The 144179-nt window shown below is 38.3% G+C and overlaps 2 protein-coding genes and 1 pseudogene across 3 annotated transcripts; 2 read left to right on the top strand and 1 right to left on the bottom strand.

Annotated features, from left to right (window-relative positions):
* Positions 1-15450: 15450 nt before the first annotated feature.
* On the top strand, positions 15451-19364 carry YAE1 (YAE1 maturation factor of ABCE1). The gene is made up of 3 exons (XM_004441471.3): positions 15451-15618; positions 17016-17137; positions 18753-19364. The coding sequence occupies exons 1-3, from the start codon at positions 15490-15492 to the stop codon at positions 19180-19182; spliced, it is 681 nt and encodes a 226-aa protein (XP_004441528.1). The 5' UTR covers positions 15451-15489; the 3' UTR covers positions 19183-19364.
* Positions 19365-64987: 45623 nt separating this feature from the next.
* Positions 64988-141301, top strand: RALA (RAS like proto-oncogene A). Of its 2 annotated transcripts, none has more exons than XM_004441470.3 (5): positions 64988-65208; positions 121362-121514; positions 123957-124165; positions 130253-130427; positions 139323-141301. In XM_004441470.3, the coding sequence occupies exons 2-5, from the start codon at positions 121401-121403 to the stop codon at positions 139443-139445; spliced, it is 621 nt and encodes a 206-aa protein (XP_004441527.1). In that variant the 5' UTR covers positions 64988-65208; positions 121362-121400; the 3' UTR covers positions 139446-141301. The 2 variants fall into 2 exon arrangements, with proteins under 2 accessions (XP_004441527.1, XP_087291597.1); XM_087435471.1 differs by lacking the exon at positions 64988-65208 and adding an exon at positions 86601-86888.
* On the bottom strand, positions 99052-99568 carry LOC106803707 (cell division control protein 42 homolog pseudogene; annotated as a pseudogene).
* Positions 141302-144179: the final 2878 nt, after the last annotated feature.

Raw genomic sequence — 144179 nt, 5'->3', positions numbered from 1 at the left:
ATCAACAAACTGATTCTATAGTTTGTATAGAGAAGCAAAAGACCCATAACAGCCAACACAATACTGAAGGAGAAGAAAAAAATCAGAGGACTGACACCATCCAACTTCAAGACTTAAAACAAAGGTACAGTAATCAAGACAGTGTGGTATCAGCAAAGAATAGACAAACAGATCAATGGAATAGAATTCAAAGCCAAAAAATAGACTCACATAAGTATAGTCAACTGATCTTTGACAAAGGAGCAAAGAAAATCTAATTGAAAAAAGATAGTCTTTTCAACAAATGGTGCTGGAACAACTGGACATCCACATGAAAAAAAAATGAATCTAGACACATATCTTACACCCTTTTCTAAAATTAACCCAAAATGGATCACAGAGCTAAAGGTAAAATGCAAAAATATAAAACTCTAGAAGAAAGCATACAAGAAAACCTGGATGACCTTGGGAATGGTGATGACTTTTGGGGTACAACACAAAAACTGTGATCCATAAACAAAAGAATTGATAAGCTAGACTTTATTAAAATTAAAAACATCTGCTCTGTGAATGACACTGTCCAGAGAATGTCTCCACCGACTGGGAGAAAATATTTGCAAAAAGACACATCTGTTAAAGGACTGTTATTCAAAATATACAAAGAACTCTTAAACTCAACAGTAAGAAAACAAACATCCCAATTAAAAAATGGGCAAAAGACCTGAACAGACACTTCACTAAAGAAGATATACAGATGGCAAATAAGCATATGAAAAGATGCTCCACATCATATGTCATCAGGGAAATGCAAATTAAAACAACAATGAGAAACCACTACACATCTATAAGAATGACCAAAATCCAAAACACTGACAACACCAAATGCTGGCAAAGACGTGGAGCAACAGTAATTCTCATTCACTGCTTGTGGGAAGGCAAAATGGTACAGCCATTTTGAAAGACAGTTTGGAGTTTCTCACAAAACTAAATCTACTCTTACCATATGATCCAGAAATCATGCTACTTGGTTTACCCAAATGAATTGGAAACTTATTTCCACACAAAAACCTGCACACAAATGTTTATAGCAGCTTCATTCATAACTGTCAAAAATTGGAAGCAACCAAGACGTACTTCAGAAAGTGAATGGGTAAATAAACTATGGTACATTTAGACAATGGAATATTATTGGGCACTAAAAAGAAATCAACTATCAAGCCATGAAAGGACAAGGAGGAAACTTAAATGCATATTACTAAGTGGAAGAAGCCAGTCTGAAAAGGCTATGTACTGTATGATTCCAAGTATATGACATTCTGGAAAAGGCAAAATTATGGAGACAGTAAAAAGATCAGTTGCCACTGTGGGAATGAGGGAAGGATGAATAGGTGGAGCACAGAGGATTTTTAGGGCAGTGAAACTACTCTGTATGATATTTTATCATGGTGGATACATGTCATTATACATTTGTCCAAACCACAGAAAGTACAACACCAGGAGTGAACTCCTCCATGTAAACTATGGATGCTGGGTGGTAATGACGTGTCCATGTGGGTTTAGTAATTGTAACAAACGTAGTACTATAGTTCAGGATGTTGATAGTGGGAGAGGATGGGGGGGCAGGAGCTACATGGGAAATCTCTGTACTTTCCACTCAATTTTGGTGTGAACATAAAACTGCTCTAAAAACTAGAGTTTATTAATTAAAGAAAAAGGAATAGGCACCTAGCAAAATTCTCAATAAACATTAGCAGTTATTATTTTCCCTTTTATGATTCCTTTTCTTGTAACATTCTCTTGAGGCTTCACTTTCTTTAATTTTCTTAGTTTGCCCTTCCAGTTTTTTTCCTCGTTTAGCTTATTTTAGTTTGTAATGCTTTTTTTTCCAAAGTCAAGCATTTCCTTATCCCATTCCACTCTTTTTTGAAAACAGCTTTATTGGGCCGGCCCCGTGGCTTAGCGGTTAAGTGCACGCGCTCCGCTGCTGGCGGCCGGGGTTTGGATCCCAGGGGCGCACCAGCGCACCACTTCTCCGGCCATGCTGAGGCCGCGTCCCACATACAGCAACTAGAAGGATGTGCAACTATGACATACAACTATCTACTGGGGCTTTGGGGGAAAAATAAATAAATAAATAAAATTATAAAAAAAAGAAAAAAGAAAACAGCTTTATTGAGTGAGGTATAATTGACATGCACATTTTTTTGAAGCAAAAAGTCTTTCTCTTTTTTTTTTTTTTGAGGAAGATTAGCCCTGAGCTTAACATCTGTTGCCAATCCTCCTCTTTTTTGCTGAGGAAGATTAGCTCTGGGCTAACAACCATGCCCATCTTCCTCTACTTTATATGGGACGCCGCCACAGCATGGCTTGATAAGCGGTGTGTTGGTGCGCGCCTGGAATCCAAACCTGCGAACCTAGGCCTCCAAAGCTGAACTTAACCACTACGCCACTGGGCCAGCCCTTGTTTTTTTCATTTTTATGTAAACAGTTTTAAAGCATAACACATATACAGAAAAGTGCGCAAATAAGTGTAGCTAACACACAGATCAAGAAATAGAACATCGCTCCAGAAGCCTCTTTGTGCCCCTTTTTATTCACTGCTCTTCCCCTCTTGAGGGGTAACCAGTTTCCTGACTTCTAACATCGTCAATGTATTCTGCCTGTTTTTGAGCTTATTATGCATGGAATCACACAGTATGTACTTTATTTTGTATTTGGCTTTTTTTGATCATTGTTGTGCTGTGAGACTCATCCATATTGTTGCCTAAGTTGTAAGTCGTAGTTTGTCCATTCTTGTTGATTTTTAATATTCTGTTGCATGGACATGGTACTAATTCATTCTACTCGTGATGAATATTTGGGTTATTTTCAGATTTTGAGGTGTTAGGAATAATCTTGGTATGAATATTCTAGTATATGTTTTTTGGTAATTCTATACATTCGTTTCTTTTGGATATGTACCTGGGAGTGGGATTGCTGAGCTATGCGGAACGTTTATGTTCAGCTCTATTTGATGTTTATATTCAGATACTGCCAGTTTTCCAAAGTGATTGTACAAATTTACACCCCCACCATGGGTGTCTGAGAATTCTGGTTGCTCCACATCCTCACAATCCTAACTCTAACCCTAATCAATTTGGGCAAGATCGACATCTTCACAATATTGAGTCTTTCAATTCATGAAACTCTTCTTTAATTTTTCCTAATATTTTACAATTTTTAGCATAGAAGTTTTACATTTTCTTTAGACTTATTCCTAAATATTTGACGTTTTGACGCTATTGTAAATGTTATCATTTTTTTAAATTTCATTTTTCTATTTGTTACTGGTTTGCCTGTTTAGTTACTGGTTTGCCTTGTTTGCTAAGATACTTTGTCTTGTGAGTTGGTGGTGAATATTCTCAAGTGCTTATGTTGCATCCATTGTGATGATCATCTAAGTTTTATCTTTTTTCTTTCCCCTAGACATGCACATTTTTAAAGTGTAAAATTTGATGAACTTTGGCATGTTTATATGCCTGTGAAGTCATCACCACAACCAAGATAATGAACATCCATCACCCCAAAGTTTCCTCGTGCCCTCTTATAGTCCTTTCCTCCCGCCTCTCCTTGTCCCTCCACCTGCCCGTCCCTAGGCAACTGCTGATCCATTTGCTATCACTAGAAGTTAGTTTTCATTTGCTAGAGTTTTACATAAATGGACTTGTAGAGTATATATTCTTTTCTGTATGGCTTCTTTCATTCAGCATAATTATTTTGAAATTTATCTATGCTGTTGTGTGTATCAATAGCCATTCTTTTTTATTGCTGAGTAGTGGTATCCACAGGATGAATAAACTACAATTTGGCTATTACCGAAAAAAAAAAACCCTGCTGTGACCATTTACGTATAGGTGTTTGTATGGACATATGCTTTAATTTCTCTTGGGCAGATATCTAGGAGTGGAATCGCTGGGTTATATGGTAGTTTTTAAGGAACTGCCAAACTGTTTTAATAAGCGGTCGTAACATTTTATAGCATGTAATATCATGAGGCAGTATTTGAGAATTCCAGTTCCTTCATATCCTCACCAGCAATTGGTACGATCAGTGTGTTTAATATTAGCCATTCTAATAGGTGTATAGTGGTGTGTTATGGTGGTTTTGATTTGCATTTCCCTAATGATTAATGATATTGAGCATCTTTTCATCTGTGTATCTTTTTTCGTGAAGTGTCTGTTCTAATCTTTTGTACTGCAGGTTTCTATAATGGCTAGCAAAAGTTGAGGCACAGGATCATATCAGGAGGAAAACTTTGTACCTCTTTTTTCTCCCTGCAGCTTCCCTTCCCACTCTCCTACAAAGTTCAACCTTTGTGTAAGAAGCTGCTCAGCTTCTTTGTAAATAACACTTTATTTTTTAGAGAAGTTTTAGGTTCATATAGAAATTGAGCAGAAGATACAGAGATTTCCCATATAGCTCCCACCCCTCTAACCTCCCCCACTATTCACATTCTGAACTATAGTGATGCATTTGTTACAATTGATGAACCTACATGGACACGTCATCACCACCCAGCATCCGTAGTTTACTTTGGGGTTCACTCCTGGTGTTGTACATTCCATAGTTTGGACAAATGTATAATGACATGTATCCACCGTGATAAAATATCATACAGAGTAGTTTCACTGCCCTAAAAATCCTCTGTGCTCCACCTATTCAGCCCTCTCTCCCCTGAACCCTGGCAACTGCTGATCTCTTTACTGTCTTTGTCATTTTGCCTTTTCCAAAATGTCATATAACTGGAATCATAAAGTATGTAGCTTTTTCAGATTGGCTTCTTCCACTTAGTAATATGCATTCGAAGTTCCTCCTTGTCCTTTCATGGCTTGATAGTTCGTTCCTTTTTAGTGCTGACTAATATTCCATTGTCTGGATGGACACAGGTTATTTATTCATTCACCTACTGAAGGACTTCTTGGTTGCTTCCAAGTGAGGGCCCTACTATTACTAGATTCCCCCGGAGTTTTGAATTCTCAGACTGGTTCACCCTGGGCCTCCAGTAATTCATCAGTTACAGTTTAGGTTTTCCTACCCTGGCACTGCTTCCTGTGGAGGTTTCTGCTTTTGGGTTTGTGCTCTAGCAAGTTGTGATTCTCTGTATCTACTTTCCATCTCTCCAAGTGGGGGACGGTGGTTTACCCTGTGACCACACTTGTCTGGTGGATCTAAAAAGAGTTGTCAATTTTACCAGTTGTTCAGTGTTTTAATTGTTACTAGGATAACGTGGCAACTTCTAAACTCCCTATGTGCTGGTCTGAAAAGCAAAGTCTCTCAGTTACTTTTTGATTACAGCCATCTAGTGAGTATGAAGTGGTATCTCATTGTGGTTTTGATTTTAGCATTTTTTTTTTAGTGGTGCATAACATAATGGTGCATCTTACAATTTATTGCATGATCTCCATCGTATGGATGAGAAAATCGAAGCATAGGAAAGTTAAGTCCAAGGCCACATAGCTAGAAAGTGCAGGGGCTGAATTTTGGCTGAACCCAAGCAATCTAACACCAGAGCCCATACTCTTTTTTTTTTATAACCACCTGTACTTTAATTACATGACAAACAATTGTACGAGCATAATTTTCGCTAACATTCCACAAAACATTTTTGGTTTCCAGATTTGCACAATATGGTTTTTAATCTTACATTTGCATATGCTTCAACTAAACATTTTTAAAGCTTTTTTTCCTTTCTCTATTTTCATTCTGCTAGCCATCTTGAAGTAATACTGTTCAGTATAAATTGTGCTGTTGAGTTTGGATTTACTGTGTAAACACTGAAGTTATAGCATTATTAGAGACGCCATGTTCTCCAAACGCTGATGGTGTGTTTTATTCTTTAAATGAAACCTGTGCAATGAAATAACAGACTGTCTTCAAAACTGGCCTTCAATCTTCTGTTTTATCCAGAAACATAAGCTACTGATTTTTTTTTTATTTCATTCTTCTCTACTGGTAATTTTCAGGAATTGTGATATAATTCTCATGCCATAAAATTCACCTTTTAAAGTATACAATTCACATGTTTTTAGTATATTCACAAAGTTGGGTGACTATCAACATTATCTGATTCCAGAATATTTCCATTATTCCACAAAAAAAACCTTGTATCTATTAGCAGTCACTCTCCACTTCACCCTCCTCCCAACTCCTGACAAACATTAATCTATTTTCTGTCTCTTTGGATTTGCCTATTCTAAACATTTCATATAATGGAATCACACAATATGTAGCCTTTTGAGACAGGCTTCTTTCACCCAACCTAAAGTTTTCAAGGCTCACCTATGTTGTAGCATGTATCAGTACTTCATTCCTTTTTATGGCTGAATAATACTCCATTGTATAGATATACTACCTTTTGTTTATCTATTCATTGCCCATACTCAACTTCTCCGCTATATTGCCTGTCAAAACACAAAGGGCACAGTGGTGCCACTATTTGACATTGAGAATACAGGAGGAAGACCAGGTTTGGGGCGGAAAGACAATGAGTTCAGTTTTAGACATGTTAAGTATGAAGTTCCTATGGTACCTTGTGGTGCAGATGTCCAGTTTATAGTTAAACATGCAAGTCTAAAGCAGAGGTAAGGCCTGGTATGAAGATATTGGTGAGGAGAGGGAGAGTTGAAACACCTAGGTGCTATTCAAAACTGTGGGAGTATATAAGAAAACACCCAGAGAGATCAGATGGAGCACATACAGTACTCGTATTTGTAGTGCTCTGCTAGGTAACATATTTACTCCTAAATCTTAGTAGTTTAATGAAAAAAAGTTCATTTCTCCTACACACAAGGTCTACCATAGGTCCAATGGCTCTCCAGGGAAGCTCCCTCCAAGTGGTAACTCAGAGATCCAGACTGGCTCCATCCTGTGACCCCACCATCTCGATACATGACCACTACAATTGCTGCATCAGGGGAAGAGAGAGCTGGAGCTCAGGAAGGAGTTTTAAGGGCCTAATCTGGGGAGTGAAGAGTATAATTGCTACTTACTAGCCACCGGCCAGAATTAGTCATGTTTGGACCCTATGTGCCAACAGGTTAGGAAGTGTACTATTGTGGGTAACCAGAAATGGGATAAGAACCAGGTAATAATGAGTATTAGCAACATCTACTGTATTTCCAAAGGGGAACAGTCTCCAAATCTCATTACAAATGTGGTCTTTCCACTAACACCAAAGGAGATGGAAAGTGGGAATCCTCCAGGCAAATTCCTTGAACAGAGACAGGATCTTTTTATAACTGTTCATTCTCAGGGATATATTGAAGGAACTGGCTCAAGAGATCACCCCAAGGGAAAGTGCTGTGGCCCCACTGAGACCAGGACCTTAATAGGCTTGGTGGCCTCCACAAGTAAGGAGTTACTTAGACATAGTGCCATTGCAGCCTTAGTTGTCCAGCACTGGAGCTTATGGAAAACTGGAAGCACTCATGCTGCCTCTACTAGACTCATCCCAAACAGAGAGAAAACCCACCAGAGGGGAAGACAAGGCCAAGGTGGGAAGAAGGCAAGAAGGTGAACTTTACCTCTGTCCCAGTACCTATCACAGTGTCTAGTACTCCAATTGTCTCATTAATTATTGCATTATATGCGTGACAGAGTGGGGCAAAAAATAATTATGATAACCAAAACTCATTGAAGTCACTGTCGATGTTTCCCTGATGACCTCTTTCTATGTAAAGCCTAAAAATCCCCAGGGATGTTTACTAGGATCCAAAGGGGTCAGACCTGGTTGCTCTTACCTCTTGCTTGCAAAGCAGGAATTCATTAACACCCCTTGAAGCCAGAGGCCTCTGCCACCACCGTCGCCACTACCACCACCACCACCGCCACCCTTCCTACCTTCTGACACTACTCCTTAAAATCAGAAGCTGTTTGCCAGCCTGTCTCAGCTCCTTGATCCTATTGTTTCCAGGCTACTGTGCCCTAATCATTTGAGCCCCATTACCCTCCACTCTGCCCTCGTGAAAGGAGGAAATAAAGCTCTCCTCCACACAATTTCATCCTTCTAATACATGGCCAAAGTGTAACAAATGTTTACAGGTTAAATATCCCCTTAAGAGACTCTCAGATCATACCAAATCACACACACATACATATATAGGATATGTGTGAGTCTGTGTGCATGCATACACATACAACAATACATATCTGTTTAGGGGACAAGTTTATAATAAAATGCTCCAAAAGTTAAAAGTAATAGGATAGGTAATGAAATATCAGACAAATACAACTAAAAAGGCAACAGAGATGACAATATGACATCAGATATACATGGACTCAGAAAATATATCACTCATAAGTCATCACTGGGAAAACCTGAAGACCTCAAAACTAAGAGGTAAATTTAAACCAGAAACACAAGTATAGGAAAGATCAAGAAGCATAAGTTTCACTGTGCATGTTAAGATCAATTAAATATACAGACCTTAGAATAAATAACTGTTAAAAACATGGTTACAAAATTGAAAGGAAAAGTTTTTCAAAAATCCATGCAAAGTGATTTTTTATTATAACTTGCTGTATCTTGCCTAGCCTACCCTACCTTCCCCTGTAACGAGCTAATGTCAGTAAATTCTTACTTAATTTAATCTGGATTTATAGACAGTTTATACTACATAATTACAACTGGAACATGGAATTGCTTAGAATCTAGTGTTTGAAGAATTTTTAATGAAATTCATTCATTTGTTTATTAAATATTTATTGAGGATTATACTAGGCAATAAGGATAAAACAGTTAATTAGGACACACAGTCCGTGCCTCAAAGAGCTTATAGTCTAGCAGAGAATGTAGATAATCAGGCTTTGTAATATAAGGTGGTAAAGACTATAACACACATAAGAGAGACAACTAACCCAGACTTAGAAGATCAGAGGAAACTTCCAAACGGAAGTGACATCTAATATAAGTAAGCTTTGGTACAGGGAGAGGCTTCATTTGTAGGCAGAGGAAAAATTATGCGGCAAAAGCCTGAAATAGATGTGTGCAAGTGAAGGGTAGCAAGAAGTGAGGCCAGAAAGATGAGCAGGAGCCAGACCACACATGGTATTTTTGGCCATGTAAAGGCATTTGGACATTATCATGAGAGTAATCAAGAAGTATTGAAGGGAATTAAGCAAGGGATGGCCCTATCAGATTTTGCTTTAGGAATAATATGCTGGTTAGCAGAGAAAATGGACTGGAAGGGAGATAGGACATGAGGCAGAGGTACCAGCTAGGAAGATGATATAATATCCAGATGGGACAAGATGGTAGCCTGAACCAAGGAAGTGACAGTGGGAACAAAGAAAAATGGAAAAAATGAGAGAAATACTTAGGACACAGTGAATGAGCTGATGTGATGACCATTCGATGAGTTGCAATTCTTCTCAAACACGACTGAACATACAAATCTGAGGACACAGATTCTGATTCAATAGGTCGGGGATGGGACCAGGAACTCTCCTTGTCTAACAAGCTCCCACATGATGCTGATGCTCCAAGTGCCTGCCCCACAGTTTGAGCAGCAAGGAGCTAGACAATGTAAGAGGAGAAAGAATACTGAAAGAAAAAAAAAGATAAATTCAGCTGTGATGCGTTAAAATCCATATGCTAAATCTAAGTGGGATATCCTGCAGACAGTTAGATACATGAGTCTGATGCACAGAGAAGAGCTGGGCTGGAGGGAGAGATTTGAGAGTCATCAGCAAAAATATTGTGGAAATTGCCCCTACTCCCACACTCCCATTTTAAATGGAGTAGTGGGGTTGGAACCCAGATTCCTGTGGGTTTAAAAGTGAGATGTGCAGGGCCGGCCCGGTGGCTTAGCGGTTAAGTGCACGCGCTCCGCTGCTGGCGGCCCGGGTTCGGATCCCGGGTGTGCACCGACGCACCGCTTCTCCAGCCATGCTGAGGCCGCGTCCCACATACAGCAACTAGAGGGATGTGCAGCTGTGACATACAACTATCTGCTGGGGCTTTGGGGGAAAAAATAAATAAATAAAATCTTTAAAAAAAAAAAAAAAGTGAGAGGTGCAGAAGTGGAGACATTGACTCTTTCAAGAAGTTTAGTTGTAAAGAGAAAGAGAAGCATAGAGCAATAGCTAGAGGGGAGCTTGGAGTTGAGGAAGGATTTTTTGAAACATAATACAGACTTGAACATCCTTAAATGCTATTAGACATAGCTGTCCATCAACAGACCATTAGAAGGATCAATCAGGCTTCCTGTCTGAGATTTCTGCTTCATCCCTTCTAATATTCAACAAACATTCCATATCAGACTAATAATTTTCCTCTTAGCTTTGACAGCTATATTATAACTGAAGTCTTCTATAGACACAATACTTTAAAATAAAAGAGGCAACTCTGCCCAGGATCTACCTACTATCAACTGTCCTTATCCTAAGGCCCTCGCTTTAGAAGCCATATTTTGAATGCTCTCTTACTATTTTCACCACTAGCAACAATTTCATTTTTCTAATACATATACGGCCTTGGAGCAAATCTGATATGAGCAATTAAAAGACGGCACCCAAGGGCTCAGGCACTGAATACCACAGAGGTTCATAGACCAAATGAAAGTTTAGAAGGGGCAAGGAAAAGTGGAAAACTACTTCCCTTGGCATACGGAAATCAGGAGTTCTGCTGGCTAGTTGCCAGAGACTTAATGATTAAAGCCAGTATGGTAGAAACTTTGAAGAGGAATCAAGAAAAAGTCTATGCCCTCTTAGAGTTTATTATACCAACTACAAAATAGCAGTTTGCAAAAGGCACAAATAAACTGTGGAAGACTGAGATAAAGAATGAAAGTTAGCAGGAGATGGGAAATATAAGGACATAAAAAAGAATTGTTGAAGGCTTTGAAAGGAAAGACAAGGATGAACGATAAGCAGAAGAACAGGAAAAGAATAGAGTGAACCCTAAAGGTTGACCTCATCATAGACTATTTATATAAGAAATATTGAGCTGCAAGATAAGTTTACCAAATACTTTGAGTAAATTCACTTTGTGACACCAAAATTTATGCAGGGGATGTCATTGTTATTTACAGTTCATTTAATAATAAAAAAGAGAGAAAGCAAGCTATTTTGGAAAAAATATAATTACAAACTTGAAAGAACCTTGAAAGATCATCCAGTTCTTGACAAAGGAGTACAGCTGTCAGCCTCCGGCTGTTAGCATCCACAGGATCTGCCTCAGATTTCTAGCCAAGATCACACTCTTCCAGGGTATCCCCCAGCCTATAACTGAGTATGGCAGGGGTACCAGGGCCTGGCCACGTGTGCCTAATGCAGGACTCCTCTTTGCCCTTTGCTCCAGAGCTTTCTTTTACATTGGCCAGGACTTTGTCATATCTATGAAGCAGTCTGAGGCTCCCTCTGCCCAGTCCTGCTTCCTCCTCCCTTTCCCACCACGGGGATCAGATGAGCATCCCTTTATATAGGCTCTGCCTGCCTAATCATGCTTCCCTCTCTTTTTATCTTTCGTGGGCTTTATGCTCCCTATCCCCTGAAAAACTTCAGGAACTCCTAACTCTATCTCCACAGCTGTCTCCTGATGGATATAACTAATGCAAAGAACATATTTGCAATTCATGTATCTGACAAAGGACTTATGTCCAGAATATACAAAGAACCTTTAAAATACAATAATGATAACCCAATTTTTTTAAATGGGCAAAGACTTCATTTAAAAACATAAGCAAAAGGCAAATAAGCACATGAAGAGATGTTCAAAATTATAAATCATCTGGAAAGTGAAAATTAAAACCACACTAAGATACCACTACACATTTATCAGAATAGCTAATATTAAAAAGACTGACAATTCCAAGTGAGGCAGAAGATGTGGAGCAACTGACATTCACATACATTGCTGGTATAATCACTTTAGAAAACAGTTTGGCAGTTTCTTATAAAGTTAAATTTTAACTTACCATATGACTCAACAAGTCCATTTCTAGATATTTACGCAAGAGAAATGAAAACGTGTACACAAAATGACTCATACGAGAACATTCATAGCAGCTTTATTTACAGTAGCCAAAAACTGGAAACAATCCAAATGTCCAACAAGTAAATGGATGAATTATGATATAACCATACAACAAAAAGGATACTTAGCAATAAAAAAGAACAACCTACTGGTACAGGCAACCACATGAATGAATCTCAAAAACATTATGTTGACTCAAAAAAGCCAAATACATAAAAGAACATATATGAGTCCACTTCTATGAAGTTCTAAAACTGACGAAACTAATCTTGAGTGATAGAAATTGGATCAGGGGATGAGGGATCGACTGCATAAAAGTATGAGGGAATTTTCTATGGTGATAGAAATTTCTATATCTTGATTGGGTGGTGGTTACACAGGTGTATCTATTTGTCAAAACTCATCAAACCGTACACTCAAAATGTATGCATATTACTGCCTGTAAATTACACCTCAATAAAGTTGATTTTTAAAAATGTATTCCTGACATTTATAAACATTATACTAAATAAATACTGAATACTAAACAAATATATAAAGACTATATCTAACAGTATTTGTTGTTATTGCAAGTGGAATATTTATCTCATTTCCATTTCTAGATGGTTATTGCTAGAGATAAAGAGGCTATTTGATCTGTTTATTTTTCTTATACCCAGAGACTTTATCAAATTCCCTTATTCTGTTATTTTTAACCAGAGTCTTTTGGGTTTTCCAGGCATACAATCATAAAAACAGCAAAAAGAAAGAGCTTCATCTCTTATTATCCAATATTTATAAAGATTATTTTGTTTACCTCTCTTATTGCATTCACTAATGTCCAAAAGAATGTTGCGTAATAATGGTGATCACCACTTGTCCTCTCTTTTCTCCACTTTAAAGGAAATATCTTAACATCTGAGTGTTTAGACTGCTACTTGCTGTTGGATTTTTGATAAAGTATCAATTTGTAGTTTCTATCTATTTTATTTTAAGAATGATTTTTAAAATTTTTCAAATGACTTCTCAGCATTTTTTAGAATGACATATGAGTTTTTCTCCTTTAAATTGTTGATGTGACGAAATATGCTTATAGATTTCCTAATTTTGCAACAGTTGCTTTCCCAGAATAAAACCTCTTGAATTTTTTTCCCCCAGGGGAAGAATCGCCCTAAGCTAACATCTGCCGCCAATCTTCCTCCTTTTTTCTTCCTTCCCCCACCCGCCAACCCTAAATCTCCAGCACATAGTTGTGTATAGTTGTAAATTCTTCTAGTTCTTCCATATAACCCGCCACCACAGCGTGGCCACCGCAGATGAGTGGCCTGCCTCCGCGCCCAGAACCAAACCGGGCCGCCGACAAAGCGGAGCACACTGATCTCCAACCATAGGCCATCTGGGCTGGCTCCAATTATTCTTTTGATAAGATACTGGATTCCCTTTTGAAAGATATTCATACGCTAACTTGAACTTTGGTTATTTTTTTTTATGATATCTTGATCAGGTTACAGTAAGGTGGCTTCATGAAATGATTTAGAGAGTTTCCATATTTTTCTTTGTCCCAGAATAGTAAAAAATAACATTTTCAACAACTAATAACGTGATTATCTATTGTTCTTTAAAGATTAAAAAGGATTTAACTGTGAAATTGTTGAGTCTCCATGCTATTTTTTTAGTAGATATTTAATCTTCAATTTTTCTAGAATTAATCTCATGTTTTCTATTTGTTGGGTCAGTTTTATTAGGAAGTCATTCATATCTCCTAGGTTTTCAAATGTATTGCTCTTGAGTTTTAATTACTAATTTATAATGTTTGAATTTCCTTCTTCATCATTACCTCCTTTCTCATTTCTATCTTGTAAAATTTTGTTCTCTTTTTTTTTAAATCAGCATCAAAGAGGATTATCTATCTTATTGGTGTTTTCAAAGAACCAGCTTTTGGATTTATTTATGCACGTTCTGGAGTGTTCTATTTTATTAATTTCAGTTATCTTTATTCCTTCCCTATCATTTTGTTTCTAATTAAGATATATAATAAGTTTATGTATTTTTTTCTTTCTTTAATAATAAAGACATTAAAGCCTATAGAATTGCCTCTTAGGACGGCTTTTATTTGTTCCCATGTTTTTTGGTAGGAAGCATTCTGATTTTAATTGATTAGTACATATGTCATTTTAATTTTTATTTCCTTTTTGATCCAAATGTTATTTAGGAAGGTGTTTCTAATGTCCAATATTATAGTTAAAATTATCGGGGTCATTTTTATTATTTATTACTAATTTTGTTGGATTATGATCAGAGAATATGACCTGTAAAATCTCTATGCTTTTTAGTCTATTAAGGCAATTTTTGTGGCCAAGTATAGAATGTTTTTATACATATTCCATGGACCTACTGAGTAAATCATATGTGTGTATATAAATATATGCAAAATTCTCTGTGAACATTTAAAATTATAAACTACTCCACCCAGCCACCCTCACTCACACACTCACTGTTCCCCTTACTTTGCTTGTTTTTGAAAAGTTTTTTCATAGCATCATTTATGATCTTGTAACAAACTATATAATTTACCAATATAGTGCTTATTGTTTACCCTCCGTCAATTCTACATGAATGTAAAGTCCGCAAGAGCTGAGAACTTTTGTCTGTATCATTCACTGATGTATCCCAAAAGCCTACAACCTTCGGTGCCTGGCACACAAGGCAGGTGCTCCACAAAGTATGTTAGCTAAAAAAATTCATTATTACTACATGACCACGCGAACAGAGGGCAAAAACAGGAATAGTGCTGGTGTCCATTCATTCACTAACATCTGTTTCAGCATCTGCTACGTGTCAAAACCTTGCTAGTGCTGAGTATATAAAGATAAATAAGACAAGCCCCGACCTCACCGAGCCAGTAGTCTTTTAGAGCATAAGAAGCAACGGGATGAGAAGGATTCTGTGAAGCAATAAGAAATGTATTCGTTTATAAATGTACTCTTTATATTTATTGATCTCAAAATGGCCGCAGTATCTAACTTTTCGATTCCATTGTCCTTTGCTCCACGCTCCTAACAACTAAAAAAGGTCGAGCTGTCAAATCTCAAACGCACTGACGGGGGCTCTAAAAGAGATGGAGTCTTTGGCCAGTGATCGCCCACCAAATGAACGACCTTGAATGGTTTTACTATCGCGCGTCTCGAACATCCAGACCACTACACAGACCACGGCGAGAATGTTTCACTGAGGGTCCGGCTGCCTTCCGCAGAGGGCAAGATCGGACGGGCCCCACCAGGGCGGTACCCGCCTCGCCCACAAGAGGCGCGCGCCGACACTTCCAGTCAACTGAAGAAACCCCAAACCACCAGGGAGCAAAGAGCGCGAACAGTAGCCAGAACCCACCGGAGACGGCCCCGACACCACGCACGCGCAGCCGCCCTGCGAGCCCCGATTCGCAGTCTCCGCCCCGCCCCTCGGACCGGAAGGAGTCGCGAGGACTTCCGGCGGCCGGAGGCACTGTGGTTGCCTCGGTGATGTCGTGGGTTCAAGCTGCTTCTTTGGTCCAGGGCCGTGGAGAGGAGGGAGACGTGTTTGATGAGGAAGCGGACGAGTCGCTCCTGGTGCAGCGGGAATGGCGGAGCCACATGCAGAGACGAGTCAAGGTAAAGCTGCGTGGAGGGTGGTGGGGGGCCTTCATATGCCGGGTTGTGGGGAGAGGGGCGTGGTGGTGTGAAGAAGCTGGGGTGCGGAGAGGAGGCCAGAGTGGTCCGGGCCTGGCCCCGCGCTGCCCTCCCTCCCCTTTGCCACCCAGTCCGGCCCGCGTCTTGCTAGGATTTCCCAATGGGTTACTTGAAAGCGTCTGAAACCACAGGGTTTATTCCTCGAGCGCCTGCGGGGTGCGTTCGGCGCTGAGGACCGACCAAAATAAACTTTGTGTAGAGTTGGAAGAGATTGCAGTTTGATGAGGATCACAGGAAACGTGGCGGGGGGAGAAACGTATACACTGACTGTACGTATGGCTGTCAAAGGACGTGTACACAGTTCACATGGGTTGCTTGAATGGGTGAGGAGCCTAAAATTAGGAGTGGCATTGATCAAAATATATGGAAAAAGCGAACTTAAGAATGTTGTCAAAGGGCAATAAGGGAAAGCTAATATGGAATACTGGTGGCTAGTTAAGGGAATAGTAAAGTTGGTTTCTTTTTTATTTGTTAGGTGTGAATTATCCATCTCCAATTTGTCTCACTATTCATTAAGGCTGAGCGTAATACCACCCGCATAATTTCCAGGTGGAGCACTCAGGGCTTCGTTCAGGGTGAGGACCAAATGGTGAGGTCCATGTCCACTTAATATCCTTGCCAACTATTAAATTGCCACTAAATCTGCCCACGTTTAAAATTTCAGTAAAATAATGTTTGCTTAGCCAAACAACTATGTTGTCAATATCAGAAATGCTTCACATGAGGCTGAGGCTAGACCAGTAAGTGTTGAGCATCTTTTGAGTGCTGTGGCACCACAGGAGATGCAGGACAAAACCCCTGCCCACAGAGAATTTGCAGTTTAGTTGAATTTAGGTATCAAGCAAAATTTCTAAAACCAGACTTCTCGTCTTCCTTTTGCTAAACCACTTTCCTCTTTCCCTACTTCAGTTAATTATCCAGGACCTTCAATAACCCTATTTACTGCCCTGTCTCCTCACCTGCCCACACCAATCCAGTCAGTTGCCAAGGGGCCAGATGTGTTATTCTCTGTTTTGTTTCCGTGAAGCTTTTGCTAACACAGGGTTTTTAAAAATTGTATGAGAATCAGTATTTTAAAATGTGCCCAATAAGTCTAGACTTCAAAAATGAGATAAACCAATAATGAACTTTTATGGGAAGCATAGTCTACTTTGGTTGTGTGGCTATGGCATATGTTATAGAGCAATTATGTTAAATAACACAGTAAAGGCCTATTTCATTGATTTTCTAAGTTGGTTCTATGACTTTCTAGAAAAACCTACAATGGTTCACTTGGTGTTAGTTATAGCTGCAGTTCTTCATTACTTCCTTGTTTTTAGGAAGGTTATAGAGATGGAATAGATGCTGGCAAAGCACTTACTCTTCAACAAGGCTTCAATCAAGGTTATAAGGAAGGTGCAGAAGTCATTATAAACTATGGACAACTCAGAGGAACATTGAGGTAATTTTTTGAAACTTAAATGCTGAGTCATTTTAACCTCAGTATTACTGGAGGATTTTTATACAAGTAATATGTAAAAATAAAGTGTTTAAACAGAAGTGCTTTTCCTAGTGTTAAATCCACAAGAGAGTGCCGCAGAGCATAGGATAATATTGCCTTTGAAAAGTCCAAATCATCAGTTCGTCCGTATGTGAGCAAGGTGTTGTCCTTAATTGCAAAGAAATGATAGGAGAATGTATATTTTTTGCTACCTGAACCCACCAATCTATATCTCAAAGTAATTGAAAAGATCTTCAGATTTTGAATAAAGCTTTTAGTCTTGCACATGTGGCACACACAATGTGACAGACTTCTAGACTAGCGGTACCTGGTGAAAATTATAGCTGATCATAGAGAGAAAAATGATTCCATTTGCTTTAGTCCTGAAAGTTGAATACCTTGTCAGGATTCCGTAGCAATAATGGCGTATATCAGAGCCAAGTAGTCCAGTGGCACACGGAGCTAGGAGCACAACAGGCTTGTCCTCTTTGATGCTTTATACCTTTTGAACTGCCCTCTATGGAGAAAAACATAAAATGCTTCAAATCACTGATTTTTAAAATCACTGATTTTAAAAAGGTGTAGAAAATAAAAATTATCAAAGCAAAAGAAAATTTTATTGGTTTCAGAAAATTCAACTGTCAGGAATCAGACTTCATAGTCTATCACAGTAGGAAATGATCAAGTGTCCATCTTCACATCAAGTTAAATTAATCTTTTATGAACTTAGCTTATTGCTAAATCTTTATATCAGTTGATTCCACTTTTAAAACATCATTACTTTTCACAACAACCATTATTTTATGACATGATTATCTGAAATATCAAAAGTACTGTCTGTACTAGAAAAGTAAAGAAAAATATTTGTTAGGACTGGAAGAATTCTTACCTTCAAGAAAATTGTTAGCTTAGCAAACAGTGTCTATAACAAAGTTGGAAAAAGGAATTTGCCTCAAAACTTTTTTCTCTAACCTTCAGTTTTGATGGCAAGCAACCATATGATTAGAAAAACGGTTTTCAACTTTGGCTGCACCTTGCTATCAGCTGGGAAGCTTTAAAAAATAATAACCTCAGAGATTCTGATTTCATTGGTCTGGGATACAACCGGGCCTTGATAGTTTTAAAAGCTCCCCAGTGATTCTAATGTACATCCAAGATTGAGAATCACTAGTTTAGAGGCCATTTGATGTCCTTAAAGGAGAAACTAATTTTTCTGATCTCTCTTTGTCTGAGTTGTATCCTTCTTCAACAGTAGCTACACGGTCATAAGGGGAAAATCTAAAATCAGGAAAAGTGGATGTGGAGCTGTGAAGGAGGGGTTAGGAATTATAAACATATATGTTTATATGATTAAGTCCTATTGTTTAATTCTTACTGAAAGATAATATCCTTATATATATTTTAAATCCTATGTTACCATCATTACTTTCCTGATTTTGACTTGCATTATTATTATTAATCCAGCTTGGCTTGGTGTTATCTGGAAGAGAAACACGTAGGACTTAGCATCAAAATTCTAAAAGCCTTTGTTGTTTAATTTTTTTCCTATTTAACTCTTATTTATATTTTCATTCAGTGCTTTGCTCTCCTGGTGTCACCTTCATGATAATAGTTCGGCTTTGATCAGTAAAATAAATAATCTTCTGGATGCGGTTGGCCAATGTGAAGAGTATGTGCTCAAACATCTGAAATCAATCACTCCACAGCCCCATGTTGTAGATTTATTGGACTCCTTTCAGGATATGGACCTTTGTCATGTAGTTCCAGCTGAGAAAAAGATTGATGAAGCTAAAGATGAAAGACTCTGTGAAAATAATGCTGAGGTTAACAAAAACTGTAGCAGGAGTCTTAATGGGGTAGATTGTTCGTCTTTAGAATCTTGTAGAACACAAGAGCATGCACATTCTGAAAACCCAAGCCTCACTTGGATTTTAGAACAGACAGCCAGTTTAGTAAAACAGCTGGGAGTATCAGTAGACGTATTACAGCACCTCAAACAACTATAAAAATTATCTTCACTTTTCTAATGAAAATAATGTTCAGAGCATTTCTTAGAGCATTTTGTTTCTTACCCAGCTAACCAAAATTTGTACTGGTTTCTATATTGAACACTTCACTTGTAGGGTTATCCTTCATGAAAGTTTGAAATGTCTTTAAAATTAACACTATTAAATGTAATATAAGCTTTTTTCTTTGTCACTGGTAATTTTTATGTAGTTTAAAATATGCTCAGAAGTTCCAGTTGTCATTGTCATTTTCAAATTTCTGATCAAAGTCAGGTGTTTTCAGATGCATTAGCAAAAGTGAACAAGAATCAAAAGATATTTTGTAAGGACGTAACCCTACTTTCTGCTCTTGTCACCATCAGGTGGTTAGGGCCTCATCACCAGCCAGTCAGACCAGTTACCAAAAATAACCTAATGACTAACACTGTAAATAGATAGACACACATAGGTATATATAGATATGGAGATATGTATATTGAAATTAAGAGGCTATAATGTAAGAAACTGAAATGCTTATAATACTGATGATTAAAAACAAAATACTAAAATTCATTGTACTTTCATGGTAATTAAAAGTAAGGACACACAGGGGCCAGCCCCATGGCATAGCGGTTAAGTGTGCACACTCCGCTGCTGGCAGCCTGGGTTCGGATCCCAGGCGCTCACTGATGCACCGCTTGTCAGGCCGTGCTGTGGCGGCATCCCATATAAAGTGGAGGAAGGTGGGCACAGATGTTAGCCCAGGGCCAGTCTTCCTCAGCAAAAAGAGGAGGACTGGCGTGGATGTTAGCTCAGGGCTGATCTTCCTCACAAAAAAAGAAAAAAAAAAAGTAAGGACATACAATTCCATGAAAAATACAGAAAATATATTTCATGCTCAAGTGCCTACTCAATTTTTCCAAGTCTTAAGGAGTTAGTAGTGTTGCCTAACAATGTGCCAGATTATTTCTAAACTGCAGTTTTGTTTTAGTCACATAGGAATAAAACACTGAAACCCCTGACTTCTATCTTACCTGGTAACAGTATTCTTAGTCTAGCATAGACAAAATTAGATTCAAACTTTTGCTCTAGGACATAAGATCAGGAAAGGATTTTTCATCACTTTTTGCCTGAAACACAAATTTATGTAATGTTACTGACGTCAGAGACAATCAAATAATTGCCCCTCATTGAGAGCCCTAATTGCTTTGTCGCTAGTATTTATATCAGTATATTATCTACTCTAAAAGACAGATATACTGAGATTCTAAGAGAATCTGATAAAATGGGTCTTTCAAGAGATTAAGAAAATGTACTACTGTGATCTTACAACCTCCTCAAAGTTCACAGAACATTAAGAAATTGAAGCAACAGATTTGAAATCTGAAGACCATGTAGTGTTTCAGGATTTACTAAAACATGCCGAAAATATCAAAAGTGACATTTGACAGCTGGTTAAAAAAAAGTAGCTGCTTATATCTCTCTAGATGTAAAGACTATTTCAGAGATTTACTAATTTGTCTTGTTATATATATTTTTTTTTCCATATTTATGGATGCAGCAAAAATCTCAAATCCACGTGAATATTATAAGCAATCTGTAAAGTCTTCATGTTGCTCTGCCCTGCATATTAGATATGAAATACCCACCTCTAATGATGTATCTCAAGAAGGTCACCGTGAGTAAAAATTTCATGAGTGCAGCAAATCTTAAGATTTTATTTGGGCTTGCCCTTATAAGGTTCCCTGAAGATAAGACCCCTTGCTACCATTGGTAATAGGGTGTTTTTGTGCAGGTGTTCATAGAAAAGGAAGTCAAGAGAATTAGCTGAGTTGATGAGACTGTGGGTTGAAAACAACTCAAACTTGTTTTGCCTTTTAAAAAATACAGGTAGAGGGCCGGCCCTGTGGCTTGGTGGTTAAGTGCGCGCGCTGCGATGCTGGCGGCCCGGGTTCGGATCCCGGGTGCGCATAGAGGCACCACTTCTCCGTCCATCCTGAGGCCGAGTCCCACATACAGCAACTAGAAGGATGTGCAGCTATGACATACAACTGTCTACTGGGGCTTTGGGGGGAAAAAATTAAATAAATAAAATCTTTAAAAAAAAAAAAAAAAAAATACAGGTAGAAGTTCCTGGACTGCATAGGAATATTAATGGTATGCTCATTATACCTGTGTTCTGTGAACGTGAGCTTCTGTACTAGAACCAACAAGAGTAAGGGAAAGAAATCTTGCTCACCTTGTGTCTTGTACCTTGCCTCCTATGTTCTCAGCCTGCCAGGTGTAGCCATGAAAAGACCCTAGGTGAACATAAGTGTAAGGCAGGATTGCCCCAGGGCAGGCACAGCCGGAGTTTCAAGGCACAGCACCCAGACATTAGGCCTGGGTAATGTAGCTTCCTTAAAAACAGAATTTTCACCTTAAATAAGTTATTTCTAGATGCTGACATATCTGGAGTTTTTTTAAAAAGGGAGAGGATGAAACCCACAATACTATGTTTTTCTGACATTTTGGTTGCTAGAGCTACTAAGGCTACCAAAGTTTTTGTGATACACAAACAGGAAGTGGGCAGCTGAGTTCACCTACCTGCATCCTTATCTCATTTATATCCTTAGCACTGCTTATTAACTGCCTTCGTGATAAACCACAATAAAAGCCTTGAGCCAAGTCCAAGTTTTGATTCTCACCCATCTTCAAACTAAAGTTAAAGCTTTGTGTTCCAGTCTAAGATATAGAAATATATATAGAGAGAGAGAGAGAGGTATATAGATATAGAAATAGTCTTTAACTTATTTTTTAAATCTTAATTTCAGACCAATGGATGAAGTACATATCATATGCTATGTTAATAAACTACCAGTCAGACTTCTTGCTCTACAGAAATTCTCAAGTCTCCATCATAAAGATAGTTCACCACTGTAGTTGCCTTTCTTGCTTCTGCCCTCACTTATTGCCTTTACCTGACAAACATACTGGAAGAGGAGTCTGCTGTCACTTTCTAAGATTGTTTGCTCCCCATTCAATCCTCAGCTTGGAACTGCTCTTTGCTAAGGTCACTGATGGCTAAAGTCACACAACTGCGCCTGACTGGCTTGTTTTCAGTCCTATCACTTGTCTCCTCCATCACTGGACAGGGTAAACCATCCCCTTCTTCCTCTGCTTGCCTTTTGAAGCAGCACTTTTTATTCTTGTCCTGCTTATTACTGTTTTCTCACTATTTCCTATCCTTTTGTTAGCTTGCCCCTCTGCCTGCTCCTTAAATGTGGGGATTCCCAAGAGTTTCATTCTTGGACCTCTTTTTGTTTTTATACCCTAACCAGATAATCTCACTTTCTCCTGTGGTTTCAATTATATTGACTATCATAAAGCTAGTATTCTAACCCCCATCCCTCTCCCGAGCTCTAGACCTTTATTTCCAACTGCGGTTTCTTATGCCCGCGTCAGTGGCTTAGACAGCATACACCACAGCATGTCTAAAACTTACCGCCTATTTCGTCTTCTCCCCTCTCCTTCCTTATCCCAAACTGCTTTGCCTTTTGTATTTTCAATATCTTAATGTTATCTCTGTTCACTCAAAACTAGAAACCTTTAAGTCTTCCTCTGCCTTTCCTTTGCCATCATACCCTACTTCCAATTGAGTATTTTTACATCTTACTTCAAAACATAACTTGAATCTGGGCTCCTTTCATTCTAATCATCAGATTCTAATTAACTTTTGCCCCAGCCTCATCACTAATGTCAGTACCTCCAATCTAGCGCTCTTCCTGTCCATGCTCCACTGCCACCGTTATCTACCTAAACAGGTTACTTCTATAGCTTAAAACCTGTATTTATTCCCTATTTTCTACTGGATAAATTATAAACTTGGATTTCATTTCTGGGCCCAAGCAGTATTGTCAGTCTGATTTCCCATCCTGCCTCCTTCTGCTCCGCCATGCACACTGCACCTTATGGACAATGCTACAATGCTTTATAGACAATTCCCAAGTTCTAATTTTACTCATTGCTGACTCTTCTGCCCAGAATACTTTATTCCACATCCTTCCTTCCCAGAAAATTCCTAATTATCCTTCAATACCAGCTCAAATTTCAGCTTTCTCAGGCAGAGTTAGTTGCTCTTCCCATGCTCCCTCTGCATCATTTTGAGTATCTCAAACTTTGCATTTATTCAGGAAAGAATCTTATTCATTGTTACATCCCCAGCACTTAGCATCATACACTGTACGTGAATGCATAGGTGGTGCTTGGTGAAAGAAAAAATAAGTAAATGAATCTACTAGCCGAAATGAAAATAAAACAAATTTAGGATTCCAAAATACATCATGTTATATTCTTTTGTTTTTAGAGGGGAAAACACATCTTTATATTTGCCTTTTTTAAAAATGTTATGCCTCTTCGTTTTGCTTGTTAATAAAAATCCATATATCCAAATCATGTCATCTTATACCAGGCTATATAGTAACATTAAGACAATAGTATTTACCAATCATTAAAAATTGCACTAATGAATCAATAATATTATAATATTGTATAAAGATACAAAATTATATTTGTAGTACAGTTTCAGTGATTAAAAAAGGACAGAAAGAAACTACAAAAGAAAAAACTGGAAAGAAAAAAATATTAGTCTCTAGCAGGATGCCTGGTGCATAGTATCTAATAAATAGTAAGGAGTCGGAGGAAATAGAGGAGTACAAAAGTAGTAGCTAACACATACAGTGTTTACAATATACATACAGGCACTATTCTGAAAACTTGATGTATATTAATTTGTTTAATCCTCATAACAACTCCATGCAGCAGAACTATTAATTATCCCCGTCCTAGAGATGAGGAAATCGGGGCACCAAGAAGATGAGTAACTTGTCTAATTCACAGCTACCAAATGGCCCGTTTGAGATTTAAAGCAAGGAAAGTCTAGCTCTAGAGTTTGTGCTCAGGGTAGACGCATACTAAGTAACACAGTAGAAGTGATTGTGTTTGGAACAGGGACTGTGAACTATATTTTCCCCTAGCTGTTAATTTCTACTTTTCTGTATTCTTCAAATCTTCCCCAGTATTATTTTTATTAAAAATGGACAGCCCGGTGCCATAGTGGTTAAGTTCAGCGGGCTCTGCTTTGGCAGCCCAGGGTTCACAGGTCGGATCCTGGGCTCAGACCTACACCGCTCATCAAGCCATGCTGTGGCAGCAACCCACATACAAGGTGGAGGAAGATTGGCACAGATGTTAGCTCAGGGCCACTCTTCCTCAAGCAAAAAGAGGAGGCTTGGCAACAGGTGTTAGCTCAGGGCCAATCTTCCTCACAAAAAAAAAAAATGTGTACAATAATCAACAGCTACAAGGAATGAAAAATTTACTAGAAATTTGTTTGCTATACATCTAGAAAAAGAGAAATACCATTCCCTACTTGGAGGAGAGAATCTTTATCGCTAGGAAGTCATATAGAAAGGTGTGTTTAGCATATATAGAAATTAAATTCTCCTTGGATTCTTTAAACTTTCTACAGTCCTCATGGAGAGGATAATTTGTGTCACTCATTTTGTGATAGTGTTTCTTTAGCTTTCATAAATTCCTACTTAACTTTCAAAAATAGAGTGTTAGCTCACTGCTTACCAATACAGATCTTCCAAAAAGAGCCAAGAGTCCTCAACGTTCACCAAACTCTATTTTCTTGCCCTGTAAATAGTCTCATCTTTTTAAGAAGGTTAACAAAATACAATCAGAACTACCTACAACAGATTCGATTCTGTGGAAGTTGAATCCTGGTGCTTTCATGCATGCGTATGCAATTCACCATTGAGAGAAAGGCCCTGCACTTCTGGATCCTGTTAATTTCCAAGGAGCTGTTGAATTAGTTCAAGGCCACTGGGTGGTGCTGGTGCATCCTGATGTGTAATGTGCTCTATGCTTAGTCTTCGTGGTCACAAGGACAAGGAGCCAATGATTATCCCTCAAGCTATGCCCAACAGATTGAGTCATTTGTAAGATTGAGTGGGTTGGGAGAGTTTTCTGGAGTATGTCAAAAAACTCGACATTAGAGTGCACCTCCCCTTTTTTAATTCTAGGCTGAGAATTTTTCTAAATCAAAATAACCAGTGAGAAGGGAAACCTGGTCAAAAGAAAAAAGCACCTTTCAGTCTCCAAATCCCTGAAGCTTAAAAATAAACACTTAGAACCCAAAGCATACAGCCTTCAATCACAAGTGATATAAAATTATAATTTCACATGCCTGAAGCCATCTCTACTCTGTCAGGCACGACTGTGCCTGAACTGTTTCAAGCAATAATCTTAATCTCTCTCTCTCTCTATTGCTATCTCTATCTCTATTCTATCTCTCACACACACACAAACACAACTTTTCAGGATTTAAAGATAGGGAGAGATAACAACTTACGTTGTTAACCTATCAAATATGTCACAACCCTTCTTTTTTTAGTCAACAAATCTACAACCAAATAGGTTTTCCTCACATCAAATACAACTCATTCCAGCTAATATTTAAGCCTGTTTCCTTATGAATTGCATAGTCACCATTACATAATATTGCTTTGTTTTTATAAAATAAATATATGGTTCTATAAGGAATTTTTTACTGTAAAATATAAATGATTTGTCAAATCCCTTATGATAATAAAATAAGAGTGATTTGACAACAATAGTACTGACAGCCCTTGCCAATAAAACGAAACTGGACTGAAATGAGGGTATAATGTAAATAACCTGAAAATAAAATATCTTCCTTTTTCTTATGTGGCAACATTGCAAAATACCTTTCTTCCAAAATCAGATCCTAAAATAACCAGGAACTCTAATTTGTGAAACATCGTCATACTTTGGGAACCTTCAATGATGAAGTCATTTACTCATTAAAAACTAACCATAAATTTTTAATCTATCAGCTGTACTAGAAATTGCTGCCATTGAGTTCATTATGGAAGAAAACTCATTTAATGTATTTAGATATTTAAATCCCAAATGGGGGCCAATTAAACTATCTTCAAATGAAATCACTTCATTTTGCTATTCAAGATGCCAAATAATACATTATTAGTCTATGTTTTAATCTTATAGGCCTGTATGAGGTTCATGTGATGTCTGGAATCTGGCGGTGTTCATCATGACCCATTTGTCAGCTCAGAGACCATGTTGATTTCTGTCAGTGTGCTAGAACAAAGGACTGCCTTCATGAAGGTGTGGCAGCAGCACTGAGGTCAGAGATGTGATCGTGTTCACTCAGCTGCTCACAGGCTCTGTCTCTTTATTGTAAACATGAGACTTCTGACCTTATCACAGCTTACTGTTGTCTCCAAGGAAGTAACAAAGGGACAACTTGAGAAAGTCAGGCAGAGTAAGTGGCCGTTCACAGATGTTTAGTTAATGGAAAGAATGAGTGGAGAGGCACAAAGAAGCATGCTGAAGATCAGTATGGCTTTTGGTTTGATATAGGGGAGTATGTGTTAAATCAAAGATACCCCACTTCTAAGAATTTGATCTAAGGAAATAATTAGACAGGTGATAAAAACTTTCAACACAAAGATATTCGTTGCCACATTCTATCTAGAGTAGAGAATGATTAAAAACAACCTAAATAACCAACAATAAAAGAATTGCTAAGTAAATTATGATACATCTACTCAAAGAAATGTTACATTTTCTTTATAGATTATCATTATGAGAACTATAGAAACAGGGAAAATAATTATGCTATATTTTTAAATAAAAGTCACTGTAAAATATTATGTATATATGTGGACAAATTATGTAGAAAATGCATATTTTGTGATAAAAACTGGAAGATTATTCTCAGATATGGTAATGTAATAATATGGTAGGATTAGAGGGATTTTTTCTCTTTTGGAATTTTCTTTTATGTTGTGCTGTTTTACAATAAGAAAAGAAAAATATTTGGAAAAGTATTAGTTTTTAAGAAAAGGAAATATGTGTACTTTACCCTGAAAATCAAAATCTGGAAAAAAAGCAAATTCACTTAATTCAAAACAATGGATCAGAAAAAGATCCTCAGACTACTATCTGGTAAGGGTGAATGCAGCAAGCAATCAGAAAAAGTTAATTGTTTATGATTTTTTTCCAATTATATCAAAAAAGCCATTCTTATTTGCCTTTAGTGCATTTTCTGACAGCCTTTGTAAGGTTTTGCTTTAGCTGATACCAGCAATTACACCAACTGGGTGGTGCCCCAGGAATGCAGATAACATTCTCAGTAGCATGAGTAAACTGGTTTTCTTAAAAGTCTCTGGGACTGCCTTCTCTTAACAAAATAAAATGAACAAATAAATAAATAAAAATAAAGCTCTTTATTGGATTTGTCACAATATTGCTTCTGTTTTAAAAGAGAAAGATCAGTTCACAAAATTGGGACTACTATGAGCCTAACTGAGTTATTTTTCATTAACTCCTGGGGAAAACCAATATCATACATATAAATCACTTCTATACAATATATCTTATCCGATGATAAGATACCCAGAAACTCAGAAAATTCAATAAGGAGTAACTGACTACTAACTTAAGTAGATTTGGAAGAGAATATATTCATAAATTTCTTTGGTTCTCCACATTGATTTGATTGCGGCAATGACTGGTTAAGTTTGCCATTATTTTGTATGTTAATAAACTATATACATATAAGCTGTCTACTTCCCAAAAGAGATTTGAGCCCTTTAGTTTCCAGATCGGTTAAATGGAGGGAATGGTAGCAATCTCATTGTTTCTGTGAGGAACACCTGCTGTAATGTATGTACGTAAAGTGCTTACTCAGTTTCGGGCACCCAAGCGCTCGGTACAGGAGAGCTAGTATCCTGTAGTGGTGAGCATGACAGTCTGAAGCCAGATTGTCTGCTTTGAAGTGCAGGTCCACCACTTTCGAGTCACTTTCACCTTCCTGTGCCTGTTTCTTCATCTGTCAAATAGTAGGGCCCACCTCATAGGGTTGTTGAAAAGAATAAACGAATTTGTCTATGTAGAGCACTTAGGACAGTGCTCACTACACATTAGCTGTTACATTTTCTCCTGAGCATTATGCCTGCAATTTGGATAAATTGTGGCAAAAGATTTAACTGCCTTTAGACAACTCTAGCTATCAAGATAAAGATAATTAGCATGACTTCTTCATCTGTTATTATTTTAAAAGAAAAGAGGGAGTGGAGAGGAAAGAAGCAAATGCTTTAAACATTTGCATATATTAGAGTAAAATTCTACTTTAAAGTGGTGATGGTCAGTAGGGGTGCTTTTGGAAACTGGGGGCTTTTTTTGGTTGCCAGAGTGGCGGAAGAGGGGTGCAACTGGCAGTAGTCGTGGGCAGGGGATGGTGTCCACCCTGCAATGCCAGGTCAAACTTCCATGACAGAATTGTCCTGCATCCCTCACACCTTTCACATGCCCCAGGAGACATTTATGTAAATGAAAAATCTGTTTATAATTATCTAAGCCTGGAATATAACTATATCTTAGATAGGAACACAAAGTATTTTTTTGTTTTGTTGTAACATTGCTTTTCCAAATTATAAAATAATTAGGCTTCTTGTAAAATTGTAGAAACACTATTTAGAAAAAGTGAATCTTCCATAATGCCACCTGTTATGGACTCAGTTGTGACCCCCCCAAAATTCATATTGAAACCTTATCCCCCCAGTATCTCAGAATGTGACTATATTTGGAGACAGAGCTTTTAAAGAGGTGATTAAGTTAAAATGAGGCTGTTGCAATGGGCCCTAATCCAATCTGACTGATATCCTTGTAAGAAGAGGAAATTTGAACACACAAAGAGACACCAGGCATGTGCATGCACAGAAGAAAGACCATGTAAGGACGCAGTGAGAAGGCAGCCCTCTGCAAGCCCAGAAGAGAGGCCTCAGAAGGAACCAAACCTGCTGATATTTTGATCTTGATCCAGAACTACAAGAAAATAGGTTTCTGTTGTTTAAGCCATGCAGTCTGTGGTGTCTTGTTATGGCAGGCCTAGCAAACTAATAAACCACCCCTCCGGATTCTTCCGGAATCTTTCTATGTACATACTAGCAAGTGGCACAATTTTATTTTATAGGAATTTATTACTCCAACAGATATTTATTGAATACTTAACTATATTCAGAGAGGATACATGATGTGCAAAATGAAATTCCTTCTGAAGTGAGATCATACCAAATACACAAAAAACAGCGTTATCTTTTCACTTAAAAATATATCCTAGGTATCAGTCTATGTCAGTAATGATAACTGTCATTTACTGAGGGTTTGTATGTTCCAGGGACTGGATAAACATTTTGCTTACATTGTCTTAGAGTACCCCCTGAACCTCCAAACCAGATGAGATGATAGACTTGAGAGCCCTGTGGGAACTAAAGCTCAAGCTACATATAAAGGACTTTCCCCCAACAGCAGCCTTCGTAGATTCATTGACTACTAGCCGTCAAGCCTGGAAGGAGCCTTTATTTATCATGCATGTGAGGAAACTGAGGCCCAGAGAAAGTGGGACCTGTCAGCATTCTTGGGTGTGATCAATAAATTTATTCTGGTCAACGGAAGCCAAAAAAATAGTTTCTTGCAGGCTCTTGGGGAACCGAGGGAGAACCAAGCTCAGAAAGTTAAGGGAGGGGGGCAGCAGGTCACCCAGCCTCTGCCAGTCCCCCTCTGCAGCCGGGACTCTCACATCTGCCATTTGACTCTCAGCAACAACCCTGCAGCCACAAATAACTATAACTACTCCAAGGGTTTTGTCCACTCCCTTCAGATTCCAAGTCCCAGGTAAGAGTGTCCAATTAATTGTCCTGCCAGGGACAGGGAAGGGGAATATCTGGTACCTTATACTGGGAAGAAGAGCCAAGTCTCCCAGCAAGCCTCATACAATGGAGACATCCCCAAATCAAGGAAGGAGACTCAGGTGCTGGGCACCCAAAAGGGCTAATGTCCACTACAAAGGGGAAAATTCAGGATGTGACATCAGGTGTCCTGACCTTGATTTCGATTTTTCATGTTTTTCTACAACCCCTTTCTTTACCATCCTTGTACCATGGTTTCTTTAAAAACAAATACTTTTTTTTTTGTTTGTTACAGTTTAATACACACTGAATTTTCTGGGGATACAACTACTGTCTAAATAGAGGGAATGTTGTACTATGTTGTGTTTGGAACATTGCCAACTGGTAACAAACCGCTCCTGATATTGAGTCACCAGGGCAACTCACCTGTCAGACTGCCCCTTCCCTGCGTCAGACTCCTCTATTATGCTTTGGTGGAATTGTGCCCAAGCATTTATGTGTCAAAATATAGATTCCTTTGCTGTTAATTTTCTTTCTTTTATTTCTCCTTTATGTTATAATTAGGGGCCTATCATAATTTTTTAAATTGTGTGTGTAGGTAAGTTCACAATTCATGATCTATAAATTTTATTTCAAGGTAGTAGAGGGAGCATTACAACTTATTAGTTATGAGAAAAAGTGTTGTATCTAAAAACAACTGCCCTAAAGATAACAACTTAGAATAAAATTCAGAAAACAAAAACTTTTGTATGTATCTTCCTCACTAATTTTTTTTTTTTCTTTTTTACTGAGGAAGATTCACCCCAAGCTAACATCTGTTGCCAATCTTCCTCTTTTTGCTTGAGGAAGATTCACCCTGAACTAACATCTGTGCCAGTCTTCCTCTATTTTGTATGTGGGTCACCACCACAGCATGGCCACCAACGAGTGGTGTAGGTCTGGGCCTGGGAACCAAGCTTAACCACTAGGCCATGGGGCTGGCTCCTCACTATTTTTTTAATCACTATTTAGTTTCATAATTTCATTTCCTTGGCTACTTGGCTCCAATTTATTCTTAGTGTTTGCTGACTTCCAGGACTTTTAGAAGCTCCAAACCGCTGTACTTGTTTCTTAGATATGTTAAAATTTCTCCAGTCTTTCTTTTGCTCCAGGTTAGATTTAATTAACATGTTTTTGGTTTTGAAAAGCTAGCATTACTTAGTCCTTTGTAAGTAAATGTAGGGAGCTTGTAAGCTTGGCAACACTTGGAAGAAGGAGAAGTTATAGCTACCCCACATACTGCACAGCAGTGGCAGGAATTTTCACAGTGCTTCTTTTCTTTTTTTTTTTTAAAGATTTTTTATTTATTTATTTTTCCCCCAAAGCCCCAGCAGATAGTTGTATGTCATAGCTGCACATCCTTCTAGTTGCCGTATGTGGGACGCGGCCCCAGCATGGCCAGAGGAGCGGTGCGTCGGTGCGCACCGGGATCCGAACCCGGGCCGCCGGCAGCACAGTGTGCGCACTTAACCGCCAAGCCACGGGGCCGGCCCCACAGTGCTTCTTTTCTAGTAATAACAGCCTCCTCTCAAAGGAGAAGGCTTCCCCACTTATATCAAGTATGTGGTGATTTGGTTAGAAGTTGTTCGCTGATTACATCCACTTACTTGGTCTTATTAAGAGATTAAACAAGGCTTCCTGTTTATTCTCTTGCCTGCTTCTGATTTTTAAAGAAATCACACTCTGTTTTTAGAATTTACTTTAAAAATTTAAAAATTATACATTTTTAGTTTTATTTTCAAATAAAGGACTCATTATGAAATAAGTAACGGTAATTTTAGAAGCAATAGAAACTAATTTACCTTATAAATTGATGAATTTTGAAAAGTGATAGCAGGGCCGGCCCCGTGGCTTAGCGGTTAAGTGTGCGCGCTCCGCTGCTGGCGACCCGGGTTCGGATCCCAGACGTGCACCGACGCACCACTTCTCCGGCCATGCTGAGGCCGCATCCCACATACAGCAACTAGAAGGATGTGCAACTATGACATACAACTATCTACTGGGGCTTTGGGGGAAACATAAATAAATAAAATTATTAAAAAAAAAAAAGTGATAGCAGTAGATAAAAATTCCTACCATGTAGCTTTCTATATAGCTAGTTCAGTGGCCTCAAGAGCACATGTATTTTAGAATCTGAAATCTAAAATTGAAGCTATTTGTTGATTGTTTAGGAAGAACATTCTTAAACACATGCAAAAGAGTGCTGGTGTTCCAGATCTAATATGTTTCCTCCTAGTGGGACATCAGTTTTGCAGTATCTGGGTTGCAAATTTGTTGATGTTTGTAAAAATACTTATAGATAAATTATTTTTCTTATATAATTGGGGACCCATTTCCTCTGGAGTCTTAGAAAAGAACCCCAAATTCTTTTTGACAAAGAATGTATAGCTCAAACCCAGTTCTTAGCTGTGCAAGAAACCCTATTTTCTTCTCTATAGTGTTTAACCAGCATGAGTTAAATCCCTCTCCCCTCTCCACAGCAGTAATCCCTTAGGACTCCCAAACTTTTGAGGAATCCTGGTGTAACAAAAGGCCTTTCTATCTAGTAAGGCAGTTGTTAGACTTCAATACATGAAAGGTAGTATTAGTATTATTGCAGCATACTCACTCTTAACATCTTGTCAGTGATTTAAGTTATCTCCTGAACTCCCTGGGGAGACAGAAATCTAATGTCTAATAAGAGAGAAACATGTCCAGTTAATTGTTTGCTGATTGGATGGATTTGAGAAAAAGACGAATCAGTGCAGATATATTTGTTGGTGTGTATCCAACACTGTCCTAGAAAAAACAAATTTCTTAGGCAAGCACTCAATCACACTTAGGGACAGCTGTGAAGTCCATTCTACTGCCTTACAATTTTTGCCTGGGCTGTTGGAATACCCTCTTAACTTCCCTCCTTGCTTTCTGTAGCTCCTCTGTCCTCCACCACATTGCCAGAAGGATCTTTCTAAAACGCGAGTTTGATCATATTCTCTTCCATGTCTCTTCATGACTGAAACAACTTGTCCCCGCCTTCCTTTCCACTGTCATCTCCTGTCAGTACAACCAAAGAGCCTCACACGTCAGTGATGGTAACACATGCTGCTTCCCACATACTCCATGTCCTTGGACGTATTTGTTGCTGTGTCTAGAATGAATTTTTTTCGCTATCTGCTCTAGGAGCCATTACTCGTTCTCCCAGGGCTAAAGTAATAACTTTCTCCTCTGTGCTTCCCAGTACCTCCTACATACCACATAATGTGTTACAGTCATTCCTCAGTGTTACCCCCTTAGGTTCTTAGCTCTTTGAGGGATTGAACAGATTTTGTTAAAATCTGGATCCTCAGGCCAGCGCAGTGGCCTAGTGGTTAAGTGCGCACACTCCACTTTGGCAGCCTGGAGTTCGCAGGTTCAGATCCCGGGCGTGGACCTACACACCACTCAGTAAGCCATGCTGTGGTGGCATCCCACGTACAAAACAGAGGAAGATGGGCACAGATGTTAGCTCAGGGCCAATCTTCCTCAGCAAAAAAAAAAAAAAAAATCTGGATCTTTAGCATTTAGTGCAGTGCCAGACACGTAATAAATGCTTAACATACTTGCATGGAATGAACAGCATTCCACAGGATAATTCTTTTACCTCTCCCACAGTCTGGATGAGACTTCCTTAAATTCATCCCTTTTTTAGGGGGGAAGAGTGTCCTGAATGCCTAGGAGGATTTTGTCCCCTGTAAAGGTGTTAACGAATAAAGTGACATAATCAGTCTGGCTTGTTTAGGTCTCTTGAATTTAGCTTATACTACTCAATTTGCCAGAACTTGATTGCTGTGATTGAACAGAAGAAATAGAATTCCTGAACACACAGTAAGGGCCTTTCAAGCGTCCAAGAGAACCCACCAAGACATTGATCTTGTGGGAACATTCAGATGACTCTTACATTTGTCTCTCATCTTAACTTTTGGTTTATTCTATCCCTGGAATCTTATCTCACTGGGTCTGATGGATATATAGATCCATTTAGGATTGCTTGTTAGCAATCCTATTGCTAGCAATTGCATGGGTTTAAAAGTTTTTAAATGGCTATTCTTTGATATTCTGTTCAGTGATTGCCTTAGCCATTTTCATGGTAGTTTTCTTGGTTATCTGTAATGTGTGATTGTTTCTATTTTTATTTTTGGTTTGATTTTGGTAAAGCATTTTCCAAACTGGAAATAATTTGTCTGTCCCTGACTCATCATCTCAGGTTTAATTGACTGTTTCTTTGACATTTGCTGAATGTAAGGAGTTGTTTTTGGTCATTATTCTATCATAATTTTTTCTGGATATTTTGTTTATTTAAATATTTCAAATGTGAGGGTGGTATATTTTTTTTTTTAGTGTATTTTATTCCCAGCTGTAAGTATAGCATCTAGACTAGTGCTTGGTAATACTTGGTGCTTAATAAACATCTGTTAAATGAATGACTGAATGTTGTAAATCAAATCCTTTTTTTTTTTTTAATCTCTCAATTCTTAGTACTGGTTATAATACACAAATTGATTTTCTTCTTTTATTAAAATCAATAAAATGCTAATCATGCTTTTAATAGAAATAAAACTATTAATATGTGTTTTCAACATTCTCTTAAAGAATAAATTTTTTAAAAAGTAAATTGGCTCTTTCAGTCTCAGTTATATGATCTGAAAGTTTTTTTAATGTGAAAACAGAACTTCTGCATTTAAATTTTTATTCCTCTTAACTACTGCTAATAAAAGGATACAGTAATCCATTTTGATCACTAATTCTATTATGAGCCTTTGTGTTTTCCATAATTAAAGGTAACTTACTTAAGTTCCTGCCATCTCTGTTACAAACTGCTCTCCTGTTTGCCAGGAGGCCCCATGAGGCCCATCAAGGGCAATTCCAGGAACTCGGCTACAGCATCTACAGCAGTAACAAGGCCACTGCAACCAGTCAGCATTCAGGGAACTGCAGCCCCATTTCAGGAAGCCATGCTTGGAGGCAGTAGGCAGACGATAAGGTCACACATCACCACAAGACACCAAGACGATGACTCACCAAAAGTCCCTTTCCAAACCTTGGGACTTAGAGGAACAAAACACCTGACATCTGTCACTAATAAAATATGTATGTATTATACTTGACGTTATGTGACTGTAGAAGCAGGAAATTCAGAACACAAAGGAGTCTAATTTCAGTACAGCCCAGCCCCATCAACATGAAAATCATATATAAGGGAATTATTATTGACTGTATACTATATAGTTAAGTATTTAGTATATTAAGTACTTACTAAGGCACTATACTGAACACTATAAACCACAATAATACTGTTAAGATTCCCAACATAACTTAAATTTTAATCATTTTAATTACTGGAGATATTTTAAAAGAAGTAATCATCATTTACACTAATCTCACAGAGTTGTCATGAAATTAAATGATAAAATAATGATACTCCTAGTCACCTTCCCACAATTTACCCCCCTAGAAACTCTCCTTTCCTTTGTTTAGTCACTCTTCCACAATTTATCACCCTTTGTTAAAATGTTATATAAGCCCCCAGGTCTAACCACCTCTTTGGGTTTTTCACTCCTTTTCTGTGAAGCCCCTGTGCACATAAAAACACTAATATCAATAAAATCTGTATGTCTTTTCTTCTGGTAAAAAAAAATAAAATAAAATAAAATAAAATAATGATACTTATTGAGCACTTAAAATATGCCAAATACTGGCTAAGTGTTTTATGTGGACTGTGTTGTTTTATTCTCATTAAGTGGTAATATTATCCCTATTTTACAGGTAAATAAAGAGCTAGTAACATTGAACCCATATCTGCCAGACTCCAAACCTTGTCCTCTTAATTACTATGATCTTTAGCAATATCCCATCAGGCGTTTACATTGGTGAGCCCACGTTGGTTGGTTCCCACAGAACTTAATAATCCACCTCTTATTGCCTGCCTTTCTTTCCCTTTCTTCCTTCCCCACTTCTCTGCCATGTTTCCTGGGATAACCTATTGTATTAGTTTGCTAGAGCTGCCATAACGAAATACAACAGTCTGGATGGCTTAAACAACAGAAATTTATTTTCTCTCAGTTCTGGAGACTAGAAATCTTAGATCAAAGTGTCAACAGGTTAAGTTCCTTCTAAGGCCTCTCTCCTTGGCTTGCAGATGGCCACCTTCTCAGTGTGTCCTCACATGGTCTCTCTGTGCACACACATTCCTGTGTGTCCAAATTTCCTCTCTTATAAGGATATCAGTCATATAGGAATAGGGCCCACCCTAAAGACCTCATTTTAATTTAGTCATCTCTTTAAGACCTTTCTCCAAATACAGTTACATTCTGAGGTGCTGGGGTTTAGAACTTCAGTATGTAAATTTGGTGGGGGACACAATTGAGCTCATAACATCTATTAAATAAACTACTTCAGTTGAAACTTTGTTCCAGGCTTGGCCTCTTGGGAAACACAGACTACTACGTACAATATGGAGGGTACTGTTTGGCACATAGTACTAAATATTTCTTCAGCACTTTTTGTAGTGCTGGTCTACTGGCAATAAATTCTCTTAGTTTTCATTTTAATTAAAATGACTTTATTTCACTTTCATTCTTGAAGGGTATTTTTGATAGATGTAAAATTCTAGATACTTTAACTAGATATAAAATAGGCATAAGATTCTAGGATATTTTTTCTTTCGGCACTTTATATATGCCATACTATTGCCTTCTGGCTTCTGGTGAGAAGTTAGCTATTATTAAGTGTCATTGTTGCCCTGTTTACAATGGGCTGTTTTTCTCTGGCTGCTTAAAGCTGTTGTCTTTAATTTTGGATTTCAGTAGTTTGATTATGATGTGCCTAGATGTTGTTCTCTTTATACTTATCCTGCTTGGGGTTTGCCAAGTATCTGGGATATTTAACCAAATTTGGAAATACTTTGGTCATTGATTTTTAAAATTTTTGTTCATTCTCTCTCTCTCTCTTTATGGGACTCCAATTACATATAACGTTAGATCTCTTGATATTATTCAACAAGTCACTGGGGCTCTGCTCGTTTTTTCCCAGGCTTGCTTCTGTTTTTTCAGACTGGATAATTTCTATTGACCTATCTTGAAGGGTAATAATTCTTTCTTCTTTTATCTTCAATCTGCAGTTAAGCCTATCCAGTCTATTTTTGTATCAGATATTTTAAAATCTAGTTCTAGAATTTCCACTTGGTTATTTCTGTTTAGTTTCTGTTTCTCTGCTGAGATTTTTCTATATATTCACTCATTAAAATTAAATTTTCTTTTACATCCTTAAGTATAGTTATAATAACTGCCTTAAAATCTTTGTCTGCTAGTTACGACATGTGAAACATCCTGGGTTTGGTCTTTCAGTTGTCTTTTCCTTTGAGTATTGGTCACATTTTCCTGTTTCTTCTTTTCTCTGGTAATTTTGTATTGTATCCTGGACATGGTGAATAATACATTGTAGAGACTCTGAACTCTGTTATGTTCTTCTCAAGAATATTGATTTTTGTTTTAGTAGACAGTTAAGTAGGCAGAACTCAAACTCCAAGCTCTGTCTTCTCTCTGTTGTGCAGCAGCTAAAAACTCTGTTCAGTTCTTTTAGCTTTATATAGGCTGCTTGGATTCTGCCTTGCACACACATAGCACAGGGTCAGCCAGATTTTCCGGCAGTGTTTGTACTAATAAACTGGGGGCCCCTCTGTGGCTCTCTTTTCTGAAATATGCTCCTTCACGTTTCAGCTGTGGTTGCTCCAAGCATTGACTCTGAATACTTAACCTATAAGATTACAAGTTTCTGAGCCTTAGCTACCCTGTGCAAGGCTGACTGGAGCCTGCCCTCAGTAGAGTCATAAAAAAACGGAAATCTCACCTACTGTCCTCCCTTTCTTTCAAGTGTTAATGCCCCTCTATTTTCTGCCTGATTTGGTCACTTTTCAATGCCTTCATATAGTTGTTGTTTTATATTTTATCCAGAATTTATAAGTGTTACCTACGGAATGGTAGATCTGGTACAAGATACTCAACCATTAATGGAAGTGGAACCTCATTTTTTCTTTAACCAAGATAAATCTGCTCCATGTCTAGACATCTTTATTGTATTTATTTATACCAACCCTATTGCTCCCCATCAAAACATGCTTTGAATTTTTTTACCTTTTCGAGCTAAACATTTTGGAAAGAGGAATGCCTCCCCTCTCATCTTCTGGTGCTCCTATCTCGTTTCTCTGCTGAAAGAAGCTGCCAAGCTACTTCTTCTCTAGAACCTCTCTACTAATAGGACTGTTATTTGTTTTGACTTACCATTCCAATTCTATGTCTGTGGATTAGTGAGTAGAAACATTATAGAGGGTCATAATGTCATAATAGACATTATAGATTTTCTTCTAAGATTGAGGAAGTGCATTGCAACATTTCCAAGCATTCCATTTAATTATTCTCTTTTTATTGATGACGATATTTATACAGAGTTTTTCTGAGGGTTTCAAAGGAAGTTTCTGAATAAAGGGGATTTGAGTTCACATCCAATGGCATAATCATAAAAGGAGAAAAGATTATCACCCTGAGACAAGTCCCAGAGGAGACGGAGTGCACTGCAGAGGGACACAACCAGGCCACATAGTCAACTCAATTCAAGAAACTTTCTGTGCCAGACTATGCTGGTCTCGGGGGGGAAAAGACGTTGGAGTACATTTTTTTTTTTAACAGTTTTATTAAGATATAATTTATATACCATACTATAAATTTTTTTAAGAATGAATAATATCTGAATAAATGAATAGTTCCTAAACAACTTTCTCAGTAACTACTACTATATTACAGATAAAGAGGGAAATGGTGCTCTCACCTCCTACTCCCAAGTACAATTATTGGTGAGACGTCTTGATACCTATTAAGAGCTGTCTGTGGTGGCAATAAACAAATACATGGGTGGCTTTCAAGCCTGGAATGATTGGGTTTAAAGACGGAAAGTATAGAGACTCAGTACTCAAGGAGCTTGTTTGGAAACTGTCTTGCATCAAGCCCTCCTGAGATAATAAAGAATCATACCTGTGTTTTTCTGGTCAAGTCTGTATACAACATATTTCTTTCCCTAACTCAAGCAGCTAAGTTCCTGCCCAATTGTTAATTTTCTCCATTGAGTGCATCTTTTTCTTGATCTCTGGACTTAATAATTGAGCTAGAAGAGACAAAGGCAGTCACACATGGCTAAATTCTCCATCATCAAAATAATATTTCTTTTAGAGTTTGCAAAAGAGAGGCACTTATTACTTGGAATATTTGAGAACTGACAAAATCTTACCAGATCTGGGAATCTGTAAGTCACTTCTAACAGTAGATATTACTCATGAGATAGCTTAAATGTTTCCAACTCCTGGACAACTTTCCTGACCTCATAACTTGGCTTATGTTGAGGCTGTGCATACTTGTATCCTATTAATTACCACATTGTATTGAAGTGGCCCATCTACTTACTGTCTCCCTCATTAGACAGTCTGCTCTTAAGGATATGCTCTCTCACTTTGCCTTGAATCCTTGGCCCTTAAGTCAGTACTTGGAATCAAATAGATACTCAGTATGTGTTTGTTGAATAAATGAGTGACTGTGCCCAACACACAGCTAATGAAGGAACATTAACTTTATGTTAAGTAAACACGTCATGTCTATAAAAATTTCAAGGGAAAGATTTTAGAAACAAACATGATTCTACATTCCTGGAATTGACCTTCTTTCGATTTGTGCTTCCAATGACAATTTGTACCTAGACTTTTAAAAGACATTTCTGAAATAAGTCATGGTAACTGTGGTGCTTGCCATCATTTAACAGATTGGAAATGCAAGGCTTATCCCTAAAATGGAGTCATTTTTGAACTGTACCTTCTTCACAGTAGAAAGAATCCTATGAAAGTCTTTAGGAATATAAAAAAAAAATTTGATCTAGATACCCTTTCTGTAATTACTAACTAACTACATGATCAAACATAATAGTTTCACACTCAGAATCTTGTCGCTTATTAGAAAAGAGACTGTGGAATGTATGGCTGGGAACCTGTTTAATTTATTATGAGGTTAATTTTAGAGACTTATCAGCTCTAAGAACCAGCTGGCCTCACTTTATCACATATCACTTTTCCTCACAAGGGTGCCATTGCTGAGTTATGTTTTTGCCTTAAATCCTGGAAAAAAAATATATACTTCTGATCAGCCAGCAAACTCTTATCTACTGTCACCATGTCAATGAGAAACCAGTGTCAGCAGCAACACGGATGCAGGGGTAGGGGTGGGGTCAATAGATACGGCCTGAAAACAGGTTATTTTCCATTCTGGATAGAACTTAACCCTACCCCTCCACTTTCTAAAATGTTTATCTCTAAAAGATGAGATGCTTTCTGTTCTTTGTCCTAGAATAGTAGACCAACCACCTTCTCACTAAATTTCCCAGTAGAGAACCCGGAATTAGCATATTCTGTGGTGGAAATTCAGTTTCTGTGTAGAAAGGGAAGCCTTCTAAGGAAAGGGGGAGAGGAAAGGAGAAGTGAGATACAATAGGAAGAAATGCTGATGGAAGAACCAAGTGGATTTGTGAATGTTGGCAAGTGAACAAGAAGGCAACAAAGAGAAAGAGAAAAAATTATAACTCTACCCTAGGATTGACCATTGGTATTTACATCACTGTTCAAAAATAGAGGAAAGACATTGTTTCAATTCTTCCCACCATTAGAGGATGTATAATGTAAGGATTATATAGCAACGTTATCCAGCTCCGGTGCCAGACCATCTGAGGCTTACCATTTCCTAGGCTTCTCAGAGCTTCAGTTTCCTCGTCTGCAAATAGAGATGCTAATAGTTTCTACCTTGTAGTATTATTTTAAGGATTAAATGAGATAATTTACATGATGACGTTGCATAGTGTTCAGCAAACGTTGGCCATTATTATTGTTTTTAACTATTCTGCCATATGGTCTGTAATCATTTTTGGTCCCTTTTTATTTCATTTCCTTGAAAGTGAAAAGCCTATAGATGAAGAGGCATGAATCCATGAACTGAAGTGTCTTGAGAGTAAAAACTGTATCTTATTTACTACTGTATTCCCAGTACCTAGCATAGTGTTTGGCACATAGACCGTAAATATTTGTTGAAGGAATGGAAGAATAATTATTACAAAACATAATTTTAATTACAAGTGTTACAGGTTGAATTATGTCCCACCCAAATTCATATGTTGAAGTCCTAACTCCCAGTACTTCAGAATGTGAGTTTATTTGGAAATAGGGTGGGTGCAGACATAATTCAGACGAGGTCATACTGCAGCAGGGTAGGCCCCTAATCTAGTATTACTGGTGTCCTCATTAAAAGGAGAAATTTGAGGACAGACATACACCAGGGAGAACACCATGTGAAGATGAAGGCAGACATTGGGGAGATGCATCTACAAGCCAAGGAATGCCAAAGATTGCCAGCAAACCACCAGAAGCTAGGGGAGAAGCATGGGACAGTTTCTTTCTCACAGCCCTCAGAAGGAACCAACCCTACCAATACCTTGATCTTGGACTTCTAGCCTCCAGAACTGTGAAACATCAAATTTCTGTTGTTTAAGCCATCCAGTTTGTGGTACTATTATGGCAGCCTCAGGAAACTAATTCAGTAACTTAGTTGCATCATCATCTTTAAAATGCCAATATGTAGGTATAGTTTTTGGTGGTTTGAATCCATTCTGAAAGAGAAGGTTTGGTTAGTATTATTTTGCGTAAGCAAGCATTATTCAAACTAAACATAATCAAGTGCAAAATGAAATGGATTTTGAGTAGGCACAATTCTAAAAAGTTATCTAAATAAGTTATTTGGAATCAGCATCATATTACTAAGTTTTATGCCGGGAGCATACTTAATTTCTGCATTACATCTGATTAAGTTGGTAGATACAGTAAACAGGCTGAAATCAGCTACAGAATAATTCTCATTGTTTAATTTTACTGAAGTCGAAGTTCTGTAATCACCTTTAATACTTTTACAAAAACATTGTAAAAGGTTTACAGGGCCAAGTAATACTAGTAAACAAATCTGCTTATGGCAGTAGTACTTTTGAATTCTCAAGGATAACTGACAATAAGTGTAACAGTAAACTATAAAGAACAGTCCAACTTCCTTGACTTAACTTGTGTTTGTTGCATTGAATCCCATTTAAATTAAGCAGGCACTTAGGTGGAGCATTATATACAGTTGACATTTATATGAAATGAGAAGAGTTTGAAGTATTTTCATAAATATTCTAACTTCAAGGAGAGTAATAATGAAGAGTACCCAGTAAGTAGCTGCACGTAGAAGACACTCAATGAATATTCAATGAAAAAATGAATGGATTAAGACAGTAAATTACTTTTGAAAACTGAGCCACAGAGGAGTACAGTCATATGTACTTAATGATGGAGACAAGTGTTACATTCTGAAAAGTGTTGTTAGGGGCCAGCTCGGTGGTGAAGTGGTTAAGTTTGCGTGCTCCACTTGGGCGGCCCAGGGTTCGCAGGTTCAGATCCCAGGCATGGACCTACACAACACTGATAAGCCATGCTGTGGCCACGTCCCATATACAGTAGAGGAAGATGGACACAAATGTTAGCCCAGGGCCAATCTTCCTCAGCAAAAAGAGGAGGATTGGCAACAGATGTTAGCTCAGGGCTAATCTTCCTCACAAAAAAAAAAAAAAATGTAGTTAGGTGATTTTGTCGGTTGTGGGAACATCATAGAGTGTACTGAAAGGGAATGAAATTTGCCACCCCAAATTGTGTCTCTTTAACATGAGGATTATTTTAGGCTGATTTTTTATTTTTTAATAAAAATAATCAGGGGCTGGGTCAGCCCCTAGGCTGATTATTTTTTTTTTTTTTTTTTTTTTAAAGATTTTATTTATTTATTTTTCCCCCAAAGCCCCAGTACATAGTTGTCTGTCATAGCTGCACATCCTTCTAGTTGCTGTATGTGGGACGCGGCCTCAGCATGGCTGGAGGAGTGGTGCCTCGGTGCGCACCCGGGATCCGAACCCGGGCCGCCGGCAGCGAAGCCACGCACTTAACCGCTAAGCCACGGGGCCGGCCCTAGGCTGATTATTTTTAAGAAACAAAAGACTCAGAAAGTTTTTCTTGTTACCTCCCCCTTAACTGCCTAAAAGAATTCAGATTAAAAAAAAATCCTGTCTCAGGAAGTGAGCTAACACCTTAGCATAACATGAACTAGGTGGTAGACAGGGAGGAACGTAGAAAAGCCTGTTTGTTGGTCTTTCCTCTGTGTTCTTATGTTTCTGTGTGGCCAAACTTGTTTTCCAAACATTTGCTCCTTTCGCCTACCTGTGAATTGCCTTCCTTCCCTTTGAGTTCCCTGACTCTCCCCACCTCCAATATCTTCTTTTGTCTTTAGCTGAGGATGGTATTTAAGGTAAGAGCTTAGACCATTTTGGCAAGTTACTCAGTTTTCCTGGGTTTCTCTCATGTAAACATGTTATTAAACTTTTGTTTGTTTTTCTCCTGTTAATCTGTCTCATGCCTATTTAATTCTTATAACATCCAGAAGAACCTAGAAGGGTGGAGGAAAACTTCTTCCTCCCCTAAAGTACTTACACAATCCTAGATGGTATAGCCTACCTCACACCTAGGCTATATGGTACTAATCTTATGGGACCATCGTTGTATATGTGGTCCATTGTTGACTGAAACGTCATGTGGCACATGACTGTAATTAACAGGAATTTTTGTGGAGTAGAAATTGTCCTGGGATTGTGTTTGCTGCCTCCATCTTTTTTAGAAGCAGCCTATGGGGTCTCAAAGAGACAGCCAATCAGAAAGGACATCAGAGACCTAAGAGAATATCTAGTTAGATATGCACGATTAAATTTAGCACTGACTAAGCCTATACAGTCTCTCCCTGAAAATTCACCAATCTGCTAATGCCGGAAAGATACCACATTCCAGCTCAATCCAGCCAATAGACCACTGAAGCAAAAATAGTGACATAGGGGTCGGCCCGGTGGCGCAAGCGGTTAAGTGCGCGCGCTCCACTGCGGCAGCCCGGGGTTCGCTGGTTCGGATCCCGGGCGCGCACCGACGCACTGCTTGGCAAGCCATGCTGTGGCGGCCTCCCATATAAAGTGGAGGAAGATGGGCACAGATGTTAGCCCAGGGCCGTCTTCCTCAGCTAAAAAAGAGGAGGATTGGCAGATGTTAGCACAGGGCTGATCTCCTCACAAAAAAAAAAAAAAAAAAAAAAAATAGTGACATAGTTTGGCTTCCTTGATACTTAAGAGATTTGCAGAGCTAGTTAGACAATACATTTCCAAGAATTTTTAAAAGTAGAATTTGATTTTATTCAAAGTTTTACATGAATGGAAACTGGTAATGAAATGAGGAATTTCCATGTTGTAGAGCTCTTTAGCAACCCAAAAAGATTCAAAGTTTCTGAGATGAATCACTTTGCAAATATTCTGCACAATTACTCATTATATTAGCATTCTTGTATATCACTGGAAAAAAACGTTATTTAAAACTCAGAGTGACTATATCTGCTTCTTTCTTCTAAGATGAAGTGGCAGAATTTATATCAGTGGGAAAATTACTCTCTTTTTGCTTCATTTCTTTTGCAGAGGCTGGTAGAAGAAAGGAGAGACTGTAATTTCAAAGTATCTGCCAATTTTTCTATGCCCCAAAAAAGTAAAACCCAAAGTAGATGGTTCTTAATTTAGCAGAGCATGTAATGAGTTTTGATATGCAAAAGTAAACCAGAGTCCCTAAGTAGGTGGAAAACTAAATTGATTTGAAAACATGGTCTGAGAATTGTGATGAGGTGCTTCTTCCTGAAAAGATTAGCCTGAAGAATGAAATCAGAGACTACTGACTATGGAAGAATTCCAATAGATAGAATTGCTGAGGATGTTTAAAAACAAGAACGTCTAATAATTCATTTTAAGATGTTTTACTGGAGTAATGTAAACTCTATTCCCTTACCCTAAACCTTCAATAAAGTTTGGTGCATTCACATGCACACACACACACACACACACACAGCTTTGTGTGTCAGATGTGAATGGATTTTTTTATATTGAGGAAAAGAAGTCATGTTCTATGGCTAGATCAGCACAGTGCATAAGGAAATACTTTGCCAAAGGAGATGAGATGAGAGATCAAGAGTTCAATAGAATCAAAAAGTTGGACTTAGAGAATATCAGCCTGAGGAAATTCAAAGAAATATTGGAAGGATATTGGATTTCCCACCAACTGTGAGATGAGGGTTAACTCAGTTTTTGAAATGTTCAAGGGCAGAATTTATCAATTAAATGATTTTGGCTGCAAGTAACAGAAAACCTTAGTTCAATTTGACTTAAACAATAAAGGAGTTCATTATCTCACATAATAGTGATACCTGATAACAGTTCCCCTATGTTAAACCCAGTATATATGGAGTTAAAACCAAAAGCACTCATCCCCTTTCCCTGCTTCTCTATTTACATTTATATGTAAATATTGGTTTCTTTAACCTTTGTATCCCCCCTCACACAATGCAAATAGAAGTTACAAATTGTTAAAAGCCCAGGTGGCCTCATGCTGGGCTCACACAGAAGTTTTGGCTAATTACGGGTTCTTGAGGTTTGTTACAGGGAAACTGATATCCAGAGAATATCAAGAAGCTGAAACTTCCCAGACCCCAACTCCTTGGCTTCCTGGTACCAGAATCCACCATCCATCATGGAGGCAGACAACCAAGGACACCCACCTGTGGATTCCCTTCTCTCGCCATCCCCTTCCCTGCAAGCAGCCTCACAAGGCCAAACAAAGGCTGAAGATGAAAACTAACCAGAAAAGTCCAGACAGTCAAGGGAAAAGAAATTCCATCTTCAAGGCCAAACACAAGCTGGTGGGAAGGTGCCAACCAGCAAGGCCACGTGCTCTCCCTCCCCTACCTAAAATGCCAGATACAAACCCCAGCGTTTTTCCCTTCTAGGAGGTGGATTTGAGTTCTTGCTCCCATCTCCTCATCTGGCTGCCTTTCAATAAAACCCTTTCCTTACCATAAGCTTGGTGTTCCAGTTTTTATTTTGGTCTTTCTCTTGTGTGGCAGGTAAAGAACCTGTGTTTGTGGCTGGTAACAATAGGAAGTATAGAGGAAGGGCAAAAAATATGGAGGACAGGTTGGTTGACATCAAGGACTCAGGTTCTTTCAATATCTTCACTCTGACATTTCCAGCTCATAGCAAAATGGCTATAGTGTTTCCTGGCAACACATCCATATATAACATCCAGAGAGGGGAAAGAGGTCATTTCTTGGAATCTCCTTTTTATGAACGAGGACATTTTTCCAAGAAGCAATTCCAGCAGACTTTACTACATGTCTAATTGGCAAGAGCTGTATCACATGCCTGCTGTTAAACCAATCTCCTGGTAAGGGGGATTGCTCCCATTTGGAAACACTCTAATTGGTTTAGGCCAATCAGGATTGACTCGGAGGCTGGGGATGAGTAACCTTCACCTGAGTCACAAGGGGATAGGTGATACCTGAGAAAATCAGGATTGCTAGGTATACAGTGTGACCTCCACAGACATTTGAATCTCAAGGAAAATGATACATTGAGGGATGTGTGATGTGTATATATATATAGTTTGGGGGATCATTTATGTAAAGTACTCAGACAACTTATATTAAGGCTAATTTGATTATTGGTACAGTCATGCACCACATAACAACTTTTCAGTCAAGGACAAACTGCATATATGACAGTGGTCCCATAAGATTAGTACCATATAGCCTAGGTGTGTAGTAGGCTGTACCATCTAGGTTTGTGCAAATACACTCTATGATATTCACACAATGATGAAGTCACCTAATGATGCATTTCTCAGAACATATCCCTGTCATTAAGCAATGCATGACTGTATTATAGTCATAAATAATGGCTTCAGTGGTTCTCTCAACAAAAAGTTCCTTTTGTTTTATGGGAAGAATGTAAATGGAGACTCAGAGTTGGGTTTTTTTTTCAGTATAAAGGAGGTAGCACACGTTTAGAATAATGTGTTCAGTTTAAGGCATTACATTTTATGAAAACTGACAAAACTAAAGTGCATCAAAGAAATTATATACTATAAGGATTAGAAAAATAAGCTGGGGATATTTAACTTAGGAAAAAAAACTTGGGAGAATATAACAGGAGTCTATTTGAAAAGCTAGTACGTAGAATAGAGTATAGACTTATTCTAAGTAGTTTCACAGGTTAGAAATAGGACAAATGGCTGGAATTACAGTGAGATACCCTTCAGGTCACTATAATGTGACCATCCAGCAGCAATTTTTCTGAGAGATTCCTGCTTTGGTGGGAAACCAGACCAGGTCAAAGTGACTTGGTAAACATGGTCCACAAACTACTGTGAGCTGTCACCCTACCTCGTGGGTTGTGATGGTTAATATTATGTATTAACTTGACTGGACCACATGGTGCCCAGATTTTTGGTCAAACATTATCTTGAGTGTGTCTGTAATGGAATGCTTTTAGATGAGATTAGCCTTTCCATCAGTAAACCGAGTAAAGCAGATTGCCCTCTCTAATGTGGGTGGCCTTCATCTAATCAGTTGAAGACCTGAATAGAACAAAAAGGCTGACCCTCCTGCAAGTAGGAGGGAACTCCTCCTGCCTGATTGCCTTCAAACTGGGACATCAGCTTTTTTTCTGCCTTCAGAATCAAACTGAAACATTGGCTCTTCTTTGAGTCTCCAGCCTGCTGGCTTTCGGACTGGAACTACATCATTGGCTCTCCTGGGTCCCCAGCTTGCTGACTGTGGATCTTGGGACTTCTCAGCCTCCATATCGCAGAAGCCAATTTCTTAAATAAATAAATGGATAAATATATATATTACATATATTATATATATATATTTAAATATCCTGTTGGTTCTGTTTCTCTGGAGAACCCTGAAATACATGAGCTGAGAATTTTTCCCAAAGCGAGTCCTTTCTTCAGCTCTTACAGGTGAGTGATTTATGTTCTATAAATTATTCCTTTTACTTATTGCTGATTTGAGGATGACTACAATTCTGGTTCTATTTCAGTTTTATTGATCCATTCACCATCACTTAGTTTTTTTCATTAGAAAGTGGAAACAGGTGGGCTACAAGATCTTTTGCCCTTCAGGGGTCATGATAAAACAATTTTTTGAGAAATTCTCTGATCTAGACCACTTCAAAAGTCTCCTACAACTTTAAAATACCATTATTATGTTAATTTATTGCTTCCATAATTTTTTGGGGGGGGACTTCTAGCTTTACGTTTTTGCGCTCAGAAAAGAGAAAATTTAAGCACAATGAGTCAGAAGTAGAGCGAAAGGAGCTATAGATTGTATTTTAAAATAGCCATTTCAAAAATATAGAGACATTTGGAATTTAAACTTCATATTTCATTTAATAAATTTTTAGCAACTAAATGAATGCTAGTGTATTAAATATCTACCTGTAGTTAAGTTTTTATTTTAACATATAAGAAACCTCAGGCAAATTCAAAAGGAACAGAGATTTTTAATCTCACTCTCTTTGACAATGATTAGTTTGTGGCTCATAGCAATAACAAAAGGAAAAGTGAGGCTGTTATTCTGTGCAGCATAAATATACCCCACCCTGTTGACTTTTTCTGAGCATGGAGGTAGAACCGGGTGAATGGTAGGATACAGATAACACCCCAGTTGCTGTACTTGTGCATACAGGAGGGTATGCCCAGTATTTTCTTTCTAGGTTTAGAGGCAAATTAGAAGATCCCAGACATAATACCAAAATAGCACTAAAAAAATAAAAATCCAAGAGAGCATTATACCAGTTATGAGAAGCCATATAAAACTGTTTAGCAATGTACAATCCAAAGTTCATCAAATTGTACACTTGAGAAATATAATCTTTTTGTAATTTTTATTGAACTTAAGAGAAATATAGTTTGTTTCATGATTATTTGCATAAAGTTGCCTACTGTCATTATTTTAAGTTTGAGTCTTTCAAGAGATAAGTGGTACACTTTTTATTCTTTTCTGAAATTTTAATATTTTTACCAATACAAATTTACTTTGGTGTTTTGTTTTCTGTCAACAATTACATGACATATCCAAGTTCTTTCCAGCCTATGAAAATGTTAAGTATTCCCAACATCATGGACTATCCTGTCTTCAATACTTCTTTGTTACCGTCTACTTCTCCAAATTATGGTGTTTACTTAATGCCATAATTTTTCCCTTTTTTAAGGACTACCTGGATCCTCTCCTTTCTTCATTGTGGTAGATAGAATAATATCCATCCCCTCAAAGATGTCTATGTCCTAATCCCTAGAACCTCTGAATATGTTAGGTTACATAGCAAAGTGGAATTAAGGTTGCAAATGGAATTAATCAACTAATCAGCTGATTTTAAGATAGGGAAGCTATCCTCGATTATCTCGATGGGCTCAATGTAATCACAAGAGACCTTAGAAGTGGAAGAGGAGGGCCGGCCCCGTGGCTTGGTGGTTAAGTGCGCGCGCTCTGCTGCTGGCGGCCCGGGTTCGGATCCCGGGCACGCACCGACGCGCCGCTTCTCTGGCCATGCTGAGGCCGCGTCCCACATACAGCAACTAGAAGGATGTGCAACTATGACATACAACTATCTACTGGGGCTTTGGGGCAAAAAAAAAATAAATAAAATTATAAGAAAAAAAAAAAAGAGGTGGAAGAGGAAATTGGAAGTGAGAACCAGAGAGATAGAAGCATGATGTAGCTGGCTTTGAAGGTGAAGGAAGGAGGCCATGAGCCAAGGAAATCAAGCAGCCTCTAGAATGCATCCTGCCAACACTTTGATCTTAGCCCAGTGAAATCCATGTAGGACTTCTGATTGCAGAACCGTAAGATAAATTTGTGTTGTTTTAAGCCATTGAGTTTATGTTAACTTGTCACAGCAGCAATAGAAAACTAATACATTTGTTTTGTTTTGTTTTGTTTTGTTTTTGGACTTTCTTCTGCAACAGATTCCATTTCCATTGCAATCCTTAGTAACTTCAGGCCAAATCCAAAGATCATAGTATCTATTCATCTTCCCGATTTCTTTCTTTCTGACAGAAGAATTAACTTAATTAATGAAACTACTGAATAATCCTGAAGTCAACAAAGATGCCTATTATTATGAAAGGTATAAAGTTATGCAATTTTTAAAAATTAACTTATAAGCAAGGATATAAGTGAAATACCATTTGCCTATAGTTCTAAAATCTTTCAGTAGCCAATAATTTCTTGAATGCCTATAAAATATTCAGCACAGCACTGTAGATAAGATAAAAATTGGGATGATACATATGGCAAAGTCCTTGGGAATACATAGAAGGCAACTGTGTTGAGCAAATGTCAGCTGAGAGGAGAAGAGGTAGAGATTGAGAGACAAGAAGTGAAAAGTAGATGGAATGGGAGGTAGAGAAAGTTTAATGGATGATTTTTAAAATGGAGAAAAAGTGAAAGATAGAAAACAAAGAGAGGAGGAGAATGTGGCAAAGACAGGGACTCTTGGAAGACTTGCTGTCTTGACCAGAGTAAGTACCCAACAAATATTTATAGAAGAACTGACTTCTGCCCTGTGATTCCTTCTCAGCGGAAAGCCAGGAAAGAGGTTAATGCTATTTAACGTATATCTTAGACATGATTAAGGTCTAATTAAAATTTTACATTTTATGGAATTTCATTTCATATTACAGAACTTTAATAATTTTGTAATGATTCTCAGTATCTACTGATAAGGAATCTACCCACTCTTCAGAAAGAAATCAGATTCAGACTGTAAACAAATACTTTCAACAATTCTCTCATTCATTATATAAGACTTGGGGCTTGTAACTGAAGAAAAAATAGAACTACTGTATGATCCAGCAATTCCACTTCTGGGAATATATCTAAAGGAAATGAAATCACTATCTTGAAGAGATAATTGTACCCCCATGTTCATTGCAGCATTATTCACAACAGCCAAAACATGGAAGCAATCTAAGTGTCCATTGAAGGATGAATGGATAAAGAAAATGTGGTATAAATATATACAATAGAATATTATTCAGCCATAAAAAAGGAGGAAAATCCTGTCGTTTGTGACAAGATGGATGAATCTTTAGGGCATTATGCTAACTGCAATAAGTCAGACAGATAAAGACAAATACTGTATGATCTTACATATGTGGAATCTAAAAATCTGAACTCATAGAAACATAGGGCAGATTGGTGGTTGCAGGAAGGTGTAGTGGGTTGGATGGGGATAAGTGAAGGCAGTCAAAGAGTACAAACTTCCAGTTATAGGATGAATAAGTCCTGAAGATGTAATGTACAGCATGGTGACTAAAGTTAACAATACCATATTATATATCTGAAAGTTACTCAGAGAGTAGACCTTAAAATTTCTCACCACATGCACAAAAATTACAGCTATGTGAGGTGATGGATGTGTTAACTAACTTCACTGTGGTAATCATTTTGCAATATATACATATATTAAATTGTTATGTGTACATCTTAAACACATAAAATGTTATAGATCAATAATATTTCAATAAAGCTGGAAAAAAAAACAACCAATACTCATTCTTTTTTTTTTTTTAATTTATTTTGTGAGGAAGATTAGCCCTGAGCTAATACCCGTTGCCAATCCTCCTCTTTTTTTGCTGAGGAAGACTGGCCCTGGGCTAACATCTGTGCCCATCTTCCTCTACTTTATATAGTACGCTGCCACAGCACGGCTTGATGAGCTGTGCGTCTGTCCACACCCGGGATCCAAACCTGCAAAGCCTGGGCCACCAAAGCAGAGTGGGCAAACTTAACCACTACGCCAGCGGGTCGGCCCCAGGAAACAACCAATACGCATTCTGAGTATTACTTTGTTGTCAGAAATACTGAGTCAGGATTTATTTTATACCAAAGTCAACCCTGATTTATGATTTCTGATTAAGTCAGATTTTAAAATCCTTCTCATCATTGTAGAACATATAGACAATAGTCAGTCCAACATGTCAGAAATCTAACTTTCGGAAAAGTTGTCACCTTTTCTACTCACTCTCTGCCTTTTTTTCAATGCAAGTTATCCAGTAAGCAATGAAGAGTAATCACAGGATGAGAGCTCCGCCATACACCTGAGGGTAACCAGGCCAGAGATCAAGAGGATTGAAGGCCCCAGGAGGAAGGGATCCAGGAAAAAGGAGATCTGATAGGTAATATGATGAACATTTTGAAAGCGTTAAGAGCATCCGGATGGCAAATTACTAAGTGAAACAACAAGGCCAATACCCAGGACAAACAAGTGTTTAGAAAAGAAAATGCCATCATACTTCTCTATTTGGATCTAGAGTAAATAATATTTACATCATCATAATGATATAAACATTCATTATTGGTTTATCAAAAATTATGATGTTACCCAATTGGGAGGATGGAGAAAGTTGAGGGGGGGTTTATAACAGAGCCAAATCTTTATCTATCAAATTGTAAGTCAGCAGATAATGTCTACAGTTGAAAAACAAGAAATGACAGTGTAAGCCCATTATTGAGAAATATGAAGATAAATACTAAAAGAAACAGATATAAAAGCTAAAAATACTAGCCTTAGAGAGAGGGACTTTCAGTATTATTTGATTTTTATTTATGTATATCAGTTTGATAATTATTTATTGTGGTAGGCTGAATAATGCTCCCACTCAAAGATGTTCATGTCCTAAACCCTTGGAACCTGTGAATATGTTACTTCACATGGCAAAAAAAATTGGCAGATGTGATTAACTTAAGTATCTTGAGATCAGGAAATTATCCTGGATTTTCTGGTAAACCCAACGTAATCGCAAGAGTCCTTTGAAGAGGGAAGTAGGAGGGCGGAGTCAGAGAGGAGATGTGATGACGGGAGTAGAGGAGGGAGTGATGCGGGTGCTGACTTGGAAGATGGAAGAGGGCGACGAGCCAAGGAGTGTAAGCAGCCTCTAGAAGCTGGAAAAAGCAAAGAACAGGATTCTCCCCTCAAGCCTCCAGCAGTAACACAGCCCTGCCAACTCATGTTAGATTTCTGACCTCTAGAACTGTAAAATAATAAATTTGCTTTTGTTTTAAGCCAGTAAATTTATGGTAATTTGTTTCAGCAACAACAGGAGACCAATATATTTATTTATAAAATAAGACGTAAGAATGTTAAATAAAAAAAGGTAAAACATGCTAAGACATGGGTTATAGAAAACTTACCATCTACTGACGAAAGTAGTTCAAATTGAAGGAATAAATTAATCAGAATTAGAAAGGGATGATAATTTAATACACTTATATGATTATGTGATTAGTTATTATGCACTAGGACGAGGTTAGGTAACTTAAGGCTAGTCATATGTGAGTCAATGCTTAGCCACATTCTAATATTCTTTACCATATGTACTTTTCATTATCCCTCCTCCTCTTTTATCTTTCCCATTCCTCTGTGTATCTTCTTTCTTCCTGTCACTGATACACTGTTGGGATAGCTGCCTGGCTCCCAGTCCAGTGATTCTATCATATCCTGGAATGGTCCCTGTATCAGGCAGGGTTCTCTAGAGAACCAGAACCAATTACATATAGAGAGATTTATTTAACTGAATTGGCCAACATGATTGTGGGGGCTGGCAAGTCCAACATCCATAGATTCATTGGGCAGGCTGGAAACTCAGGCAGGAGGATGCTGCAGTCTTGAGTTTGAAGTCTGTAGGGCAGGCCAGCAGGCTGGAAACTTAGCAGGAGTTGACACTGCAGACTTGAGACAGAATTTCCTGTTTTCCAGGAAACCTCAGTTTTTGCTCTTAAGGCTTCCAACTGATTAGATGAAGCCCACCCACATTATTAACAGTAATCTCTTTTACTTAAAATGAACTCGTTGTAGATGTTAACCACATCTACAAAATGCCTTCACAGCAACACCTAGATTAGACTTTAATTAAATAACTGGTTACTGTAACCTAGCCAAGTTGACACATAAAATTAACCATCAGAGCCCTCAATTCTTGAGGGGTAGGTGGCAGGCACCATGTTTGTGCTCTGTGACTCTGCTCACAGATGGCTGGTTCAAGAGTGGACCCATGACTCCCACCAGACCATTCAGAGGCCTTACCCAGGACTTACTAAGGAAACTGCAAAAAACAACATCTAGCCCTCTCTGGCTTGGTGAGAGCCATGAAGTATGAGGATTGGAAGAGATCACTGGTCATGTGAACAGTCCGTCATTTGGTCCTGGAAGAGACTGAAGTCAACCTATGAAAAGAAACAGACAAGATTTGGATAAAGAGTCTTGGTTCCAATTATCAGTGAGGTCCAGATGCACGCCAGTATTTTTAGTGGTTGAATTTTTTTCAACTCTATGATCTACTCTCTTATCATTCCCTTTTTTCCTAAGCTGGAGTGAGCTAGATTTCTGTCAGATGCAACCAAGAGTCTTGACTAGGACAGAGGGTCTGATATCACTGGGCTGTTTACAAATGTTCATGTTTCCCTCTTCTCTGGGCATGTGGTGGGGTTAACTGCCTTTAATAGGCATGACTATATGACTTGCTTTGTCAATGAATCATCAGTGGAAGAGTGTTACTGTAAGAGGCAGTGCAAGATTTGCCAGGTTCTCTGTGCCTGCAGTGATTGTGGAAACACATCATCTGCTGTATCCAACAGCTGAGTCCTAAGTGACAGTGAGGAGCCAAGAATCCCAACAGACTGGCACTATACATGCAGCATGAGCAAACAATAAACTTTTGTCATGTGGAGCCATTAAGATTTTGAAGTTTTCCGTGACTGCAGTATGACCTAGCTTATTTTGATTAACACAGAGGGCACTTACCTTCATAATTTTTCCCATGAGTCATTCATTTAAAAAGTTGATATTGATCTAAGATAGGGCTATTAACAGTACACAAAATAGATATAATTCCTGCCTTACCTAGTGAATAAGAAAGACAAACAAGCAATTCCAATATAGTGTGGTATGTGTCAAGAAAAGTACAGGGCACAAAGGGAGCACATGCCTACGTAGTCAGGGAAGGTGTGGAAAGGCTTCCTGGATGAAGTGCTATCTAGGTTGTGATGTGAAAGATGAGTAGGAAGTAGTGATGAGTAGTTGTGATGTGAAAGTTGTGATGTGATGTGAAAGATGAGTGAAGGGAGAGTAGGAGGTTGGAGGGGGAGGGGTGGAGAGATTTTCTCCAGGCACAAGAAACAGCAGGGATAAGAACACAGAGAGAGGTGGTATTGCACTTTACACATTAACCCCCTCCCACCCCACCTTCTATTTTTTCTAGGCTGAATTGGGATCACAACATATCCACTGATAAAAATGTGAAGCTGTTATGTAGTGGTGTTAATTGTCAACTAACAGCTTAACTTCAGAGTAATACAATCTTTGTACAACTGTGTTTGTGCAATTATTTGAATATTTTACTGCATTTGAACTTAATATTTTATAAAAATTAATGAAAAAATGAAAGTGCTGCTGTTAATAACAGTATAGTTGAGAAAAAGGCCAAAAAATCATTAGATTTGCCTAAAGTTGTGAATCTTTAGCCTAAATCAGATGTTTATTGGACTTGAAGTTGATTGCCCGTGAGTTCAAATGTGAAAGAAAAGAACTATATTAAAGCACATTTAGGAAATACTGGAAATTTATCCTTGACAACTGTGTCTAAAACATAAATTCAGTGACAAAGGAAATGGAGAGGTTGTTAAAATTATAGATTGATAATTACCATCCATAAATATTCTAATGATTCAAACACAGAAAGAACATGGTATCAATGGGAATAGAGATGCAGCTGCTAAAGAATCTGTGATTAAGAGAAAGCTGGAATTCAAATTTCTGTCAGTAATTTTTCAAAGTTTATAAAATATTAACAAAAATGGCATCAATACTTTGCAAGATCTACATCAACTTCTTTCCAACATGAAAATAAATTTAATCTACTAGATATTACCACAAATGAGTGACAGAATTAGAATGTGAGTTATCATATTTAATATTTTAAATATATGTGTATACATATGGCAGGGGTTAAAAACTAAAAGCTTTATACAATAATTGGGAATTTTATAATCTTTATATTATAATCTTAAAAAACTGGTATAGTATGTCTTAGCTTTTGTTCATTTAACTTTCATACATTTTAATCGGACTGCAGTGCATACAAAAGCAGGCAACTACTTACAATCTTGGAGCTACATCTGTGTAGGTGTATGTGTAGTGAGGGAAACGGTAAGTGACTAGAGATGAGACTATAGAGATAAGCAGACATTAGATTGTGTAAGGCTGTATAAGATACACAAAGGAATTCAGGCTATCCTGAGATTAATGGAAGTACTGAGGAGTTTAGGCAGAGGAGTTACAGTAGTCCCCCTTATCCACGGTTTCACTTTCCGCGGTTGCAGTTACCCACGGTCAACCGCAGTCAGAAAATACAGTATAATTAGATATTTTGAGAGAGAGACCACATTCACATAACTTTTATTATAGTATATTGTTATATTTGTTCTATTTTATTATTGTTGTTGTTAATCTTTTACTGTGCCTAATTTATAAATTAAACTTTATCATGGGTAGGTATGTATACGAAAAGTACAAATAGTGTTCAGTTCAGGCATCTACCAGGGGTTTTGGAGTGTATCCCCAACGGGGGTACAGTAGGCGGGCTACTGTACATGATCCTATTTGCCTTCAGAAGATCATGATGGTTGCAGTGTGAAGAGTGGTTTTAGGGAAGGAAAAGAGTGAACCTATTGAATCTGTACTCTAGTAATAGTAAGCACGTAATAATGGCTTGGATTAGGGAAGTGGCGGTAGAAATAGGGTGGGATGGGTGATTTTGAAATATATGAAGAAGGAAGGTTTAACATAGCCTGGTTATAGAGTGGATGTTGAGGAAGAAGAGGGAAAATTCAAAGTAAACATTTAGATTTCTGGCTTTGGGCATTTGGGTGGCTGATGGCATCAGTCCAGTTTGGACACTCTGTGTGTGAGTTGGGTTCCTATAAAACACCCAAGAGATATCAAGTAGTGAATTGAATATATGAGTTTCAAGCTTAGGAGTGAGCTCACGGCTAGAAGTCATCAACATATAGAAAGTAAAACCATGGGCATAGATGAGATCATCCAAGAAGAATGTGTAGACTAGACTAGAGTGATAAGAGCCTTAGGAGGGCCGGCCCCGGCTTAGTGGTTTAAGTGCGCGTGCTCCGCTGCTGGCAGCCGGGGTTCGGATCCCAGGCGCGCACTGACGTGCCGCTTCTCCGGCCATGCTGAGGCCGCGTCCCACATACAGCAACTAGAAGGATGTGCAGCTATGACACACAACTATCTACTGGGGCTTTGGAGGAAAATAAATAAATAAATAAAATTATTTTAAAAAAAAGAGCCTTAGGATTCCTTGGAATGGCAATATTTAAGCAAAGATAGAAGTGTCCAAAGGGCAATGATGAGTGTCCAGAAAGGAAACAACCAGTGATGTGTGGTATTACAGAAGCTAAGGGAAGAGACTGTTTCAAAAAGGAAGGAATAGTCAACAACTAACTTCAAATGCTGTTGAAACATTAAAAACTAAGAGATATCATATAATAGGGATGACATTGGTGACTTTATCAAAGAGTAGTTTCACAGCAGTGTTGGGAATGAAAGCCTGATTACAAATGATTAAGGAACTTGGAGGTGAGGAAGTGGAGATAGCAAGCACACAAAATTTTCTCTAGTGAAAGGAAGGAGAATTTGAGTAGAAGCTAGAGGAAGGGAGGATATGTATGAGGGAGACACTTTAAACAAACAAGAATGCTAATGGCAAGGAACCACCAGAGTGAGAGGTTGAAGATACAACAAAAAGAGAATAATTGATGGAGCAAGCTCCTCAAGTACACAGGAGTTGAGAGCCAGAATACAGTTGGGATGATGGCTCTCTATTGGAAAAAGAATAAAGAAGGAAGGCATGGGTATAGTTCAGAAGTTGCAGGTGTTATTATAATAACTAACATGCACTATCTCATGTAATTTTTAATTCTTATAATAAACTATACAGTATAAGTACTTAAAAAGAGAGTAATAGAACTTGTTCAAGTGTCCTGCTTATTAACACTATTTTCTCTGACCCCCAAGTCTCAAACCACCTAGATTTATGGGACCTACCCAGACATTCCTTCTTTTGTAAGGTGCCTGGTACAATTTCTGAAATACAGTAAATATTCAATAAACGCTAATTTAATTCCCTTTCCTTGGCTTACTCTGGACTCAAATAGTCAGCCACTTCACTACTGAGGGCATCTAATTCTTCCTTCTGGCTTCTCAGATCTGTACCTTCTGGTCTAATCCTCTCTACCTACCAGATCCCTCCTGACTTTATAAATACCTTCTGTTCTGGACTATCCATACCTCTACCCTTTTCCAGGACAAATCAATTCGTTTATGATAGCATGATTCATTTTAATGAAGTATACTGAAGACTAAATTCATATTCCGCATGGAGATATGAAGGTATTCTGGTGTATGTGTATACACACACACACACAAGAATAAAGGAGCTACTAGAAATTGATGCTGGGTAAGTGGTAATTCCTCTGAAAAATAATACAACTTATAAAACTGAACAAAAACTAAAATGGGTATCAATTTTCAGTGACCAACGCAGACCAACGGCCTATTTTCACAGACTTTGTAAAAATGTATCAAAAAGCCCTTAAAAATATCAAACTGGGGGGCCTGGCCAGGTGGCCTAGTGGTTAAGTTTGCACGCTCCTCTTCGGCAGCCCCGGGTTCGCAGGTTCAGATCCCAGGCGCAGATCCACACACTGCTTATCAAGCCATGCTGTGGCAGGCGTCCCACATATAAAGTAGAGGAAGATGGGCACGGATGTTAGCCTAGGGCCAATCTTCCTCAGCAAAAAGAGGATTGGCAACAGATGTTAGCTCAGGGCTAATCTTCCTCACACACACACAAAAAAATCAAACTGGGTTCTTCCCTTCCTAGTGATGAAAATGCACAATTTCATTTATAGTTAACAAGTATAAAAACTTGTTCAAGGTTGAAAGACTAGGAAGAAATCTTTAGAGAAGTAGGGAAATTAAACTGAACCAAGCATATCTCTTACCTCATTCAAGGGAAATATTTCTTTTATTTTTATATATATATACACACACACACATATATATATATACACACACATATATATTTTTTTTGCTGAGGAAGATTTGCCCTAAGCTAACATCTGTTGCCAATCTCCTCCTTTTTCTCTTGAGGAAGATTAGCCCTGAGCTAACATCTGTGCCAATCTTCCTCTACTTTGTATGTGGGTTGCTGCCACAGCATGGCTGCTGTGTGGTGTAGGTCCATGCCCGGGATCTGAACCCATGAACCCAGGCTGCTGAAGTGGAGCACGCTGAACTTAACCACTACGCCACAGGGCCAGCCCTCAAGGGAAATATTTCTTCTGGAAAAATCAATCCAAGCAGACAATGGCCTCTAAAAAATGAATGCTTGATTACCTAACAATAGGAATCAATTTTGGATCTAGTTCAGTGATAGGAGGGCAATGTAAAATACATTATCCCATGTACTTTAATTATGTCTTAAATAAAAGAATATAAAAATATTACACAGCTGCAAATCCAAAACTTTATTTAGTAAGTATATTATTAACATTTGTCTTAATATATCAGAAAAGATTAAAAGAAACAATATAAAAATATTTTCAGCTATACCAATTCAGGGTTCCATGACAAAAGAAGGCCGAGGATTCCACCATTATTGACAAACATTTTTTCTACATAGAAAATGTTTATATCTAATACAATTTTACCTAATTTAACCCTGGGCAAAGTGAATGCTGTAATTAGACAACAGACTTATTCATTTAACACTTACATGTACTTGCCATGTGCCAGATACTGTTCTAAGCACTCTGCAGATATTAACTCATTTAATCTTAAAATCGTGTAACAGAATATGGTAAAAAATAATAAAAAAATTAAAATTGCTATATGTCTCTCCATCTTTCCATCCTACCCCATCATGTGCAGTCAGTAAAAGGACAGCCAAAATCCAGTGACAAGATATTTAACTTGGACTCATAAGATTGAGCTTCTCGCTCTATTTAGGGTTCTGTGTGACCTGTATGAGTTACTGAAACCAGAACTTCCCAAACCTGACTGATGATCAGAATTCAAAGGAGTGTGTTATAATTACAAATGTAACTATTTATATTTGTTATATTTTTATATTTATATAACTATATATATAAGGCTTCATCCACGACTTTCTAATTGACTTTGTTTAGAGTGGGACTTGAGAATCTGCATTTCCTTTAAAGATATACAGGTGATTCTGATGAGCAGCGACACTTGGGAACCATTGATCTAGTAGTCTTATCCTCTAATTGCCTGACAGAAAAAGTATGGAAATATGTGGTCCACAGGATGGACATGAAGGGGAAGATGATAAAGGCCTAAACTGTCAGACCTCCATTCTTTATACATTTTCACTATAATGGCCACAACCAAAGGGTCATCTAGAAGATCTAATTCCAAACAGAAACATTAGGAAAGGTATCATACAAGTGACTGTCACCTTTAGCACCTACCCCTCCAAGGCCTGAGGTTAATAAAAGTGAAGCAGGAAACTGAGGCAATGGTCTCACTAATTTAGATTATAAAACAAACCAAAACAAATGATCTTTACCTGAATGTGCAGAAAATGCACACACGCACGCACCTAAGTTTTCGAGGTGATGATGTGGATCTTTTTCCCTTAAAGTAGTCAAATAGTCATCATAATATACTTTTTATTTTCACTCCTAAAATATTCTGAGTACTCATGCCTGACACCATGAACGATACAAAGATGAATAAAGCAAAGTGCCTGTCTTCAAGGCGGTAAAGACACAGCCATAAACATAATTGTAGTTTAAGTTTTAAAAACTTGTTTGGCTGAATTTTAGAGATTCTGCAGGCAATCAATCATAAGCCAGAAATGCCCATATTATAAATATTATAAATATGTTCTGGCATAATTGTCACATCAAGCTAGTAACCACGGGATAAAGTACTAGAAGGAAAAGCACATTTGATTGAGAGTCTCAAGATGAATCCTGAGTTTGAGTTTGACTCTGCTACTTGACAATTTGTAGCAAGTCTTTAAGCTCTGAGGCAAGTCTTTAAGCCCTCTGAGTTCATATTTTTGAACATCTCATTTCTCACAAAGTTGTTGTGAAAAAAAAATGAAATAATACAAATTTTAAGGTGTCATGAGTATTATAGACAATGCTTATAACTCTACTACTAATAAAACATGTATTTTGAGTTGTTTTTCCACCAATAGTGACAAATTGCCAATAACCAACTACTTTCTAATCTGGCCCTCAATACACCTAGGAGGCTTTTGTTGTTAACAGTTGTTACTATATATATATAGTTAATGTACATTTATATTTTTATAAATTAGTATATAATAAGCATGTGTATAAACATAAATATGCCCATTATATAGCCATGAATGTATTTAAATGTATGTGTTTATATATGCATACACCTTTCAAAAGAGAAATACCGAAGCCACCAATCTAATGGGCAAAATTTCATCTACCTTAGGGATAGACAATGGAAAAAACCTCACAGGATTATATGTTTTATTTTGTGTTTCTGATTAAACAATGATGGGAATGACAGAAGATTCACAGGAATGGTCACCTTCATGTTTCAGACAAACATGTAACTGCATGTAAAATTCTTACTATTCTATAGAGACATGAGTAATGCTTTTAACAGAAAATTCCAGTTAAATGAATGCAATAGACTAATCATTAATTCTAAAACATGATTCTGACCAAAGCATACCTACCTTATACTTCCCCTACAAGCATCTATTAGCTATAAGTAGCAGTGAACGTAAGAATTGTAGTTACTAGAACTTCTCTCTTTGTACTTTTTACTCATACTATATTTGTTAATACATAAGGTTTGATCAGAAATAATAAAAATTAAACATACAAGTCAAGAAATCTAAGTGTATTTTAAAGCAGAATCCTTCACGTTCTTTGAGTTGCCCAGGCAGCAAATTTAGGAATGCTCATGAGTTCTACTGGATATTAGTGCTAATTATTAATAATATGTACTTACAATTATGTCCTTTCATCCAAGTACCTGGAAGAGCTTTAAAGGATTAATTTATTACTTCTTACAATAGCTCTGTGGGGCAGGCTGGTAAAGTTATTATCTCTATTTTACAGTCAAAGAACTGGGGCATAGAGAGGTTGTGACTTTGCTAGGGTCATACAGTGAATAAAGAACAAAAAAGGGACTCAAGATCATTGTTCTCATTTCTAGTTCATATATTATTTATTATATGGTTGTTTAATACACCTAAATGTATTTCTAGTCTAGGAAAATTGAGAATAATGTATTTGAATAATCTAAGAACTAAAGGTAAGTGGGAGTTCCTCATTTTTTGTGTTCAAAAATGCTGCCATACAGGAAGATAGAATAAAAACTAATAATTAGTCTTTGGTTTGCAGCTGTAGCTATTATTTATAGGGCTTTTGCTATTTGTGGCTTTCTGAAGCCTCTACTCAAAATGATCCACCCTATTTCTGACTGCTTTAAGTGAGGTTGGCATAGCTGTGAACAACCTAGAAGCAAATGAGACAGGCTGACTAAAGAACTTGAGGTTGTCTTTGTGTTCCCATTGCTCACTTTTCTTGAAGTCATCCAACTCCTAGTTCTCCTTTCAACAGATATTTGTGCAACCTATCAATCCTCAATCCTTCGTCTGTGGCCAGTTTAAACTAAGCTATCTATTGTCAATGATTAAATAAATCTTTTAATTAAAATAACATAATATTTCATTTTACAAGTTTATGATGCTATACTAGTTACCATTGTCACATTCAGTTTCTTGTAAGCTTGACCTTTATGGCCCTTAGAAGACCATCAGCATTTGAGTATTAGCCTGTGGATCGGCATATATCACTACATGAGGATTTCTAATTTAATATTTCAGCAATTTTCCCAAGAAAAGGCAGGGAGAAAGGAGAAGTGGTTTTGAAACTGTGCTCAATGAAGTGAGACTGCAGTTGGCTTGGATGCGGTAATACAAGCCTGTGGTGTTCTAACTTCAGCCCAGATCCTCCCCAAAGCTCTAGATCCATAAAGCAACTGCCATTAGACAGCACCACTGGTACTTCAAACTCACCAGGTCCAAAATGGCCCTCATTTTCTGCACCCCCTCCCCCATCCCATCCCAACCCTTCCTTATAGCATTTGGTAAAATACACCTTTATCCTCCCCCCAAAACAAAACAAAGCATCATTATTGCCATTCTATTCTCTTACCCAGCACCTGTTCCCAGCAATCAATTATCACAATCAGTTAATTTGGCATCCTGAATATTTTAGGAATCCATCTTCTTTGGATGCCCACTGCCACTCACATAATGGTCCTTATCCTTTTCCTTTTTGCTTTGTCTATAAGCTCGCTGAGGCCCTGCTCCTCCCCTCAACTAATCTGTCGTCCAGCAACAGCTTAAATAGCAAATCTGTCCAGGGTCATTCCTCTATTCATTGCCCAACCAATGCATGAAAGATAGTTTCTTTCTATCCAGATTCATCTTTTTCAGCAACCCAGTCTTGAAATTTTAAGTCCTGTACTTACCCCTTAGAATTCCCAGCACGCATTATTTGTCCCTGTGCTGCATGTCCTTTTTGTTAGGGTCTGGATTTGCCATCCCACCTATTTTTGTGCTGGAAAAAACCCTAATTTATCTTTAAAATCTAACGCAGAGTTAGTCAAGTCATCCATTCTTTCCTCCGTATACCTTACTATACCCTACTTCTAATTACTATTATTTGCTTTCACGTCTGTCCATTAGACTGGGCATTTCTTTTTTTTTTTTTTAAGATTTATTTATTTATTTTCCCCCTAAAGCCCCAGTAGCCCCAGTAGATAGTTGTATGTCATAGCTGCACATCCTTCTAGTTGCTGTATGTGGGACATGGCCCCAGCATGGCCGCAGAAGCGGCGCGTCGGTGCGCGCCCGGGATCCGAACCCGGGCCGCCAGCAGTGGAGCGCGCGCACTTAACCGCTAAGCCACGGGGCCGGCCCTAGACTGGGCATTTGTTGAATGGGTTGTGCCAAGCACGGAGTTAGTACTCAATTGGGGGGGAGGGGAGATAAGGGAATAAATAAATGTCAAGAGATAAGACTGCAGCTGCTAACGGATGGTAGGCAAACGATCTATTTCGAACCTGTGGAAAGATTTAAATAAAGCAACCGATTTAGTGGAACTACTTCTATTTTAAAGTACCAAATCACGGGATGGGGCCACAGGATGATTTGAGCGCCATACCAGACACCAGACCTGCAGTGTCCGAGGGCGCTGAGCCCCCTCAGAAAAGGATCCCAGACCACCCGCGGAGACGAGCTCTACAGGGATCAGCGGTTAGAAATGAGGCCCAGGGTAGCCACCGAGACCCTCTAGCCAGGGCGGGCCACTGACCCATCTCCAAGGATTCGGTCCGCGACGAGCCACGTCGCCGGCGCCGCTCTGGAGAACCCCGGCCACAGGACGGAGCGGGCCCCATCCTAGGACGCCTCGGGAGAAGGGGCCACCCCCTGGAAGCAAGATGGCGGCCTCTGCTCTCCCCTCCTTCTCCCAGGAACCCCCTCCGGGTCCCCAAAAGAGAAACAAGGCCGTCGCGGCGCCGACGCCGAGATCCGGGAATCTCCGCGAGGCCCGCGGCCACTCCCAAGCCCCCGGGAAGTGACTACACCTCGCCAGGAGCAGAGAGCCAGGGGTGGGGCCACCCGAAAGGCAGCGCAGCCCGCCCTCAGCACGCAGAGGGTGGAAGCCAGATAGCCCGCGGCCTCCCAGCCATTGTTCTCCAGCCCCGGCCCCCAACACCCTCCTCTCCGGCGGCACACAGGAAGTTGCTCCCCAGCCGGCCCCGCCCCGTTCCCCGGCGCCCCGGAAGTGATCTGCGGCGGCTGCTGCAGAGCGGCCAGGAGGAGGGTGTATCTCCCGAGAGCTGAGCGCCCCAAGTTCTCCTCCTCCTCCTGCCGCCGAGCCGCCGCCGCCACCCGTCGGACTCCTCCTTCTGCCGGTCCCGGCGCGGAGCCGCCCAGACGACAAGGGCCGAGCACTCTCCGGTGGGAACTAGCTCAGCCGCGGCTTGCGGAGCCCGCGGGGCGGCAGACCGGCTTGCGGTGCAGGTGAGTGATGCCCGCCCGGGCTGCCCCGGGAGGGGTCGGGGCCGCCGGGGCGGCGGCAGGGGTGTGTCCGGGCGGCGGCGGGCCGAGGCCCAGGCACAGGGCCCGGACGCCGAGATTGCACATCCTGCGTTCTGGCCGGGGACGAGCTGCGGGACGAGCCCGGGCTGGAATCCGGGGCGCCGTGTTCGCCGCTGTCGGGCGTGTGCACTGCCGAGAGCGGGCGGCAGCGGCGAGATCCCCCAGCCGGGCACTCCCTCGAGTTGGCCTCGTCGGAAGGTCACCTCGCATCTCTGGCCCGCCGCGCCGAGGTCCCGCTTGGGCGGTGCCCGCGACCTGGGGGAACCCGTCGCCGCAGTCCCGGTGCCTCACTCCGCCCCTCTCCCCTTCTTCCCTTTCCTCCAATCCTTGCCTGTACTAGAGCAGTTGCTTTTTAAGCATCTCCTCCAGGGTTTTGTGCCAGTTAAAGGAATGGTTTTTTCAGACTGAAGTCATTAGAAGCTCCACACTAAACTGAATAGCCGGGCCTATGCTCTTGCACAGGTTTAGCCCATATTCGGATAATCCAGCCTCTAAAACGAGGAAGAGAATATAGGTATTTCGAGTGAGGAGGTGTTTGCTCCGTGGTTCGTTCCTAAAGGTTTTCCAGAAGTGGAAGATGTGATTCGTATGGTTTAGCCTGGGTATATGTAAGTGGGCGGGGGTGACGGCGCAGAGAGGGGACAGTGTTGTTGCAAGGTTTAGGGAAAATTAGGGAGTTAACTGGCCTTTGCTGGAAACCTGAATGTCCAGACTTGTGAGAGCTCATCCAAGTGTCATTGAGATTGTGAGAACTCCATTGCCACGCCCTAAGTGTCAAGCTGAAAAGCACCTAATTTACAAATTGTGGTTGGCGTGTGTGTGGGAAACCTTTATAAATAAAACGTGTCATAAGTTCATTCTTGTCCTGAAAGTAAATTACAACTTTAATCATGTTTCAAAAATTGGATAACAAATTTCGTTAGTAAACTCATAGCCGAAGACATTCCTTTTAGCTTATTTTTATTAATGTATTTAAATGTATCTTACTAGTTTGTTTTTCTGTCTCCATTAAAACAATATTGTTATAAAATGACTCTTGTGACTCTGAAAACATTATTTTTACAATTTGAAATTTCTTCAGTTTCTTCAGGGCGGGAGCCATGTCTTATACCTGTGTTTCCATGCGATGTGCCCAGAACATTGAAGTTATTCCTACGTTTCTTCAGAGTTGAATGACTGTGTAGGTGATCTCACAGCTGCCTTCCAGGAGTCATTTATTTTGTTGGGCTAGGGTTTTTCTGTTTGTCTGTGTTTTTGTTCGGTTTCTTGGTACATACTTTTCTGTGTCTTTCTGTTCTTTAGCATGGTCAAAGGACAATTCAAGAAGAATCCCTTGCCCTCCTTCCAAAACTTTATATACTCCCCTGAAAGGTTAAAATTATATTTGTGATATTGTGATTGAGCATTATAATAACTTGTTTTCCAGTGTTAAATGTTTTACTACTTGAGCATGTTTGTCTAGGTTATCAAGAAGAGATTTCCTGGTGATAGTGAGTTTATGTTTGCAGTTGATAACCATATCCTATCTTAATCAAAAAGACAAAATTGGGAGTTACTGTTGTTTGGAAGGCATGGTACCTCACAGAATTGCTTATAGTTGGCTCTTTTTTCCCAGGAGTGCATGAAGTCCTTTGACATCCTTATATGACCTTGGGATGATTTACCAGTAGCCACTTCCACATTTCTTTTCAGAGATCCAGATGCTGTTCTCTCGTGTGTCTGCTGAGTGTGCTGTTATCTGTATCGTTTATTTTGAAGTAGTTCTTCATACAACACTTTCTTCACAGGGCTTTCAGGAAAAAAAGGGCTAATTATAGGAAAGAATCTTGTCTGCCATTTGTGTGAAGGAATAATGTTTGTCTGTAGATTGTTAGGTTATTTTCACTTTAGGGAGGTCCAAATAAAAAAGTGCTGATAACTTCTTTCCTCTCCAGATGTCTGGTGGTGGTCCTGCACTGCTTTTCCAAGCTCAGAACATAAATAAATGTACCAGTATCACTTCATACATATGTCTGTATCAGTGTAATATGCACCTGTAATCCTTAGTAGATGGGTGGTAAGGACAAAACTTTTAAAATACTGGAATGAGAGGCTGTGAATATTAATGAGGAAAAAGATTATGATTTTTGAAGAAGTAGGGAGACAGTTTATAGTTTCCATTGTTTTATAAATTGTTTTAATTCTTAGACGCTAAGGAAAGGGAAACCTGCAATTTCTTATTTTAGTGACATTACCACCATACAGTGGTCAGAGTTCTCTTTTTTAATTCAGCAATCCTCTTGGTAATAATAGTCTTCATACGTTGTCTGCCAAGCACTGTGATAAGAACTTTACTTAACGTTATTTCTAATCTCCACAATACCTCTGCCAAATAGGTAATTTTTCCATACTTTAATAAGGTTAAGTGAAGTTATTTGCCAGAGGCTAGGCAGCTAGTGTATAGTAGAGTCTGGATTTGAAAGTAACGATTTCTCAGAGCATTGGGTATTGCAATTAATCCTAAAAGGCAGAGGAAGAACTTGATTCTGGTTGAGCTGAGATTCAGGAAAGTGAGGATGCTTATCTCCTCAGCACTCTTGGCCATCAAGTGAGGTGTGAGATTACCAGCCTCCCTGGCCAGGTGGCCTCGGGCAGTAGCCACTCTTCTCTTTATCTCCAGTGTGCCTACAAATACTGTGTTATCACCTTCTGCGTGTGCTGTGATGAAAAAATGGTTGGACATTGCTCATGTAGGTGTCCTGGAAGAGTAGAGTATTAGGAACTCAACTCTGCTGTTTGATTACTGCTTTTTACCTCTGAAGTATTTTCGATTTGAGAGGACTCTCGGAAACCTATTTATAGTGACCTTTCCTTGAAATCATCTTGTTTTTTAGTCCTTTGTTTCGCTAGAGGAGATGAGGGAGAGGTTTTAGGGCAAAGGGAAGAATGGTAAAAGAAGCTAAGGTGTTCTGGGTTTGTTTTTAACCATTTCAGACCATATGTCATTTTCTCTTTGGGTTTAGTATGGAGGGTTAAAGGTGATGGAATTCTTGTAAAGGTCTAATTGCTGTTCAGTGCCAGTAGAGTGCTCTTCACTCTTTCCAAGCCTGTGCACTCTTTAAAAAGAAAATGCACTTTTAAATGTGCTTAATTTGAAGGATGTGTTCATCTCTTGGTAAAAAATAAAAGTATATAGCTCTAAGTAAAAAACAGCTCATTATCTAGCCCTATTAGTAAGAGTTATGCTTTGTTTTTTCTTTAGCTCTAAGACACCTTTCTTATGACCTTATTGCACTCATAAGGATTTGGTTACAGTATAGAAAAAAATTAAATTGAAGCTCTGTGGGTTTTTAAAAGACATGTGAGTAAATTTTAGAAGAAAATTTGCATCTTTGATTTAATTATACCTGAAGGTGAAGAAGGCTCAATTCCTCAAGATCAAGAGGATAGTCTAAACAAAAAAGCAAGCTTCCCTAAAATATTATACTATTCTTAAAGGCCTTCACAGCTAGAGTCCTGTATTAGATGCAATAGACATAATGCTTGACACATAATCTCCTTGAGGTGGGGGATCCAGTTTCATTGCTGAATTCACTTATTGAAACTAAATATCAGGGTTTGACAATGTTGACTTGGAGAATAAAACACAGCAAGATTATGAAATGACTTCTACTCCCAGATGCATTGTGAAGGTGGGGTAAAGATCCCCAGTTTCCACAGAGACCTTGATTGTGGTGGTCTAAGCCACAGCATCTCTGCTTTCTTATGCACTTCAGTAGCCAACATAGTAATCCATTGAAAATGGAGGTTGCCACACTACAGAGTGATTGCAGATGCTCAGTTCAGCTGCTCTGTCTAGATCTATTCTAAATTACTGAAGCAGCTTGTTAACTCCCCCTCTAATCTTTTCTCCTCACTTGATTAGAGCAATCATGATACTCCCCTGTTTAAAACCCTTTCTCGGCTCCTTCTTGCCCATTAATAAAATCTGGACTCCTTTTATCCTTCATCTTATATACAAAACCTTCAAGATCTACTCCTTACCTAACTCTAGCCTCATCTCTTTTCTTCCATAATATTCAGTTCCAGCAGTACCAAGCTTCTGGAGTCCTAGCGTTTTCTCAGTTCCCCATCTCTTCTGTAATTCTAGCTGCCACTCCTTCCCCCAGTCTAGTGTACACCTACTGGTCCTTCAGAACTCAGCTTAGGTTATACCTCTCTAAAATTTGTATCTTGATTAGATTCTTTCTCTCAACCCCATCCCTTAAAAAAAAACCCCAAGAAACAAACTTTCAAGGCTGGGCTAGTTGCTCCTCTTCTGTGCTGCCATAAAATCTATCGCAGCACTTACCTATACTATGGGCCATGTCTTCATTAGCCTGTTGTAAATTTTGTTGACCACAGTCCACAGTAACCTCTAACTACACACATACATACGCTCTTAAAAGCCTTCACCAGCCTTTATCAAAAATTCCCAAACTTTCTCAGTTAATGGCACCCTTATTATATCAGTAATTTTTTCACAGCATCCCTAGGTCAAAAGAAACACCTAATGGTTTAATTTATTAAATAGTTAGGTGCAAACAATTTAAGTATTTATGTCCTAAGAATTTTGTAGCTATTTGAAAAAAATACTACACATAAAATAAATAACTTTCATTCTTAACTGCATATACTCTATTTTATGTACCATGGTTTATTCAGACAGTCTCCTTTACTTGGACATTTAAGTAATTGCCAATATTTTCCAATTACAAATGACGTTATAATGAAAAAGTTTGCATACATGTATCCTTGTAGTATTAGAGTTATATCTGCAGGATAAATGCATATATAAGATTTGTTAGATATTGCCAAATTCCTCTCCCTGTGGAACTGTCCTATTTTGAATTCCCACCAGCAGTGTGTAAGAGTGCCACGGCCTCAAGAGTATATTGTGAAGAGTTTGAATTTCTGCCAATCTAATAGGCGAGAAATGGTATCTCAGTCTAGTTTTAATTTATATTTCTCTTATTACAAGTGAATTGAACATTTTTTCATATATTTAAGGGACATTTTTACATTTTTAAAATTAATTATTCATGTTATTTGCCTACTTTCTAAATAATTTTTAGTCTTTTTTTGCATGTTTTATTTTCCATATGAACTTTAGCGTCAGTTTGTCTAAGTCCATTAAAAAGCTCATTGTTATTTTTATGTGGATCACATTAAACTTATGATTTAATTTAGAGAGAACTGATATCTTGATGGTGTTGAGACGTCTTAACCTAGAACAAGTGATGTCTTTTCATTTTCTTAAATCTACTTTTGTATCTTTGAGGAATGGCTTGTAGTTTTCTTTGTATAAGTTTTGAACATTCCTTGTTAACTTTATTCCCAAGTATTTTATCTTCTTTTGTTGCGGTTATAAATAGAGATTTCTTATGCATTGTGTCTTCTAACTGATTAATATTCATGTACATGAATATTGCTGATTTCTGCAGTTTTCCTGCAATTTTGCTGAATTTTTATTGTTCGAGTTACTTTTATCATTGCATCTCTTAGGCCTAAATGTACTATCATGTCACCTGTAAGTAGAGATTTTATCCCCTTCTTTTCCAATGTTTATGCCTCTAATTGTTAAGCTTATCTAATTACATTAATATCTCCAGAACAATGTTTTTTTTTTTTTTGTGAGGAAGATCAGCCCTGAGCTAACATCCATGCTAATCCTCCTCTTTTTGCTGAGGAAGACCGGCTCTGAGCTAACATCTATTGCCAATCCTCCTCCTTTTTTTTCCCCCCAAAGCCCCAGTAGATAGTTGTACATCATAGTTGCACGTCCTTCTAGTTGCTGTATGTGGGACACGGCCTCAGCATGGCCGGAGAAGTGGTGCCTCAGTGCGCGCCCGGGATCCGAACCCGGGCCGCCAGCAGTGGAGCGCGCGCACTTAACCGCTAAGCCATGGGGCCGGCCCCTCTCCAGAACAATGTTAAATGAACAGTATAACGGTGTCTTTAATAGAGATACTGATTGCTTTATTATATTATCTTCTCTGCAGATATACAAAGATATACATTTGTACATTAGTTTAGCTATGGAAATGCCTTTCAAAAACTGCAGTCCTTCACTGTCATTAAGTAAGAGATACTTAATGGAAATGGATGTAGTGAGAGGCAGGAAAGATTGACTTCCTAGTGGGCAGCAGCAAAGTACAAGGATCAGCAAGGTAAGGACTCCTCCGTGGTTTTCCAGTTCATACAACCAGTCCTGAGTTTTGTTGCTGCTTCTTCACATAATTCTTCCAAACTTCATTGTGGTCTTCACTTGGCCAGTCATGGATGCTGCAGGGTGACCTCTAGGCTAAAGTGCCATAGGTCTATGAAAATCTAAGGCTTTCACAGTCTTAGTGGTTTCTGTACTTTGCAGATGAATTAGGCTCACCTTGTACTGATGTGGTTATGGCCTGGGTCTTTGGGTTTATAGGTCATATGGCATGGCAGGTTTGTAATTAGGTGAGTTCATCCATGGGAGTGGCCTAGAGTGTACAGATGTGGGGTGGTTCTAGAAAAGTTTGTAAGGCCTGGATAATCTGGCTTTGATGCAATTCTTTCTCCAGAATTCATTTATAAAGACCTTGTTACAGTCTTTTCTTTTTTTTTTTTTAATTATTATAGCCAATCTAGTGGGTATAAAATGGTATCTCATTGTGGTTTTAATTTGCATTTCTCTAATGACTAATGGTGTTGAGCATCTTTTCATGTGCTTATTAGCCATTGATATATTTTCTTTGGTGAAGGGTCTGCTCAAATCTTTTGCTCTTTTTTTTAATTGGGTTCTTTATCTTCTCATTGTTGAGTTGTAAGAGTTCTTTGTGTATTCCAGATACAAGTGCTTTATCAGGCATGTGATTTGCAAAGATTTTTCTCCCAGAGAGTGCTGTTTTTTTTTGTAATGAATTTAACCATGAGCCTTGCTTAATTTTTCTAATTTGTTTTGAGGCTTTTTTGGAGGGTTGGAACAACAGTTAAATCTTCTGCTCTTAATTCTTCCACATGTCTAGTACTGAAGCAGAGTCAATAATTAAAGACAGTGATAGTCACCTTCATTTTCGTTCCGCAGTTAAGCAGTGAGAAACTTCCTTCTGAACCACTAGAAGCAAATAGAGATACTGTAGGTAACAGAGCTCTTTCAGTTGCAAGGGCCAGAAATCCAATTTAGGCTATCTTAAGCAAAACAGAGTTTTGCTGTTTTTCTCTTCCTTCCTCACCTCTGTTTCTTTCTTCATTCTGCTGGCAGACTCTCTTCATGTGGTGACTGCCTTGATCTCCAGATTTAGTTCTTCCCAGCTCAGCGGAAGGAGCCAGTCTTCCTCACTAGCCGTACCGGAAAAGTCCACAGAATGTCATACTCCGGCTGGTCTGGGTCTCTTGCCCTGCTTTTGAGGGCGGTGGAGCGTTCTGACCTACAGTCCTGTTGTAATGCAGTAAGGAGAGGGAGGTTCCCTCTAGAGGAAAGGGTGCTGGGCAGACAAGTCATATGTCTGCCTCTTTAGGGGCTTCATGTCATTTTTTTGTCCACTTTTATGAGATTAAACCAAAAGTAATGAATAGAAAGTTAATATCTAGAATATTTGGAAAAATTACATTTGTTATCTGGTTAATTTTAGCTCTAAATTAGCCTTTACTAGTAGCACTTTTTCTTGTTTAAACAAACGTGATGTTCGGTTTCAGCTAAAGCATTCCACATACCTCTTCCCACCTCCCATGGTGGTGAGGACGCCCTGCATTTAACAATGTTAACAACTTGATCACTATGGCTGATGTTTCTGCACTTCTTTTGAGCATTCTTTTATGTAGTTTTCTTTAGCTCTCTGAGTGTGGGTTGTATCCAACTGTCTTGGAGTTCCTACATTCCTACAGATTGCTGAAATCAATTTTTTATAATTAATTTCCTTCCTCTCTTCTTTCAGTTACTTGGATTCTCAAGCTCTGTCAGTGTCCGTATGTTATATGATTCATCTTTGAAGTGATTTTTTTTGAAAGTAAGGATAGTTCCCAGTTCCTTTTTGTGACATTAGTTGTATGATGTGTGTGGTGATGGTGACAGTGCTATTGATGTAGTTGTGATTTTCCTGCTCAAAAAAGGAAATAATTTTTACCACTTGTAGTGTTTCTTATCTAAAGTCTTAATAGACAGATACAACTGATATGTAAATTCTATCATGAAGTTGAACAAATAACTTTGGATACTGTGTGGCTCTTGTATTGCTTCTATTCTCCTCCAGTACTCCTCAGGGTTTATTTTCAGTGTGAAAATTAAAAACAGAAATGAGAATTTGTGGTTTTGGACAGTCTGTGTAAAACGTATCAGCTCTCATAGAGTTAGAATGGGTCTTAAAAGGTCATCTAGTATATTCTTCCACCCTTTATAAAAATACCCTCAAAAGTACCCAGCCACTAGCCATTGCTTTTACACTTCTAGTGATGTTGTGGAAATCTGCATCATGTTGGGATGTTTTAATTTAAAAATCCATCCTTGTTTTGAACTGAAGTCTGTTATCCTGTGACTTCTTTTGTTCCTCGTTTGCTCTCTGGAGAAGCGCTTAGTACACAAACATGTTTTTGAGCCCTTGTTAAACAGTGCATCTGTTGACAGAACTGAAAATAGTCATTTTACATATATCTTGTTTCAAATAATTGAAGATGGCAGTCATACAGCTCCCTTGCCATCTTCCCAAGTGTCTGCCTGTTCAGGCCATACATCCCTCGTTTCTTTACTTAGTTCCTAACCATCCTGATGACAAGCTTCTAAAAATAATACAGTAACATTCACTTATTTGGAGGCCAAATTTTACAACTTAAAATATGAAACACACTTAAAGAGGGAGGAGTAAATTACTGGAATGTGTAGATTTCCTTCTGTTGCCAGGCCCTGACCTAAGTAATTTCAGATTTGTTATTTCCGTTTAATCATCCACATGCAACCTTTTGAGGTAGAAGATGAGGAAACTGAAGGCTACACCATTAAGAATTAGGAAGTGAAGTTTAAAAACAAACAAGAAAAAACAACATACCTTTGAGCATCCAAAGTAGAAATGTGAGGTCCTAACACTAAAGGCTATTATGTATCTGATGCTCAAGAGAATAATTAGGCCATCATGCAGAACCTACTTACTCTTACTTTATTTCTAATTACAATAAGCCTGGTAATTTGCTTCCAAACAATTTTTAGGGATGAAGGGTTGCTGCTGAAGGCTGCATGTAGGGGGGCGTGGTCAGTGAGGGTCAACTATGAAAGCAAGGCAAGAGGCAGAAAGACTATAAAATGATGATAGAAGAATTCACAGTTCCACATTCTAGGGCTACTGAATCCAGGGGAAACTGCCCTGAATTCATAATAGCCTCTGAGAACAGAATAATAATTGATCGTTATGAGTCTGGATTATCAAGAAATTTTTAAAAAATTATTCGGTTAAGGGCCGGCCCCGTGGCTAAGCAGTTAAGTGCGCGCGCTCCGCTACTGGCGGCCTGGGTTCGGATCCCGGGCGCGCACCGACGCACCGCTTATCCGGCCATGCTGAGGCCACGTCCCACATACAGCAACTAGAAGGATGTGCAACTATGACGTACAACTATCTACTGGGGCTTTGGGGGAAAAAAAAAGGAGGAGGATTGGCAATAGATGTTAGCTCAGAGCCGCTCTTCCTCAGCAAAAAAGAGGAGGATTAGCATGGATGTTAGCTCAGGACTGATGTTCCTCACAAAAAAAAAAAAAAATTATTCGGTTAAGCTGAGGAATTTGTGACACAGATAGAATTCTGAACTCAAAATCTTTGTGGAATAGAACTTGAAAATTAAAATACTGTCCTACCCAAATACTACATCTGGTGGCTGAATTGCTTGTTTCTCATTGATTATCGTCTTGTTGGAAAATTTCCCTGATTATTAATTTTTTAATGTGTGTATGTTAAGCACTAAGTATAATAAGGTACTCAGTAAATAGTAGGTATTCATTCACTGATGATTGATTTGGGGAGGTAGTCTGTACAATTAGAATTTATCATTTCTTTTAACCTTGGCTGAATTACCGAGGTTTTCCCATCTTGTATGTGTTAAGGTTTATCACAATTTGACTTCCCTCTGTGTTGTAGCACATTCTGGTCCATGTCCCCTGCTATCAGTTGTTAAATATTTAGAGAATGCTGTTATTAGGCTAAGCGAAACATAGTTTAAATTTTCATATAATGTATGTGAGTACATTTTGAATTATCTAGTTACCAATTGCTTTCTTTTAGATTAGGAAATAAAAGAAGATTGTATTACTCCAGAAATACTTTAGGTTTCATCCTTCATCCTATTTTCCTCCAAACCCCAGCTGTTCATTTGGTTGCTGTTCTGCTGTAAGTAGTCAAAGAACTACTGCCCTTTATTCTTACGACTTTAAACTGCCTCTAATTTTATTACATCTTTAAATCTTTGATACAAATATTGACAATTTGTTCTTCAACCAAAAAAGATTTGTTAAAATGTAGTGCCGGGATATTTATGGGGTCTTTTTTTGGTTGTTTAAAACCTAGCAGTAATCCTTGTCAGAGCATTATTACCATTGAGAACTGTAAAATAGTAAGCTTATGTATATTTTCAGTGAAATTTTAGTAACTTCATATTAAGAACAGTTTTGTCGTGCAGTGTAGAATGTATGTTATCACCTGACAGATTTGTGCAAAATATAGGAAACCCAATTTCTACTTATAAATTACTTTTTGCTGTTTCCTTATGTAGATAAATTAATAAGTATTATACAACTAGACTTTTTGATGACTTTCCTAAATCTTAAAAATGTGGAGTGCTCTTTGGTTTAAAATATTGAGATTATAATTGTAACATCATTTGAGTTCAGAACTCAGGATTCTTTTTTTCAACCTAATGTCAGTATGAAATATTATCACAGGCACTGTGCTAGACACATACAAGGGACAGGCACGTAACCTAGGCTTAAGGAGCAGGGAGAGCTTTCCAGAAGTGCCCACAATGTGGATGAGTAGGAGTTTGGCGAAGGAGATGAATCAGGTTGAATTGTTCGTTGAGTGTTCAGGAGCAGGGAATAAAATTCATGCCATGAATTTAGAATGAGTGTGGTGTATTCCTGACAGGTGAGGAGGGGAAAGCGAGAAGAGCCTGTTAGGAGACGGTTGGGAGGGTGGTAGGCAAATCATTAAGCACCTCATCTCAGGCCCTTGGGAGCCATCGAAAAAATTGAGGAAGCATTCTGATCGGGTTTGCCTTTGACTGTTATTTGCAGCAGTGCTTCTGAAATTATCTCTGGTGAAGGACTGTTTTTAAAATTTTCCATAGTTAACAGACTGATAACTTTGTAAAATATAATAAAAATGAACTACTAGAAGAATGAAATTATAAAAAGACAGAAAACAAGCCCATTTTAAAAATTAGATTGAACAGACATAAAATTACTCTGTCAAGTTCTATAAGTTTCTAAATGTATACTCTCAAATTTGTTCTGTTCTAGTCATGAACTAGTTACACTTTGAGTACCTCTGCTGCAAAGGAGTAGTCTTTTTTGATCATGTGCCCCATCAGTATAGAATTATAGAAACTTTCCTGGGTATATTTACTTTTAAATCATGTACATGTACTACTGTGGAGTTATATGATGTACGTTATAAATCATAAAATATAAATTAGAAAATAATGAGAGGCTATATAAGCTGTTTTAAATTTAAAATTTTTATTTTTAATATTATAAAAATATTTTGTTCACACTAAAACATTGTTTAGTGAGAGCAGTGTAGTTGAATGCTTTATTATAACTTTTGAAAGTCTTGGTTCATTCATGTATGAACCAATAAATAGTATGTTAAATCATCATGTTGTACACCTTAAATATATACAATTTCTATTTGTCAATTATATCCCAATAAAGCTGCAAAAAAATAAAAAATAATAGTTATCTAGGCCCTCTTCCAGGTGCTAGGGGTACAGTAGACGATAAAATATACAAAAATTCCTGCTCACAGGGAGTCTTCATTCTAGTGGAGGTTAATAACATCTTGTGATATGGTGATTCGAAGGCCTGGCTTTAGATTGTCTGTTTTATATTTGTTTTAATGGCTGTCATAGTTGAATTAGATCCCTTATAAAGATATGTAGATCAAAATGGAGAATTATGTTGTTGGTTGTGTTTCCTTAATAATAGTGCTCAGTTTTCAATTTTATCCAACAATTAAGGACAGATTTTTAATGAAATTTGTTTTGCTGATTTCCTTTTTCCCTGATGTCATTCATTTCTGGCAGAATCATCAAAATGTATTCCCTTTTTTGTGTGTTTTTAATAAATGTTTTCAAAATCCAGTGAAACTGTACATTTAAATAGATTAGAAATTAATTTTCAAGTTGGTATTTGGGTGAGATTATCTTTTAAAGTGAGCACATTTTACACATTTACATTTATAACAGTAAAAGCTTGCCATTTCCTGGTCTTTTCATTCACTAATACCACACTATCTTAATTAATGTAGCTTTGTAATAAGTCTTGATAGTCAATAGAGTAGCCGTCAGCAAATGTTTTCCTTTTTTTTTAGAAAGCCAATCCTTTCTTCTTTTTTTTTTTTTAAATTTTATTTATTTATTTTTCCGCCAAAGCCCCAGTAGATAGCTGTATGTCATAGTTGCACATCCTTCTAGTTGCTGTATGTGGGACACGGCCTCAGCGTGGCCGGAGAAGCGGTGCGTCAGTGCGCGCCCGGGATCCGAACCCGCGCCGCCAGTAGCGGAGCGCGCACACTTAACTGCTAAGCCACGGGCCAGCCCAGCAAATGTTTTCTTAAAGGGCCAAAAATAAAAATGTTATTTTGCAGGCCTTGCAGGCCATATGGTCTCTGTTACAACTACTTACCTCAGCTGTTGTAAATAGAAAGCAGCCATAGGTAATACATAAACAGATGGGAGTGGCTGTGTCCCAATAAAACTTTATTTACAGAAAGAGACATTTTGCTCTGAACCTAAAACTGCTTTAAATAAAGTCTGTTAAAAAGAAATGCAAACAGAAGAAACGGCATCACTTTTGCATAATTTGAATCTAATCATCAGATAAAACCTAATTGAGGGACATTCTACAAAATAATCGGCCAATCATCTTCAAAATTGTCAAGTTCATGAAAGTCAAAGAAAGTATGAGGAATTGTTTCAGACTTAAGGAGACCAAAGAGATGTGACAACTAAATGCAACACATGATTCTAACTCAGTGCAGAATCTTGGAAACTGTTTGAGGATTCTGTGGTTGGAATGTGTTAATGTTTATTTCTCATTGGTGATGGCTGTATTATGGTCTGTAGGAGATTATGTTTGTTGAAAATAAACACAGGGCCGGCCCTGTGGCTTGGTGGTTGAGTGCACGCGCTGCGATGCTGGTGGCCCGGGTTCGGATCCCGGGTGCGCATCGAGGCACCACTTCTCCGTTCATCCTGAGGCCGAGTCCCGCATACAGCAACTAGAAGGATGTGCAGCTACGACATGCAACTATCCACTGGGGCTTTGGGGGGAAAAAAATAAAATAAATAAAATCTTTAAAAAAAAAAAAAAAGAAAGAAAATAAACACAAAGGTGTTCAGATGAGGTGGAGCATCATATCAGTAACTTACTCTCAAATTGGCTCAGAAAAAACTTTTTTGTATTGTACTTGCAAGTTTTCTATGAATTTGAGATTGTTTCAACATTAAAAAAATTGGGCTGGCCTGGTGGCATAGTAGTTAAGTTCGCATGCTTTGCTTTGGCAGCCCAGGTTTTGCAGGTTTGGATACTGGGAGCAGACCTACGCACTGCTCATCGAGCCATGCTGTGGCAGTGTCCCACATACAAAATGGAGGAAGATTGGCACAGATGTTAGCCCAGGGCTAATCTTCCTCACCCCTCCCCCCTAAAAAAGTAAATAAAATCAATTTGTTACAGGAAAAAACCCCAGGCAGCCTAGTTTGCCAACAACCCCTGCATACTTTGATGCTGTTCTTCAGAATTGTCTTGGATGTTCTCAGTATTAGCATTTCCATGAAAATTTTAATCTCAACTTACCAGTTTCCACAAAAAACCCTGCTGGGATTTTTATTGGGATTGCATTGAATCTAGAGAAAAATTTGGGGAGGATTGACATTTTTACAGTAGTGAGTGATCCAATCCATAAACATGACCTAAAGCATTATTTAGGTCATCTTTAAATTTTCTCATCAACACTTTACAGGTTTCTATGTAAACTTCTTTGTGGTCGCCATCCTCCAAAATGCCCACCAAAGATCTTGGCTTCTTAGTATTCACACACTTGTGTATGGTTCAGTTCCTTTACTGGGCTGACAAAATGACATTGTGTGACTTGCAAGACTAGGTCATAAAAGACATTGTGGCTTCTGCCTTGCTTTCTTAGATTACTCATCTGGAGGAAGCCAGTTGTCATGTTATGAGGACATTCAAGCAGCCCAATGGAGAGGCCCATGTAGTGAGGAACTTATCCTCCAGCTCCATTTAAGCCTTCAGATGACTGCAGTCTGCTGACATCTCGACTACAACCTCAGAAGAGTCCCTGAACTAGAACTACCTAGCTAAGCTGCTCATACTAAGATCGTGTTTATTATTTAAGCCACTAAGTTTTAGGGTAATTTTTTATATGGCAATTAACAACTAATATAGTTGTGTACATATTTTATTAAATTTTTATTTTCTAATTCCATATAATTACTTTTTTTGTGTGTTTCCACCTTTTTTCTGGTAAAATACACTTAACATTTACCACCTTAACTTTTTTTTTTTTTTGGGGTGAGGAAGATTGTCCCTGAGCCAACATCCACACCCATCTTCCTCTATTTTATATGTGGGACTCTGCCACAGCATGGCTTGATGAGCGGTGCATAGGTCTGCACCCAGGATCCGAACCTGTGAACCCTGGGCCCCCGAAGCGGAGCACGTGAACTTAACTACTACGCCACCGGTTGGGCACGCATCTTAACCATTTTTAAGTGTACAGTTTAGTAGTAGTAAATACATTCACATTGTTGTGCAACCATCACCACCATCCGTCCCCATAACTCTTTTTTTTTTTCCCCCGTAACACTTTTCATCTTGTAAAACTGAAACTCTATACTCGTTAAACAATAACTCCCCCTTCTCCCCTCCCCTTAGACTTTGGTAACCACCATTATACTTTGTCTTTATGATTTATTCTGTCTTTATGATTGACTACACTAAGTGCCTCAAATAAGTGGAATCATATAGTAATTGTCTTTTTGTGACTGACTTATTTAACTTAGCATAATGTCCTCAAGGTTCATCCATGTTGCAGCACATTGCAGAATTTCCTTGCTTTTTAAGGCTAAATAATATTCCATTGTATGTATATTCCACATTTTGCTTATCCATTCATCAAATGGAAAAAATCCACCAAAAATCCATGGACACTTTGGTCACTTCCATGCTTTATCTATTGTGAATAATGCTACTAGGAATGTGAGAGTACAGATCTCTCTTCAAGATCCTGCTTTAATTCTTTTGGGTATGTACCTAGAAGTGGAATTGCTGGATCTTATGGTAACTCTTATTTTTAATTTTTTCAGGAACTTCCATACTGTTTTCCACAGTGGCTGTACCATTTTACATTCCCACCAACAGTGTCACTAGGGTTCCAGTTTCTCCACATCCTTGCCACACTTGTTTTCTGTTTTTTTGATAGTAGCTATCCTAATGGGTATGTGGTGGTATCTCATTATAGTTTTGATTTGCATTTCCCTAATGATAGTGATGTTGAACGTTTTTTCGTGTGCTTATTGGCCATTCATTTATCTTCTTTGTAGAAATGTCTGTTCAAGTCCTTTGCCTATTTTTCAACCAGCTTGTTTGTGTTTTTTTTCTTGAGTTTTAGGAGTTCTCTATATATTCTGGATATTAATCCCTTATCAGATATATTATTTGCAAATATTTTCGCCCATTCTATGGATTTCCTTTTTGCTCTGTTGATAGCATATTTTGATGCACAAAATTTTCTTAGTTTTCATGAAGTCCAGTTTGCCCATTTTTTTCTTTTGTTACCTGTGCCTTGGGCATCAGATCTGAGACGTCATTACCAAATCCAGTGTCTTGAAACTTCTGTCCTATGTTTTCTTCTAAGAGTTTTATTGTTTTAGGTCTTAGATTTAGGTTCTTGATTCAGTAGTTACTTTTTATATATAGAATTATAAGGTTTTAAGTTAGGGCCTTATTTCTAGCAATTTTGCTAAATTCACTTGTTAATATTGATAATTTGATTCTTTTGGAATGTTGCCTATGAATAACCTCAGTTTTGCTTTTTCGTATCCAATCTTTTACCTTTTATTTCTTGTTCTTGCCTTATTGCACTGACAAGAATCTCCAGGACATTATTGACTGGAAGTGATGATAATGAACATTCTTGTCTTATTCCTTATCTTATGGGGAAAAAATTTACTATTTCATCAAAGTAAAGTTTTTATAAATATTATTTATCAATTTAAAGATGTTCCCTTCTATTTCTAGTTTACTAAGAATTTTTTCATGAGTGAATGTTAAGTTTTATCAGATGCATTTTTTTTTACATCTGTTGAGATGATTGTATGATTTCTCTCTTTTTGTGAATTATATTGATTTGTGAATGTATAGCCAATCTTGTATTCCTCGAATAAATCCAATTGGATCATGATATATTAACTTTTTTATATCTCATTGGGTTTGGTCTGCCAATATTTTAATGTTTTGCATCTATGTTCATTATAGATTGGCCTGTAATTTTCTTGTCCTTTTCAGGTTTTCATATCAAGATTATGTTGGTGTCACAAAATGAGTGGGGATATGGTCCCTCCGTTTCTTCACTTCTATATTTTAAAGGTCTTATTTTTATAAATTGAACCATAATAATGACATCATAACATTTTGTGTATTTCCTGTTTCAGTTTTGTTATGATAAATGTGAATTATGCAGGGAATAAATTTCAAATGTGGTATATCTCTATGTGCTTACCCTAGAGTCCTTCTTTTCTTCATTCAAATAGCTCCATCAGGGATATATTTACGTAGTTTTTCCATGTAGCACATTGTTTTTATGAAAGAAGTAATTTACTTTGAAGAATATCTTCTCTGGTACCTCTTTCTTTTTAGTGAATAAAAAGTGGTTCTTGTGCATTATATTATTCTAGAATCCAGAAAATATTTTACCTGACACATCTTAGAAACATTTGTACTTTCGTCTACCTGTATAAGAATCTTGTTACCTAAAACCTTTGTGTAATGCATTTTAATTTTGCCTTTGTTTTCTGCATGTTATTTTAGCAATTTTTACCATGGCAGGAAGCACAAATGTTAATGGAGTATAATGTGAATTTTATTATTAAGTAAGAAGCTTCTGTAGCTGCTCCTGAATACTTACTAAGTTCAGAGAAATTGTATGAAGGTTTGATTCAGTATTGCATTAGTACTTTAAAGATGACTAAAAAACATGGAGGTTTTCTTGTTCTGGATACTTAGTTTTTGAATGCCTTAATAATTCTTTTTTTTTTTTTTTTAAAGATTTTATTTATTTATTTTTCCCCCCAAAGCCCCAGTAGATAGTTGTATGTCATAGCTGCACATCCTTCTAGTTGCTGTATATGGGACGCGGCCTCAGCATGGCCGGAGAAGCGGTACGTCGGTGCGCGCCCGGGATCCGAACCCGGGCCGCCAGCAGCGGAGTGCGCGCACTTAACCGCTAAGCCACAGGGCCAGCCCCTGCCTTAATAATTCTGATTGTTTCATACTACAGTTCCATAATCCTTTATGTAAAACCTCCTGTGCCTGATGTATTTTAGGATTCAGAATTCTTAGAATTTAAGAAAGATAATTTCATGCATATACTAAATATTACATAATTTAGTGCAGTACTCTTTAATAAAATAATAATATTTCTGTAGCAAAATATATGACTATTCATACTGAGTGGGATAAATAAATAATACAAATAGTCTCTTATCTATTCAGGTCAGGTTTTGCCTCAAATCAGTTTGCATCAAATTTACTTGGAAAAAACTTCAATTTTTAGACCTTTTTGTCTTTTGATATTGTGGCTATTGAGTAACACCCTAAGGAACAACAATGAGGTTTATTGTTTCCAACATATGTTAGAGATGGCTGGTCTCAGTGTTCCCTTTTTTTGCAAAAGAACCTTCCAGATATTGGCAGATCATGCGACTACCCAGAATAAAGACTACATATCCCAGTCTCCCTTACAATTAACTGTGGCCAGGTGACTAACTTCTGGCCAATGAGATCAAGTAGAAATGATTTGTGAAACTTCCAGAAAGGGCTCTTCAAGTAGGAGAGGGTTGCATACCTTAAACATACTGAAGGGAAACACTCTAAAGAACTGGAAGCATGCTGGTTGCTTGATAATTTTGGAGCCACGGTATCAGCCCTGGATTGCCTGTCTCCATGTACTTGTATCATTGGGGAAATTAATTTCTATTTTTTGACTGTTATTTTGGGTTTTCTGTCATTAGCAGCCAGACCTAAACCTAACTAATAGAGAATTCGATATGTAAATCCATATTACAAACAGTTCCTTTTCAGTTTGGCCTACTTCTTCTCAGATGTGATTACTTTGTCATTATTTTCTTCCATGAGGCTGATAAAGAGCTTATACTAGGAGGGAAAATAAGTTAAAGCTCTATTGTCTTGTTGCTCACCTGCGCTTTGCAGGAATCTCTTCAATTCACGATTTCTTTTCGGGAATCTTATTAAATTGTCTATTTTGTAAGGATGTTTTAGGTAAAACTTAGATGATATTTATAAATCTAGCTACCTGGGTAATGCAAACTAAAATATACTTGAATGTCCTGAAGGTAGATGAACAGTGAGAGCACCACTCTCCACCTCTCTCAGTATGCCCACTGTTCTCTTAGGACTTCTCAGACTCCACAAATGCTGTATCCATTTGACAAGGACGCAGTGAGGATGCCAGTGTCGGTCAATATGTTGGCTATTAGTAAAGCTTAATTTCTTTCTCATTTTTTAAGACTAGAAACATGTGTAAAGACAAGTTCTAATATTTTCCCATACTCCAGTGGCTCATTTTATATTCATCCTGGAGTGCATATAAGCCTGCTCTCAAGATCACTGTTCTAGAGAATGCATTAGAAGGGGTCAAGCTATCAAGCTGGGATAATATGACTCAGAATAATTCAGGCTAATATGATGATGTCCTAAATTGAGTCAGGAGAGTTCAGAAAAGCAGCTGGATTTGAAATACTAAGGAGGTGGAATATATAGGACTTGAATGGTTAATTGCACATGAAAAGTTAAGGAGGAGGCATCAAGAATAACTGAAGTTTCTGGTGTGGGTACCTGAGGTTAAGGGGAAGATGATGCCATTGAAATGGGGAATGTAGGAGAAAGAACAGGTTGTTTTAATCATTTTGAGTTTGAGTTGTCTGAACATCCAAGTAGATACGAGCAGTAGCAGTTGGAAACAGATGGACTCGATTCACATCTCCACTCAGCTGGTTGTTAATGTTGAAGATACGTAATCCTTTGCACAGTCCTCTGCGTCTAGTTTTTTTCATCTATCTGATGCTTGCCTTATAGGGTCATTTTGATAAATAAATACTGTAAAATATTAGAAGACAGTAGGCATTCATCCACACATTTCAGCTTCCTTTCTTTTAAAAATACGCAGGAATATCTATTAGTTTGTGTTAAGAAATATAACAGCTTAGAGCAGATTCTTTCTAGTAGGAAATCTACATAGCCTCTGTCCTTATGGGGCTTATTCTGTGAATTCTGGAACTATCCTTCATAATGACCTATGGCTCAGCTATGAAGATGATTTTTGTAAATATACTAGAGGCAGAGTCTAGATAGTCATGTCTCTGATCAAAAGATTCCTTCGGCATCTGTGGCTGTCCCAGATTTGTTGTGTCCTTGTAACTAAAACTTTTGGCATAGAGTATATTGGAAATAATGTAGGTTTGGAGTTTCATAGACCTGTATTTGAATTCTGGCTCAGCCATTTATTACCTGTATGACCTTGGACATGTTACATAACTTTCGAGGGTTCATTTACATGGTCTATTACAAAAATCTTGTTTTAAACAAAGAATGAAAATTCCTACCTACCTTCCAGTGGTTTTGTTGAAGACTGAAAGATAACTTTTTCAATATCTAACATAAAGCCTTGGACATTTTAAGCCCTTAAATAAGTGTTTGTTTCAATTCTGTGTTGCCACCTTATCAGCTGATATGACACTTCTCCTATATAATATGACATATTTTCCAGGAAGTCAGACTTGTACTTCCCTATCAACACACCTTTGTAAAGGCTGTGGTCAGATCCTTGTGGGTTTGGGGAGCATCTGTCACTGAATAATCCTCTGAAGTCATATGCAAAATTTTGAAAGTTTGTAGATTTTAAAGTGGTCCAAGGCTCCTGATTCAGTCCTCATTTTACAGATATGAAAACCGTGGTTGTTAGAGGTTAGTAACTGTCAGAAAAACTAAAGTCTTTAGAGGCTAGTATGTGGCAGAATCTAGGTCCGTTGAATCATATTCTAGTCTTCTTTCTACTATAAGTTATCAGGGTTTTTGATTATGTTTGAAAGCACTATGAAAATGGTAAATGAGAAAAGTTAGTATACACAATTTGTTTTGCCAATAAATTTTCCATCAACTTTGAAAGTATCTTTAGTCTCTTTTCACAGTTAACTCCCTTCATTCAACAAATATTTCTTAAGGACCTACTATGTGTCTTGCACTATCTAAGATAATAGAGATATAACAGTAAACAAAGAAAAATTCCCTGCACTCATGGATCTTATATTCTTTAGAGGGAAGTCCTAAAGGATGTGAGAGAGTAAGCCACGTGTTAATCTTCTAGTAGAAGGAATGGCAAGATAATTTAGGACCTTATAGATCGTTATGAGGGTTTTATTCCAAGTAACATGAGAAGTCTTCTCAGGAGTGGGTGTATTTTGAGAGTAGAGCTTACGAATTTGCCAGCAAATCAGATGTGGGCTGTGAAAGAGGAGTCAAGAATGACTCCAAGGGCTTTGGCCTGAGTGACTTGAAGAACAGGGTTGCCATTTACTGATAAAGGGAAAGCTGAGAGACAGGCAGGTTGAGATAGGTGAAAGTAGGAGTTGAGTTTTGGACCTTTTGGAGTTTGGGAAGTTAAGTTTGGAGTACCTGTTAGATACCCAGTTGAAGATGTTGAATATGAGTCTGGTGTTCAGGGGAGAGATGAAATCTGAAGGTGTAAATTTTGGTGTCATCCCATATAGAAGTATACTGAGTGAGATCCTGAAGGGAATGACTACAGATAGAAAAAAGAAGTCCAACCTGAACCCCAAGATCCACCAACATTTAGAACGAGAAGGATGGAAAAGGAGCAGCCATAAAGATTTGAAGAAAACAAAGTGATTGTACTATCCTGGAAATCAAACAAAGTATTTTAAGAAAGAGGGCATGATCTGGGTCAGCTGTTGCTGCTAAGTGAAGTATAATGAATATTGAGAATTGGTGATTGGATTTAGCAATGTGAAGATCATTGATGACCTTAACCAAAGCCTGGTAAGAAGAGGTTTAGGAGAGGAGCAAAATTAGACAGGTAAGTTCAAGAAATGGAAGCAGGGTTGACAGTTTTTGTTTTGTTTTTTAAGATGGAAGAAATAACATGTTTGCTTCCAGTAGAGAGGGACAAATTGATGCATGGTGGGGAGCAGGGGATTTCCGGAGCAATATCTCTTGAGTTGGCTAGAGGGAATGGGATCCAGTGCATGAGTGGAAGCATTGGTCTTACTAGGATCTTGATCAGTTTCCTTTATAGCAAGGGTTGGCAAACCACAGTTCTGGAGTCAAATTCAGCCTACCTCCTGTTTTTGAAATAAAGTTTTATTGGAATTCGGCCACACCCATTTATTTAGACATTATCTGTGGCTGCTTTCAGACTATAGCAGCAGAGCTGAGTAGTTGCTGCAGAGAAGCCTAAAATATTTACCGTCTGGCTCTTTACAGGAGTTTGCCAACCCTAGATTTGCAGTAAGTAAAAGAGAAGATGGGATGAAATATGAGTGGGAGAGTGGAAGAAGTAGAAGGCAAATCTAGGAAACTAAACATTTTGAAAAGGTATTCAAATATCTTTTCTGGTTTGGGTCAGGAAATCAGAACCTTGAATTTAGAGCAAAATGAGTTACAGCCTAAGTGCTTTTTCCTAAGGCGAGTTCTCGGAACGGCCCTAGACTCCAAAGCTTAAGTTAACTGTGTGGTCAGCTATTGGTGTGTTACAAATTACCCCAATCTTAGTGGTTTAGAACAATAAACGTTTATTGTCTCAGTTTCTGTGCGTCAGGAATCGGATGCAGCTTAGCTGTATGGTTCTGACACAGAGTCTCTCATGAGGCTGCAATTACGGTGTCAGCCAGGACTGCCATCATCTGAAACTTGGCTAGAGCTAGAGGGCCAGCTTCCTGTCCCGCCCACGTGGTTGTTGGCAGGAGGCTTCAATTCCCTGCCATGTGGGCTTCTCACATAGGACCTCTCACAACGTGGTTTCCCCTGTAGAGAGTAATGAGAGTGCCCAGGACAGAAGCCACAGATCAAGGCTGGTACAATATAGAAAGAGACTGCCTAAGGGTATGACATATAACAGGAGGTGGAGTTGTTGGGAGCCATCTTACAGGCTGACTACCACAGACCTGTTTGAATGTCTACAAAATTCTGTGCATTACAATATGTACTTCTAGCTTTGCCACATGACCTATGTTTTCATAACTGCAACTATTTGTGACAGTTTGATTATATTAAAGCCCAACTACAAACACTGTTTTAAATAATTTTTTTTTTACTAAGCTTTTTTTTCTGATTACAAAAGTGACATTCATGGTAGAAAACTGGCATACAGATAAGCAAAAAGCCCTGGAAATTAAACATGTTGTATGTTCCTCTGTTTAGGTTATTCTTACTAAAATTTTTTTTTTTGCTATCTAACGTTTTTCCTCTTTGTACTAATACGTATCTGTTTAAAAAGTTCATACATAAATACTATTTGTAAGCTGCTTTCACATATTTTGTGAACATCTTTCAGTGTCATTCAGTACTTGGTCTCATTTTTTTGTGTGTGTGTGAGGAAGATCGGCCCTGAGCTAACATCTGCCAATCCTCCTCTTTTTTTGCTGAGGAAGACTGGCCCTGGGCTAACATCCATGCCCATCTTCCTCTACTTTATATGGGACGCCGCCACAGCATGACTTGACAAGTGGTGCGTTGGTGTGCGCCTGGGATCTGAACCGGCGAACCCCGGGCCGCCGCAGCGGAGCGCGTGCACTTAACTGCTTGTGCCACTGGGCTGGCCCCCTTGGTCTCATTTTTTAATGATTATATTATAATTCCGTTGTCTGGCTATCCGTAATTTAGTCCTTATTTTTTTATTATGAATAATGTTACAGTAAATATCCTTGTCATTAATTCTCTAATCACAACTATGATTATGATAGCCCTTTTTTTTTTTTCACAAATATCAGTTCTTACTAATAATTCACATACAGTTAAAGCAATAACTATAAGTATAAATTTTGTAACATTTTATATTAGTTTTTCACTGAAACCATGGTGGGGCTTCTATGTTGAGGGTCCATAGACTTTATTGGGTTCTCAAAGGGCACTAGGATATTCACGTTCTCAGTTAATTGGCAAAAATATTTCAGTCACTATAAACATGTCTTAAATAAACCTGCTGGGTTAGATATAAGAAGATAGCACATCTAATGTCCCTCAAACTCCTAAACTTTGTAATACATATGTAAGGTAAGAAGCAAAATAAGTTTTGCAGAGATTTGCTGCTTGCTATAATGATTTTAGTAAATGACCTTATTATCAGAAGATTGGATTTCTTTCTAGTCAAATGTCATGCAACATTGACATGGTTGTATTAATTTATTAAGAAAATTTCATGAAGTATCAACTCAACTTGGCAGAATTATCTCTAACAATTCCATTTTCTTTTTTCAGGGGCTTTTTTTGAACATTAGTCTTGTAAAAGCTAACTTAGCTTCTGAGACCAGTGTTCAATTTGTTCACAATGCATAATACATGGTAATTCCAGGTAATAATACAACATAGCATTATCAGATGTGGGAGCAGTCTGTGTGTCCCCTTTGCTGTCTCTCCTTTCCCTGCCCATCCTTTCAATCAGCAGTTCTTAACTAGGGTTCCTATACTTCCTGGGGGATTGTCTCAGAATTTTACCAATAGTGATTACCTGTTCTCCAAAGTCATTTTGTAGAGTTTAATTTCTTTTTCAAATGTGTATGTATGTACTAGTTATTTGCTAGATACTGTGCTAGATGCTAGGATTACAGAACTAAAAAAAGGCTCTTTGCTGTTGTCAACCTACAAAAACAGAAACCAGTTTAAGAGGCAAAGTGTTTATTTGTGATCAAAGAATTTGCAATTTGGGGAATACAGATTCAAGTAGAAACCCAGATAGTGTCCCACTAGAGAGTAAAAGTCAGGGGCTTTTAAAGGCAAAGAGGGGAGGTTGTGTTACAAAGAATTTTAATTGGAGTTGGAGGCAGAGAGCTAGTCTTGGCTAAACGTTGATTGACTATTGGTTCTATCTTCAAAAAGTCCATAATCCTCAGTCTTTGTGATCAGGATGTCCATTCTCCTGCTGCCTTCTCAAACAATTGCGTATAAAACAATTGCCATTTTGGCCCAGTCCAAGGTTTAAGACAGCACGGCAGTTTCTCTGGACAGGCAGCTCTGACTCCATTTCAACATAGCTCCACTATAGTCAATTTTGACATTTCTCCCTTTTATTGAGATCTTTCTTTGAAAGCATCACTGATCAACCATTTGAAAGCATTGCTGATTGACTATTGGAAAGCATTGCTGATGAGCCATCAGAGCATTGTTGCTCCCTTATCGCTGGGAAGGCTCATTCCCAGTATGTCACGTCCCACGTAGAAGAGAAAGTGGTTTCCTTAGGACCCTTAGGCCACATTTGAGCAACAAGAGTGCTAGAGCAGAGAAAAAAATGGATGGAAACTTACTATCAAGTTCCTTTAAGGACACACATTGTCTGTAGTGCCTCGAAGTTTCTCAGGTGAAGGTTCATAAGCCTTAGCAATCATTTTATAGCTTTGAGCAACCTTTATCCAAGTGGTGTTTTTATAATGTCGAGCTATGCAGAAGAGACAAAGTTTTACAACAGCGAGAATTCCTATAATAATAAACAAAATGCTAAGTCCAAATTGGAGAATAGATCTGAACCAGGAGGCAGTTCCCAAGGGTAGCCAGCTAAAAAGATCAAAGAACTTTGGGGTATCAGTGGGCACAGCATTTAACCATTTGGCCTGTGCTCAGATTTTATCCAGTTCAATTTTTACTTCACAAAAGGTGTTTACCCAAGTACAACAAGAGATGTTTATCACAGAACAAACCCCACCTTGTTCAGTTAGTGGTAATCAAGAGCAATTCTGTTATCTAGTATGACTCGTGCAAGGGAATCCAAAGATTGATCTCGGGCAGCTATTGCTTTAGCAGCAGATTTAGCAATATTCCCCAGAGTTTTAGATAAATTTCTGATCATGTATTCATTTGTGGCAGTGCCTACCCAAGGAAAAAGTTTTTTTCCAAAACTGGTAAGCATCGCCAGGGTTGATACTGCCAGGCATTGTACACTCTTGACTATGTATGCAACGAGTTTCACATTTTAGTCTGTGAAGTAGAAAGTAGATTCAAAGGTGATGCCCAATGCTGAGTTTCTGATTGGTCATGCAACAAAAGAGGTGTAACCCATAATCCAATTGTATAGTGACCTCTAGTTTGATAGGGATTTAAACAGTGTATTCTCCATAGGTCTTTCTGCCAAGTACAAGTGAAAATATACCCTAAAGGAGCACAAATCATGGAGTCACTTTAGTGAAATCGACTAAACCAAGGGATTTGATGGGTTAGGCAAGGAGTTCTAGACACTTAGCACAAGGATTTAAGGGAAGAATGGCAGAGATTAGTAATTAAATGTACTATAAGTTTTCTAGATTCATGTACAGAACAAGGCTTCTGATGACAAACCCAACGGTCAGAAAGATTTCGCCCTTTTGTAATAGATTGGGAGATGCAGATAAGAGTATTGTCTTTCCAAGAAAGGGAGAGAAAAGAAGATGTAAGAAGCAACAGCAAGTACAGGGTATTCAGGCTTGGTCCAGCCATCTGGGGAAAGCTGTCTGCCTCAGATGTTGGTTGCTTGTCTTCCTAGTTAATGTGATTTGGAGGCCTCTGGATTTTGTACAGGACCAGATGTGAGGTGGAGACTTCTTTAGCTATGAGATATGTCTCCAAGGTTAAATGCCTTCTAGTTCTGCAGCTATGTCAGTGGTTAGGAGCACTTGGTAAGATCCTTTCCAGTGGGGCTCGAGGGCTGTCTTTCTCTGATGATGCTTCCAGAATACCCAGTCACCAGGCTCTAGACTGTGACTAACAGGATCCTTTAAATTGGAATCCAAGAAAGCTTCCTTAACCTGTTGATGATAGGCATGAGTATAAGACATTAGAGACTTACAGTAACTGGTCATCAGCATAAGACTAGAATCTGATATCTCCAGAGGTCCAAACATGATTTTTGTCTCTACAATTACCCGCAATTTTTTTTCCTTACCTAAGATAATCACAGTAAAACTAATTTGTATATATTTAAGAACTTGGCCTGGTTAAATGAAAATAATACTGTTTCTGAATTCTGGAGGGATCAGGTGGGGAGAAAAAGTAAATGTTTCATCTTTGTTCACAAAGATATATCTTACCAAATTATTGATAGCTTAGGAGAAAAGATTTCTTTAAATCTGGAAAAACAAAACATTAAAGCATCCTCCTCGGTTCATGTAGTCCCACGTAATTAGTATTTGTTCTTGATCTTTTGTTAGCAGTTTTGTGAAGTCATCAGTTTTCCTGTTAGAATTCTGTAATTTATTACCCAGTTCACTATTATGATCTGAAAGTTTATTAGAAACCTGTATTCTAGAATAAGTGTCAGAGTCCTTTCCATGAATCTGAAGATGAAACATATTTGCAAAAGCATCAGAATAAAACAATAACTGTCTGTAAATGACAAAAGACTTAAAGTGGCATGGTTAAAGATTTGATTACAATGCAATTGACAAGGAAATTTGGTTATTTCTGTGACATATAATATTTTAAGATAGTAACTAGAATTATGACAACATTATACCAGAACATATTGTATTTTTAGTAATTTCATATAATTTTTAGAACACTATTATTAATAACATATATGCATACAAGGATATCCATAACGAAGGCTTAGCATCACTTATTTGAAAATGCTTTTCATGCAGTTTAACATACCAAATAAGCCTAATCAGTTTAATATTTCCCTTTTTATAAGAAGAGAGAACACATTCTCTGGAAATTCTCCAAGTTACTTTCAGGTCAAAAAAATACTTTATTTAGAATTTGAATTTTGGGAAGTTTGTTAAAGATATCAAAAGATTTTAAGACACTTGGTCAAATAGGATCATAGGTCACTGTGAAACAATGTTTAGTTATCTATTTAACCAGAGTGACAACGGAAGATGTTAAAGGCAAACACAGAGAGTTAAACAGTTGGGGGAAAAAAAACAAAAAACCATAGCACTCTTAATAGAAAGACCTTAGCTTTTTGAACATAGGAAATTGTTTTCACAAAACACAGAATCCCTGCCTTCTAGCTAGACTTACTCAAAGGTAAAGAAAAACCTTTCATAATCGCTTTATCAAGAGCAAACTAAAAGTCCAAGAAAACTGTCTTTTTAAGAGAAAGAAAACCAAATTCTAATTTTACACCACCTTACTTTTGACATTAAAACTCATTTACTTAGTTAAATTCATTTCAATCTTAGCCAACTTGACCATGCACAAAACTCTTTTCTCAGAATTCCTCTTCCACAAACCTATAACTTTCTTTTTTACATTCAGAATTTGTCCCATGCCTTCCCTCCTTCCCAGCCTCTCCTTAGAACAAAAATTACTTTCCTCTTTCCCATAGGCAGTTTTACTTCAGGACAAATCTACTTTTTTAACAAAACAAACAAAAATATCTCCATTCCTTATACCTTCTTTACTGAAAACATACATTTTCTCATAGCGTAAAAAATTTTTTATATGGTACATGTTCATTAATAGACCCAAACATCTTTTTTTTTTTTCTTTTTTTTTTTGTGAGGAAGATCAGCCCTGAGCTAACATCCATGCCAATCCTCCTCTTTTTGCTGAGGAAGACTAGCCCTAAACTAACATCTATTGCCAATCTTCCTCCTTTTTTTTTCCCCTTTTTCTCCCCAAAGCCCCAGTAGATAGTTGTATGTCATCGTTGCACATCCTTCTAGTTGCTTTATGTGGATGCCGCCTCAGCATGGCCTGACAAGCGGTGCGTTGGTGCATGCCCGGGATCCAAACCCGGGCCGCCAGTAGCAGAGCGCGTGCACCCAACTGCCAAGCCATGGGGCCAGCCCCCCAAACATCTTTTAGTTCCTCTGTAATAAGAAGCCAAAGGTAGATGAACCTAAATGAACCTATATTTAGTAATTAATGTCTAATATTTTGTCTTATCTGGAAATGATCTAGATACTCAATAAATTTTTATCATTTTACTTAATTCAGCAAAACTCTAAAGTTTCAAGTTACCAAAAGGTTTTGAAATTACTTTAAGTACATTATCATAACACATACTTATTGTTAAAAAGTTCACCCAAAAACTTTTTGTCTTATTTACATCTATTTAGTTTACTTGTTCCCAATAATTATATTTAGATTGCCTACAGAAACTTCATGAGACATTAGACAAAGTCAGCCATCAGGTTTTTTTGCTGCCAACATTTGTAACAGAGGTAACGTGAATTTGTTTAAGTTTTGGTAAGCCTTGGTAGAACAAAAGTTTTATATTTAATGCCGATAACTCTAAAGACATGCCTATTTTGGGCCGGCCCTGTGGCTTAGCGGTTAAGTGTGCGCGCTCCGCTGCTGGCGGCCCGGGTTTGGATCCCGGGCGCGCATCGACGCACCGCTTCTCCGGCCATGCTGAGGCCGCATCCCACATAGAGCAACTAGAAGGATGTGCAACTACGACATACAACTATTTACTGGGGCTGTGGGGGAAAAGAAATGAATAAATAAAATTATTAAAAAAAAAAAAAGACATGCCTATTTTAATTAACCCAACAAACTTAAATTAGCTTTTATTTATCAAAGATTATTGTATATCACATTAACTTGAAAAACATTGGGGTTAATTTCTGTTATATTTCTTTTGAGATTATATTCAATTTATAGAATTTTTTTTTTTAAGCCAATTAAATAGAGCTCTCTTATAGACTAGTCTTGATAATACCATCTGGAGGTAGAAAAATATTACATATTTATAACATACATATATAGACACACACACACACAGAGATGCAGACAAAGATCTTATAGCCTCTGTTTTCAAAGTTTCCTTAGCTTTTTGGGCAAGGGTGCCTCCATAGCAGCCTGCATCTACAAAAGCTTCTTTTCCCCCTTTTCTTTTTCTTCAGTCTTAGGAATTGGGAGATGGTCTAGATAATAGCTCCTGGAGAGGTTACAAGCTTTTTGGGATAAACAGGGGAAGTTAGTTACTTATCAAGGACTGAGATACCCGTGCAGTTACATTATCCTTAATTTGTTTCTTTCCCTCAGGGTACAAAATTTTATTTTAGCTTAGTGGTGGGGAAAACCTAAAAAAAAAAATCCTATCAGGCACTGAATATCAGCTTCCAATTTGGCCAAATTTCTGATCATAAGTTACTAAATCCTTTCAAATATCTTATCAGGTTTCAGCTGGGACAAACAGTAAATATTTCTAGCAGTATTACACAACTCCATTAATGTTTAATTTCAGTTTCCTCTTGGATGTTTAAGGGAATAACGTAGCAAGTTACCAGAAAATCTCTCGTTGTCCTGTTAACTCTGAGAGGGGCCCATACGAGTCCTTTAATAGGCTATTTGGGAATTTTGAAGCCTTTGCTTTTAAGTGCACTTCTTAAATGATCTATCTAATTGGAACATTCCTTCTAATAGGCATTGTTATTTCCCTGAGGGTTAGCAGCAGTTTGGTAGGACTCTAGCCACAAATGGAGTTTAACCCCCATTTCTGCCCAGCCATATTTGGCCACAAATGGGGTACAACTCACATTTCTGTCTGACTATTTTGGGCCCCCAGCCTGACAGTTACCAAGCCAAGCTCTCAGGACATAAAACAAGCTTAGTGAGATTTTGCTGTTCTTTGTAAATATTTATAGCTTCTGGGACCATAGGTTTTAAGCAGGTGTGCTGGAAAGTGGCACACTTCATTCTTCAGAAATTAAAGATTGCATTCAATTTGTCTGGTCCTCGGTTCTCAAATCTACTGTGCAAAAAGACAAGTTTTGTAAACTCTCAAGAGCCCCAAAGTGGCCACTGTAATTTTAAATCATCTTTGGTGTTATGAGTCCACTGAGATAAAAATTTCCAAGAGGAAGGACCATAATTCTTAAATATAAAACAAGCTGGAGTTCCCAAGGGAGGAACTTCTCAGGAAACTTTAGAAAATGAAAGTCTCGTGGTAAAGAAAATCGTGCAACCTAGAATGACAATAGGGTTTTTTAATATGCACATTAACAGGGTTAGCTAAGCCCTGGGTCTCTTGGAGCCAACCTAATACCTAAGAGGGATGTGCTGCGGGGTTGGGGATCGTGTGATGGTTTTACAGTGTGCCTTGTTGCAGGGAAATTTTCTTGAGGTTGACGGGTGATCTAGTGTCAATCTAGCCCGTTCCGTGACCAACTTATCCTATCACAGGAGACTTCTTGACCTGTTGAGCGCCCTAAAGGCTCATAAATGCCCCACCCATGCCCATCGGTTTTGCAGCTCTGGCTTCAAAGATATCCCTTAGCAATAGCTTTTGCCTCATGTGCATATTAACCCACAGCAAAGTTTGTCTAAGCAGAAATTTCTACTGAGGGAATCCCGTCTCACAGCAAGAGCAGTGTAAATGCAGTAACCAGGGAATCCCCTGCTTGCTTGAGAGAACCCTCGCCTGCGAGGATGAAAGCCGATGCACCAATCCAAAGAAAGGCACTGCCCTCAACCAAAGGGAGGGAGGGCTGAGCTGGAGAGGTCCCACGATCGGAGGAGTCAGCTGTCCCTGGAAGCCGCTGAGCACACAAGAGGATTCATGTTGGTAATGATCCCGTTTCTAGGGGACGCTGGTCCTCAAAGGTGAGATCGCTTCAGGTTCTGCTTTCTGACACCGTATGTCAACCTACAAAAACAGAAACCAATTTAAGAGGCAAAATGTTTGTTTGGAGTCAAAGAATTGCAATTTGGGGAGCACCGATTCAGGTAGAAACCCAGATAGTGTCCCACTAGGGAGTAAAAGTCAGGGGCTTTTAAAGGTAATGGGAGATTGTATTACAAAGAATTTTAATTGGAGTTGGAGGCAGAGAGCTAGTCTTGGCTAAACATTGATTGACTATTGATTCTATCTTCAGAAAGTTCACAATTCTCAGTCTTTGTGATCAGGATGTCCGTTCTCCTGCTGACTTCTCAAACAGTTGCTTATAAAAACAATTGCCATTTTGGCCTAGTGCAAGGTTCAAGACAGCCAAGCAGTTTCTCTGGAAGGGCAGCTCTGACTCCATTTTAAAATGACTCCACTAGAGTCAATTTTGACACTGTTGAAAAGCTCCCAATAATTAATATGATGAGAAGCACTGATGGAAGTATGTCCAGAATGCTCTGGAACCACCAAGGAATTCAACACTCAGGCCTGGAGAGCATTCAGAAGGCTGGGAATGCTTCACAGAAGAGGTTCTGTTTAAACAGCTTTCTTTACCTGTACATACACATTCACATCACCCTATTAGGCAAAAATGTTTTAATTGAAGACATTTGATCAAGTTATATGGATCAGTAACTTCTTTCATTATTGATTTAATATGATATCAAATATGCCTTAAATTGGTCATCTTAGAAATAGCTAAAATATGTATTTATAGAGTAAGAAGGAATTTAAATTTAATCAGCTCAGTCTCCACCACCTCCCTTGCTTTCTTTGTTTGAATTCTTTGATGGGAGCTTACAAATAGTTCAGTCTGTTTTGGACTGTAATAACAGAAGAATCCTGCCAGTGAGCCAAACTCTGCCTTTCTTTCCCTTTTCCTCAGTAATTTTAGTTTTAAATTCTAAAAATTATCTCTCAATCTATGACTTATCCTTTCATTTTCTTTTTGACAGGGAATTTTTTTATTATTATTAACTCAACCTGTTTGATGTATTTCAAAAATTGCAATACTTTTCTTCATTTATCAGTGAAAGAAGTTAGCAATTTAAACTTTAAAAAAATCAGCAAATGGCAAACAAACTTCCTTGAAAGCCTCAGTCACATATAGAGTGCATCCTAGAAAAGAGGAGGGGCAAGTCAGGTTCCACCCACCTTCATGAATTTCATCAACTGCTGGGCCTACTCAAGGGTGCAGAGAAAAGGCAACTTTCAGAAAGGAGTATGTTACTAAATGAGGCATTTGCTATATTCCTTGCTAAGAGCACTAGGTAGGGAGCATGTTTTCTAAACTGGACCTAGGAAGTGGAGTGTGGAATCAGTCTGTCCTCCTCCCCTCAAGAGCTATCAACTGGTCAATGAGTTTTTTAAAAGAATAAATAAAAACAAACCCCACACCCCGCCCCCTAAAAAAAGAAAAAAAATCCACTAAGATGTCCCAGATTACTCTCCAGAGTGGAATAGGTTCAGCAATCTGAATTAATGTTATAATCCTAACAAGCATGCCTTGCTTTTTAAACAAACAAAAAAAATTTTTTTGAAACAACGGAACAAAAACTAGTATTAATCACTTTTCTGACAATACACAATTACTTAAAGTTAACTAGTATTGGGAGAGGGAAGGAGGCCATACCTATGGACCTTGTCTCACACGAGTGCATGTGGGTAGGTGCAGGGCATTTGTCATTACAGTAGTCCCCATTTATCTGTAGTTTTGCTTTCCACAATTTCATTACCCGTGGTCAGCTGCAATCTGAGACTATTAAATGAAAAATTCCAGAAATAAACAACTTATAAGTTTAAAATTGCACACCGTTCTGAGTAGCATGATGAAATCTGGACCTACCTGCTGGTTAGTCACTTAGTAGCCATCTTGGTTATCGGATCGACTGTCATGTATTGCAGTGCTTGTATTCAAGTAACCCTTTATTTTACTTAATAATGGCCCCAAAGCCAAGAATAGTGATGCTGACACTTTGGATATGCCAAAGTGAAGCCGTAAAGTGCTTCCTTTAAGTGAAAAGGTGAAAGTTTTCTACTTAATAAGGAAAGAAAACAAAAATCGTATGTTGAGGTTGCTAAGATGTATGGTAACTTCTATTACAGTATATTCTTATAATTGTTCTATTTTATTATTATTGTTATTAATCTCTTACTGTGCCTAATTTATAAATTAAACTTTATCTTAGGTATATATGTATAGGAAAAAACATAGTATATATAGGGTTTGGTACTCTCTGCAGTTTCAGGCATCCACTGGGGTCTTGGAACATATCCCCTGTGGATAAGGGGGGGACTACTGTATTGCAAAAACAAATTTTAATCTTTAATCTTTAGTTTGATTTAAACATTGCTTTTAGTATGATGCCAACACCAGCTGTGCAGAAAGGGCTCTGGAGAGACATTCATAGCGGGGCACACCTGCGGCTCTTCTTCAGTTCTAGAGCTGCAGAGCAACCAATATGGCTTCATCAAATGCATGTTTTAGTTCTTTCTGTGTGAGGGCACAGCACTGCACATACTTGACAGCCTTCAGGCAGTCTCTGGAGTGATAGGCTTTCCTTTGTTCTTGGCAAGTTTCTCAGTAGTAGAAGAGTCATCTCTGAGATCAATTTGGATCCCACCAAGCAAGAAAGGAGTCTTTGCACGGTGGTGAATTATCTCAGGCACCTACTTTTCTTTCTTGTTTTTGAATGAGGACAGACTGAACACTGAAAAACAGAGTGAAAATACATCTGTTTGTGGAAATCTCAGTGGCCATAATATGTCATAATCCTCTTTCCCTGCAGTATCTAAAAGTCCAAGAGCCTGTGGCTCTCCGTCAATCATAACTATGACTGAGTAGTTGTCCAAGACAGTTGGTACATATTCGGATGGAAATTTGTTGTGTAGGGTATCAGGAGACACGTTTTACCAACAGCACCATCTCCCACAACAACGTACTTACTTTTCTGCATTACTGAGACAGTTTTGTATCTACTTTAAGTATTTCACATTCAATCTGGACCTCAGCTTCTCCAGCGGGCATTTCTATCCTTTCATTTTCTTAACTGTCTTTTAAAGGACAGAAATGTTTAATTTTGATGTAGTCCAACATATAAATTTGTTTTTTTATGGATTTTGCTTTTGGTATTATATCTAAGAAATCGTTGCCTAACCCTATGCTTTCTCCAGAAGTTGCATTGTTTTAGGTTTTACATTTAGGAATGGTCCATTTTGACTTAGTTTTTGTATATGGTGCAAGATATGGATCAAGTTCATTTTTTTGCAAGTGGATGTCTAATTGTTCCAGTATCGTTGTTGAAAATACTGTCCTTTCTTTACTGCATTGCCTTTTGCACCCTTGTCAACAGGTGTCAAAAACTGTAAACAACCCACATGTCCATCAACAGGTGAATGGATAAATGAATTATAGTATATCCATGCAATGGAATACTATGAAGCAATAAAAGGAAATGAGCTATTGGTACAAGCAACAACCTGGATGCATCTCAAAACATGCTGAGCGAAAGAAGTCAGAGTACATATTGCATAATTCTGGAAACTCTAGAAAATGCTAACTAATCTATAGTCACAGAAAGCAGGGCTATGTATGGTAGGGAGGTGGCTCTGGAAGGGATAGATTACAATGGGGCAAACATTTAAATACATGCAGTTTATTATGTCATACCTCAATGAAGCTGTTACAAATTAAATTCTAAAAATTATGTAGAATAACTTAGTAGTTAGATATACTTTTGATAGCCAGATACTTTTTTCTTTTCCCATTCATTAATCTTTTCTTCATAGTGTAACTCCAGTTTATTATTCCTATTAAAAAATGGTGTGTGGATCTGAACATAGCATTCGGAAAATATGATCATTGTAACTTACTTCAAGTATACTTCCTGTTTCTTTATTCAGGTCATTCTGGCATGCCAGTTCCTACAGGCTCTGTTAACCTTCCTTGGTACCATTGTTCAACTACCTACAGATCCACTTTACTTGTTACCATTTAATCCAAACTTCCCTAAATTGTCTACAAATATTTCATTAGTAGAAATTGAAAAAAGCAGCCAGATCAAGGTATATAAGGTTTAAGGGGAAAAGAGTGAAAAAGGAAATGAGCAGGGATGGATAATATAGGGAGACAGTATTGAGGAATTTTGATTTCAACCTAAGAGCAATATGGCATCTTTGAAGAATTTTAAGTAAGCCGTGTCAAAGTAATTTCACTTTTTATTATGATAGGTTGCACTTAACATAAAAGGGCAGGCAATGTTAATAAGAGGCTTTGTATCAGTCCTTTTGGTATTTTAGTTAGTGTATGGTTTTTTGGGGTGGCAAGGTCAAAACCCCTATTCTGATATCTTAAATTCGTTCCTATGCTTTGTACATTATAGTTGCATCCTGTCAACTGAAATGTAACTAGCAATTCAAAATTGAGAACTACCTGAATTTTCCTGCGTCTGACTGTTTTTGGGTTTATGAGAATGACAACTATATTTAGGCCTAAGAATTTAGTCTTCTGGAATTAAGCTAATACAGGCCTCATCTATTCATGCTTGCTGTTGCTCAATATGAAATCTTATAAAATAACTTTTGAAAGCTTTAATATTTTTTCTTCCTTTCAAATCCTTAAGAGTCAAGGTTCACTAATTTGGGATTAGTTATGATTCTCTGTGAAGCCACTGCTGATTCTTGATGACAGCAAGAACCCAGAAAGGAAAAAAGGTGATTTATGAGCAGCAGCCAATTATCTGGCAACCAGAATGTTTTGTTGTTACAGAGAATCTATTGTAAGAAGTCTCTTTGTCTTCATACAGCACCTGTCACTGCATAACCAAGACCATGTTTTTGAACACGTGGCATAACATGAAACTTCTAGATCACGTTGAGGCCAATCCCTCAGGAGATTAGTTAAACTCAGTCCTCCAGTATAATGGATTGGTGAATGTAGAAGCCTATAAATGGGTACCAGTTACTAAGGAAAACCAACATGTTCAGCCCCTCCCTTGATAGATCGAAAGAGGAAGGGTAAGGGATATTGGCTTCAAAAGTCGTTAGTGAATACACAGTGATTTCACATCTGATCCAACTGTGCTGGCACAGGTACATAGAATCTGCTGGATCATACTGTCCTGGGTGAGATCCAGTTTCAACTCTACGACAACTTTCTCTGGAATTTCTTGCGACTTAACTCTTCTCTAGCCCTTATTTCCTCATATAAAAAATGAGAGAACTGGATTGTTTTTAGACTTCTTTCTATGGTTCTTCAGTTGCGTTATATTTACTTAAAAAACATCTTGTGGTGAAACGTCTAGGTGAAAATGCAAGTAACTTGTTAAAATGATATCACATGTAAAATTGGAAGAAATAGACTAGTATACTGAAGGATATTGTATTGGATGAGGTCTCCAGGGAAAATCTCACTTTCTGTGAGGCCTGGACCTCCCAAATGGTATCTCTTTGATCATCAAATTGTCCCCTATATTAGTTGAAGCCTGTAAGCCTTAAATAATAATGAGAGGCTACACTTTGCTTCTGACCACTAGTAGTTTGAATTTAGCTGCACGTATTTAATGTTTTAATTTTAAGTGTATGATTGACTTTTAGTGATACAGTTGGAACAGACTGGAGGTTTCCTTGTGCATGGGCCTGCTGCCCAGCCTGTGATTCCCCACCATTCCTGGTGAGCCATGACTGTACCCAATAAGCCCCTTAAAGAGAGCACTCTCCATTGCTCTCCCCAACACAGACCTCCTCCTCCTCCTCTCTCTCACTTAGAGTAATAGGACATGCATTCTAGTCCATATTCTTGCCATTAGACATGTTGGAAATGACAGGAAGGTTGTCCTTGAACACTTGGACAGTTGCTAAATGTGGGATTTGTTTTAAATTAATGTTCTCTGGTCTCTTCTTCTGCCACCATCCATCCGTCTATAACCCCAGTGGTCTTTATCCTAGACATAACAATTGTTTGCCCTGTGGTGTCCTCCCTAACTCAGCTCCTCCTCTTTCTCAACTGCCTCTGTAATCCTCTCAACTCCCCATACAAAGTTAGGGTATATTTTTGCCCACCTCTTGCCTAGTGTTGTCAAACTTTTAACAACAGGTTTAAAGAACTTAGTGTCTGGTACAAAGTAGTACGTTCGGTAAATGTTAGCTGTTTTTAATCCTTGGCCACTTTTTATTAGGTGAATCATATGACCTTGCTGTGTTTCTATGTAAAAAAAAAACTCATGTTGGACATTTCATATGGTTCAACTTTATAGATATACAGAGTGATGGGTCTTAACCAGAATGCAAATTAGAATTATCTAGGCAGCTTTTTACAAAGCATACATACACTGTCCCCATCCTAGACCAGTGAGTCAGGATCTTCATGCGTGAGTCTGGATAAATGCATTTTCAAAAAGCTCCACAGATGAGTCTAGTTCATACTCCTGCTTAAAAACACCTGTGAGAGAATCTTCCCTTCAGGTCATTTTTCTTTTAGTGTACAAGCTCTTTTATACAGACCTGTATGTTTTTTTATGTAGTCAGTTGTCTGGTCATGAACTGCAACTTTAGTTTTATGACTTAACAAGTTACTATCATTTTTAACTTGAAGATATGATCAAATCTCAAATTAAGATTTATCAGTAGTCCATCTTGGGAAGGAAAATCTAGGTGCTGCAAGATGTTTTCATGTTTTTCAGGGAATTTCCAAGTCTTTCTTTTCCCTAGTTTGTAATTTCACATTATCTTTCACATAACTTAAACTTAGGATTTTGCACTTTTCAAATACATGTTTGCCTTTTTGTGAAAAAGAGAATTAACAGTGCTAAGCAGGCCACGGTTCACTGTTAACCTACCTTGACTCACTTGACTCGCAATGCAGTTTACCTACGTGGGTCACAATTGTAATGTAGCCAAGCGAAAGTGGAGGGAGTTTCTTTGCACAGTTGCTGTCTCCCTTCAGTGACAGTAATTTGTGTGTTGTGCTCTTATTATTAACCAATGTTTTGAAATCGGTGGGTAAGTGGGCTCTAGAGAAGCCCAAACTTCTGAGCAAAATTTTTCTCTTAATTCATTGGCAACTGTAAAGAAGAATATTAAAACTCAAAAAAGAGAATTCTGAATTTTTTTCTACCTCCCACTATCATGTTCTCTCTAATGTGTGTTCCTTCAAAATGAAATGTGCTTGCTTTAGTGGCGTATATCCTTTTTTAAAATGCAGGGTGTAGTGGGGCTCCTCTACAAAAATGACTCTCAAATATGTGAAGTATTTCGTTAGAAATACATATACACACTAACAATGGACAGCGTGGGTGTTTAACTCAGAAAAATTGTTATTGGGGAGACATATTGAATTTTATCTAATGCCATTTTCTTTTCTCTTGTGTTGATTATAATGGCTTTTCTCATTGGGCCGATTCATGTGATGATGTTATATTATAGCATTCTTAATATTAAGGTATTATTGTATCTCTGGGATAAAACACATTTTTTATTAAGAGATAAAATTCAGGTGTTTGTATTTTATGAAATTTCTATTTTAATAAATGAAATTGTATATGGCTTTTTTGAGTATGATTATTGCTATTTTGGTACCACTGACTTTTATTACCCAAATAAAATGATTTGGGTAGCTTTTCTGTGCTACCCATGAGAATTATCTTTTTATGTTTAAAAGAAATTGCCTCGGGGCTGGCCCCGTGGCATAGTGGTGAAGTGCGCACGCTCCGCTGCTGGCGGCCCGGGTTTGGATACCGGGCGCGCACCGACACACTGCTTGTCAGGCCATGCTGTGGAGGCGTCCCACATAAAGTGGAGGAAGACGGGCAGAGATGTTAGCTCAGAGCCAGTCTTCCTCAGCAAAAAGAGGAGGATTGGCATGGATGTTAGCTTAGGGCTGATCTTCCTCAAAAAAATAAAAATAAAAGAAATTGCCTCTAAAACTGTCTGGGACTCAAGCCTTATAGAAAGGTCATTCTTACCAGTTTCTTTCATAGTGAGAGTAAAGTTTAGGTGGTAAACGCTTGGGATCTGGAGTTTTTCTGAATCCTGGCTCCACACCAGCAGTGATCTGGGGCATTTTTTAAAAGCTCTGTATGGCTCAATTTTCTCACTTGTAAAATGTGGATAGTAGTTATAATGTCTTTTGAGAGTTTTGTGAGATAATCAATTACTAGTTGAGAAAGTGTCTGACAGAGTAAACACTAAATGAAAATATTATTTATTTTCTTCCAATATTGTTGTCCTACCTCCAAGTATTATAATTTCCTTGATCTCCCTTTTTTTCTTTTTTCTTGCTTTCCTTGGGATTTCTCTTCCAGTTTCTTGAACCATATGATTGGTTGAATGCTTTGTATAAGATAGTTCTGAAAGAATACAAAAATTCAAAAATACTAACACTGGCTGATAGGACCACACAAGTGACTTTTCCCCTCTTCAAAACAAAAATTCAAAAATACTAATGCTGGCTGATAGGACCACACAAATGACTTTTCCTCTCTTCCTTTTATTCTCCAAGTTATATGTGGTAAGCGCATGTTAATTTTATAATCATGAAAGTTGTGAAGGAAAGAAGGAGCTCAAGTCCCGTGCATGCATGTGTGCGAGTGTGTGTGTGTGTGTGTGTATGTGTAGGGAGGGGGGTGATTAACACTAACGAAAAGATTAGGAGTACTCAGCAGCATTCAAGATAGCCCTTGGAAATGAGCCTATGATGAGCAGATTTGCAGTGGAGAATTTAATTAATAATACTCAAGTTGTCATTAAAGATAAGTTCAGATAATATATTTCTTATATTTATTGTGTCAGAGGAAGTTTTTAATTAAAAAGTGATATTTCCTGTACATTTGCTGTGCCATACTATGCAGTAAGCATTTTATAATACATACCAAGAGGTTAACCTGCCTGGATGGATGTGTGGTGCCATGCATAGCAAGTCAGAATTTCAAAGGTTACTAGTTTATATTTTCTTTCTTTCTGTTTTTTGAGCAGTTCCCTCTTGTTCCTTAAAAAGAATTGTCTATTTACCCACGATTCCACAAAGTAGAAACTGAGCATGTAGTCTGTAAAAGAGCTGTAGTAAAGCTTAGTTGGCAAAGGGAATTTTTCTTTGTTGTTGTAGAGTTAATTTTTAGCTTTAAATTCCTGGTTTGTAAAAATAGTTTCAGTACTTAATTTGCAGGGCCATGACTGATCAATATGTGCACTTATAAATTTTGAGCTTTAGCTAACCTGTCACGATACTGTAAAGAAAACATTAAGAAAAAAATCATTTCAACCCTTCTGTGTAGCAATGAACACTTTTGGCTTTCCTTTCTCTTCTCTCCCACTTGAGCCTTGCTCTCTCTCCTTTTTCTGCCAGATATTGCTTGTTCTTAACTTTTTTCTTTATTTATGATTCTTTGGTCACCCATATCAGGAAACTGATTTATTCTTAAAACTGGTACTGAGGGGGCCAGCCCGGTGGTGCAAGTGGTTAAGTGCGTGTGCTCCGCTGCGGCGGCCCGGGGTTCCCTGGTTTGGATTCCGGGCACGCACCGATGCACCCCTTGTCAAGCCGTGTTGTGGTGACATCCCATATAAAGTGGAGGAAGATGGGCACAGATGTTATCTCAGGGCCAGTCTTTCTTAGCAAAAAGAGGAGGATTGGCAGATGTTAGCACAGGGCCAATCTTCCTCAAAAAAAAAAAACTGGTACTAAATAATTATATTCTTTAAAACTCAGGCTAATTTTAATTCAGTGTCTTTAATTGAGATTTTCATAGTTTCTAAATTTGAAATATTTTGGGATTCCAAATCAAGTCAGCTCAGGATTTTAACTTATTTACAGTGAAAGCCAATGGACTAAATTCATGTGTCCTACTCCTCTATAGCCCTAACTCCCTGTGAAATGACAGAGGAAAGAAAATTTACAGACAGAAATTTGTAAATCCATAACAGCACTAAGAGTGGGAACAGATGGAGTGACCATCAGCAAAGCGGAGACTTTGCAGGTTCCAGAAGACAGAAAACAGATGGCATTCATGGATGAACTAGGGTGGAGGAAGCCTGAACCCAGCATACCCATGAGGGAAGCTGCAAGTGGAGACTTCAAGCTGGAGTCAGTAGGAATAGAGAGCAGAAGAGATAATAGGATGTGGTACTAATTAAAGGAGGATATATTAAGAGCTAACTGGATGTCCTACCCATACACCCAACCCATACAAAGATTGCAGCAACATTGGTTCCCATGCTAATTTTGGAAATCTACTTTCAAAAAAATTTCTTTTTAAACTCTTAGCCTGAGGAGGACTGGGAGTTCTAATGAAAGAGTGGCCCAGGGTAAACACTCCTTGTTTCGAGATTTGAAGAAAGATCCAACCTGTCAACCTGTTTTTTGCCCCTAAACCCTCACGTAAAGCATGTCCATTCAAGTTCTTTGGCTGTTACCTCTCCTGAAGTGTTATGGGAAGCAGGTGTACCCGGCAACAGGGGAAACCTGCTACAGTGGACTGGAGAAGTAAGAGGAAAGAAAGCCTAGCCAATGGTGACATGAAATTATATAAAATATAATATAAGATACTATTGCCAGATTAATAAAGGTTATGAATTAACAATTCACAAAATAAATTAATACGTGGAAATAATGTTCATCCTCTTCATGTAATCAAAGATGTAATTAGAAATAACGAGATCTTTTCCCCAATATATAATTAGCAGATTTGTAACAAGAACACTCATTGCTAACAGGAATGTTGTGAACAATTGTATAGCACTTTTGAAAATCATTTGGGGCCGGCCCCGTGTCTTAGTGGTTAAGTGCGTGCGCTCCGCTGCTGGCAGCCCGGGTTCGGATCCTGGGCGCTCAGCGACGCACCGCTTCTCCGGCCATGCTGGGGCCGCGTCCCACATGCAGCAACTAGAAGGATGTGCAGCTATGATATACAACTATCTACTGGGGCTTTGGGGGGAAAAAATAAATAAATAAAATCTTTAAAAAAAAAATCATATTAAAAAAAAACTCGGTTGGACAGTATGCCTAATAAGCCTTAAGCCGTCCATTCATTCATTTCCCTTTCTTAGAACCTACCTCATGGAAAGCATTTTAAATGTAGAAATAGATGGTCATCCATTATAATATTGAAGAATTCTAAATAGCTATAATGTCTTATGGTATTTGATAAGTAAACTGCTGTACATCTATAGGAAGATATGTTAGATAGCCATTAAAAATTGCAGCTATGAAGTCAACAAAACAGCATAGAAAAGCAAGTGTGACTTAAGTGGAAAGGGATGCGGAAGGCAAACTTGAGTATTACAAGTTAATAACCCTCTCCCCCCACATCTCTGTACTTCACTGTAAGATCCTTGGGGATCCTGACTTGCTCATCTGTGTACCCACTCACCACCCCCTCCCAATGCCTAGCAGGGTATCTGACTCTTCGTAAATGTATGTTGACTTAGAAAATGGGCATAGGAAAAAGAAAGAAAGGCAATCCAAAAAGCAAACCCAAAGATCAGAGAAGCCACTGTACATGGAAAGAGCTAACTTACTAATGAAACACATTGAAAAGTGAGACTTAACAGATGTCTTCATGTAAACTGGAGGCTATACTTAGATTCCTTTAAATTATTTTATTTGCTAATGACTGTTTCCTTTTAAACTTTTTGTCAATATTTCTTCTAATATGTGGTTTGATATGTCTTACTCAGTTAACCAAATGCCCTGTCCATTTTAAGTTGGATCACTCAGGCATGGTTAATTCATTTTTTTGTGTGTGTGTGTGAGGAAGATCAGCCCTGAGCTAACATCCATGCCAATCCTCCTCTTTTTGCTGAGGAAGACTGGCCCTGAGCTAACATCTGTGCCAATCTTCCTCCGTTTTACGTGGGACACTGCCACAGGATGGCCTGACAAGCGGTGCATCGGTGCGCGCCCAGGATCCGAACCCAGGCCGCCAGCAGTGGAGTGTGCGCACTTAACCACTATGCCACAGGGCCGACCCCTCAATTATTTTTTCTGGTTGTATTTTTTAAATTAGCTAAGCGACATAGACAGTATCAAGTTCATAAATATATCAATAAAAGAAACTCAAGCTAACAGTATATATACACTTAATTTATAGCTCATATGCAGTAGAACCTAAAGCAGATATAAATTATATAAACTATACTTTTTTATTAGACCTATTAAGTATCCAGGCTTTGAATATTATTTCTTTATCCAATTTGGTAGCTGATAAGTTGAGTGAATAACATTTTATGTATTCAATTTTCAGATAGGTAGTACATTCACATGGTTCAAAATTCAAAAGATTACTATCCACTATGTGTCTTTCCAGAGTTAGCATAGGACTACAGAAGCAAAACATATATTCTTTATAGTTAATAATTATTAAATGTTTTCCTAAACTACATAATCTTATTTTAAAAGCACACTTAGGAGTTTGAAGACAAATGTTAAAATAACTGTGAATAGTAGTTGATGGTCTTTTACTCTACCACCCTTCAATTCCACTGCTGAGTATTTCTCAGCATTGCTGAAATCAAGTCAGAGAGTGGTGGCAAAACCACTGCTTCTACTTAGGCTGTACTTAGATTCTTCTAAGATATTTTGATCTATTAAAAGATCAATATTGATTTCCATCATTTCCTTGCACCAGCTCTCTTCACCACCAGCCCCGTAACAAAGGCTACTTATTCTGCTTTTCCTTACCCATACTCAAGCCAGAAAGTTGGGTAGTTTGGCTTGAATTTTCCTTTTCCTTCACCCCTCCCATCTAATCTATGCTCAAATTTGGTTGACTCTTTGCCCTTAATATCTCTTGAGTCCATCCACACTTGCTTCCTAGTCCAAACTCAAGTCCATGTTACGCTGTAGCCTTCCAGCTGTTCTCCCTACCTCTGAGTCGTAGTCTCCCATATAAAAACTCCTGGTGGTTCTCCATTGCTCTAAGGATAAAAATCTAAATTGCTGGTGTATAAAGTTCTGTTTCTGGCCCTTTTTACTTATAGCGTCATCTCTCAGACCAAGTTCACCTGGTCTGCTGATGCTTTGTGTCTCAAGTCTCAGCTCAGCCCTCACTTCTTCTTGTGGTCTAGAAATTTTTGTTAGTTTTAACTGTGATGAGGGCCTTATACCTCTGTGCTGCTGGCAATAATTTTACACTGACTGGGGGCTGAATATATGCTGCATATAAAGGTAGGATCTTCTAAAAAGATGCCTGAATGTTTACATTACCATACTTAGTATGTGTATTAGACATTTTATATATGCTGTTTTATTCATCTTTTTTTAAGATTTTATTTATTTATTTTTTCCCCCAAAGCCCCAGTAGATAGTTGTATGTCATAGCTGCACTTCCTTCTAGTTGCTGTATGTGGGACGCGGCCTCAGCATGGCCGGAGAAGCGGTGTGTAGGTGCGCACTCGGGATCCGAACCTGGGCCGCCAGTAGCAGAGCACGCGCACTTAACCGCTAAGCCACGGGGCCGGCCCTGTTTTATTCATCTTAACCTTAGTTTTACAAACAAGCTAAGACGGAAGGAGATAAAGCAGTTTGAGCCATCATGATTTTAAGAGTCTATGCTTTGATGTCAGATAACATGTCTGGCAAGTCATATAAATAAATTTTATTACGCAGACAAGGCAAAATGTTGTCATCTTTAATCAGTTTTCAGCTACTATACCCTTAAAACAGATTACTTTCCTTAGTTCAGTCTTTGTTATAATTTTTTGTTCTCCTTATTCAATGCAGTTTGGGTAATTGGAAAATATTAAGTTGTTACATTTCAGAAGTCAAACAATGCCTCAGGGACTTCCTGACTTTCAATGTTGCTCTTGTAGAGCTGGATTGCATACTTTAAAATGGAGGAAGACCTAAGAGTTTAGAGTGTCAGTTACTACTAATGTTATGTTTCACTTGGACTTCCTTCTGTCTTCTCTTTTTAATAATTAATGGCTAAATAATAAGGTTTTGTTTATAAATATTCAAAGTACAGTAGCTTCTTTGTCACTTAACATTTAGCAAAGATTTATTGGGACCCCAAAAGCATGAACTGTAAAGCAAAAATTGATAAAATGGACTTCATCAAAATTAAAAGCTGCTGTTCTCCAAAAACATGTTAAGAAAATGAAAAGATAAGCCAAATACATCTCTGGTAAAGGATTTGATTCCAGAATAAATAAAGAACTTTTATAACTCGCTAAAAAACAGCCCAGTTTAAAAAAATGGGCAAAAAATTTGAACACCAAAGACGTAGATGGCAAATAACCACATGAAAAGATGCTCAACATGATTAGTCATTAGGAAAACACACATTAAAACCACAATGAAACACCACTACAAAGCCACTAGATTGCTTAAAATTATAAGACTGATAGTACCAGGATGTGGAGCAACTGAAAATCTCATACATTGTTAGTGGAAATGCAGAAAGGTACAGCCACTTTGGAAAACATTTAAACACATACTTGCCATACAATTGAGCAATCCCACTCATGGGTATTTACCCAAGAGAAATGAAAACAAGTATACAAACACCTGTACACGAGTATTTGTAGCTTCTTTATTCATAAGATTTTAAAAATGGAAAAACCCAAATAAATGTGAATGGATAAACGAATTGTGCTACTTCCAGACAATGGAATACTATCCAACAGTAAAAAAGATGCATGCACTACTGATACGTGTAGCAATATGAGTGTATCTCAAAAGCCTTAGTTAAGTGAAAGAAACCAGGCATAAATAAACTACGTACATTATGATGCGTTTATATAACATTCTGGAAAAGGCAAAACAATAGGAATTAAAATCAGATCAGTGGCTGCCAGGGGAGGGGGTGATGGAAGGAGACTGACTGCAAAGGGGTAAGAGGAAACCTTTTGGGGTGATGGAAATTGTTCTATATATTGATTGTGAGGGTGGTTACATGACTCTGTACGTTTATCATAACTCATTAAAAGGATGATTTTATTGTATATAAATTAACCTGCCTTTAAAGAAAAAGTTAAAGCCAATTTTCAACATCAGAAATTATTGTCATGAATTTAAGGGTAAAGAAAACTCTAAGAGATAGGTCAGATGACCGCTAAGTCAGGTCCTTTGTCTTTTGACTCCATGGTTTTTTTTTTTTATCGTAGAGAAAGTTTTATATATTAAAAATTTATAATCTGGGCCAGCCCCGATTGCCTAGTGGTTAAGTTCAGTGTGCTCTGCTTCAGCAGCCCAGGTTTGGTTCCCGGCTGTGGACCTACACCACTCATCTGTCAGTGGCCATGCTGTGGTGGCGGCTCACATACAAAAAGAGAAAGATTGGCAGTGGATGTTAGCTCAGGGCAAATCTTCCTCAGAAAAAAAAAAAAAAATTGATCTTTATTATTAGGGTTTTTTGCCTTTACCAGTATACAATCTTATTGTCCCAAGAACAGGATCTATCTTCATTTATTTGAGTCACCCTTTATGTTACCTAAGTATCATTATTAAATTGTCTTCATGTATATCTTATACAGTTTGTGTTAATTTTATTCTTAGTTATTTGCTCTTTGTGAGTGCTGTTGTAAATTGTCTTTTCTTCCATTATATATTCCAACTGGTTATTTGAAAAGAAATTTATTTTTTATATAATATGTTGATTATATAACCATTTACCTTTGAAATCTCTTGTTTATAGCAATTTTCAGTTGATTCCTTTGGCCGAAGTATGCAATCATGTTATCAGTTAATAATGATCATGTGCCTCCTTATTTCTCTTTCTGATGTCATCAGATACTACTTCCAGAACATACAAGAGTGATGATAGTGGGCATTCTTTTTTTTTTTTTTTTTTAAAGATTTTATTTATTTTTATTTTTTCCCCCCAAAGCCCCAGTAGATAGTTGTATGTCATAGCTGCACATCCTTCTAGTTGCTGTATTTGGGACGCGGCCTCAGCATGGCCGGAGAAGCAGTGCATCGGTGCGCACCTGGGATCCAAACCCGGGCCGCCAGCATCGGAGCACGCACTTAACCGCCAAGCCACGGGGCCGGCCTGATAGTGGGCATTCTTATCTTATTCCTGACATTAATGGAAATGCTTTTATTTTACCCTTAACCATGATGATATTTTTATAGTTTTGGTTTTAAGATAGCCAGTTTCTGTATTAAGTGAACACAAATAAACTTCTACTTTATTAAGGGTTTGTATAAGAAGTGGACTTCAGATTTTATCAAATATTCCAGATCCTGTAGAGATAATCATATGATTTTTTCTCATCTATTAATATGGAATTATTTTGACTTCCTAAAATATAAAGCTATTCTTGCATATCTGGTTGAATCTCTCCTGGTCATTTTGGTTTATTCTTTTATGGTGCTGGATTCTATCTGGTAACATTTTCCATTTAGAATTTTTGCACCATATTCACATGATAAGTAAGTCGATCTACTTTTCCTTTAGTCTCTCTTTGTTAGGACTTTGCATCAATGTTAGACTAGCTCTCTAAAAAGAATTAGGAAGCTTTCTCTATGCTCTGGAACATGAAATAGTATTGATAATACCTATTCTTTATATAGTTGGAAAAATACACCAGTGATGTTATCTGTGCCTGGTAATAAACCTAAATAGTTTTAAATCTCTTTCAAAATAAAATTGTGTATCTTGTTTTCTTGGTCAAGTGTATTCTAACTCTTCTAAAATTGTTCATTTTATACTAAATTCATGGGTTTTTAAATTGAGCAGATATTCTTAACACAGATAGGGAGTGTCGTGTGTGAGTTGCTTATGTGAAATACTTTCCATTTTTCGAGTGAGTCACTAATTTGGTCTCTGTCTACTTGTGATTAGTAACTGTTTGTTCTGACTTGATAGGAACTGAACTTTAGTGACCGTAAGCCTTTAATGCGCTATTCAGATTGGAGAGGAGGGAAATGCTTCATTTAGTCTCTTTAACAAGAATCTCTGAGTAAGAACTTTTGCCAGCTAATATTTTTGTTAGACTAAAGCCTAATAATAAGCATCTTTATTATGAAAGTCTAAAGAAGATAAAAATGAACACTGGAAATATAAAAATCATTGTTTTTTTAGTTTTGGTGGGCAGGAAGTGTTTGATATCTTACTTAGGAGAGTATTCCTTCTTAAGTATTGGAGAACTAGATTGGTTGGTTGTTAGAAAATTTATTAAAGTTTAAAATAGAGAGCTTATTTAGAATTTGGGTTGGAGATTTGTGTTCTGAAGCACCTTGACCCACTTCCTGTGTTTGGTAAGGCTGAATAATGGCCCAACAAGATACTCATGTCCTAATCCCCAGAATCTGTGAATGTTACCTTCTATGGCAAAAGAGACTTTGCAGGTGTGATTAAGTTAAGGATCTTGAGTTGGGAAGATTATTCTGGATTATCCTGGTGGGCCTTAAATGTACTCACAAATATCCTCATAAGAGAGAGGAAGAGGAAGGTTGGACTATAGTAGAGAAGGCAGTAGACCAAAGAAGCAGAGATTGTAGTGATGCAGCCAGAGGCCAAGCAAAGCTAGTCTCCAGAAGTGGAAGAGGCAAGGAACAGATTCTCCCCCAGAGCCCCAAGAAGGAACCTGCCCTACTGACACCTTGATTTTAGCCCCTTAAGACTCATTTTGGCCTTTCGGCAACCAGAACTGTAAAATGATAAATTTGTGTTGTTTTAAGCGACTATAAATTTGTGGTAATTTGTTACAGCAGCAACAAGAAACTAACACAAGTATAGGTAACCGTTAACTAAACGTATAGGGACCTAGCAGGGACCTAGGCCTGTGGTAGCAGCTCCATATCCCCAGCACCTAGAACAGTGCCTTATATAACAAGGTAGGCCCGCAATATGTTTGCTGATGGAGGGAGAGAAAAAAGAGGAAGGAAAGGAGGGAGGGAGGAAAAATCAGGTAGTTCATAATTTAAATGAACATTGTGAGCATAGTGTAGGTGTCTAGTCTCTGGATGAAGCAGAGAAAAACAGTAAGGTTGAAAACTTGAAGCCTACCCATAACCATATAGATTCTATAGTATTATTCAAGGACATCGCTTTAAAAAATTGAACAGTAAAAGGTAGAAAATAATTGAGGAACCAGATAAAACAAACAATTTGAAATTCAAGGATCCCTTTCTCGTTACTTGAAGGGGGAAAACACAAATGTATGCACACACACAGAGAAATCATATTTTAAATAAAATTTGGGTTCAGGCCTCTAATTCCTAGTTTGTATGAAGTGCCAAGAAAGTAGTTAATTGCACTTTTGCCAAGTGAATGCAAGAAATAAACAGGCTTATGTTATTGGTTTATTTTTATGACTAATTTTAATTTTATTTATTTATTTTTTTTGCTGAGGAAGATTCGCCCTGAGCTAACATCTGTGCCAGTGTTCCTTTGTTTTGTATGTGGGTCACCGCCACAGCATGACCACCGATGAGTAGTGTAGGTCTGTGCCTGGGAACTGAATCCAGGCCGCCAAAACGGAGCGCACCAAACTTAACCACTAGGCCACAGGGCTGGCCCCTTAATTTTATTTTAAAACAAGTTATGTATATGTTCACATGATACAAAAATCAAAATGCACAAAATAGTATATAGCAGAAAGCACTATCCCACTTCTGTCCGCCGGTGACTTCGTTTCCATCCTCACAGGCAAACCCGTGTTACCATTTTTTTTATATCCTTCCAGATACATAAACAAGTAAATTCCTAAGTAATCCTTTTTTTCTCATCTTTTTATGCAGTTTGAAGTATGCGGGTACATTTGTTCTGTATCTTATTTTTTTGGCTTTAACAACATGTTTGAGCTCCCTCCAAATCAATGGGTAAAGAGCCTCCTTTTCTCATGGTTACGTATTATTCTGTGTGCTCAGATTACACTTCCACTGCAATGAATGAATTGTGTCTATTTCTCTACACAGGGATCCACAAACTTTTTCTGTAAGGACCGAAAGTAAACATTTTAGACTTGTGAGCCACATACATTTATTCTGTTGCATATTCTTCTTGGTTTTGTTTACAACCCTTCAGAGGCGTAGAACCATTTTTAGCTCAGAGGCCATACAAAAAGCAGACCAAGGGGCCTATAGTTTGCTGACCCTTGCAAACATACTGTTATCAATCTGATATTGATGGCGCCCCAATATAATGTTATTTGTATTTCTCTTATCAGCAAGGTTGAGCATATTAGAACCATTTGTATTTCCTTTTCTGTGACAAGTCACATTTTTTGCCATTTTCTTATGGTTGTTAATCTTGTTTATAAACTTTTTATATAGGGAAATTATCTCTTATCTTTGACAAGAATTGGAAATATTTTCCTCCGTTTTTTTTTTTCTTTCTTTCTTTTTTTTTTTGTGAGGAAGATTAGCCCTGAGCTAACATCTGTTGCCAGTCCTCTGGTTTTTGCTGAGGAAGACTGGCCGTGGGCTAACATCCATGCCCATCTTCCTCTACTTTATATGGGACGCCGCCACAGCATGGCTTGACAAGCGGTGCATTGGTGCACGCCCAGGAGCTGAACCCGCGAACCTCGGACTGCCGAAGTGGAGCGCGCACACTTAACTGCTACGCCACCGGCCGGCCCCTATTTTCCCCAGTTTTATCCTTATCTTTTTACTTTGCTTGTAGAAGATTTTGTCCTGTAGAAATTTTTTGGAGTAGTAAAATTTATCAAAGTTATTTTATGGCTTGAGTTTTATGTAACACTTTATGCCTTTTTTTTTTTTTTAAAGATTTTATTTATTTATTTGTTTTTCCCCCAAAGCCCCAGTAGATAGTTGTATGTCACAGCTGCACATCCCTCCAGTCGCTGTATGCGGGACGCGGCCCCAGCATGGCCGGAGAAGTGGTGCGTTGGTGCGCGCCCGGGATCCGAACCCGGGCCGCCAGCAGCGGAGTGCGCGCACCTAACCCAAGCCACGGGCCGGCCTTATGCCTTTTTTATTCTAAGATTATAAAACAATTTTTTATGAGTGTTTTTTTTTCCTGGTACTTTGTGATTTCATTTTGTCAGTTAAATCTTTGATCCCCTTAAAATTTATATGGGCGTGAGGAGAATGGAGCCAACTTTATTTTTTCCCAGATAGCTCACCAGTTGTCCCAATACCATTTATTGAATTATCGTCCATGCTCCCCCCTCATTTGAAATGCCGCGTTTATTACACACTAAACTGTAGTGTGTATTTGGATCTGTTTCTGTCCTGGATGTTCCTGGATGTCCTGTATGTTCTGTATATTCTGTCCCATTGATCTATCTAGACAGGCTTGCTTTTGAATTCCAACTCCCTCACTAAATTGCTGAGTGGTCATACTTCACTGAGGAAATATAGATTCAATTAAATAAAGAAATAGCCAAATCTGTCTGCAACCTGTTCCTATACCCCTCTTCTTTGCTTTACTTCACCTTAAGACATATCCCTGCTCCTCTGTGCCCCGGTCTCAACTCCTCAGGTCTGCGCCTAGAGGCAGCCTCTCTTATTCATCATTAATTTCTGCCTCTTTTAGATGATTATCATATAAACATCCCTTCATAATAACTAAAAAGCAACCAAACAAAAAATCTTGTCCATCTATGGCCCGTTTCTCCATTCATCGTCAGAGTAAAAGTCCATTTCTGTACCTCCTATTTTCTCCTTAACCTACCCCATTCAAGCTATGGTTCCTACCTCATTGGTGAAATGACTCTTCCCAAGGTCACTAGCAACCTCTATCCTGCCAAGTCGTGTAATCAGTTCTCTGTTACTCTCTCATCATATCTCATCTCAGTCTTTCAGCAGGATCTGACAGTTAACTAGCTTCTGTGACTTTATGATCACTGGATTTCCTCCTAAGTGGCCACTCCTCCTCCTTCACCCAACTGTTGAGTTGTCTCAGAGATCTGTCCTCTGCTGCCTTCTTTATCCATCTCCATCTTATCCCCAAGTAAGCTCATTCAGTTTTGTGATTTTAAATACATATGTAAACTGACATTCCAATTTTTGTCTCCATCTCTACCCTCACCCCTGAACTACAGACTAGAACATCCAATTTCCTATTCAGCAACTCCAATTAATTACCTAACACACAAGCAGTACTTAGGAGTCCTTTCCCAGACCTGTTCCTTCCTTACCTTTCTCTGTCTTAGGTAGTGGTACCACCACACATTCAGATATTTTTAGAAGTTACTCTTGTTTTTTCCCATCCAGTCAATCAGCAAGTCCTGTCAACTGTTTCTCCAGAAGTATCCCAAATAGCATATAGTTGGTTAGGAAAGCCAGGCTGCCTCAGTTTGAGTCCTGGCTCAGCCTTGAGCAAGTCAATTTCTGTGACCCAGATTTCTCATTGTTTAAATGAAGTTAAAATAATACATACCTCATAGATTGTTCACACATGAAATGTGGTTCTCACCTAAGTTAACATGTATAGGCACTCAGTGAGTGCTCAGTAAAGGTTTGTGGTTGTCCCAGGTATAGATGGTATTAGTAGTTACACGAGTACTACTACACAAGGTATAGTGGGGGAACTGGTATTATTACCGTGTGTGCTGCTGCTCTGTAGCCCAAGCCTCTGTCCTCTCTTGCAGAGACTATAGAATAGACTCCTTGCTCTCAACCATTGCACTTCTAACTATCCATTCTCCACACGCCAGCCAGGGTAATCTTTTTAAAACATAAATGAAATTATGTGACTACTGTGCTTAAAAACTCTCCAGAGGCTTCCCATTACAATTATATTAAAATTCAGACACCTTTCCATGGCCTTCAATACTTTTTGTGATTTGGCCTCGTCTACCTCTCAGTCTCACCTTCTGTACGCTCCCTGTTCCTCGCTAGGCTCCACCCACTCTGGCTTTCTTCTGGTCCCCAGAATGTACCAAATCTCTCCCATCCTGATTAGGTCTTTGTACTTGTTATTCCCTGGGTCTCGAATGCTCTTTCCTCAGAGCAGTCTGATTCCTTCGTAAAATTCAGGTCTTGGCTCAAATGCTACCTCTTCAAAGGAGTCATCCTCGATCATCCTTGCTTAGAGTAGCCCCTCCCCCCTCTTTATCTCAGTGCCCCCTTATTTTCTTCATTGCCATTAGCACTAACGGAATTTTCTTATTTATGTATGTGTGTGACTTAAGTTCCAACATCTAGACTAGGAATTGGGAGCTAAGTTGTGGAATGCCAAGTTTTTAAAATGGGGGCAGAGGAGTATCTCCTTGGTGGGAGCTTCTTTTCCTGGATAGCCTCTTTTGAGTGTGGAACGTACAGCCCATATTATTAGGGAATGTTTGCAGTTAGGAAAAATATCTTTGGGACTCTCTGCCCTTTCTCTTTCTAAGTCACAGACTATAATTTAAGTTTTTCTGGAAGGAAAAGTGTTTTAACCCAGTTGGTGTAACTGCTAAATGTTTTGCTTTAAAAACACACACACACAGCTCTTAGAGTATTAATTGATATGGTAACACCCCGAGTTCATGTGGTACTTACTGTTTTAAAAATAAAAGAGTAGTTAACATAGCCGTGAAATGATTACAGCTGCCAGCAAGTATGGATCATAATAGTGAAAAAGAAATCATTTCCTGATTTATTTATGAACGCCAGCAACAGCATGCTCCATAAATTTGCTTAGACTTGGTATCTTTCAGACTTTTAGTTACTTATCTGAAGTATACTATTAGTTTTCACTGTTGCAGAGCAGTGATAGTCGTTCAGAATCTAATGATCATGTCCTTGGTACCCAGGAAAAGGACTCAATCCTTGATTGTTGAGTTGAATTGAACTTCTAGCCTCCAAGTGTGGATCCTTTACCATATGCTTCACAGTTGAAGCTGCTGCTGCTAAAACGTTTATGACATAATATAAGAAGAAGAGGGTCGGAAATTGCATGTGTAGTCTGACCTCACTTATACTCCATATTGATTGAAAGCAGTCTCAAAGGAACTAGAAGATGTTCATGCTATTAAATAGATAGCAAGAGTATTGGTTTTAATTTTCTAAAGACTTTTCTATATTGGGCAGATAGGCATATGGGCATGATTTCTGGGTGCAGCCTGAGCAGCACCCAGCTCTTGGGTGGCCTGTACAGCCAGTGTGTGAGGCACAGACCCGCAGCAGACTGTCCTTGCCCAGACTTGTGATGGATAATAATAATAGTGATAGCAGTAGCTACTTTATACCAGTACAGTCTAAAGCACTCCCCAAGGTTAAGTCAGACTGTGAACATTTGTTTATTTGTTCATTGAACATATACATACTGAGTGGCTGATTTTGCCAAGCCCTGTTAGTGACATTACCGTAAAGTAAACCACATAGACATGGCCCTTGCACTCGAGTTGCTTCTGGTATATTAGAGGGGAAGAAGACCCATATTAAACAACTAACGCTCTCAAGCAATTTCAACTTGTGATAATGGTTATGAAGACAAGTATCAGATGCTGTGTGAGAGCACAGAGCAGGGGAGAGCCTTAATTTAGGTTGAGAGTTTCAGGTAAGGCTGACACCCAAAAACTGAGAGGAGCTAGCCAGATAGAAGAAGAATTTGCCAAATGGAGGAAACTGCATGGCAAAGACCAAGAGGCAGAGAAGAGCTTATGCAGCACTGAAGGACAGCAGTCTGGGTCTGATGCAGCAGAGCTGGGAGAGATTGGCACAAGATAGAGAGGTAGGCAGGATGGGGTGTATCCTGTAAGCTGCAACTTGGGAGAGCCTTACTGTGACCAAAACAAGTCAAAGAGATGCTGAGAAGGAAGGGTACAACCCCTTCGAACCTCTAATAACACAAAGCCTCCTTGCTTGGGCCTCCACACAGACTCAGTGTTTGTTGTGACCTCACCGCCTCTTTTTCTAAGGCCTGGTACCATGGCCAAAGGTTACTGGTGCCATTAGTGTACATCACCAGTACAGCTTCCGGAGGACCCTGGTCTTTCCACACCAAGCACATAAATGTAATAAACAAATGCGTGTTCTGAGGAAAGTGAGGGCACACTAGCTCCAGGTGTTTAAGTTAGAGTGGCCATCTGCCCCAAGATACACAGATATTCCAATAATGTGATATCTGGAAGTTGGGGTATACAGTATTGGATTCTATTTATAATCCTCCCAAGTTGTTGGGATGAGGTTTCTTCCTTTGTAAACTGGCAGTAAGTAAACCTTTTAATTGGTAGTCTTTTTTTGGTCAGTGTTTCTTACTGGAATTAGAGGAAACATCTCTTTAATTATTGCCAATATGAGTGAATATGAAAACAAAGTGATGGTTTAGCCTGTTTTCATAATCTGTTTGATTATATTCTAATACAGCTAATACTCCATTATTGTCAGCATGTGGTTGCACTGTGAAATTTTCACTGTTGGTCACAGCTCATTACTGAAAAGTAACCATTATAAGAGAAAATGTCCTCAAGCTCTCAAACGTCCAGTTATAAAATAAATGTTATGGGAATGTAATGTACAGCATAAGAAATGTAGTCAATAACATTGTAATAACTTTGTATGGTAACAGACGATCACCAGACTTACCGTGGTGATCATTTCATAATGTATGTAAATATCAAATCACTATGATGCACACCTGAAACTACGGGGATATTGTATGTCAATTATACTTCAATTAAAAAAAGAGCAAGAGAGAGAAAGAGAAATGCCCTTGAGTCATATACTTGTTGTATTGCCATGATGTTCTCTAAGTGGTTCTTCCCCTAAATGAGCATTCTTCATTTGCCATCTGTTTAAAGTCACCACAGAATAAAAACTAGTATCTTGAAGCCTAAGGACATCGTATCTGTTTCCTACACTGGAATTCTGAAGAAGAATGTACTGAGCATTACTTATTTTTTCATTCTTCTTAGATTCTTCTTAATCCTTTGGTGAAAACTCTGTGACACGAGATGGCCGCAAATAAGCCCAAGGGTCAGAATTCTTTAGCCTTACACAAAGTCATCATGGTGGGAAGTGGTGGTGTGGGCAAGTCGGCTCTGACTCTGCAGTTCATGTATGATGAGGTAAGTGCTGATTTTGGATATGGATATCCATTTTGATAATGGATATCGAAGTTTGGGCTTTCTTTCAGAGAGTATTTCCCTGGCTTAGTTTTGGTACTATTTTGGATGGATTCCTTGAAAGCTAATAATCTTTTTTTTTTCCTGTTTTTAAATTCAGAGCCAACATTTGTAAACAATTCAATTTAACAAGTAAGAATTCAAGGTTCTTAAAAACCTTATGCTTTAAAAAACAAAGCAAGACTGGAAACAGTACCTATTTTTGAGCAATCTAACTTTAGGTTTTTTATTTTTAGTGCTTTAGAGGAGATTCCCACCTTAAATTGGTGGCTATATTACCTAATTGAGACTTGAGGTTATGTATGTCCTTTAATAACTTCAGTGAAAAAGTCAGTTATTTATTGTATACTTGGCATGTCACTACAATCACCATTAAATAAGTAAAAGCTGTATCTCTAAATATAATTACTAGACAGGTTACAGATTTGTGCACATGTACTTATATCAGACTTGACCGCCCCAGAGTTAAGGTCTCAGACTATATATAGCAATATGTTCTTTCCCTAGAGGACTGTTATCAAGTCTAAATGATTTAAGAGTTGGTAATTCAATTTAAGCATTTATCCTCAATTCTTCTTCCTCCCAATAGAAGCAAGGTTTTATGGTCACTCTTTCTTACTTAATCCTCAGTAACAATCCTGCATGGTAGGTGGTGGTATCCTCATTTTACAGATAAGAAAACAGAACCTTGGAAAGGTTACCCAACCTGCCCAAGAAGAGTGATCTCTGATGAGTAACCAAGTGTTAAACCTGGTCTCTGACAAAAAAGTCCTGCAGACCACTCTGTATCTCTTTCTGTTGCCTGCTCATCAGCATTTCTTTCACACACACAAAACTCTTAAATCCGTCAGTTGTCCTATTTCTTAGTGACTTGATAAAAAATTTGGAGAGAGGGGAGATGAAATGGTACTTTAAATGATATTACTAATTTATCTATTCAGTTCTATTTTCCATACTCATTTCCATATTCATTTTAATAGCTAGTCTTCTTTCAAACTAATCCTTAAATCACTCCCCTTCTTTTTTTTTTTTTTTTTTTGTGGGGAAGACCAGCCCTGAGCTAACATCCGATGCCAATCCTCCTCTTTTTTGCTGAGGAAGACTGGCTCTGGGCTAACATCTGTGCCCATCTTCCTCTACTTTATATGGGACGCCACCACAGCATGGCTTAACAAGCGGTACATCGGTGAGCGCCCGGGATCCGAACCGGCAAACCTCGGGCCGCTGCAGCGGAGCACCCGCACTTAACCGCTTGTGCCACCGGGCCGGCCCCTCACTCCCCTTCTTGACAATAAGGAAGTCAAAAGTAAGAATATTCACATGCCTGACATTTGAGGAGTTGTTAAGCTTTCATTTAATATTCATAGATATTTAATATTCATAATATTATATGATATATTACCTGATGTATCTGAATATTTATTCATTATATATCAAATATTCATAAATATTTAATATTTGTAAAATATTAGCATGTAACTATCATAAAATGTTCTATAGCTTTTATAGTTACAAATACACCATGTTCATTTTTTTTAATAGTTATTTACTGGGTGTCTACCATGTACTAAGCACTATTCTGGGCTTTGAAGATACAGTGATGAGTAGAATAGTCAAGGTCCCAGCTCTTAAGGGTTAAATTCTAGTAGGGAGATATAGACATTGAGCAAATAAATAAGAAAACATCAGGTAATGAAAATATTTATGGAAACTAATAAAAAACCCACAACAGTATGTGTGTATACATACATACATGTTAACAATGATACACTGATCAGAAATATCAAGGTGAGATTTATGGTGTTGAAGATAGAAGTGGGAATGTAAAGTTGCTTAATTGCACTATTAAAAAAAATCAGAAGTTTGGGGAGAAATCTCAAAGTTCAAGATTTAACATTCTACAGAATAGTATAAGCCACTTTATCGACTTGGTTCATTTTGGAGAAAGGAACGTTTTAACAGCATTTTCGATGCTTACCTAAATGGTGACTTACTTTCAAGGTGTTTCCATAGTTCTGACATGAAAATTTATGCTTAGAGTCACGTAGAAAGGAGTGCTTGTACATTCGATAAAATATATGTGTAATAGTTTTTGCAGGTATAGTGTTTTAAGGAAGAAAAAGAGGCACAGTTTTCAAGCCATAAACAATCTAGAGCTAATAGTTCAACCTTCACTTTTTGCAAATCAGGAAGCCGCTAAATTATCCAAAATGAAAATTTAAGTTAATGCAGTTTTTACCATTGGGGAAAAGCAAATGAAGAATAGTACAGGGGACCTCGCTATACGATTTTGGCAACTTTATTTGAATCTATATTTTAAAATATGAAGTTTAGAAAAGTCTTTACTTTTCATTTAAAAATGGATGTACTTTTCATCTTTTCTAGTTTGTAGAGGACTATGAGCCTACCAAAGCAGACAGCTATCGGAAGAAGGTGGTGCTGGATGGGGAGGAAGTGCAGATTGATATCTTGGATACAGCTGGGCAGGAGGACTACGCTGCAATTAGAGACAACTACTTCCGGAGCGGGGAGGGTTTCCTCTGCGTCTTCTCTATTACAGAAATGGAATCCTTTGCAGCCACAGCTGACTTCAGGTATGTCAGGGAGTAATTCTGTTGCTCTGACATACTACGTAACAGTTTCTTCCCCAGAAACAAGTGGACAACTAGAGGTTCTTACTTGTTAATCTTTCACTCTGCGTTTGATGGTGTGTATTCCCTCTTTCAGTATATGGCTCTATCCACAGTGTACTTACACTCAGATATTTGGTATACTTTGCATCATCTTAAGCTATCCCAGTGCCCGCTGTATGGGAGCTTGAGTTTGTGACAGCCTCAGTACCCACAGTCTCTGTATGCATTACTGAAGTATTTCTATTTGGAGTACAATACTACTACTGCCATAACAGTTGACACTTGGATCACATCATGTAGCTCTGACCCAGATTTTAAATCTTTTCTGTGTTCGTCAACTGGTTTCAGCACCTGTGTAATGCTCAACAGGCACATTGCCATCCTCCTCACAATATACATGCCCTAACAGCGCAGACTGAATTTTTTAATAGAAATAATAATGCCACAGATTGGCACACTTGGTTGTATTACACAATGTTTTTTTATCTTATTTACTGTTTGCTTAATCAAAAAATTTTTGCAAAATCAAAACCATTTGGTTTTAGTGGGGAGGTTTTGGTGAAGAGGAGAGGGATTCTGTCTATGTGTAAGAGAAATATGGCATACATAAGTTCTTGAGTAGTCTTAAATACTACATGCATAATCAAAAGTATTCTTTATATGTTTTTTATTTTCTGTGTTAAGCATTTGCTTTGGTATGGGGGACACAAAAGAAGCATATAGTGTATCCTGCATTTTCAAGATTCACACAGCCTGGTTGAATAAGGCATGAAACCAAGAGCAAGCTAGTGACAAAGTAGGAGACATGGACAGTGACCATTACAGGGGATCCAGGAGATGAGAGAAGCTGGGAGGACTTCATGAAATAGATGACCCTTAGGGAGACAAGAAGGATTTCCACAGATGAGGAAAGAAGTCATTTCAGGTGGTTAAGCAAAAAACTGAACCTTATACAAAGCATTCCTTTTTATGTGCACTTGAAAGTCTCAAGAACTTAAAGGATTCTAAGAGAACATTCTTTGCAAAAAAGCATGTCATTGAGAAACTTTTAAAATATAGATTTAGGGCCGGCCCTGTGGCTTGGTGGTTAAGTGCGCGCGCTGCGATGCTGGTGGCCCGGGTTCGGATCCCGGGTGCGCATCGAGGCACCACTTCTCCGTTCATCCTGAGGCCGAGTCCCACATACAGCAACTAGAAGGATGTGCAGCTACGACATACAACTATCCACTGGGGCTTTGGGGGAAAAAAATAAAATAAATAAAATCTTTAAAATATAGATTTATCTGTAAAATTAAGTTTGTTGGTTTCTATAAGGAAGGAGTTTTGTATGTGATAAGGTGCAAAGGTGTTGAAAGTTATGTAAGTGTCAGTACTTATTCATTCATTCAACAAATATTTGAGTGCTTATTATGTAGCAGGTCCTGTTCTAGGTAATGGAATAAATTTTGTCACCATAGTCACCAAAGCTAAAGTGGTATCTCAAGGGAATAAGGTATTTTTATGCCAAGAGAAAGAATCTTGGGCTATTGCTGTTACAGAAAATCAGTGAATCATTCGTTAGTCTTCTGTTGTACCTCCAGTGTGTTGCCCTTCTTATAAATAAAAATAGTCCTGGTGACTGACCGGCAGTAGAAAAGGCATTTTTGAGACGGTCGGAGTGGTTACAGTAGGCATTACATGTGGTCTAACCTGCAAAGTGTAGCATGAATGTCAGCTCCTCTTTAGTCTTCCTAGTCCTCCCCTCACCAAGGCAGAATCCATTATTTCCTCTTGTGTCTGTGCAGTGTGCTTGCAACTGCTCTAGTAGCACACTCACCACACTCTTATACTGAGCTTGATTTATATGTGTTTTTCCTGATAAGGTAAAAACTCCTGAGAGCAGGACCCATTTGTTATCCATCTCGGTATCCATAGAACTCATATTTGTCACAGTTGCTAGCGTATAATATATAGTGCATGCTTAGTAAACATTTGATAGAAATGTTAGAAAACTCGTTTACCTTTTTTGGTTCTCACTTTCCTTATGACAGAAATGAATAAGTTGGACCAGTTTGTAAAGGTACTTTCTATTCTAAAATTCTATAATAACCTCTAAAACTCTATTGAAAAGGAGCTTCACATTAAGCAAAATGTGTATGAAGGTTATAGACATAGCATTCCCTTTCTCTCACATCCAGGAAAGTAACTAATAAAACCAACTTATTAACTCTAAAGAATATCTGCTTCTCACCTCTGAACCCCATAGGTCCAGGTTTTCCGTGGCCATGTTTCTGATAGCATTAATCACATTGTAATTTCAGTATTGGTCTTCCTGAAGTATCTGATTTAGAGTAGCTTAGTAGGTATTTATTAAGAAATAAATTAATGACTATATGACCAGAAGTGCTAGAGTCACAAACACCTGAGTCAGTCTCACATTCCTGGTGGTAGTGACATTGAGTGGTAAGGCACTTGTTATTAACATCTTAGTTCAGGCTGTTGATCAGAAAGGAAATTGGTTAAGAAAGTAGCAGCAAATTTGTTGTTAACCAGCACTGGAAAAAGATTCTGGTAGGCCAAAATCCTCTTCACAAATACATCATAAATTCAATATCAATAATAGTGAGTGTTGGCAAGCTTTTTGCAAGAATCATGTGAGTGGTAGGTAACGTCCCAGCACCCTGTAGTGCTGTACAGCTCAGCATGTGTCACCCAGACACGGTGCTCGGTTAACGTTTGTACTTTCTGAAAGGATGTTTAAGGTAAGTACAAATCAGTGAAGGCTGGAGGTGACTCTGTGTGTGGTCCATAGTATTCGTGTTAGAAAAACGAAGAATTCAGGTCCAGAGAACTTCCTGCAAGCATTGTCTGTTAGAATGGTTGCTACTCCATCCATAATCAGGTGACTGAAGTAATAATAAAAATAACAACACTATGTAATACTCACACAGTGCTTAAAACATACCAGACCCTGTTCTAAGCATTAACATAGATGAGGTAGATACTACTGTATTTCATAGATTTGAAGACGCACATTTTTCACATTTTATCATCTCTTAGAATCAGAGCTGTGTCTTATAATATGACATCTTACAGTTATAATTGGCAGCAGTTTTTCTTAGTGGTACATATAATGCTTATTGTTAGTGACTTCTTAAATGTGATTTTTTTTAAAAAGTATTATTCAAATTTATAAATGAAGAAACTGAAGCACCGGGAGGTTCTGTGACTTGCCCCTGGTCATGCAGTTAGGGATGGCAGAGCAGTGAAAATCCGGGAGGCCTGCCTCCATATTCTTACTTTTGACAACTCTCCTGTGCTGGCTCTCATTAAACAAATGATGGCTCTTTTATAACACCACATGGCCACTGTATTTCATGTTTTTAAAATGCAATATGGTAAGTTTCCTTTTTAAAATATAGCCCTTTTCCCAACTGTGTATTTTTTTTAATGTATTAAGCATTTTTATATAGGGCATTGTTTTTTTAATTAATTATTGAATTATTAAAATATGGCATCATATCATAATATCACTAGTTACTTTGTTAGTATCAATTTTAACCCTCAAGTGAAACAATTAATTGAATACATTTTTTCAGAAAAGTAAAATTGTCTTTATATGATCAACGCTTTCCTTCCACCTTTCTTGTACCTCGTCTTCTCCCACAGGTTTGATCTGATCACTGTGTATAATAATGAAGTTTCCCTCTGTCAGTTTGTAATTTTGCCATGCAGGGGAAATGTCGTATAACATGGAGAACCTCACCATAACGCCCAGTGGACACTTTGGTGTTCATTCTGTATCAGAGGTAGGGGTCTCATGATGAAGAACTATGGGGAACTAAACCTTCTCAGACAGTTTGTTTCCCTTAGATATTCCATTATGGGGAGGCCCTGTGCTGTTTAGTGTGGAAGTTATTGTGTGCTCTGGAGTTAGATTTCTCAGATTCAAATCTTAGTTCTACTTAACTGTGACTCTGAATGAGTTACATAATTTCTCTGTGCCTCACTTTCCTTATCTATAGTAGGATGGCAATAATAATCAAACTACCTTTGTAGGTTTGGGGTGAGGATTAAATGAAATAATGTATTTAAAACAGTGCCTGGCACATTGTGAGCAGTCAGTAAAATGTTAGCAAGAGTGGAGGTGAGGTGGTATTCAGGAGACATTGTCTAAGAAGCATAAGATAGACTTATCTGAAAATAAGCCATGGCGAAGATTTATACTTGGTCTCAAACATTGCTGTAAGAACCCTGCAAAATAAGTGTACTTTGCTGATTTGTCATGCTAATAATCCCTTTAATTTTCTCATTTTCTCATAGTCTAAAATATTTATATTGCTATAATTTCAACATCTCTTAATAATTTCAAAGAAGAGGCATCTGTAACGTAACAAGATAGTAAACCTAAGTCTTACAGATTTCTTTTGTCTATTGATTTTATAAGAGAACATCTTTCTCCAGTAGATTAATAATAATCATTAAGAACAGGTAACATTTATTGTATATTTACTATGTGCACAATTTTAAGCACTTTACTTTTGTGTGTGTGTGTGTGTGTGAGGAAGATTAGTCTTTGAGCTAACATCTGTTGCCAATCCTCCTCTTTTTGCTGAGGAAGATTGGCCCTGGGCTAACATCCATGCCCATCTTCCTCTACTTTATATGTGGGACACAGCATGGCTTGACAAGCAATGCGTTAGTCCGCGCCTGGGATCCAAACCTGTGAACCCTGGGCTGCCGAAGCAGAGCGCGCGAGCTTAACTGCTACGCCACCAGGCTGGCCCTAAGCACTTTACATTTAATCCTCATAGCAACCATATAAGAAAGGCATTGTTGTTCACCCCATTTTACAGATGAGGAAACTGAGGCAAAGAAGTGCTTTGCTCATTCACATGAGTAGGAAGGGCAGAGTCAAGATACCTTTAAAACTGGTGACACTTTCACATTGTATAACTTATCTCTAAATGCAAAATCTCTACTCAGGAGCTGACTTCCAGATATTTCTGGCATGTGTGAGGCTTTAAAAACATTTAGTGGGACTCTTATATCTAATATGATATAATAAGAATGGCATTCCTCTGGGGCCAGACCGTGGTGTAGTGGTTAAGTTCAGGTGCTCCACTTCGGCAGCCCAGGGTTCACAGGTTCGAATCCCGGGCGTGGACCTATGCACCACTTATCAAGGCACGCTGTGGTGCTGTCCCATATAAAGTAGAGGAAGATGGGCACGGATGTTAGCCCAGGGCCAATTTTCCTCAGCAAAAAGAGGAGGATCGGCAACGGATGTTAGCTCAGGGCTAATGTTGGCCTCACAAAAAAACAAAAACAAAAAGAATGGTACTCCTCCCTCTGTGATCCTCCTCCCAAAAACCCATGACCCTAGTTTAATTATGAGAAAAACATCAGACAAATCCCAATTGAGAGATGTCGTACAAATTACCTAACCAGCACCCCTCAAACTGGCAAGGTCATCAAAAACAAAGTCTGAGAACTGTCACAGCCAAGTGGAGTCTAAGGAGATATGATGACTAAATGTCATGTAGTATCCTGGATGGGACCCTGGAACAGAAAAAGGACGTTAGGTAAAAACTGAGAACATCTGAATAAAGTTTGGACTTTAGTTAACAATGATCTATCAATATTGGTTCATTAGTTGTGATAAATGTCCCACACTAACAAAAGATGTTAACAGTGGAGGAAACTGGGTATGGGGTATACAGGAACTCTCTGTACTATCTACAACTTTTCTGCAAATCTAAAACCCTTATAATATAAAAAATTTATTTTAAAAAAAGCATTTAGGGGAAAATTGCATTTGACACTTTCATTTCATACCTCCATACCATATACTCTCTTCTTTGGTGTATTTTTCCTTCATCAGTGAAGTGAATGTGTAACTCAAATGATGGTTAAATAAGGAAGAAGTGTTGCTTATTTTCTACCATATAATAAATGAGCTTGTTGTTATTGTATAGAAACATAAATAAGTGCTAGTTTCAGATGGTGTTTGTTATTTTAGCATGTAGAGGTAATGTTAATATTTCTTTCTCATTTTCTCTTATTCAGGGAGCAGATTTTAAGAGTAAAAGAAGATGAGAATGTTCCATTTCTGCTGGTTGGTAACAAATCAGATTTAGAAGATAAAAGGCAGGTTTCTGTAGAAGAGGCAAAAACCAGAGCCGATCAGTGGAATGTTAACTACGTGGAAACATCTGCTAAAACACGAGCTAATGTGGACAAGGTGAAGTGGCTCTCCTGACTACACAGCGTGTTACAAGGAGGGTGATTTGCTTTACCTCGGCTCCACTTTGTCTAGAGATCCTGTGCGACTGTCAGATAGAGATTTAATACGTGTTGATTTGTATCAGTCCTGAATGCTCAAGTACAATGTATTGGGAATTGCTTACTTTACCTTCTCCTTAGGTTCCTGAGAGACATTGAAATAAAAAACACCGTAGCTAAATGCACCTTTTTTTTTTTTTTTTAGCACTGACAGGATTTTCTGACCTGAATCCCTGCCTCTTTTTTTTTTTCTTATCTTGCTTGGCTGGATAATTTAGAAGGAATTTTGTAAGTCCTCTGAGCTGACACCTGCCCAGCCCCATTTAAGTTCTCAGACGTGAAAGTGCCTCCCAAATTGAAGGAGCCCCACATGAGAGGATTTTAAAATTTCTATTCTTACAACTACACTCCCCACCCTCAGCCTGTTTTTCCCTGAGTGGAGAGGGAAATCCTTTGCCCTGTTCCCTTATCTTCCCACGGTGTTCAGATTGGCACTTCCTGGAGACCAGGGGAGGAACACCCTTACCTCGTTTCTAGGAGCCTTCCCAGGTGCATTTCATCCTGCTGCCGGAGTGTTTGGGAAGACTGCTTGTTGGGCTGAGGCAGCACAGGTTCTTAGAGCGCTCTGGGTGGGGCCTTTTTCAGCCCCCAAGTATCTAGGCTCTACTGAGTGCCTCTCAAACTCTAATGTGCAGAAGAATTGCTTGTAAAGTTTGATAAACACAGATTCCTGGATCTTACCCCAGAAATTTTGGTTCATTTGGTCTAGGGTGGGACCTGAGAATTTGCGTTTCCAGCAAGATTCCAAGTGGCACAGACTGTGGACCGGTGGACCACACTTTGAGTAACACTGCTGTAGGTGGCCTCAAGTTTTAGTGAACTGGTCTGCTTGTGCTTGTAAATTCATAACTCTGATCCAGAAATCATTAGGTTAAAAAAATTAGAGATTCTTTCTATTCATTTACTATAGGTCGTAAGACAGTATCATCACTATCTTAAGCTGATTAATTTTTTTTTTAGTCACATGGTCAGATTCCTATAAGTCCAAGATACCTGTACAATATGAGTGCTACAAGATTTCTACTCAGTATAGCAGTTTCCTCTAAAGTTATGGCAAACATTTGTTAAAGTACTAATGAAAATATGTTTTAAGGTTCAATGTGTTTAAAAATTTTGAAAGGCAACATTGAACATGATCACAGCATATCTATACTTTGTTTCTTCCTATTTGATGTCCTGAGTAGGTTGTAGAACACACTCTAAAATCTATTCCAACTAAGGGGAGTGGGGAGGAGAGGCGAATAGTAACTGACCAAGCTCTGAAGCTGTCCTTATAGCAATCCTTGTGGTGTCATCTGCTGGCATCAGAGGCCCTGGGAAGGTTTGGTAGTGTGCATTATCAGAGCTATCACAGGACAGTAAAAAAAAAAAGGATCAACAGCGCAATGGAAAAATGGTCAAAAAACATAAAAAGGCATATCACAGAAAAGAAATGCAAATTGCTTTTAAACTTGAAAAGAGGCTTAGTCTCACTTATAAAAAGAGAAGTACAATGTAAAAATATAATGACATTTTTTTTACCTGTCACATTGGAAAAAAGCAACAGGTTGCTAGTATACTGTTGACAGGAGTATAGAGAAACAAGGTCTCTTATATGTTTGTGGAAGGGCAATTTGGCAATTGTCTTTTGAAATCATGACCCCAACAATTCAAGTTCTAAAAATTTATTATACAGATAAAATCATACATCCACGCATAAATTTGTATTCAGTGGTAGTCATTGAAGCATTATTTGTAGAAACAAAAGACTCAAATGTCCAAGTGTCCAGTAACAGACTGGTGTAAATTATGGTGTGTCCATATAATGGAGGACTATACAACCGCTAAAAAGGAACGGAGATGGAGCTAAATGTGCTGATATGGAATGATCTGCAACATAAAGTAAGTGAAAAAAACAAAGTGCAGAACTGTGTCTTTAGTTTGCTGCCATCTGTGTTTTAAATGCTCCCTCATACACGCACATGTGTACATCAGAAGGATGTATAAGAATCTAGTACCTGTGGTTGCCACCAGAGAACTAAGTCATGGGTGTATCGTTTTTTCACTGTAAATACCCGTTTGGACTTCTCTGTTGGAAATTTTTGCCATATGCATGTATTACTTTTCAAAAGAGAAAAGTTAAAGGTATAGGGCTATTTTAGTTACTATGGCTGTGTAGCAAAATACACTGCAAAAGCTTAAAGGGTGAAACAACCATTTATTATGCTCATGGAATCTGTGGGCCAAGAATTTGGACAGGGCACAGTGGAGATGGCTTGTCTCTGCTCCACAGTGTATCATGTCTCGGCTGAAAAGCTTGAAGTCTGGGGACTAGAAGCATCTAAACTTAAGGTCTAAAGGCTTGTTCCCACCGGGCTGCTTCAGCCAGGTGATGACAGCTGTTGTCCAGGGATGCCTCCGTTCCTCCCCATGGGACCTTTTCCCTTTGCGCTGGCTTCGACTTTCTCACAGCAGGGTGGCAGAGTTCCAAGGGCAAGTGTCACAAGAGGGGAAGAACCAGGCAGATACCATGTTGCTGTTTATGACACCCAGCCTTGGAAGTTATGCAGCATTATTTCCATCTCATTTTATTGGTGAAGGTAGAGAGTCCCACCCAAGTTCAAGAGGGAGGGGAATAGACTACACCTCTTGATGCACAGTGGCAAGATTCTAGAAAAGTACATAGGTATGAGGTACTGCTGTGGCCAATTTTGGAAAATAGAATCTGCAGTCAATGGTCACGTCTCCAAAGCAGAATTATATTAAATGGGGCTGCTGTAAACGGAGGTACAAGTTCACACTGAAAACTATAATTTCATGCACTGCCACATCCTGAAGAGTGGCTACCAGATAAAGCTACCTCAGTGGCTGAATGAAAGTAACTTGCAGCAACTATTCAGTTTCTAGAATCAGGTTATATTTGGTTTTTTGCTGAGGAAATAATGTAATAGAGCTAATATTCATTAGTGCTTACAAGAACCAGGCACTGTGGCGAGCACTAACCACTTTTTAGATGAGGAAACAGGTGTGGAGAGATTACACGCCTGATTCAAGTTCACAGGGTTGGTGGTGGCATCTGCTGGCTCTGGGTGTGGCCAACTCTGGTACCATGCTCTTTCCTCACTATTTTACTCAAAACAATGATTGGAATACCTATGGTATCTCCCATATTGTATGTCATCCCCTACTAGAAGCCTGATACAGATTTTCTAGGGTAGCAGGTGTTAATATTGTCTCCTTCTGTTAAATTGGAAAGTACCGTGTATTCTCACGGGAAAAAAAATACCAGCTCCCTATAAGATCTTAAGGGCTTGTGCCTTATCTTCATCTGGATTCCAAATAGATCATTGGGTAGAAGTTTCAAAGAGGCAGATTTTAAATCCACCATGTGATAAAGCTTCATGACCATCAGCGTTGTGGAACTGGAGCCTAGCCTGTCTCAGGAGGCCATGCCTGTCACAGAGGAATCACCCAGAGGCTAGAGGACCATCTGGCACACCTGCTTGTGGTACTTACTGAGTGCCAGGTTCATCTGATGACCTTGTTAGTACCCTTAAATTGTTAACTCCAAGGTTCCTCTTTTTTTTTTTTTTTTTTTTGGTGAGGAAGATTGGCCCTGAGCTAACACCTGTGCCCGTCTTGCTCTATTTTGTATATGGGATGCCGCCACAGCACAGCTTGATGAGCGGTGTGTAGATCCGCACCTGTGATCTGAACCTGCGAACCCCAGGCTGCTGGAGCGGAGCACGTGAACTTAACCACTACAGCACTGGGTCGGCTCCTCCAAGGTTCCTCTTAATTTTAAGGAACGTCTTGGAGGAATGGAAAGCAATTAAGCAAGTAGATGTCAAAAAGGATAAGATGATTTATTATGTAGAGAGCCAGTGTTTTCTTGGGGAAAGAATTTTAGTAGAAATGTATTATTATTTTGGGTTTTTTTTTTTTTGTACGAGTAATCCATGAACACATGCGTATTGTATAAAGAAAATTTCATAATATAGAGGAAAAATTATGAGGAAAAAATGAGTCACTCTTCACCCAAATTCCACTCCCCTCCCTGTAGGTAACCACTGCTAACTCCAGGTATCTTTCCAAATGTTTACCTGCATTTAAAGGAGGGCATACAGAATCTAAGGGAAAGTTTGTGTTAGCTTGTCTTTCCCCTTGTATAAATAAGATTTTTATAATATGTATAGTATACATATACTGTGTGTATAGTATTTCTGGGTAGATAGTTTCTGTGGTTTGCTTTTTAAATTTTACAACAAATAGATCTTGTAGTTCTTTCCATGTCATTGCATAGAGATATACCACATTCTTTTTAAAATCTACACAGTGTTTCATTGTCAGGCTTTTTCATAATTCAGCCATTTTCCTAGTAATGGCTTTAGATTGTCTGCAGTTTTGTCTATTACAGACAACACTGCAGTGAACTTGCTGTCCGTGCACCTGTGCAAGAGTAAAAGCAAGGGTGAGTTTTAAATTGTAATGACAAGTCACTCTTCATAGGGCTGTCCGGACCCTCCCTCCAGCAGAGTGAGGAAGCCCTTCCCCGCTGCCCTGCCAGCACCAGTTAAAGCACTTTTAGAGGTCACCAACAAGATGGGTCAATCATTGTTTTAATTTGTGTTTCCTGATTACTAATGAGGCTGGGCATCTTGTAATTGACTCATTGGCCATTTGTATATCTCCTGTGAACTCTGAAATTATTTTTCTTCTGCCCATTGATCTAATGTGTTGTTGATCTTTCTGATTCATCAGCCCACTTTATATTAAGGACATTAACCCTTTGTCCATTTACAGCTGTTGTGACTGTTGTCTCCTCATCCATACCATGTCTTCAACTTTGCTTATTTTTGTCTTTTGCCGTGGAAAAACGTTAAAGATGATGCTGTCAGATTTGTCAGTGTTTTCCTTTATGACTTGGGGGTTTTGTGGCTTCCTTTGAAAAACTCTCTACCATCCTAAACTTAAAACTTTTCTCTAATTTTTTGCTTTCTTTTTGTGTTGGCTTTTATCGTAGATCCTTAATCCATTTGAAATTTTAGTATTGTCCATGGTGTGAACGAGCAGCTGCCAAGTACTTAAAATGAAGAAACTACTGAAGCCAAAGGTTTAGATTTAAGCCAGTGGCCCATGATGCTTTTAAGAGAGATGTTGGGGGGCCGGCCCTGTGGCTTAGCGGTTAAGTGTGCGCGCTCGGCTTACTGGCGGCCCGGGTTCTGATCCAGTGCACGCACCGACGCACCACTTGTCCGACCATGCTAAGGTGGCGTCCCACATACAGCAACTAGCAGGATGTGCAACTATGACATACAACTATCTACTGGGGCTTCGGGGAGAAAAAGGGGGAAAAGAAAAAGGAGGAGTGGCAATAGATGTTAGCTCAGGGCTGATCTTTCTCACAAAAAAAAAAGAGAGGTTGGTCATTTCTAATAATTTTTATATGTTTTTTCTACTGTAATTATTCTAAGCTAAGCATTCTGAGCCTGTGTTTGTATTTGTCTAGTTTTATTTTATTTCACTTCATGTGAGAAGAAGAGGGATTTCCGATGATCTCTAGTCTGAAGTTAGAAGAGCCAAATTTTGTACATACCAGGTTGCCTTCAAATGGGAAAAAATAAAGAGGGAGCCTGGAAGAGAAGAAGAAGGTGGGAAGAAATGAGGGAGAAAAGTAATTTTGAAAGTGTCTGTATTAAAAGAGGTTGGAGGAAGCCCTGTGCTTTGGACATTGTCATTTGTCTGAGTTCATCAAAACCAGTTCTTTATTCTTATCCCTCTTTACTCATTTCCTTCCACTTGGCAGTTGAAACAGGGCTTCCTTTAGCTTTAATTCATTCCATTAGCTGATGCAGACTTTAAGTTTCCCACTGCATTTGCTAGTTAAGATGACCTTGGCGGTTTCTAATACGGATTTATTTGAAGTTTATTGCAGATACTCATCTAAAATTAGAAATTAAACCTTATTCTAATATCCGTTCCATAGTGGTATATCCGCATCAGAAAGCAGTACTGGGAGTACTCTAATAATTACACATGGTTAGCTTGGAAGCTTCCTGCCCCGGCTGGTCAGCTGTGGACTTGAAGCAGAGCTGTTCCGAAATCTCCCCTCTCCAGGGAGGTCGGGCTGCAACAGGAGGGGCAGGAACTCGTGGGGTTCATGTCACCCATGTGTTTCAGCCTGTGAAATTCTTTGAGGAGTTTCTATTCTCAGCTTTTTCCTTCTTTAACCATTTGCACCCCTCGTATTGGTCCTGTGTCCATTTGACTCAACCCATTAGTCTTTGATAGCTTCCTTGCTTTCTGACTTAACGTTTCTCACTCCAGATCAGGAATCAGCCATTCATGTAAGGGACCCTGGTTCCATTGGTGGGAATGGTATTTAGCAGCCAAAACCTGGGGACTAATTTGCTCATTGCTATTGGGTTGTCATTGCCTTGTGGCCTTTCAGTGAATAGTGCTAGGAAATATGTATTATTAAAAGGAAAAAAATCTGTGATTATACTGTTATTTCCAGTTCAGTTTTAGCATTCAGGACTTTAACCTCTTTGATTCTGTATTTATATCTTTTCTCTTACACTGCAAGTCTTGGTTCCTAGACTATTTTAACATAATTACTCACTTGCATTATCCTGCAATATGTGTGTGTGTGTGTATATATATATATATATTATATTATATATATTATATATATAATATATTATATATTATATATAATATATTATTATATGATATATTATATATAATATATTATTATATTATATGATATATTATATATAATATATTATTATATTATATTATATATTATATATAATATATTATTATATTATATTATATATTATATATAATTATATATATATATAATTATATATATATATATATATATAAAATCGTCCAAAAGAGCAATACCGCTAACAGCTAAACTACAGAGTGAAGTTTAAGATTTGTCGTGTTTTGTTTTTTGTTTGTTGAGATTTTGTTTTTATTTTTATTCTTAGCATTTATTCTAAGATGTGAATTGCATACCTGTGTTTTATTTATTTATTTGTGAGGAAGATCAGCCCTGAGCTAACATCCGTGCTAATCCTCCTCTTTTTGCTGAGGAAGACCGGCTCTGAGCTAACATCTATTGCCAATCCTCCTCCTTTTTTTTCCCCAAAGCCCCAGTAGATAGTTGTATGTCATAGTTGTACACCCTTCTAGTTGCTGTATGTGGGACGCAGCCTCAGCATAGCCAGAGAAGCGGTGCGTTGGTGCGCGCCTGGGATCCAAACCCAGGCCGCCAGTAGCAGAGCGCACGCACGTAACCGCTAAGCCAGGGGGCCGGTCCACATCTGTGTTTTAAAGTCTCTTGAAATAATTCTTTTCTCTGTATGATTATGTCACCAACTTGATGTATAGTCTTATTTGTTTCAGCTTGATTTTCAGTTTTTAGCAATTGCAGTTGTGTAATTTTTTAATTTCCTTTTTGAATATGTAAAACATTTACATTTCCAAAGTAGAAATTATACAAAGTATATTCAGAGATGCCTCACTATTCCCTCTACCCTGTTCCCTTCCTCCTGAAAATGAAATTGTTTATTAGTGTTTTATTTATCATTGCATTGTTTATGTCTCAAATGCAAGCAAATACATGTAACTCCTGTTCTACACACACACACAGTGGCGCTCTACTTGGGCTGTTTGGCCCCATGCTCTCTCTGAGTTTCCATGAGAGAGCTTAGGCATGTTTGAAAAAGCATGTCAATCATTACATAATATACATTTGTTTACTTACAGCATTCATTATCTCTTTTATATTTGTTTTTAATCTTATTGAGTGTTTTTTATTCCAAAAATAATAAGTGAATTTTTTTTTAAATCCCGAATGCAAGAGTGTGGACCATGAAACTTATTCATCCTTTTATCATCTACACACTCATAACTGTTTATATACAGTGTGCATCCCTAGCCTTTCAGGCCCTTCTCTGTGTGCACGCAAACATTTGTTATTGATATTTAACTTTTGAATTGTTACACTGGTAATTTTTAAATTATTGTGCTAATATTTCTCATTACTTGCCAATTTCTAGACATCAGACAAAAATTGATAAATTCTCAAATATATATAGTGCAACAAACAAAATTGTTTTCTAGTGCCTGGTATCAAAACGGCACAGGAGGGCCAGCCCTGATGGCCTAGTGGTTACAGTTCAGCACACTCTGCTTCAGCCACCCAGGTTCGGTTCCCAGGCACGGGAACACCTGTCTGTCAGTAGCCATGCTGTGGCGGCGGCTCATATAGAAGAACTAGAACTACTTACAACTAGAATATACAACTATGTCCTGGGGCTTTGGGGAGGGGAAAAAAAATGGTAAAGGAAGCACTCATTTTCCTCATTTCTGTTTCTGAAATGAGCTGAAGAAAAACAAGTTAAGTATAAATTGTATTAAACATTGATTACTTTAAAATATAAATTGACAAAATACATTTACTAATTATAAATTACTCAAATGTAATCCATTGAGTTTTATCTTTGGCGCTGTCATCACTTATAGTGCTTTTTTCATTGCTATCTTGAAAATTGGGGTGGCAAGATCAGGTTATATTATGTGAACATTTTTACCAAAAAGTGTACTTCAGAAAATTTCCCTATTTTCCCATTTTCTCAATATATTTGGAGAAGGAGACTTTAGTTTTGGGCTGTCCTCTCCTTATACTCCCCAAATAAGAGCTCTTAAATATTTATTCTTACATTATTCCCAAGATTTGCTGCTGTGATTCAGAGAGGTACCAAGCTCATATTATCTATTTCCCCTATTTTCTTTTTTCCAGGTATTTTTTGATTTAATGAGGGAAATTCGAGCCAGAAAGATGGAAGACAGCAAAGAAAAGAATGGAAAAAAGAAGAGGAAAAGTTTAGCCAAGAGAATCAGAGAAAGATGCTGCATTTTATAATCAAAGCCCAAACTCCTTTCTTATCTTGACCATACTAATAAATATAATTTATAAGCATTGCCATCGAAGGCTCAATTGACTGAAATTACTTTAACATTTTGGAAATTGTTATGTATCACTAAAAGCATGAATTGGGACTGCACTGAAAGTCAAATTCACTTAAAAAAGAAATTAATGTGGCTTCATCAAGAAGCAAAGTTCAACTTTCATAATTGCCTACATTTATCACGGTCCTGAATGTAGTGTGTGAGCTTGTGTTTCATGGGCAGTCTTTCTTGAACTGTTAAAGAGGTAAGATGGGGGTGGGATTTGGAGGAAAGGCTACTTCCTCTGGTTGATTATAAAGCTTAAATTTTCTATCATTTTAAAATGTCTTGGTCTTCTGCCTTGAAAAATGACAATTGTGACCATGATAGTTAAACTGTACCACTTTTTTTAACCATTGTTATGCAAAATGTAGAAGAAAAAGTTATTGGCATGATTGTTGCATATAGTTAAATTGAGAGTAATTCATCTGTGAACCTGCATTAATTACCTGGTGATTAACTTAGAAAAGTGGTGTAAACTTGTACATGGAAATTTCTGAATATGCCTTAATTTAGATACCGAAAAATACCCAGTTACGTCATTCTGGGTATGTCCTCACTGGCGCCGGGGGCGCATTGCCCCATGTGTCCTGGTGAGAGAATATATGCCTGGTATGGAGTACAACTTTTGTATAGAAGATTCTTGAGAAATAACTGTCTGCTGGGAGTCTATCCAGATTTAAAATGTGTGCCATACTCTGGTTCTTACAGTTCCAGAGCTGCTTGATCGCTTCTAGTTCACTGTCTAAAGTGAAGGGTCGGCATGTAAGTGTAAGATAATTTTAGACTGAGGATTCAGCTCCAGTTATGTTTCAGCGAACCCTCTTTAAGATGCTGTCCCTGGAAATCCCTTTCTGCAAATGGTGAGCCTGTGTTAAGTGTTTGATCTCTTTGGAGCAGGGCACAGGAAAGATGTCAACAGTGCTAATGCATTGTGCACCAGAACACTTTGGGAAAATACTCATACTTGCCACCTGTTAATTTCTAAATTTGTACCCATGAGGTTACAGTTGGGCTATATGGGAGTTCTTAGGAGTATTTGTAGTCTGTTTGTGTTCATAGTGAAGGACACTGTAGCTACGCTTTCCTAAAGTTAACATCAAGAAATCAAACCCGAGTATAGTGCAGAAAACATGTTTGGCATACACAGACCAAACATTAGGCCTGTGTCACCGTTGTGTGGTGTGTCCACTGGAAGAATTCTACCACGCTATTTGGGAACATAATTTCAATGGGAAATATACCACTGTCAGATATTTCTTTTTTTCTTTGGAGTGGGGCTAGGACAGTTGATTCAACAAAGTTTTTTTCTTTTTGCCCAGTCTTAATTTCAACAAATATGTGTTCAGGCATTCCAGGTAACGGATGTGTACGTAAAGTTAACAGAAATAGGCTTTTTAGGAACTCAACTCTTTAGATATTATATCTGGCTTGTCATGTTAAATATTTGTCCTTAGAGGGTTTGAGATGTACATCTTTCATTTTGTATTTTTCATAGGCTATGCCACGTGCAGAATTAAAGTTACCGATGTAACGCTGGCCCTGCGGCCCGCGGCCTCCTTGTGTGCTCATTGCAGTCTTCTTTAACCAGGGGTCCTAACCACTAACATTGTGACTTTGCTTTGAGACCTTTCCTCTCCTGGGTACTGAGGTGCTATGAAGCCAGCTGACAAAGATGCATCACATGTCTTCGGCTGATGCCACTACCCGATTGGTTTATTTGCAATATGAGCCATTTAAAGACCAATAAACTTCCTTTTTTTAAATGTTTGTGGTGTTACTTGATGTTTACGATACAACATGTAAAGTTCAGATTTATCAACCTGGGCCTCTTTACCAAAGATTAAAAACAACTGAATCTTTCTAGCTGTCAGTTTAGGGACTTCTTTTGTGTAATGCCTTATTTCCTGAGTAACAGTATCATCACGCCCGGGTTTAATCAGGGCTCAGAAATGGAAGAGTCCCATGTGCACAGTTAACATAAGAGAGACTCAGGCTGTCATGAAAATCACAAATGTGTACTTACTTTTAGAATACTACTAAACTCTAGAATGAGTAGGTGACAGCTTTATATTCATTTTCTAATCAGAATGATCCCCAGAAACAATTTAATTTCCAAATTGTGACAGGAGGAAGCACCCTGTTACCATTTCTCCAAGCTTCAGGCCGTTCTCTTTCACATTTGGTGTCTGGTGGGAAACAGTGGCCTATTAACTATCAAGTAGCCTGTGGGTTAGAGCACAACCTTTCAAAATCGAGTTCATTTTAATTTTTTACTCATAAGCAGTGCCAGAAAGCACATATTTAATTTATAATTGGCAAAATTTTAACCTCAATGTATGGACCATTTTTAACACCAATGGGGTATGATGTTAAATATTATGTACCAAACGAAGGTTAGATTAAGTTCTAGTCTTACACTAAACTAGAATGTCATGTCTCAAAATTTTGTGACAAGGATGCAAAACTTAAAATATGGCAACCTTATATTACTGCCTTAAGAGTAAAACTATCAAAGCATTTACCAAAAGTTCCTGTAAAATTTTCAAAGGAGTACTTTTTATCTAATCCAGTGTTAGAAGTCTCCTTTAACAAATTACTTAGGAAGTCAAGAGTGGCAGGTCAATAGAGGTCTTCATTCATGCCTTTCGTTTCAGTAGACGTTTATGGACTGCCTGCTGTGGGCACTGTGGGGAATGTAACAGGTGAAGGACAGGCATGAGTTAGAGGCAATTCCAGAGATGCACCCTGAAGAATGTATGTCCGTGCCCCATGCATAAGGAAAGGGAAGGAAGTTTTAAAATAAGTCTAGGTCTCCTTACTCTGGGTTAGGCCCCCTATTTCTTATGGTTGTCAGTCCTTATAATAATAGCAAGCACATAGTGCATCCTGCATGCAAGATACTGTATGTATTTAACATTAACCCTGTGAGGTAGGTGCTATCATTAACCCCTATTTTGCAGATGGAGAAACAGGCATAGAGCAGTTGAATAACTTGCCCAGGGCCACAAAGCTAGTAATTATTAACTTGCACTGGAAGCAAAGTAGTCTGGCTCCGTGGCTCCGAAGTCCATGCTCTTAATCATTGCACAGTGGAGGAGAAGCAGAGTGGAGACTAGAATTAATTATTCAGTAGCCTGCACTAAGGTGGGCAACTTCCCCAAGGCTGCAGCCACTTTTTCAGTGATGGTCCTCAGAAAGCTTGCAGAGGCTGCTGTGGACGCAAAAGAGGTCTCTTGTGTTTACAGTGGTTGCCAAGAGAAAGATCGAGTGCTGGGAGGGAAAACCTTGTGCAGAGCTCAACTGTGGAGTCAGGACTTACAGTGCTTTTTCCATCACGTCAGTAAAGAGGCAGCATCTCTTTGGCAGGCCAGAAGCTCTCTTCCCATATTTTTTTAACTGCTGAATAACTTCCCAGTCCTTTGCTCCAGCACCGCTGCATGCAGCTGTTGTGGACAACTGCCTGTAGATGCGTGAAGAGTGGGCAGGGAGGGAGGTTGGCCCTTTGTATTCTCAGTCCTTACAGAAACACTGTTTCTGGGGATAGAGAGGGGGTGGGGGAGCATTGAACATCTGTTCCAAAGAGGCTCTGAGAGCTGTGATAACCTGCATGGCTAATCTGAAAGGACAAGATTGCTTTCATCAAAAGCCCCAAGGAAAATAGTTGGAGTGTTGAGGTGCCTGCAAATGCCTAGCAGTTAGAAAATGCTCCTAAGGTGGGGCCGGCCCAGTGGCGTAGTGGTTAAGTTCACGCACTCTGCTTCAGCGGCCCGGGGCTCGCATCCGAGGCGCATACCTACACGCCACTCATCAAGCCATGCTGTGGAGGCATCCCACGTACAAAGTGGAAGAGGATTGGCACAGATGTTAGTTCAGGGACAATCTTCCTTACCGGAAAAAAAAAAGCTCCTAAGGGCAGAGTGTTTCAAACAGCCAAAAAAATCAGAGTCAAGGCTTGTTGAATTGGAAGAGAAAGGAGCAAGAGAGAGCTAACTTCTGGGCCTCCGCTGAAAGGGAACTCCACTGGAGGAAGTGCAAGGAATTTAAGGCTGCAGCCCTGAGAGTTCCTTTATCACATGCCAACTCTATCTGTTTGCTTGTTTATGGGCTGATCTCTGTAAAAGATGCCAGATTTGGTGGAAAGATATTAGATGGCTGTCCTAGAATCCTAGAGGTTGGCTTAGAAGGGACCCTAGAAGCTGTTCCCTTAGTTTACAGGCCAGAAGAGAGAAATAACTTGCACAAGATCACACGAGTAATGAAAGAACCAGAATTAGAACGCAGGTCTTCTGTCTTCTAATTCCAGCTCTTCCCATTTACCTTTCCAAGTTCTGGGTGGCAGCTGAGGGCGCTTTAAATGGAGACAGCACAATAGAGACTAAAGATTCCCAGAGCCTGAGGAACTGAAATTTGAATTCAGCCTCCATCCCCTCTCACTGGCCTTGAGGAACTTCTACAAACCTCAGGTTCTTGATTGTAAAACAGGCATTCATTGTCTACCTCCTAGGATTATTGTGAGGATGCACGGAGAATAAGGTATTTTTATTATAGGGCATATATTTTTTAAACACACAGAAAAGTTTTAACCATGCCTGGCCCCATTCTCAATAAAAAGTATCTGGGGCCGGCCTGGTGGTGTAGGGGTTAA

The sequence above is a fragment of the Ceratotherium simum genome, chromosome 1 (assembly GCF_057802395.1).
Source record: "Ceratotherium simum simum isolate JZ-2026a chromosome 1, ASM5780239v1, whole genome shotgun sequence".
NCBI lineage: Eukaryota > Metazoa > Chordata > Mammalia > Perissodactyla > Rhinocerotidae > Ceratotherium > Ceratotherium simum.
This window is presented reverse-complemented; position numbering and strand designations above follow the sequence as displayed.

What these genes read in the sequence shown, in the direction of transcription:
- YAE1 (XM_004441471.3), top strand. Translation starts at nt 15,490, where the DNA reads ATGTCGTGGGTTCAAGCTGCTTCTTTGGTCCAGGGCCGTGGAGAGGAG. An exon ending in ACATGCAGAGACGAGTCAAG is followed by an intron (nt 15,619 to 17,015) that starts GTAAAGCTGCGT and finishes CCTTGTTTTTAG; the next exon opens with GAAGGTTATAGAGATGGAAT. An exon ending in CAACTCAGAGGAACATTGAG is followed by an intron (nt 17,138 to 18,752) that starts GTAATTTTTTGA and finishes ATTTTCATTCAG; the next exon opens with TGCTTTGCTCTCCTGGTGTC.
- RALA (XM_004441470.3), top strand. Translation starts at nt 121,401, where the DNA reads ATGGCCGCAAATAAGCCCAAGGGTCAGAATTCTTTAGCCTTACACAAA. An exon ending in TGCAGTTCATGTATGATGAG is followed by an intron (nt 121,515 to 123,956) that starts GTAAGTGCTGAT and finishes CATCTTTTCTAG; the next exon opens with TTTGTAGAGGACTATGAGCC. An exon ending in CACGAGCTAATGTGGACAAG is followed by an intron (nt 130,428 to 139,322) that starts GTGAAGTGGCTC and finishes TCTTTTTTCCAG; the next exon opens with GTATTTTTTGATTTAATGAG.